The 115,405-nt window shown below is 39.6% G+C and overlaps 2 protein-coding genes and 1 long non-coding RNA gene across 7 annotated transcripts in view; 1 reads left to right on the forward strand and 2 right to left on the reverse strand.

Moving 5' to 3' along the window:
• valopa (vertebrate ancient long opsin a) overlaps positions 1–456 on the forward strand; it is a 20,970-nt gene extending 20,514 nt beyond the window's left edge. The window contains exon 5 of the mRNA XM_037781375.1: positions 1–456. This exon is cut by the window's left edge and continues 1,525 nt beyond it. The gene's annotated coding sequence lies outside the window, so the exon portion shown is untranslated.
• An 18,392-nt stretch (positions 457–18,848) lies between these two features.
• LOC119496014 lies at positions 18,849–35,405 on the reverse strand. Its single transcript, XR_005208612.1, has 3 exons — positions 35,394–35,405; positions 20,566–20,574; positions 18,849–18,994 (listed from the first exon to the last, which is right to left on the reverse strand). It is a non-coding gene; the product is annotated as an uncharacterized LOC119496014 (long non-coding RNA).
• A 5,044-nt stretch (positions 35,406–40,449) lies between these two features.
• Positions 40,450–108,462, reverse strand: LOC119496074 (cilia- and flagella-associated protein 46). Of its 5 annotated transcripts, none has more exons than XM_037783133.1 (59): positions 108,327–108,462; positions 108,112–108,233; positions 103,606–103,737; positions 103,199–103,263; positions 102,167–102,331; positions 101,434–101,557; positions 100,400–100,494; positions 99,547–99,690; positions 99,258–99,357; positions 98,536–98,634; positions 96,744–96,934; positions 96,048–96,273; positions 95,612–95,723; positions 93,195–93,324; positions 91,944–92,068; positions 91,679–91,797; positions 90,157–90,269; positions 88,837–89,049; positions 87,572–87,770; positions 84,682–84,831; positions 81,731–81,841; positions 79,931–80,112; positions 79,405–79,536; positions 79,106–79,271; positions 77,331–77,403; positions 76,921–77,056; positions 76,638–76,821; positions 75,556–75,709; positions 74,565–74,782; positions 74,321–74,455; positions 73,571–73,735; positions 72,966–73,114; positions 72,293–72,391; positions 72,150–72,213; positions 70,870–71,022; positions 70,364–70,564; positions 70,162–70,268; positions 69,009–69,191; positions 68,493–68,631; positions 66,326–66,523; positions 62,336–62,524; positions 60,337–60,459; positions 59,132–59,314; positions 58,599–58,772; positions 57,843–57,940; positions 57,436–57,509; positions 55,739–55,917; positions 55,370–55,476; positions 54,943–55,013; positions 53,799–53,981; positions 49,522–49,601; positions 49,114–49,174; positions 48,955–48,987; positions 47,577–47,679; positions 47,327–47,445; positions 41,852–41,933; positions 41,625–41,761; positions 41,435–41,518; positions 40,450–40,903 (listed from the first exon to the last, which is right to left on the reverse strand). In XM_037783133.1, the coding sequence occupies exons 1-59, from the start codon at positions 108,373–108,375 to the stop codon at positions 40,791–40,793; spliced, it is 7,815 nt and encodes a 2,604-aa protein (XP_037639061.1). In that variant the 5' UTR covers positions 108,376–108,462; the 3' UTR covers positions 40,450–40,790. The 5 variants fall into 5 exon arrangements, with proteins under 5 accessions (XP_037639061.1, XP_037639060.1, XP_037639059.1 ...); XM_037783132.1 differs by having other exon boundaries at positions 73,571–73,732; positions 99,547–99,693; XM_037783131.1 differs by having other exon boundaries at positions 60,337–60,456; positions 99,547–99,693.
• Positions 108,463–115,405: the final 6,943 nt, after the last annotated feature.

Consider the following 115,405-nt stretch of genomic DNA (forward strand, 5'->3'; position numbering starts at 1 on the left):
GTGTGTTCCAATCATGTTTGGCCTTGGTCTGTTTAGCATCTTTAAGAATCAATGCATCTGTACTGCCAAATGAATTGTGATACCTTGATATGAGTAGCATAACAACATGAGACCATGGTGAAGACGACTGGCAGGTCAGCTTCAATCTCACACCGGTATTTCTCAGAATTAACATTAATTTTTCATGAAACTCGTTATTTGTGAACTCTACAATTTTTTAGATAACCTCTATGGAACTTAAACCTGCATTAATCAATAGGTTTATGTGTTAGCGATTGACAAAATGCCTTGTGTGTTGTGAAAGAGTTGCTCATACTGCTAAAATCACAGAGAATCATCAGCCAACTCAGCAGCTAGCAAATAATGCTTGCTTACCCAGAAGACCCAGGTATTTTTTCTCACTTAGTAGAGTAGGGCTGTCAATGGATTAAAATATTTAGTCGCGATTAATCGCATGATTGTCCGTAGTTAATTGCGTTTGATTAAACATTTTTTTTATCTGTTCAAATGCACCTTAAAAGGAGATTTGTCAAGTATTTAATATTCTTATCAAAATGGGAGTGGACAAGTATACTGCTTTATGCAAATGCACGTATATATTTATTATTAGAAATCAATTAACGACACAAAACAATGACAAATATTGTCTAAAAACCCTCACAGGTACTGCATTTAGCATAAAAATATGCTCAAATCATAACATGGCAAACTCAAGCCCAACAGGCAACATGACAGTTTTTCCTCGCCAAAATGTAGCGTAAGTTTGGAGCATTATTTAGCCTCCTTCGTGACGAGCTTGTATGACATGACAATGGATTCCTTGGGTTTTCTAGTTTCATATGATACCAGTATCTTCACTCTAGCTTTAAAACTGAGCCAGCTACAACCAAAAAATCGACAGCCTTAATTGACAGTCCTAATAGAAAGCAAAACCGACATAAAAGGAGAGTGAATTTTAGACTTATATTAATGAGGTGGCCAGAAACACAATTTCAAACCAATGCTAATATTCCAACGTGTCTTTGTACGTGAGTGCAAGTAGGCAACTGTTTACACATTAGCCGTAACAGTGTAATATGGTGGTTGCTGTGTATCTGTTAGTTTGGCATTTATTTGCCCCCAAATGGACACAAATATATTAATGCAGCTTTAAGTGATTTTTCTTACTAAAATTTCATCTGTCATATCCAGAAATGTCCTATTTTATGGCAGAAGGCAATCCGAATTCCTTGCAAACTAAGAGGAACATAATGTAAAATGCAGTTTAGCTACCAGTAGATATTTCCAATTTCTCAACAATGTCTCAACAATAACTACTTCATTTATTGATGTTAAAATGTTTAAGCCTTATTCCCAGGTCTGTCACAATTTGCTGTTTGCAAAAGTGAAAAAAAACATGTCTCATTGTGCTTAATTGCTAAATTCCAGTAGGTCTAGCTGTGTTGTTTGACAATGTTTTCCCTCTTTAATTATATTCTCTGTATTTATTTTTGGCATTACCAGTATTACACTCGACCACTTCCAAATTGTCTTGCAAATGGGTCTATACAATCAGGGTTGATTGTTGTATAAACACAAATTGTAAAAGGCATAATTGCAAACACGTAGCCTCTTGGTGACCAGAGTAAAATATTTAAATGTGTTTTTTCCCCCCCAAACCTGTGCTGCTGTAAAATGCAAAATCTGTATGAGCATTTTCAGATTATATAGTGTACAACCACCACAGCGTGGGAAACTGTTTTCAACAGACAAGAAAAGGCCAAACTTATAAGTGACAATGAATTACGCCTTGAACTGTTTGCACGTCTGCGGTATAAGGTCAAATAACAAGTGTCATGTCATAAATGTCCTACATTACTTTTCACAGCGACAGTTCTGATCTTTTAAGGTATATTAATGCGTGAACATGAGCTCAGGCAAGCAGTCTTGTGGTTGCAGATCTCCCAGTGAGCCAGGGGCTAACAGAAAGATGTGAATGCTCCAAGCAGCCTGTCCATCACATCTTGGTTCAGCTTTCAGTGTGTAGTAATACACTGGTTTAACAAATAAAACAGGTACTGTGAAGAATCCAGAAGCAGAAATCATGGATGGAAAATCTGCAACCACAGCACTTCCTACCTGAGCTAACATCCATGCATTAATATCACAACTGGTCAGCGTCTCATACTATCTACACACACTGTCTTCGCCAGTCAGAACCAATTCATTTAACCTTTCCCAAGCGTCCCCACTACTGACACACATACACACACACACAGACCCATCTATAGGTGTAGATACAGTAGGTAAGTACTTTAGGGGCTTTTGGAAGTAGTGACTTCACCTTGAACATCAGACAGGATATAAATCAAACAAACCTGCCAGTGTTACATTTTGGTGCAAGGATTACAGACTGCACACTGCATGCTGATAAGAGGAAGGAACACTTCCAACATTGTATAGATGGGTTAAAGCTCCTGTTTCTCACGTCCCAACCTTGAATATCAAGCCGCTCCACTTGTGTTGTACTTACAAAAGGCATGTCGAGACTTGTTCTGTTGTATGTTTTTTGTGTCATGTCTTGATTTACATGGGTTTACAGGTCATAGATGCACGCTGGTTATAAAAAATGTCTGTATTAAAGTATATTTTTTGAAAAGCAATTACGCACTGTGTTGTTCTGTTGGTACAAAAATAACAATGAAAATGGGAACTACTTTGATTGATGGTGTGATTAGAGGTTCTGGATAGGACTCACTCCACCTCTTCCTGTGCTCCATTAAGCAACGGTACAGTTTGAGGTGATAGTTCAAATATTCGTCCTCACAGATGATGCATTCCCACTAAATCTCTGGAGGATCAGGGTTTTCCCACTGTAAGTGCTTGTGGACTCATCAGATTTCTGAGGCCTTTATGCAGACTTATGTCATGGGTTTTTAGTGCATACCAGTGCTAATTTCATTAACGAAAAACTATAACGAAATATGTTCGTCAACGACCTTTTTCTTTTTCCATGACTAAGACGAGACGATGAGGAGAGGGCACCAACGTCATTAAACACTGACGGTGACGATATCAAACATGCAATAGCGTTGAGGAAAAAGGACGAGACTAAAATATAGTTTAAAAACATACAAACTTTACCAAAATCACCTTCCACCTTGTCTTCCACTCGCTCAGTCCGTCTCTGTCCTTCTTGTCTCACACCTAAGTCCTGACAATTGTGCTACTATAATGCAGAAAGTTGGCGGTTTGTGGGTTAGGTCGGGTTTGGGTGGTTGAGTAACGCATATTTTTACATGTTGGGTGAGCGGATTGTCTCTCATAACAGGTGGGTGGGTGTGACTGGACTTAACTGTATAGCTGCATTCTTAATCATTCAACCTGTGTTTTTCATCAGATAACATAATATTTTATGAGAAATAAATTTGAATAAAATGAAATTGAGAAATGTTCAATATAATCTGATGACTAAACAGGACAAATATTACATAAAATAAAAAAATAGCTGGCAAAATTAAGAGAGAAAACATTTAGACTAAAGTTCAATGACTTTTCGGTGACTTAAACTGGACTAAAATGTTTTGAGTTGCTGTCGAACAAAATAGACTAAACCTATGAAGGATAAAAATGACTAAAATGGGACTAAAACTAATGAGCATTTTTGTCGTAAAACTAAGACTAAATCTAAAATAGCTTCCAAAATTAACACTGATCCATACAGACTTGGTAGAGGAAGCCCAGAACCATCAGCTACAAAGAAAAAGTTGCTACCTCTATCTGTACATAGCTCACCACAGACTGTTGTCATACACTGTTCGTAGCTATACTTACAAATAGTAATGCACTTTAACCCTCCTATTATCTTTGGGGTCAATTTGACCCCATTCAATGTTTAACGTCTAATAAATGATTGACATCATAATTTTTTTTGCTTCATATTTAATGACTTTTCCTAATTTAATGGGGACAACTGGGTAAACATACAATTAAAATGATGATATGTTTTCAATGTCCTGTACACATGCTGTACGCATCGGTGTTCTTTGGGGTCAATTTGACCCCAGACTGTTTTAGCTGTATTAAAACATATAAAAAATATCAACATTTTACACACATTTGTTTTGGATGATATTGAGGTCACTATAACATGTAACTTTATAATCTTCAAAAAGCTTTAGGGCCCTAACCCAACATAACCATAACTGTAGTAGTGCGAGAACCACTGATAGTTCACACGACATGGGGGAGGGGAAACATCATTCTCGCGAGAACTTTGATATTTCCCCATGTTTTGGGGGCGGCAAAATATGGTTCCCGTGAAGATATTGATTTTATTTAAAGGGCTGTTTAGGTAGTCAACGAACAAACATAAAGTACCTGACACATAAACTCGGGTAACAATTTTAATTATAATCATTTTCTGGAGGTTTAAATTGCTGGGGTCAAATTGACCCCAAGGATAAAAGATGTTAGTAAATTTGAAGGTAACAGGAGGGTTAAATTGTTTATAACCTACGTAATCAATTCATATGTAATCCACCTAATCTTGAGCCAGGACAGGTGACGCAGTATAAAGAGCGATAAAGTCCCTAAAGAGAGGAGGTCGGGGTCGAGTACTGTCTCTCAACAGTATCTAGATAGTGATAATAAGATGTTGTAGTTCATTGCTGGTGGACGATGGGGTTGGGTTAGGATAAAATGGAGGAGTGAGAGAAACAGTGAATTTGTGTGAATATATTTTTGATAGTTTGGGGTTCACGTTTGCAGAATTATTTGTTTAAGTTACGCTATGGATTTTTTCAGTTTAAACTCCACTGAGCTTCATTGGACACCATACACTTTATACTGTACATCACAGGGTTGGAAAGCAAGCATAATGGGTGAGAAAGAAAGAAAATGGAAACTATGTGAGCACAGTCCTTCAATCAATCATGTAACTAGTCCAGCTTCTGCCAAAAATACAACAGCAAAAAAAAAGCAGCTTTGAAACTTAACCAGGATTTTCTGTCTTCATTTTCTCTCCCAACTAGGTTTCTTCAAGGTCCTACCCTGCTCCCACATTGAAGCGATCAATATTTGCAACCTACTTGTGATGATGGATGTTTGACCACAAGCATGTTACAAAGCCAGTGCCACACATCATGAACTGTATTAACAGACCCTGTAATACAGCAGGTATTGGGGAGCTGCAGGAATGTTTCCAGATTATAGAGGCATTATTAGGAAATGTCTTTAATGCGGTGTCCAAATAGTTATAGATTAAAGAGTGTTATATCCAATACTGATGTGCAGCACCTCTCCTTCATATCCTCCCTCTTCTCTCCACCCTCCAGGTCCTCAGCCAATGCAAATACAGACTGCAACAATCGACATTCGGCCTGAATGAAATGATTGGATAGACAAATAAAAAATCTCTAAACTAGAAAGAGCAAAGTGCCTTGTGTATATCAAGAATATAGAAGCTCATTTCCACTAAGAAAAAAAACAAAATTAGACATGATAGTAATCAAATTACTCATGATGAGTCAAAATGATGACCTACCTCATTTTTGACTAACTATATCATATATTTGACCCTTGGAGTCAAGGTTTATTTTTATCGGCTTTCTGTGCATACATAAAGCTTTAACAAAAACAAAAATGAATACATGATTCTACGATCAGTCAACCACAGGCAGGACTTGACCAATCAGAATTGACTGTGTAAATTCTTAGTCGGGGACAGCCCTACCCAAAATACAAGAAGAAAACATCTTGCACCTATAAAAATGTACAAATCTTTAGTGATAAACACTCAAAATATTTTTATAGTTCAACATTGTAAAATGTTTCACTATTTATATACACAAATACAGCAGAACAAATTGAGATTTAAAACTATATTCCAAGATATTTACATGTAAAATCATTTTATTTTAACTCAGTTTTGTGCCATTTTCATTGAAAGTCAATAAATTGAAATATTAATAATTCATAATTACATTTTTCAAATAAAGTTTTATGGTCTCCATACATAAATGTGCTACTGTGTGAAAGCCCCATGCCAGCACTTTCACCTGGATCTCTGTTTTTCTCTACATGATATATAAAGTTGACTTACTATCTCATAATTTTGATTTCAATCTGATTTAAAACTCTGATTTACCATTTCATTACTTTCAATTACTGTCTCAATTACTAAGTCAAATATCTGACTTGAGTGTTTATTTGTATTTTTATGATACATAACTTTCCATCTATTTTTTTTTCTTGGCAGTAATGGGCTTCCATACAAGGGACTTTTTGCCAAAGCAATATTTAGATCTGCTGAACACAGACTCAAACAGCAATCAGAAGGAACTCACGGATATATTTGACTAATATTTTTTTTTCTGTGCATTTAAATTACATTAATTTAATTTAGTCCTCAATCAAGAGGATTGATTGAGGACATATTTGATCAAGTAATTGTTTTTAATGGTAAACATACCAAGAATTCTCTGCTTTCTATTTCTTGGATCCCCAGGTTTTTGTACTTTTCTCCTTTTGTGGATTGTGGATTGAGTCTCTTTTTGGTTTCTGGATTTGTGCACAGATCAAAGGGCTGCTCTGTGCCTTGCTCAAGGGTCTTTGTTGATCAGCAACTCTGCTACTCTCAAGTGGTCTTTCCTCTCTCCCCTGCCCAATGGAAGATGTCAATCCATCCTTTGAAGCTATAGTCACACCAGTGACTCCATATCTATCATGCAGAAGAAATAGAATTACAAATAAACAGAATATTTACAAAGATTGTCAGACCAAGCCACGGATGACAGCTGATATGAAAGTGTTGGTGCAGGCAAAGACAGAGCAGAGGAAAGAAGAGGATGACACACAACATAGTAGAGGTGAGGTCCCAGAGGTGAAGGACGATGTAGCCTAATAACCCCCACTACAACTAAAAGTACAGATATGCTGGTGCTATACAGTATTCATTTTGTTAAATGTAGCTCATTTTGCTTTCTAGTGATTAAAATGAGCAGTCGGTATTCATTTTGAGATGCAGCTATCGTCCCATTGATGTCATTTGTTGAAAATGTTACTGTCCCCAGCATAGACGTCCTAGAGACACTTGTTCCTACTCTCACTGATCCAACCAAACCACAAACCCTCCCGCTCTCCATCTCTCTTCAAGGTCTCTTCCCAACTACTGAAATCAGGGACGATCATTTTCAGACTTCAACACTAGTGTAGCCAGAAAAACCCTTTGTGCTCACAACGACTCATGCTCATGTCTTTTTTACTGCTAAACGCATGTGTAGGGTTGCCAACTTCCACTAGTAGAAATATAGGACGGCCGCAGATGGACAGTTGTGCGTTGTTTTGTTTAGTGATAGTAACTCATTAGTAAGGCTATAACTAAAAATTCATTCTGCATCTGAAGTTTGGGTGTACCAGCTGCCTCTTTGGGTGTGCCAGGCGCACCCTGGCACACCCGCGGCTATGCCATTGGACTTCACAGAATGGGAAAGGGTAAAAAGAAAAACGTTCAACCAAATTTTTTTTTCTGCCAATTTCTTCTGCCATACAGCGTGATTTTGAAATCCCCAAATTTCCTCCCAGCTCAGTGACAGCCACAGTGGTAGGTGGACAAAAAAGGGTTAGGGTTAGTCATATATGTGTCACATATACAGTCATTTGACCCACTTTTGAGATAAAACATATTGATTAGTGAAGCTTTAATGCAGTTTTCATAGTGTGTGCTATGGCTTGGAAAGTTTTAAAGAAGGGACTGTGGAGACAAGGTACATAAAACTATCTGCCATCCACACGTAAATATGAACATGGACAGGCAAAAAAAATTCCATCAATACCTTCTGAGTTTATCTATTTAGTTACATGATGAAACTCAAACGTAAGATTCACCCTCTTCTCCACTCGCGCTTTTTAACCCTCTCATAAATCATTATAAGTGCTCATACTCTCATAGTCTAAACACCGACAGGTGTCGTCCATCATCTACTGTATGTGAATACAGTGACAAGAAGTGGGTAGAATGAAGGTGAGAGCTATGGACAGCACTCTGAACTAATTTGTCTTCTCTACTACTCTAATCCTGGCTAACACAACATGCATATTAGAGTTTCTTGGTTTCATAACCAGTGGCTACAATGCTAAAATCAAACAGCCCAGAGCTGTTGTAAGCATTTTCCCTTGGATGCATTAACACTTTCTGAAACTTGATTCATTTGAAATACTGAATGAAGTCTGTTTCTACTTCTAGTGTTGCAGGTAATAAAAGAAAAGTATTGGACACATGTTTTTGACCTGATGATGGCGCTATATGAGAAGTTAAGGGTTCACCAAAGTTCCCCTAGGTTCATCCTGGGGATCCACTACTAGGATTCATCCCCTGGGGACATGAATTTCTGTACTTGTGGTCATGGCAATACATCCAATAGTTGTTGAGATATTTCAGTTTGGACCATAGTGGTGGACCAACTGTATTAATAGTAATAGCATGACATTACGTGTCATTTGTACGCCTTTTTTCACGTGTCATTTTTACGTCACACATCAAAATTACGGTAACGGCTGCAGTTAGGTTTAGGCAACAAAACCACTTAGTTAGGTTTAAGAAAAACAACATTTGGGCTTAACACGTCACTTCAAAATAACTCAACAACACTCTGGGACATGAAAACTGGTCTCCTGGTTGAAAGACCTGTGTTTGCTGCACCCTTCCACCTCCCCTCCGAACCACCATAAGCTGTCTTTCTCAATTTTATTCTACGTCACTAGCTCTGAGCGTTGCATATTTACGCAGGATGCGTTTACATTGCAGTCAGTATAGACTGCATGCCACACAAATGACATGCCAAAAGCATGGATGGCGTTCTTACTGCACACAAAATAACTTAAAAATTACAGTGTCATTCATGTGTCATTCATGTGCCATTTAGTGCGACTGGGCTGGGTGGACCGACTGCCCAACAGACAACGCCATCCGTAGAGCCACACCCCTAATGTGGTTAAAAATCTATACTAAATCACCCTTGAGATCACACTTTTGCCTATTCTAACATAAGCCTGTCAGTACAAATGTCTCTAACAGAGCTTAAACAACTGTGACATCTATGTTTTACTGTTGGGAATACGTCAACATGGGTCAAAGAGTTTGACACACAACTTTTCTCTCATTTCTTGCACACAGCTGACCATCTCATCTTTCATCACTGCCTGCCTTGGATGCACCCTTGGGGCTGTCAGGACACAATATCAAATACCTCATCGTTTATCAAGAGGACTCCTACTGCGCACAAGCCACTACCTACTTAGTGATTGATCATCTGAGCTCGACCTCAAGACCCAAAATGGACAGGATGGAGAAATCAAGGAGAAAAAGAGTATGATTAGACAAAATCCAGCCATAGTTAGAACATCATGCCTTAAAACCTGGACACTAATCAATAAAATCAATGTGTAATGGCGATTTTAGGCAAAGGAGACAGCTTCACATTGACAGTGACAGCCTGAGGAGCTCACTAGTTACTGTCCTTTAACAATGGACTGATAGCTGCATTTAAGGACCTTGTTGGTGTCATTATGCTCTCAGCGGGAGCCCAAAGATCTAACTGAGCACTTCTTTTAAAGCCCTGAGCCACTTGCCTTCCTTGTAACCTGCAGTTCACAGGTCAAGTGATTTAGGAGGCCTTTGCTCCTCGTTGCTCCGGACTCACCCTCTAAATAAAACAGCTGAGAACAAATTATATTGCCTCTTCTATTGCTGTGAAAGCACTTTGCTCTTTCTCTTTTCCTACCACTGAGGGAACTTGTGGAAGTGATGACAGAGTGCTGCTCATGTGTCAAGGGGGGAATCATTCACGAAGCAGCGCAACTGTGGTAACTAGTGTGGAAAATGAAAAAAGACTGAAATAGCTATCCAATACCGCCGATTCAAAACAAGCTTCCCGTTGTAAGCACAGTCACGCCAGGGTAAGCTTTTACTGTAAATGCTGTGTGCAAATATATTTCATAAAGAGGTCTAAGTGTGTTTTAATAACTTTATTATGTGTGTGAAAGAGTGGGAGCAAGAGACATCAAGAGAGTGATGGCAAAATTATATGTTCTAATGTGGGTTTGGATTGCATACGTTAAAGAGTTGCAGAAGTCTGAAAAGCAAACTGCAACCAAAAGGATTCTTAAGTACATACGTACCTGCAATTTACAGCAAAGACTGTAATTGTCACTATACTCACTGTAATGTGGCGATAAGTGTAGCGGTAATCACTCGTATTTGTCAGATTTCATGTATGTTTTCAACTTTCTCCCGGTTCGCCGTCGTCACTGTGTCGTCTTCAAGAGAAAAATTCAGCCACAGCAAATCAATCTCACTTCACCCCTGGGTGAAATCAATTTCATCCCCAGGTGCTAACAAAGTTTGTCTTGGTGAAAGCAATTTTGTACTTGACAAGCGCAAGAGTGATATACAGTAGCAATAATTAAATCTTTCACAATCCTCTTTGTGCCTCATTGGCATTCTTGTATGCAAGTCTCCATGTAGGGAAATTGCTGTGATTGTATAACAGCAACAAGCCAACACTTGAACTGGGCCTATATTACTGGCAAATTACAATTCTGTCCAAATGAGGATAAATCACTGAGTACCACCACTTTCACAGTCTTGTGCGTAAACAGTTTTGCAACAAACTGCGACTTTCTTGACTTGCAAACTCATCTTTTAAATTGGCAAACATATGCGTGATTCATGGCGCAATTCAAATAGGATTAAAAAAAACATTTGTCTCTCTCCGTTGACTACCGTTCATATTATTTTCCGAAATAAGGCCCCATGGTGGTCCACCGGAAGGTGCGGGACTTTGCCTCTCTATTATCTTTACTCGTAAGATCGATGTATCTCCAAGCATTGAAATGCATGACAATAGACTCTTCTCTGTTGTACATATAATTCCACATTTATTTTGTCAACCACCTGTAGATTACAGGTTAGCCACGCTAACCACCTGCACGCGCTCCGAGCTCGTCACCATTTAACCTCGATGAGTGCAGAGTTTCCGCACCTTAACTAAGGACCAACGAGTTTCTTCACTTCACCCACGTCCTTTTCATGCTGCTGAGCCATCTAGTGACCACATTTTGCTCTTGTCACCTGAGAGTTTATTTGTCTCTTGCTCAGGTGTTCGCAATCATCAATTGTCTGTGTACTCACAAAAGGGAAAGCTGTGTGCTAAGGGTTATACCCTGAAGAAGGCTGTTTGTGCCGCTACGCGTGGGTTGTTACCCAATCTGAACATGTACCAGCATTGTTTTTAGCATTTCATCATGAAATAGTCATTTGAATAAAAGCTTTTTATTTTTTGCAAAAAGAGTGCGTTGGACTCCCCCTTTTTTGCACCTGTAGATTATCTCTAGGATCACTGTCCCCTAAAATCATATGCAAACATAGGGTAGCATCAGTTAAAATGGGAAGATATGGGGTAAACTCTACATGTGTATATGATATGTATATGATACTGTTAGTTTAGCTCAAAAATGGGACTAATATGACTATGACATGGCCCCCAGTCACTAGACTGATGAGTGCAATCAGCTAGTGACGCACTCATTTTAATCCTCAGACTCTGAACATTTACAGTTTCAGGTATAATGGGAAAGGATTAGAGGTTTTAAAGGAATAGTGCACCCAATTAAAATTTTGGCTCACTGCATCAGCTGAAACCATGTCGACGCTGACGTCAACACAGCACAATAAACATTAACAGCCATCAAATTAGCTGGCACAGCTCCACGTCAGCCTTCTTAACACAGCTGCCGTGAGTTAAAAATAGATCTTCAGAGCTCTAAGAAGAGTTAAAAAAGACCCCCCAAAAACCCCACTGTAAACTGTAAATCTAAGTCAATGACTTACATAACTCAGAGACCAAATTATTTATTACCTTAGTTGACTATAATCTTGAATCTTTCTTTCCTTGTTGATTAGCTGCCTTCATCTCGTCTATGGAGATGCAGTAATATTTACCTGCTTTGCCTGCTAATCCTGCATTAACTGATTGTTTGGCCACCTGGTGGTATTGAAACAAGGTGGAAACACAACATTTAGTTCTCTTATTGGATGATTTAATATTCTAAGTTTATTAGAGGTAATTCAGGATGAGTGGGGTGAAAAAGAAGAGAAGTAAAAACATCAAGAAAGGCGTGGAAATTCCTGTCTGCAAATGAGGTTATTCTCATAAATCAGAAACGGAGCAGCTGTTCAAAACACCAGCAACACGTTCTCATGTGATTTGTCAGAGCTGGTACTCTTTACAAGGCTAGGTCTAATTGCTGGTGTATAAATATTCCACAACATTTTTTTTTTTTCAACAAGATGAAAAAGGACATTAGGACTTTCTATTTCCCCCGCACTTTCAAACCCATCATTAATTGATAAGATGTCATCATTTTGTCAAGGCTTTGGCGTTAATATTTTATCCAGGCAAAGGCAGAAAATTGTAAATCCTGATGAAACGGGCCTGAATGAAAAGGCCCCGTGTTGTTGGTACCTTTGGGTGACTCAGACGGAAACTAAAAATAAATCCAAATGTCAGTGATAGATTTTGGCTGGGAATAGGTAATGAATTTAAATACTTGCTAAATTGGGCGCTAAAATAATTAGTCTTGAGAGAATATATGAATATTCTCCTTCACTTGCTTGGAGGCGGGCATCACTTTGGCACAGTATTCTCCTGGATTCATTACATTGTTCTGGATGTATTTGTGAATGTTCCAATCAATTTATTACAGATTACAAAATACATTTCTTCCTGTAATAACTTTGTTATCAATTTGATTATAATAAAGTTCACAGCAAAAGTTTGAGCTGGAAGAAAACTCTTTTTGACTTCATCACTCTCTCCGTGCACATCATGTTTATGGCTCACAATTGTTATCAACCCAATGCTCGCATATCTGCTCAGGCTTTCTGTCAACCAGCAATCTTGCTTTTATCAGGGAGGCAAGTTGAAATACCATTTAACAGAGATAAGTAGAAGAGTGAAGATTAAGGAGAGTGAAAGGATTAAAATAGAGAAAAATAGAGAAGGGAGAAAGAGCAGACAGTGGTTGTCGATCTTGGTTGTCATGCGAAGCAGCGTGCCAAGCATACAGGTAGCGACTTTACTGTTTCTTTGGTTGCTTGATTTGAAGATAGTTTCTAATTTGTGCTTCAACACTTGCCACAAGCATCAGCCAAATTAATCAAAGTGTAGCCTAAGTTTATACTTCATTATATTTACTTTCACCAGCTTGTATGACATTAAATGAAGCGAGCAGGAATTGCTGAGTGTCATCTGTACATTAGGCTACATTTTCATAATTCAAAATGCTTTTATTGTGTTATCTCTTTGATTTGCGCTTCCTTTTGTATTTTTATTAAACCATAACATGGCTTCAGACAGTTAAATTAATATAGTTACTTACCAAGCTATTAAATCTACTTTTCAGCATCATGGACCGCAGATGTTAAGATGCTCTTACCAGCCACGTGCATTCACTCACTCCTAAGTGCTGTTTTGAGTGCAAACTGATCGATTGCTAAAAAAGGGACAAAGGGCCCCGTGTTCCTGATCAGACAAACAAAATTAGTTGAGGTAGCAGCATGTGTACATTTGTGAACCATTCTCAATTTAGAAAAATGTATCACGTAGAAAGGATTACACATCGCACCGAAATCAAAGCACCCAAAACCAAATTCCGAGCAGCATTTTATGCCAAACCTGTTATAACTACATGAATTGATTTTTTTTTTACCACTTCAGGTCAATGGAGCTAGCTGTAAACTATACAAATATATATTATCAACTTTGAGTTGATATGATGAACAGGTTAGCAAACAGAAAGACACATTAGCATTCATTTGGACTTGTGTTTCTGGCCACCTGACTAATTTAAGTCCATATTTATTTCCTTTTTTACTCTGTTTTTGATGCTTTTTGGTTCCATCAACGTCTGACGGAAATATTTATCACTTTAGCTGCTTAATGCTCCACTATGTTCAACAGTTATGCCGGCTTTACACTAAACGACTTTTCAAGTGATTTCATTGATGTAGACAAATTTCCAATGTTGGAATAAAATCACGAGAGATTTGCTAGAGTTGTGGCGCGCTCCCGTGATCTTGATCGTTTGATTAAGGTGGTCATAAAACTCAGTCCGAGCTGTCTTTATCGTTCAGATAAAATAAAACATGTTTAATATTATCGTAAGTTTTTAGTCTTGGCTCATACAAATAGTGAAGTTCAATGATGTGACTATTGTCAACAACCAATAGAGTGCTACAGGAATGAGTCCTAAAACCTGGAAATGAGTTAACATTTTAGCACTTCCGGTTCCCTTGTCTCGAAGTCAATGGGTTTTTATGAATTGTTTTTTCACGCTAACCTGTACGCCTTTACAGTTTTATTGTGTATACTCACGCTCTTGAGACCGTGGTGTAGTGTGTTTATAGCCTAATGTTAGCTTTTTACTTCTGGCGATTGCATTCACACTTCAAAAATCAGGAGTTTATTTGTGAACATTATCTTGCTGAACAAAATTTGTAAGTATCATAAACGTTTGTTTCCCACGGAGCTTATTTTTTGCAATCAACCAAAATCCAATGGAAAAATCCCATTGTCTTTTTGTCGAGGGAACCCAGGGCGATGCTAACTTCCTGGCTGGCCTACAAAAATACATCATCCCTGGAGCACTCAATAGTTGCGCTCTCTCCACACCTTTACAAGAATGTAAAGGTGTGTGTATTATATTATATTAACTCCCGCTCCTACAGTGACCGGCGTCCTCCTGCCTGCCCCACACCTACTGACTGCGCATGCCGCAATAGGACAGGGAGAGACCCTGCGCTATTGGCAGAAGAGCTGGTCACTGTGATTACTCTGAGCAGCATTGGGAATGAGTCACTGCGAGGGTCTGAAAAACCAAGTAGACAGTAAAAATAGAGGGGACTCCGGGGAGGTGTGAGTACGTGAACAAGTCTCGGTTCTCTTGGATTGTTCAACCGTTTTTCTTCTTGTAAATTTCCACTAGGAGATTCCCAGTCTTTTCAAAGTATTCTAGTATACAAGCTTTAGTCGCTATCTTTGTCTGTCTGCTGTTTGGTACTGGACAGGTAGTATATAGTGGGGTTATCAGAGCTTTTTCTTTGAAAGCAGCTGCCTGCTGCTGTAGGAAACACCGTTGATGAAACCAGTGAGGCCGAATCAAATTAAGAAAGTTAACTGCGGGCCATAAAACCAAAACAAAGTTAACGATTTAAATGATAAAACGCTTCGTTAACCTGAGTCAGATGATAATTCTCTGTTACGAGTGAGCCCTCTCACATTACACGTAGTCATTTGAGCTATTGTTCATGTACAAATATTGCTTAGTGTAGCAGATTTAATGTTTAAATGTTAATCTATATCTAATTGATGTTCAGAAGGAACAAAACATCTTCTGAAAATATGGAAAATAGAAAGTCATGGGTCAACGCTTTTTTTTACAAACTATGTTCCCTATATTTCTACAAAGACTCACTGACACACCTCGTAGGATATCCGAAGTCAAAAGCAAACACATGTTCGATCCATGGTCCAGCTGAACAAAATATATTTCAAAAGGCAGATTTTTCATTGTTAAAAATGCTCCATGGTAGTTTAGATTTGCCATTGCTGGATATTCGTCTGAGGCTCATTTCTGGTTAGTGATCTCAGCACTTCCTTCTCTTCCTGTTTCTCAATTCCATCATATTTTAATTTAATTTTACGTTTGTAAAATAAAAGTGGCAAAAGTACTACACAAACAAATCTTTACAGAATAAAGAGATCAATCAGATTCCTGCTGGGGGAGGGATGTGGAAAGTGATCTCTGACAGACAGCCATTAGTGAGTCGCAGCATTTAGAGAGCTAGAACGAAACCAAGACAGATGGCGAGTGTGGGGAAGATGGCACGAGATGAGCCGAAATGATCAGCCAGTGAGCCACAATGCTGCCACCGCACACTGTGTTCATTTCTCATCACCAAAGAGAGGCGTGTAATGAGTGGAACCCTGACAGTGTGCCATGCAATCTCCACATGGCAGGCTCAAGGCCACACTCATCTATCCCATACATAATCAGTAATTTAGTTTGACTTGCTGGCACGATGGAAGTCTTAAGCTAATGTCATTGATTGATGGGATTCTGTGAAAGTGAATCTTATTATAGAGAGAACATTTGGTGGAGTATGAAGGAAATGTTAGATAGATGTAAAAGTATTTCTGAGAGATTCTGATCCCAGTGTGGTTTGTTTATTTGAGGCTCTCATGTTGCACAGTTTTATTCTTGAACACCAATTAAGAGAACTAAACTCCCACTATCTATCTCTTTTCTCGCCAGCAGACACAGAAAAGCCAAAGGCTTCAAACTGCTAGTGGAAAACCACAGGACAGGAATAAAAACATTTGATGGTTACATCTCTCTTTTTCCAAATCGTTTTATGTAAAAGAGGAAAAAGTTGAAGTCATTTTGAATGTATAAACGATTAGATCAAAATCAATGTCACCTTTTTAAAAGCGAGTCAGCAAAAAACAAAGTGATGTGACAAAGAAGATGTCATTTTTATCGGCTTTGATATATGTTATGTCTGAGCAAGAGAAAATGTCATCCATATCATCTAGTCAAATCCTTCTGTGGTTTTATGCCATATCCTGTCTTTTAGCTTCCTTTTACATTACACATAGTCTCTTGAGCCATTGTTTAGATTTCATTTAGATTAGTGCAGCTTTGAAATGATTAAAACAATTAAACAAATTGATCTGATAAGTCCCAGGATGACTCTGTATACGCTCTCCCTCTGTGTGTGTTGCAATCCAAGCTTTTCTGTGCTTTGTTTACATAGCCGGGCTGACCGTGCATGCTTTTAGTGCATCTTCGTGCATGTGAGCGTGCCTCCGCTCTAGTACCCACCATCCGGTTCCCACCCAGCTAAACCCTGTTAGCTCTGTCAGTACAATTGCTGTAGTTTCCACTGATAGAATCGTTAGCTGCGAGCCGCCGGCTCAACAGTTGTCATGTTGAGAGCCGTGCGGAGGCAATAGAAAGACTCTAGTAGAGTGTCTTTCTGACTGAACTTCCGCTAAGCTTCATTTGTACTTCTGTAAACCCAAGCCCCAAACCTTAAATAACAAGAATACGAGTGAAGACTGGTCAAAAATATGTTAGTTTGTAAAAGTGTTCTCAATCCAAAGTTTTTAAAACTCTAACTGCTTTCAGAAATCATGGTTTCACATAGAAAAACAGTAAGTAGCATTGTGTTTGGTGCCATATTTAATCACATTTCAGAGGTTGTGTAATCTTTACCATCTTGTATTTTTGTAAAGTAATGTTATAGATGTAGGAGATAAAGAAATAAAAAGTTGACAGAACAATGTAGGCCTACATATAAACCATATTATAGTGGTTTAGTTGAAATCTTCCTGTGCCAATGTGACAGTGATTTTCCTTTGGCACTGCAGCCAAAAGAGCCTCCATGTGATTCATTTGATAACGAATTTGATTAATCTAATAACGAATAAATGGGGCAAAGGAGGACAGCGCACTCTATTTTCTTATTTCTACCTTATTCTCCAACTCCTCTGCTACTAAAATGGATTTGAAGAAACAACCAAATGAAATATACTAATTTGATTTGGCACAGTACGGCTCTCTGGCCATTGAGCATGAGACACCATTTTTGAGAAAGAAATCATGACCTCATTATCGTGTGCGGCGTTTTGGAAATGATTGCATCCCGAATGACCCACTTTGCTTTGCCGGGACCCCATAAATATTGAAGTAAAATTGTAAAAGTAAACAGGTAACGTCGCAGCGTGCTCTCAGATGTGAGATGCTGCTTAGGGTTTATATTAAATTGAGGGCGCAGGGTGCTCCAGAGTTGCCTTAGTTTGGTTTCAGTCTCTCCATCTGTTGGGTTCACTCTCCATTTCAGGGAGTATATTTCCCAAGTGTCTGACTACATGTAGCGCTACGGCTAAATGAGCAACCTCTGTCCTTGAATTGATAACGCCTGGGGCTGTCTGAATATATATTCGCAAATACTGAGTGTTATTGTACACAAACTGAAACACACTGGGCTGTGCTTTTGCACTGGTGCTGCTGGAAGAAGCGTGAATGGTGGCATGTTTGACACTTGTCTCTGGTGCACAATTTGCTCCAAAAGTGCTATCATGTAACACAGATATACACTATGAGGACCATCTTAATGGTCCCAACAACCCATGCATTCCCTTTTAAGTAATGAAGGTGCTTGTTTTTACATAATTCATATAATTATGGGGGTAATTGTAGCCTGGAGGAAAGGTAGACAATTGGGCTAATGAGTTAACTTGAGTGACTGGGAAAACCTGGGTGGGTGACGTGAATGAATAATACTCCTGCTTTTCTTTCATTAACAGTTACTCTCAAAGTGCCCTTGAACAAGGTTTACTTCAGTTCAATTGGGAGAAACTAGGTTACAGATATTATACAATGGCTGTATGTCGTCACTGTGCCGTTCTTTTATTCCTCTGGTTTTAATGTATACATATAAATACGTTGGCTATCTGATTACGGGTGTGTTTTGTAAGAGGGTGTAAAAGGAAGTGATTGGACCAGGGGGCCCCACTTAGGGTTCCCAGAGACTCAGGTTTGCAGAGGCCATCACAAGAAGAATATAGCAAGCTTTAGGCAACAGAAGCACTTTGGTTAAGGTGAGTGGGAGACTGTGACTTTTGTTAAATGTTAATGAATTTGACATTTCATGTCTCGTGCTTTAACTCACTTTTGAGTCAATAATTTGGCAACTTTTTTCAGTATTCAACCAATAGAGAGCTCCAGGGATATCAATATTTTTGTAGGCCAACCCGGAAGTTAGAATCACACAGGTTCCCTGGACAAAAAGCCTACGGGATTTTCCATTGGGTTTTGGATTATTGCAGAAAATAAACTCTGTGGCAAACAAACATTTATGATACTTACACGTTTTCTTCAGCAAGATAATCTTCACCAATGAACACCACTTCTATAATTTTTGTAGTGTAAATGCAACTGGCAGAAGAAAAAAGCTAATGTTAGGCTATAAACAAACTACACCACGGTCACATGAGCGCGAGTATACACAGCAAAGCCGTAAAGGTGGACGAGTCGGCGTGATGACGTTTATTAGTCTCATTTAGCCACTTGTTAGCAACCGCCTTTTATAAGACACATAAAAGCTTCAAAATTCACGAGTGGGATACTTACTGACATATTTTATATCAAAGAACAAAACGTTAAAATCTCTTCAGCTTGTGTTAACCACAGACCTTATTTCTGGCATCTAACTAAAAACCCATTAAAAAAAACCCATTGACTTCCAGACAAGAGAAAAGGAAGTGCTAAAATGCTAACTCATTTCTGGGTTTTAGGACTCATTCCTGTAGCACTCTATACCGCAATCTTGCCCAGCAATGGGTCAATTCTATTTCATTATTGAACAGGTATCTGAGTCCTTCAAGGTGAAATAGTGACAACCTAATAATCCTACGGGAATATACAGTTTCATCTAATCAGAATGCATTGCAATGTGTGTGTGATTGACAACTCTCTGACTCTCCATATTGACTTTACAGCTTCCTTTCCTTCTCTCGGTCTTTCCTGCTCAGGGTCATGCAGTCCTGGAGGTAGAGAGGATCGCAGAGAAGTGGAGAGAGGAATTATAGAGGAATAAAGAGCTGGAGGGGCAGGCCACAGTGGGATCTAACGGTTGAAATTTTGTCCATTTTGCAACTACCTTACTCTCTGATTATCAAAAATGTATCGCATGATGTGTGTTAGATGAGTGATGGACAGCCTGCTCGACATATCCTGAGATTTAAGAGATTTGCTCATAAGTAGGATGACAACTCGATCAGGAAATTCACTAAAAAACCACCTCTTGGTCCTTTCAGATCCAAGTGTATTTAATCTGAAATCACTTATTGCACATTGGTTGCACAATCTACTCAAATTATTATTTACATAAAACAGCCAGTAATGATTTAGATGTGTCATAGTAAAATGGGTAAACACTCATACAACTTTATTTTTAAACATTGCATTCACTGTGATTCAGTGCAGTGACAAAACAGTCCATGGGGTGTTTACTCTATGTTAATAGACACAGCTCTGAATCATTAACAAAGGTAAGTTTAGTACCACCATTATAAACATGTGTCCTGAATGATCCATCTCAGTTCAGTGTATCCTCATACAACATTTCGTATGATATCTTTCGAAAAGTTATTTGAATTTTTTGTGTGTTTTCCTACAAATGTCCAGCAACATGTGACGCGAGTGTCAATTTTTGCACCAGTCTTTTCAAAATAAACTTGTGTCTTCACAGGAAACAACTTGGTTAGGTTTAGGCAACAAAACTACTTTGATAGGTTTAATAAAAGATAGACTTGATTAGGTTTAGGCAACAAAACGACTTAGTTAGGTTTAGGCAATACAACTACTCAGACTTAGGAAAAGATCGACTTGGTTAGGTTTAAGCAACAAAACGCCTCAGTTAGGTTTAGGAAAAGATCGTGGTTTGGGTTAAAATAACACCGGAAGTGCCTTAACTTAAGTCCTGAAGTTACGTGACAAAAAAATCAATGTTGACTTCTGGTTTCAAACAGGGTATGAACGCCGGTCTCCTTGGTGAAAGTCTGGTGTTTTTCGACCTACCCGTCCACCCTGAATTCCTCTCTATGCGGAGTTCGTTGCTTTTCCTGGTTCATCATTACGTGGATTACATACAATTTGATTTTGTGGAATATATACAAATTACAGCGTATTACTTTTCGAAGGTATAGCTAGGAACGGTAATAGCTTGCTCAGTTGTTATGCAGAGCACACAGTAGCAGCTCTGACTGTCAAACTAATAAAAGTACACATGATGTGCTTGGTGTACCTGCCAACTTTGGCACCGTACAGACAGACAACCATTAGTTGGTGGCAGATGGTGACTATTACGCAAAGCAATTTGTGTAATATCTGTGGTGCAAAGTGAAGCTGAATTTCAGAACACGAGAACAAGATGATTTTCAGGAATGAAGACATGATGTTGCCGACTACTTCCCTACTCACGCTGTGTTCTGGTGACACAAAGCCATGTCCCTTCACAGCTAATGAGGCGCTGCAGCTGTCCAACAGCAATGCTACTTCAGAGCAGTGCAGAGTAAGAGGCAAACATTTGAAAGGACATATCTGGCCTGTTAATTAAGGATCATATCTACAAGGAGTAGTATAGCAGCAAAATGCCCTTTTTAAAAACTGTGGTATACATTTGTTTCTGACACTCCGTAGCTACAATATACAAACTAATGACTGCATTAAACTTGCTTGCTTATAAATATTTTAGCCTTTTTCAATTTATTCATTGAAAGAAGGAATGGGCTTTTTAGCAATATTGATCAGTACCAGTTCACCATCACTTTGCTACAGATTTCAATTGGAATGATTGCCATTTAAATTTGACAAAAGACACTGTGTTCCCCAAAGGATCATTTCTACTGAAACATTAACTTTTCCTGTAGCGTTTAACATTTCTGGTTCAGTGAAATGTGTACATAACTATGGATGGGTTTCCATAAAATCTGGTACCGTATAATTCATCTTCCCCACAATATGAATTGTCATAACTTTGATGGTCCTCTGACTTTTCATCCATCGCCATAATCAGGTAAAATGTTTAATTTTTCCGAGATTTATGAACATATACCTATGTCTTTGGTGCTAATTAGCATATGTTTGAATACTAACACGCTTAACCAACATGGTGAACATGGTGGAACATCAGTATGTCAATAGTGGCACCCGATATCATATCAAAGCGTGTAATAGACCCGCCTGTCCACAAGAGGATAGTGTGTCAGTGTCATGTTTTGCTTCGTCGAGGCTTGAAAATTACACACGTTTATTATGGTGCAGTACCAGCAGGGGGCAACAAAACCACTCACTTAGGCTTAGGCAACAAAACCACAAAGTAAGGTTTAGGAAAAAACGTCATGGTTGGCCTCAAAATAAGTAAACTAAGTACAATACATACGGAAACAAAGCAACATCAGTATGGAAAACATACAACACACGTCACTACAAAACATGAGACAAACGTCTCTAACGCAACTTACAAAACAAAACACCGGTTTCCTGGTTGAATGTCCTGTGTTTGTTGGACCCATCCACCTCCCCTCCCGTCCGCCATAATCTGTCTTTCTCACTTTTTATTCTGTGGCAGAGGCTGCCATCAGGATCTAATCATTCACACACACCGATGGCACAGCCTTTGGGAACAATTTGGGGTTCAGTATCTTGCCAGTATCTAGGACACTTCGACGTGCAGACCGGAGGAGCTGGGGATCGCACTGCCAATCTTCTGATTAGTGGATGACGTCCTGAGCCACAGCAGTAGTAATTGTATTACATTATATAATAGTAGTAATCCATTACTTGTTTTCCTTTCCCCCATGCAACCCTTAATGGATCCACTGCCCCATGCCTTTAATATGTGTCCTTTGACTTTAATTATTGGTTGTCTGTTGTATGTATGGATGTACGGACTGGGAATGCTACAAATGAATTGCCCCCTTGGGGATAAATAAAGTTGTCTGAACTGAACTGAACTGAATTGGATCCCTACAACTTTATGATAAGCGTTGGGGGTGTTCCATGATATCCACTGAGTGTTTGAACTCAGAGGAAACCTCCATCCTCCAGTGTATTTTCCCTCTTTTTTTCTCCTAGCATTACAGCCACAACATTAAAATGTATACGGAAAGCCGAGATTTTCCTCATGACTCACCGTGGCCTACGAGCAGAGAGATAGGTGGTGAGACAGCGGGTTGAGACTGGCTTGCTTGCCAGCACCTGGAGTCTAAAGCCCCAGAGGGCTGCCACAACTGCAGCTCCTTGCCTCAGGGCCACTCCTCCATCCGCATAATGTCGACCACAATCCATGTGTGTGTTTCTCCACAGCCTTGACTGACGTGCTGCTGGCTGATTAATCAGTAAGGCTGACCCAGCCCGTCAGTCAGCGTTGCCTGGGGGGCCTCATCACCACGCTGATGCAATGAGATCCTCGCTGTCTCTGGATACGTTTCTCAGTTCCACACAATAGTAGAAATGTGTATTCTTTTCCCCGATAGCTTGCGTAATGGATGATAGACATTTATAACAAAAAGTCTGCACGCAGCTGCAGGAGAATCTGGGGCCAGAGACGGGATCATAGAGAGGAAGCCAAAAGGTATTTCTGACAGACAAAATTAGGTGCTTCTTCTCTCCATCGATGTGACGCTTCTATTATGCCACCATTCCACTTTCCTGACTCACTTCGACGGCAGTGTTGGAAATAAAAATCAGTTTTACACTGATTCTTTCAAAGAAAACATACATTTTGATCTGCTGCTCATTAAAGGCCGATTGCGTGTTTACTGTGTGATCACAATTATTCCACTTAACTGTTTGGTCAACTGCTTCACACAAAAAGCATCTTATACTGTGTACAGTATCCTTATTAATATAAAGGTAGGTAATAATAGGTTGGTATTTCTGGCTCTGCAGCAGATCAGTTCTCTTCATATCTGTTTCAGATGGGTTGGGATAGATAGGTTTACTTCTAGTTTATGGTCTCAATTGCAATCTGTAATAGACCATAAAGCAGGGTATGCTTTAGGACGTGGCTACTTTGTGATTCAGTCAGCTATTTACTGACTTAATGAACTTTCTTAACAAAATGCACTAAAACACAGCAGACAGACCTTTCACTGGTCACTGCACTGCAATGATGCTGTTCACACAACATATTTATAATCCAAAAACCTAAATGTCAGACAGTCACAAGGTGATGGTTGGACACATCCCCCAGATGGCCACAGTGGGGGGTGTGGCCTTTCCTCAAAGGCCGCATGGCTCAGTCAGCAGAGATCTCACCTCTCTGTGGGCTACAGGCCCGGCCTTTCTTATTGTGTTCGACAATCTCTTCGGTCTTTTCTACTTCGGCTTCATGAGGGTTTGTGTTCCTCTGTACGGTGCAACTGAATGTCTTGTATGGTAAGGGTGCTCAGATCAGGAATTTTGGGGCCAATCGCTGATCACCAATCACAGGGTCTATTTGAAGCCTTCTATTAATTATGTAGCAATTAGGGCTGGCAATCGATTCAAATATTTAATCGCAATGAATCTCAGATTTTCCATGTTTGTCCATGATTGTCCATGATTAATCACAAATTAATCGCACATTTTGTATCTGTTCAAAATGTACCTTAAAGGGAGATTTGTCAAGTATTTAATACTCTTATCAACATGGGAGTGGACAAATAAAAAAACAAATATTTATATATGAATTATTGGAAATCAATTAACAACACAAAACAATGAAAAATATTGTCCAGAAACCCTCACAGGTACTGCATTTAGCATAAAAAAATATGTGTATAGAAATTGGCCTGTATAGACACCACTGATCAAACTATTTAGAACAAATATTGGCCGATAACGATATGTGGGCGATCGATTGGAGCACCTTTATTGTATGGCTTTCTTCATGAATCAGTGTTAATCACTCATTAATATTGTACAATCCCGTGTGCACCCTGTGAGTCTGCATATGCAGAGCATTAGTCTACAGAGCAACAAAAAAATAGCCTGCTACCACTCTGTTTGAATGGATGGAAACACACATGAAGCACGTAAGGGACATCTGATGTCTAACATCAGCAGTAATATACCTGCAACCATTAGGATTCACTGGCTTACACCAGCAATCAAGAGCTCAAATGGATAAAAGGGGGTGGAAAAACACAGTGGAGCCCCGCAGCCAATGGGGAACAGTTAAGAAAATGAGAAAGCAATCACCGGACTAAGCACAGAAACACAGTCAGCTGCCTGTAAATGAAAAGTCTTATCCTTGACTAGCTATTTTACTCTACTAATGAGAGGCCAGGAGATTCTATTTAATTCAGCCCTCTCAATCAGAATCAAAATTTCCTAAACGCACCTATAGTGATGAGACAGCGGAGCGGTGGAAACACAAGGTGAGCAATCTGAACGTCGCTGATGGCGGCAATCAGGAGAGGGACAATTTCGTCGAAGGTGACTGCATGGTACGATAGCCTTGAGGCTAACGCGTTAGAGCATCTGTGCTAATGAAACGGTTCACTTAATGTACACGTCTACAGGAAGGATGAAGGTAAGCTTCCCTAACGTGAATTAACAAGATATATTGCAGGCCATACCATCATGTGTCCTGTGACTATACACCTATTGCTGGAGATTAAGAAATCCATCAAGTCACACTGCCGTAATGTGCTGCTGGCTCATTGTGACTGTAGATGAAACTGTCAGAGGCAATATTTGAGGAAACCTATGTTGCGTTCATCTCCAGCAGGAATGGTTTGTTTACATGCCACAGGTCCCATATCTCACTGCTATGATTATTTACTGTCTTCCATCCACTTATCATGTGCAGGCAGCGCTCCTGTATGAGCCATCTCTCTATGTGCAGAGGGCAGGAAGGATGTCAGAGTCGCTTCTTATATATGAGCACTCCTGACACTAATGTCTTGCTTCGAGGACCAATGTGTGTTAGCCGTCTCTGATAAACCTTCATGGCACCTCAGTAGCACACAAAGCATGACTGAAAGGTGAAATTGAAGTCTCATCTGGACTGAGCCGCAACAGATTACACCCTGAAACGTCTAAATAAGTGTTTGATGGCTGGGGAAAGCAAATCAAGCAAGTGGCGGGTGGGGAAAGACAGAAAGGGGGGACATGTAGAATGGGTTTTTACCACATATTAGTGTGTCCTGTGGCTTCAACCAATACACTCCTCTACACAAAAAAGACACTTTCCTTTATAATGACTGCACTCCAGCAGTGCAATATACACCGCACACAATTAGCTTGCTGATAACTGGGAAAAAATAGCCTCCACTCTCACGGTCTCAATCTCCTCTCACAGCTTGATTATTTTGGGGTCAGCAGACCAGACAGGAATATTGAGCATCAAACATTTCATTTTCCTGCTTTCTGGACCAGTTTGTGCCTTTTCTGCATCAACTTATGGTGGAAATGTCTTTATTTATGTAAAGGAAAACACAAAATTCAGGCGGTAGATGACAATTCAAAATCTAATTGAATATAATGTGGAAAGGCTCTCAGGCATTCTGTATTGCTTTCAAATATTTATGATATCTCTGTTGAGTCAACACAGATGTAGGCATGATTTACTCTTCCTTCCTCTTTTGTGTCTTTTGCTTAGGGAAGAAACCTCTTTAGATGTGCAGGTGCCATCTATTTTAATTAGCGCTGTCAGTTAACACGATAATAACGCATTAAGGCAACTTGCAATTTTTAGGTTGTAGCGGGCTCAGTTTTAAAGCTAGAGCAAAGATACTGGTATCATATGAAACTAGAAAACCTAAGGAAACCATTGGTACCAACCACATTTTGGTGAGAAAAAAACGGTCATGGCCATTTTCAAAGGGGTCCCTTGACCTCTGACCTCAAGATATGTGAATGAAAATGGGTTCTATGGGTACCCACGAGTCTCCCCTTTACAGACATGCCCACTTTATGATCATCACATGCAGTTTGGGGCAAGTCATAGTCAAGTCAGCACACTGACACACTGACAGCTGTTGTTGCCTGTTGGGCTGCAGTTTGCCATGTTATGATTTTAGCATATTTGTTATGCTAAATGCAGTACCTGTGAGGGTTTCTGGACAATATTTGTCATGTTTTGTGTTGTTAATAGATTTACAATAATAAATATATACATACATTTGCATAAAGCAGCATATTTGTCCACTCCCATTTCAAAAAGTATTAAATATTTGACAAATCTCCCTTTAAGGTACATTTTGAACAGATACAAAATGTGTGATTAATTTGCGATTAATCATGATTAACTATTTTAATCAACTGACAGCCCTAATTTGAATGAATTTATTAACCCCTGGATTTTAATAGCTAATATGTGTTTAAGCAAGATTTCTGCTCATCTTCAAAAATTTCTGCACATTCAAAACATTTCCCACATATTTGTGCTCTCTGAGATTTCGAGAATAAAGTCATAATATTTAAAAAAAATTAAATTAAAAAAAATCTAAAAATCTATCTGCCCTATAATCTGCTGTGCATTACTGCTCTGCTGCTATGGTAGTATCCCCTTCAGACCGTCTGACAAACACATAACCCAGTTTGGGAATCCCTTTGGATGAGATCAAGTTTAGTGAAACAGCTGTATGCTGCTCTTCTTCAGAACTATAACACCGAAACTAACTGAAAACACTTCTGATCAGGCATAACATCGGCTTAAAAAGCTTAACTTCACCACCTCCGATAAATTGCAGCTCACTTCCCTCAACTTTTCAGTAGGAAGCATCCTAAAGTAGAGAGACAGTCCCAAACAGAGCAAGGGTGCCTGTAATTCAAAATCAAAATAACTGTAGGCTACAGTAGCCTATCAGGAAATGCTAAAACATGCACATGACCCGGAGCAACCTATTCTATTATAAGGCTCTAATACTCTGTCGTAGTTGACAGACTACAATTCCACCTTTTAGTTTATCTTATCTCAATAATTTGCAGCTGTGTTAGAGCAGCTTTTGCTCTGTTTACTCCAGTCCTCACGTGGGACTCCTCCTGGACAACACATTCTCACTCCCAACTCGTCAAGTACCGCCGCTTGGTCCCTTGGCATCTGAGACCGGCACACATCTTGCGTTACTTTTTTTACGGACCAGGGACGGCTTGTCAATATACACTTGTTACATGCATAGTGTCCTTTCAAAATAAACTTCCGTTTCACAGGAAGTTAGGTTTAGGCAACACAACCACTTAGTTATAGTTTGGGAAACAGTCGTGGTTGACGTTAACTTCAAATAGTTAGACGCAATGTGTGCAGTGAAGCAACTGCTGTATTATTTATGAGTACATTCATTGCACTGCTCTGTCTGAAAATATACACTTTCAGAGCTGAACTTTCAAGGCAAGCATGGCCATTGAGAAGCCAAATGGCACCCACGCAGCAAAAGCCCTGTAATTGTTTCACTCAGTTACAGTTCCCTCTGCTTCCCAGCTCCAGAATGAACTTCCCCATCTAATAACAGTCTTTATGGAAATTATGACTTTCTATAGGAGGATTACAGTAATTAACTTGTCATGTTATCGCCTGGACAGTCTAGTAGTTTCCCTGTCCTTTTGTTTCCTGTGTGTTTTACCCTGTTAGTCTGGTCTGTCTGTCGAGAAGGAGGCATTGCTCAGAAGCAATGAGGTTGGAGAGTGAGCAGGTAGGTACAGCAGGAAGCGGAGGCAGCTGGCAGGTAAGTATACCACACTAGGGCAAAAATACAAAAACAGGATGAGCACAACAGGATCAAAAGTGAGCAAGTACAAAGTCAAAAAAGGAAGCTAACAAGCAAGGTAAGTGAGCCTGAATGCGTACTACCACTGTGGCGACGAAAACGATCTGGCGATGAGTGGCAGGAAGACCAGGGTTGATATACTGTAGAGTGTGTCTTGATTAGTTGATTGTTGTCAGCTGCTCCAGCAACCACCGCCCAGGAGAGGGAGGAGGAGATGGCCACACCTCCTTCTCGACAGACGGCGGCTGGGATACTGCAGTGAAATTTGCTTTAGATTTAAGGCCCCAAGAGGATAAATTCTAATGACTAGCGCCACCAGCGCGTCAGAGTTTTCACTTATTCAGTGAAATAGCTTGCCATGCACACAATTTTGTTCCCAGACGATGTATTCTAACGTCTTTGGTGATTCCCTGAAATTTCATCTAGCGCCATCATCGGGTCAAAATTCAAATGTGTCCAATACTTTGCTGTTTGACCAAATACCTTCAAATCTAACGACATTCCCTTCAGCCTCAGCTGTACTTTGTGTTCAGTGTAGACCGCGACCAACCATGGTGTTCAACAAGAGACAGAAAGAGAGAGAGAGACCGGCGTAAACAGCTGTCTCCACACGCCTCCCCCAGCTGATTTTGAGTGATTATTGAATGCTATTGAGTTAATAAATGTAGCCGAAACAAATAATGCTTTGAATGTGAGGAAGTTTTTGTTTAGTTTTTCTAGCACCTAAGCTTTTCTTGATGCGTTCCTTGACTTTTTCTATCTGCATAACCTGCTAGAAATCGCCTGTCAGACACTCATTTGCATGAACACTTTGACTCACAAACACACTCAATAAAATCTATCCTATGCCATTGAACACTATAAATACACCACAGAAATTTTGAAGCATACCTGCAAACCCAGCACTGCACCAACACCTGCAGCACAGCAGAGCCTTCACAGAAAAGTGAGTGTGATAGGTTGTTATGGGGAATGTAAATTAGATGCAAAATGGATTCATTTTTTGTTACAGAGCAGTGTGGAAATACCAGACCCCGCTGAACACCATATTGTTGTTAAGGACAGCTGAAGAGGAGGAAACGGGAAGATAGGTAAAAATAATGAGGGCAGAGGTGATAAAAGAGAACAGTGAAACAATGAAAGAAGCCATACGAGACAAGGAAAAGGTGTTGAAAGATACACAGAAGGAGAGAAGGGCGGAGAGTTGAGAGAATATAAGCCGTGTGAGTTGCGCAGTAAGCATCTGCATTTTTATGCTCGTACTTTTAGAATCTGATCTTTTCTACCCACTTTTTTAAATGATTATTTTTCCCCCAACACTTTTACCATGTTTTTACAATGTTGAAAATCAGTGCATCGACTATCCGCTCGTCAGTGCTTCATTATCAAATCCATTCTGCTCTCTTATTGATAAAATGCTCAAATCAGTGAAGTTCCACTCCATGTTTTCACTGCTACGTTGTACCCAGACAGATTCTCAAATAGCACGCACACGAAAACACACGATGGCACCGCCAGAGCCAGGCGGTTCTATACGCTCAGTGTGTTCAGTGATATTTGTGCATGACAAAAGTGAGAGTGAAATGCAAATATTCATTGCGTTTCATAAATGCCAATGGTGTTCCATCTGCAAACTTCAATGTTATTGTTCCACAGTAGTTTAATCGTAGCTGATATTACTTACTGGATATCTGTGTGTGTGTAAACCTGAAGACATATATGACAGATAAATTAAGCACAAACATAAAACACGTTCTATTTGCAGACTATGCAAATAATCTACAAATGCATTACATTCTCGTGCACTGTATGCCTGTAATGACATTGTCTTTGTCTCGGTTTCTGAAGTGTGAAATAAATGCAACATGTAATGCAACAATTTGCTTTCTACTCCGCTCCTCCTCCTCGCATGTAAAGCTCTTATGGCCATAGTCCTGTTATGGCTCATCAACTGATCTTAGGCGTAAAGTCAGAACACAGAATCACTGTGCGCAGCATCTTGCAACATATTCAATTATAAAATCATCAATAAAAACATGTGTGTTCAGACAGAGAGCTGCTATCCTTGCTGCTCTGTTGTGATTGTACCACATAATTTAATTTTTCAGCACGGATAATATGATTATGACAACAGACACCAAATGGGAAAAGCTCAAATCTTCCCAGTTCAAAGTGAAGATGCAAATATCCATATGAATAACCAATAAATAAGGGTTTGGTCAAAATGCTAGAAGGCGATGATTATTTGAAAGACAACATATCAGAAAAAGCCAGCAGTAAGCTCCTAGGGTTTTAAAATATTATACATCTTTATGTATCTGAGTGTCCTTATTGCAAAGTACCTGAAAGCAAAGCTCCCTGAATATCATCCAACTCCAGAGTTCCAGTTCCAGTTTCACATCTGCAGGTCCAACCTGCAACACGTTTAGGAGAGGAAAGAGATATCAACAGCAGTACTCTCTTGAAGTGCATGTGTGTAAATGAAAGATTTTAAGTGAGTCACAATCCACTTTCACCAGGTGCTTTCTATCTAAAAAAAAGCAGTAAAAGCAGCAAAAATACAAGAATATTTTTTTTCCTAAATGGTATGGATTGCTTTAAATCACAATAGAAATATATAGTGTTTTTAGGTTAAATTAAAAACAGACGCTTTTAAGTCTGTAATTCTTGTATTCACTGAACCAAAATGGCAAAATTCATTCAACTTGCTGATGAAAGTACAAACGCCAGCTTGATATTCGCGAAGTTAAAACACGACATGACCGGAACGAAATTTAGAGCCCACACACATAGGGTGCATCATCCCAAATCTCTTAATGCATCCATGTTTCCCTCACTTGCATCCACTATTTTATATAAAATGCGCCTGATATCAACCACAAAACACATGATAGTTATTCCCCTTGCAGGGCAACAAGCCAGGTATTGAGCTTAATGAATGGAAGATGTAGGTTGGCCCACGGTTTGGCTGTAATATAAACTCACTAAAAAAAAACTTTAAAAAAAAGCGTCTGTCTGCAAAGCTAAACATTAACAGCGTTTAGGATGTTGCTAGTATGCAAAACAACAAATATCTAAACTTTGCCAAGGAAAGGTGGCTGTCAAATAAAGCATTGCCATAAATCAAGCAGACCGCTCCGTCCTTGAATAAAGAAGCAGAGGTTTCATGAATACTACACAGGGTTATCAATCAACCTTGCTTGTCAGAATGGCTGTATGTCACAGTCATGCAGCTCAACGCTGCTTGCCACATTTAGCCTAAAGGCAGCCTCCAACGCCCACATACCTTATATTGGTGGCATGGTTGAGAAAGTGGGGAATGATGGGGGGGAAGTCTACCTATGGAAAGAAAACACATCTCTTCAAAAGGTACAATCATACCAGAATTAGTCGGGTATTATTTGCCCTGCAAGAAACCACCCATTTTGTATGTTATCAGCCAATTGAATGGGCATTATCAGTGGTTACCACTCACTACCATTCTAATGTTTCAGACAGGCCCAACTTCAGCTACAACAACGTTAAAGTGAGACTTAACGTTGTGTATTCAAACAAAACAACCTTATGTTTAGGCAACAAAACTACTTGGTTTAGTTTACGTAACTTGGCGTAAATTACGTAAAACAGAAGTAGAGTAAAATAGGTCAACATTGACTTTTGGTCGCTCTTTATACTTCGTCACCTGACGTTATCATTACTATGGCCACTAGAGGTCGACGTCTTGTACTCGTATCGGTGATCAATCATGTGAATAAATGATAACAGCCTTCTTAATCTACTAGCAGGTGTAGCAGACCCCTTCTAACCCATATCTATGAGGCTGATAACCACTGATAACGCCCATTCAATCGGCTGATAACATTCGAAGCGGGTGAAGAAACAGGGAAATAGTGTAGGCAGGGTTGCAGGCGTTGGCTGTTAGAGGTAACAAGAGGACACGCGTATATAGTATTCCACATGTTGAAAATGATGCATCTTATCAGATAACGGTCTTTACTCTCTATCCCTGCCCTTGACACTCACCGCCAGACATGCAGCACCGCTCACATTATGCGGCCCGTGGTTACACAAACAAGAGGCACATCTCATTACTCTCTTTGTCACCTTGCTTCCCTCTCGTAGATACTGGGGCAAGAAGCTGGTCATCATACTGGGTGGATTGGGGTGAAAGCCATTGTCTTTCTCTCACTTATTTTAGAAACACTTTGACAGAGTTAATAGAAGATAACGGATAATATTTTTTGGCCACATGAGCGGTTTGGCTTGAGGGACGGCAATGCCGGTCTGTCGGTTAGTCCAGACTGAAACATCTCATTAACTATTGAATGGATTGCCATGAAATTTGGTACAGACTTTAATGGTCCCCAGAGGATGTATCCTACAGACTTTGGTGGTACTGACTTTTTAGTAACACCACCAGCAGGTACAAATGTTAATTTGTCCTTTATGAAACGAAGAAAAAATGAAATAAAAAAAACATTACACTTCCACCAGCCTCAGCTGTGCCTTCTGTTAACAAATGTTGCTAACATGCTAAACTCAGAACAAACATTACACCTGCTTAGCATCAGCATTTAGCTAAAAGCAAAGACTGGAAACTGGGAAAACATGGCTCAAAATACACCTACCAGCACCTCTAAAGCTCATGTTATACCCAGTTTGGTTAATCCCTACAAGTTATGGTTTTACGGAGGTTTACGCGGAAGACTATTTCTTTTGTACGGATTAAACAAGCAAGATATAATATGTAAATTAGTCAGCTTTAGCTTAAGAGGTGCTGGTAGGAGATTTTGTTTCCTTTGGCCAGAGCCGCTAAGCTTATCTAAAGGCCCTGACACACCAAGCCGACGATCGGCTGGCGGACAGTTTGGGGCCGTCGGTGAGCATCTGTCGGTCTAGTTTTTGCGGTGTGTCCCGCACTGTTGGCTCTAGTCTGCCTTTAACGGAGTTTTTTTTGCCAATTCAGCATGTTGAATTGGCGGCAGAGCCCGTTGGTGAGAGAAATCACTCTGATTGGCTGTTCAGCTTAAACGAATCAAGTGCACAAGAAGAGAAACGGAAGTGAGGAAAGCAAGCCAACGAGTAAAGTCAAGAGGAAAAACACAGAAGGCTCTTCTCATTTTTCATCTTCATCTCATCTGATCATTCCAACACACTGATGTTTTCACAACGACATGGTCATCTGGAATGAAGCTAAGTGGTGAGTGAGAGTGGCGTGAAAATGGTCGTCAAACACCGCTTTGTTTCATGTACGTATCATAACAACGGCTTGTATATCCGCCGTCCTCGGTCTTTCGGCTTCCCTTTTTGAATGACAAATACAGACTACCGCGATCTGCTGGAAGAGTTATTTCATCTAACAGAACATGCAGAACGTACGTGGTAGTCGGCTGTTGGCTGTAGTCTTTGCGTTGTGTTCGAGTGCTAATTTTTGGCCAAGACACAGGTGACGTGAGGCGACTCAATGGACGGCATTCGTCGCTGCTAGTTCTTTGATGTTGGGTTGGTGTGTCTGGGCCTTAAGTGGTGATATATATATGAGTTATATTTGTCTGATAATAGACTTCCACATGCATGGTGTGCATCTGGTGTATCCTTGCTGAAGCCTTATCTGGGAAGCTTCCTTTCTTCTGTCTCTTCTGTGCAGTGTTAAGAGAACTCAGACGTACTTAGGGACGGCTAACATGACTGATTTCACGCCCACGCCAGGACAGAGGATGTTGGAGATGATAAGAGAGAAATGAAGTGCATCTAAAGATAGAAGAATGCATCAGCAATTCCTTACATCACTTTCCATTTGGCATCGCTAGGTGTCAGTATTCCTGTCGCCTGTGCTGGTGCTTTTCAATGGTTGTTGACGCTGCTTTCGCTTCACATTCATCTTCAGAATCCCAAGCACCATCTCAAGCCCCATTCAAGTCCTACTCAAGTGTACTATTATGAGATCAATCATTCAAGGACTGAGAGAGTGATTCAACAATGCTGTACACTGAAGGACACAGCTTACCCACAATGTGATCTTTCTTTTACACGAAGTGAGATGAAAGATCAAGAAGTGATGACATGTTTAGATGTTTTAGACTTATTTATGAAAGTAACCCACCTGCATGCACCTTTACGTCACTTTTTCTGAGTAGTTCTAACCATCATCATTCATTATTGTCAATTACAGGTCTGCTTAAAGGTCAAGTGTGTTCCTCTTGGTCATTTACCCCCTCGCTTTACAATGGACAATCACGTAATGTACGCTGCTACATCTTACTATGTGCTGAGCCAGTATGGAAGACGATGGAGGAGTAGGAGGATGATGTTGTACCACTCTATCCAGCAAACATGAGGCATGTGTTAACATAAAAACTCAGCCCTTAATTAACTAAATGATCACATATAGTAAGTTCCTTTGCTGTTAAACTTTTTTGATCAGAGGCAATATATATCTTTTTATGTTACAGAGTTTTCATATTACTTCACATGGCCTGGAATCTATCAGTTAGCTGCTTATCAATTAAAAGACTCATTCCTCTGAACTGGAAAGAGCGTAATTCAGCCAGTCGGAGCTGAACATTGAGCGGGCAGCTTACTTCCCAAGATATTTACAGGAACCATGATGAGCATTGGCATATAATAAATAGATTCCTTTTTCTGCATTTATCATCAGACTTTCCTTTGGAGTTGGGATGATAGGGACAATTCATTGAATGGTCAACCAGTGGAGAATTGATTGAGGACATATTGAATAATGGATTAATCACTTAGATGTTTTTACTGTGAAGATGCCACACATTTTCTGGTTTCAGCTTCTTAAATGCGTTGGTTTACTGATTTTCTGCATTTTATGTTAACGTGAATTGAGTAGCTTCAGGTTTCTGAACCGGTAGACGGACAAAGAGGCAGTTCAGGGACATATTTTTCTAACTTCTCCCCCATGAATGTGAAGTGTGAAAAATGAATCGATTCACAAATGCCAAAAATCTATTTTTGTTATAAAACCCAACCACGAGGGCGCAGTGCAGAACCCCGACCGTGCACACACGCTGAACTTATATTGACTTGTATTCCATCTTCAAAGAAAAAACAAGCATTTGATTTTATAACTTAATAATTCGCTTTTCAAGACTAAGGTGAAGTATTTTGTGAATACTTTCACCCAGAGATTAATGTTACCGGAGCAGGGAACTGAACTTGAGCACTAGCAAACAAGCCATCTCTGCATGCTTCCAAATGAGTGCAGTTAACTTTTCAAAATCAAAAGGCTGCGTGCTCACACATATTCAATCGAAAATTGAATCAGAATCGATTCTGAATCGTATCATGACACCAAGAATCAGAATCAAATCCAATTCCAAAGATTCCCACCCCTTGAAGTTGTATTTAATAAACAGTATGTGCTTAATTATGGAAAATGAGAACCGGCAAGTGTGAGATAGTACTGGAGAAACGACTCTTTGTTATGTTTAGGGTGAATTAATTATCACTAAGCCTCGCAGCTATACCAGCTACTAACAGGCCATAACATATACTGATTTCCAGTGGTGGAAGATGCCATCCAGATTCATAGTAATGATGATGCTTTCTCAGAAATGTACAGTGCAACATATATGTTGCTCGTGCTACAAAATAATCAGCCTGTGCGATGAATGAAATGATCGCAGTAGCACCCGTGCGATGCGTGTGTGTGAGGCAGAGACGCTTGTTTGTTTGATGTGAGGGTGTTTGTGCTTGTTTGTGTGTGAAGCGCATCGCTATTCTACTGGCTGGTTGTAGTCTATTGAGCGATTAAAATGCATGTGCCCGGCTGCATAGAGTCCATACATCTGTGCCGCCGCAGCAAAAATAAAAAAAACTACTACACACTTGTGGTTAAACCATATACAGTCAATGGGTTCAACACTCTTGTGCATGCAGCTGAGAGCAACAACTGTGTGCGTGTGTGTAGTGTAGTGTAGTCCTGCTTCCCATCTCGATCACTGGCCAGGAGCTGCACATGTGGTTGCTCAGATGTGCGACATGCTACTAAAAACAAAACAAAAACATGTCGGCGGCGGTGTGTGGAACTCAAAGTGTGGGAGACAGATAATCGGAATCAGTACAATCGGTAAACTTGTGCTTCAATTTTGTGGCATGTGCAACAAAACTTTCAACCTCTGTAGCAGCAGTGCTGTGTGCAAAAAAAAAGTTAACGTACAGCCCTGTTACTGTTTATCCTGAGCACATAGTAGTACCTCTTTCTGTGGATAATCTCCTGCACCTCTGCCGTCTTTCCTCCCGTCTCTGCTGCCTCCAGTGTGTGATCAGTCTGCTGCACAGCGAAGAGCTCTCTCTCTGACCTAAATACATATACACAGTGCATACAAAGGTCAAACAACAGGCTGTGGAAGAACATCCTCTCACTGGAGTTCTCCTTCTCTTTGGTCAAAACAAACACGTGCCACTGTTTTAATCATTCATCAGTACATTATTCATCCACATCAATAAGACAACTTCATGAAGTCATTAGTTTGATTAATTAATTAAGTGATTGGTGGCAGTAGGGCTTTAATTGATTTAGCTAAAAGTCAATTTTGATAATGAAAAAGGAAGCAAAATTGTATACATACCATTGATAATAGCTTTTAAAAATTGAATACAGCATCTATAGTATACGGTAAATATCTATACAGTATTTAAACATGGACTCTCTCTTTCAGTTGAGATCTAGGCGTAAGTAAACCGTTGAACTTTAGGAGCACAACAGCAACTGAGAGACATCTGTTGGCTGCCCAGAGGGGCCAATAGCCAAGTTGTCCCCGAGTGAGAAGACAAACAAGCTGCTGAGACATGACAGTTAGCGGCACTTTATTTATCAGAAGAAACGCGGTATCCAGCAAATTGCTCTGAATGTCATCAGCTGAACAACAAGCTGTCCAGACATCAGCAATGCAGGGCACGAGCTGAAACTGATGAATGTCTTAAATGTTATTCGATAATCAGCAATTTGTTTCTAAAGGGTACAGTTCTCTGTATTTAGGAGCACCGGTGCAGCACTGCAATCACTGTGTGTCTGAGGAGTTTTGGGCTCTGTAATCTCATCATCAGTGTCTGATTGGAGACGTGGGGCAACATTTGGGCTTGACACAGTTGTACAAGGTCATGTCCCCATGACTTTTTCAGTAGGCAGTATTGGACCCCTCCACTTTTTACAGTCAACGTTATAGTAAAAAAAAAACAGGACAAACTGCACGCACTCGTACTAGGGTTGTCCCGAATACCATTTTTTGGGCTTCAAAGCTTCGGTGAGAAATATACAAAGGTATTCAAAGCTTCGGGACAGTGCCGCTGCCGCACTACTGCACACACATGTACCAAACAACGATATCCATCTGAGAGTAACTAATAATAATTAATGTTAGGGATGCACTGATACCAGTATCGGGTATCGGGTCCGATACTGTGCTCATGTACTCGTACTCGCAAAACGGCTCCGATACAACGGCACCAACACCACTTTACAGCAGCGCGACCTCTCGTCACCATCTTTCGGGTCCTCACGCTCCACCTCCCCGACTCACCCTCTGACTCGCGCGTGCGTTAAACTCCTTGGTCCATGTTTCAAGATGGGTCGGGTGGGTTTGCCGACATCGCCACAGACCTCTGGCGCCTTTTACGTGGGCTGCGCTACGATGCGGTTGGGGCGCACTGAGGACAGTCCGCCTCCTTCGACAGTCGCACCGGGAGCAGGGAGCCCCGTCACGGTGCGGCGAGATCCGGGCAGGGAGCGCTATAAAGCTGCTGCCGCGAGCCACCTCCGCCCCGAGCCTTTCCAAGCCGACCTAGAGCCGTTTGCGGCACACCGCCTCCCCAGCCTGCCGTGTGTCGCTCACACCCTCCAGCTGGCTGTTAACGAGGGTCTTTTGGCACAGAGAAGTACTCGTATCGGTACTCGGTATCGGCGAGTGGTATCGGTGCATCCCTAATTAATGTTGAATATAAATAATGAAGAATGTTGTTCCTTATTTCATGGGCTATTTTGGAATTTATACTTTATTATTACATACTTATTTAAAAACAAAACAAAAAAGGAAGCATTCAAATACAGATTTGGAGGTCGATTACCGTGGTAATAGTCGAAGCTTCGAAGCATTCGGCTCAGCCCTAACTAGGACCATGCTTGCTTGCAACTCTCTCTCCTCTCCTCTCCTGCTGTCATTCAAACCGATTCAAACAGCCAATAAATTCTTTATGTTAAAGTTTCAAACAGAATTTGCTATTATTACCAGCACTCTAATTACTGTTTTAGAGTATCTAGAGTAGCATTACCGCCACCAACTGGACTACAGTGTGGAAGAAGAGATGAATGCAGCAAAATATATAAACAAATACACAAAAAAAATGATTTTCTCTAAATCAGTTTCTTTTAAAAACGTAATAATATCACAGTATATCTTGCGTTCTGTTTTCACCAAGAATCCTGACAATGATATTGTCCCTCTCTCCCTGTTATTGCCAGAAGGTGATTTCTCTTGATGTTGTATTTCCCACAAGTTGAAGGCTGAAGCCTACTGAGGGCAAGATTTATCCCATGATGCATTGGGTTGAGTTTGTCGACGAATCTGTATTAAAAACTGGGCATGTGTAAAGTAACAGTGCTGATCTCAGCGACCGAAATAATGGTATGTTACAAATCGCATACTTTTTCTTTATACTTTTAGTACATATGGTAGCTGCCCCTACAAAGTACATACTGTACACACTACTTTGTCATAACATTGGGCTTTGAACTTTGGCCCTCTTGATCATTTTATCCACTCACTGCACAGAGGATTGTGGTTCAGAATAGCCAGAAAAGCAGGCTGGCTTGCATACTGCAAAATGCGACCGGATGTAGAAGGACACCCTGGTATTTTTAGCCTACTGCATTTCACATTCTATGTATTATTGGGACATACTAAATAGTGTGGTAGTACGGGTATTGGTACGCACAGAATGAGTAGAATATCTAGAGTATAATAAATAATGTGTAGATTATCTTTTGCACACTTGGATAGTTATTGTAAGGTGTCAATTCAGGGCGCACTGAGCGATTCATGGATACATATGGTTGTTATTCCATTTTTAAACATTTTATTTGGCTTCTGTAATGTAATGTAGTCTTGTTTTTATTTCTTATACTTCTTATCTTATAAGTTGTTTTTATAATAAATATATTCATTCATTGTCATTCTGTTCCTTTAATTCTACTGTGGCATCTACACAAGTGGCTTTGTGTGTGACAATCATGAAATCTCTCCTTCTTACACACATTCAGGTTAAAAACCGACCTATGTTTTAGGACCAAATCTATTGAGGAATAAAGCATCAAAATGGTGATGATGACTTCCAATCTCTAATTTTAGGTTTGACTTACTTACAACGAAACAGGGCAGCATTTACAACCTCAGGTCACACAGTTCTGCTCTATTTAGAAATTTACTAAATTAACATTTAGTGAAATACAATAAGACATATAAGGATTAAGCGTGCACTGCAATGTCTGATAAGGGCATTCTCTAAATTAAAAACAAGCAAACACAATTACATTTAATTTGAGGCTCATTTTCATGAAAGGCTGAATCCAGCTTCTCTCAACTATAGAGAGTTGTCATGGTTTTCATGTTGACTCAGTGTGACGCAGTGAGTGCGCCCTCTATTGTGGGGTCAACGTTTGACATTGTTCAATGTGTTCATGTGACTAGTCAACAGAACTGTAGTAAATACTGTCAATGAAATCAGTACTACTAATGAGCTACAATTAACAAGGCTGGAGTAAACAGACATTACAAGAAATGACAGAAGTTCAGTTACAGCTGTGAGATGAAGCTGCATCACTGCACTCAAAGCAGACCTGACTATGAGCCTTTGTTTTCTAGCTCATCCATTTCTGTTGTGTTACAGCCGGGCTGCTGGTCCTGTCACACTGTTTACTAGCTCATTTCTCACATTCAATTTGGTAAAGTCTGATAGCAAACCACATCAATGAAACATTGGTTATCATGGTGACTGAGGAGGACAGAACACTCTGAACACTCAATATACTGAGTGTTAAAGGTACAACTTGTCAAGACAATGCCAGCCGTAACATTAGTATTTTAATAAGACATGTACAGTACAGTATAGGGTGAATCTCTCCCCGAGCACTGAGAGCTCTCGCCTTATTTCATGCAGTCTGGCATGTTGCATATTGTATCTCACGTCTGCTGTGTAAAGTAACAATATTAAAAACATCAAGAACATATTGTCATGAAATGGCAAAGGAAAATGTAGAAGCGAAGACTCAAGGATCATGTTTAATGAAATATCTAAACCCCTCATGTTTAGTTTTTCTGCATACAGTCGTATTTGCAAAGCCGGCTGACATGCATGCCTGTAATCATCTTGAACTGTGAAATAGAGGGGAGGATATGCAGTATATTACGTGACAATCAAGTTAGGGAGTCCATAAAGAATGCAGTTGAAGGCTGATGGTGCGAGAGTCGTTTTGTGGTGAACGTCATCTTCCTTTGAGTCGGCGAGGAGCACTTGATCTGCAGAGAGAAAGCCAGAGAGGGTTATACTGAAATACAGCCCAGTTGGATTCATGATTTGAATGATTCTGCTTGACATTTATTATTTCTCTTTGCAAAGAAACCCAAGCCTCACATACAGAGAACGAGAAATGTGTGTGTGTCTGTGATCGTTGCTATAACTATGAAAAGTAATGCACTGTAATTTATATCCCGAGAAAACTATTTGTATGTAATCCACATATGTGTGGATTATGTTTTCTTAAACCTAACTATGTAGTTTTATTGTCTAAACCTAACCAAGTTTTTTCTCGTGAAGACGGAAGTTTATTTTGAAAAGACTGGAGTGGCAATTGACACGTGCGTCACATGTTGCTGGACATTCGTAGGAAGACGCACAAAAATTGAGGAATAACTTTTCGCAAGATATCATATGAGCCGTTGTATGAGGATATGTTGCAGTGACGCACTCATTAAAAAAAAAGAAAAGACACATGGACTTGATTGTATTGACAGTAAATATGAGGCTAAATGAGGATGTGAGTACAGTACCATGTGATGGTGGTATCTCTGAGCTGTGCCCTCTCCTCAGGGTGTGGATGGTCTGGCCAGAAGTCTGTCTGACCCTCAGTAGATCTGCAACACACGGTTACACACAGATTCTATTAGCTAATAATTCCCACAGGCATGAAAGTAAATGTTTAAAGAGGTTAAATTACAATGTGTTAGGTTGATAACCTACTGTCTACTACTTTGACCAGAGTGCGTGCGTTCTGTTGAAGGCTGCTGTGCCACTGGTTGAGGACAATACAGCCGACACCACCCAAACTCAACAGCAGAGCCGTCTCCAGGGGTTTCTCCAGGTCTAACTGTCCTGCACTGGAGACAAATAGTGGGATTATGAGAGACAGCTTCTAGAAACTACAACCAAACAAAAAGCTGATTCATTCGATAAAGCTATTTTGTTACCTCTTGTGCATGTCAAGGTTTGACTGGCGGAGAACACTGGCGCCGTTCTGAACCAGGTCAAAGAGAAGAGCCATGCGACACTCTGAGGAGAGCAAACAGCATTATCATTATCTGGCAACGGTTAACGGCACTAATTTCTTTAACACATTAACGCAACTTGCAATTTTTAGGTTGTAGTGGGCTCAGTTTTAAAGCTAGAAGATACTGCTACCATATACAACTAGAAAACCTAAAGAATCCATTGGTACCAACCATGTCATACTTGCTTGTCGCGAAGGAGGTTAAATAACGCTCCAAACTTACACTAAATTTTGGCGAGGAAAAACTGGCATGGCCATTTTCAAAGGGGTCCCTTGACTTCTGACCTCAAGATATGTGAATGAAAATGGGCTCTATGGGTACCCACGAGTCTCCCCTTTACTGACATGCCTACTTTACGATAATCACATGCAGTTTGGGGCAAGTCATAGTCAAGTCAGCACACTGACACACTGACAGCTGTTGTTGCCTGTTGGCCTTCAGTTTGCCAAGTTATGATTTGAGCATATTTTCTATGTTAAATGCAGTACCTGTGAGGGTTTCTGGACATTATTAGTCATTGTTTTGTGTTGTTAATTGATTTTCAATAATAGATATATACATACATTTGCATAAAGCAAGCACATTTGTCCACTCCCATGTTGATAAGAGTATTAAAAACTTCACAAATCTCCCTTTAAGGTACATTTTGAACAGATAAAAATGTATGATTAATCATGATTAGCTATGGACAATCATGGATTGACAGCCCTAATATAGATCTTTTCAAACTTGACAATATAAACATTGTAAATGGGCCCCTTTGTATTTCCTGTTGCAATGTTATGGCAATATAGGTCTATAGATACACATAGAGTACTAGGTGCCTCAGTGGCCTGTCATGTCTGGCTGCTGGCTCTCTCTTTCTTAATGCAGAAATGCACACTGCTGGCACCTGTTCCTCTTTGAATTTTTCATGTACGTTTCCAAATGAGGCATAAAGAACAGCCTTGAGGATGTTTATCACTCTCTGCCTTAAGCAACAAGAGCTTTCCTCAGCTCCACCTGAACGCAACGTTAAGTGATACAGTAGGAGGTAAAGGCCAGTGTCTATACGAGTAGAATGAAGTCTGAAAAGAGTTAAGTATAGTTAAGTACATGGTACAAGTACAGAGCTTTTAATAACAATAGTGACGATGATTCTATTATTATTTCAAAATCATTTCCCAGGAGGTCTATTTCTAAGATTCATAAGAGTTGTATGCTGAAAAAAAATGTTTTTTAAATGTTTGTTCAAATGACAAGGGGCTAACTTTACACATATTTACAGTATTAGATATCATTTAGGTAAAAATATGGACAAAACACACAATTATTATGTTTCAGCCAATCAAGAAGAAAACTGTCATCAAGCAAACACACGGGGGCACAAATACAGATGCTGCACAAGTTTATGTTTAAGTAAATAGTTTCGGCGTATAATTTTCTCAAGTCTTCTGTTGTCTTTCCTCTCTGTGTTGTAAAGAGCTATGGATCAATTGCGTAAATAAAGTTGTGTATATGTATATGAGGGTATGAAGTTAAATGATTGAACTTATCATGAATAACAGTGGGAGCATTTAGTATTGTCTGCTACTTCTGCTTCTGTACATTTTCCATCATTTCCTGTAATCACTTTGAGGCGTAAGAAAGAGGCGCTACACTTTCTCTGCAGAAACACATGTATACGGTATGTAACTGTATTTATGAAGGAAAACATGCTTCATTCATCAGAAGCTCAGTGTACTTTAAACAAGGAGAAGAGACAAACAGATGAAAAAACACATATAGAATATTATGGCAATCAGTCAGGCCACAGAGCCAAAGAGGCTTTTAGCACCACTCTCCAGCACAGACACACTGTTTCTTCAACACAGTCCATCTATTTATTAGTACACAAATCAGGCTATTACTGTACGAGCACTTGGTCTAGACCTATAGATGTGATAGGACTGATGCGGGTGTCAGACACCAGGTGTGTGTCAGCGAGGTCGTCTTAAAGGATATCCAGTGCCTTGCAGCTATTCTGGCTGACTTCCTATACAATGACAATCATGTCTGTGTCTGTAGCAAGACACACTCAGCTGCCCGGGGCCAGAAAAGAAGAACAGAAGTCCACATGTGAGTCTCAGTCGTCATGTTAAGAAGTAATATCATTACTCAAAACAAGATAAAGATGATAAACAGATAAGATACGAGTGCAGATGGTGCCGCGTGTTCTGCATGACACCTTTTCTTTTTCTGAGAAACCCAAATCTGCCATCAGCTCATCATATCCTGATGGCCAATTAAGTAAGAGTGCTCCGGTTTGTTGTGAAGTAACAGCTGGAATTCAGACCATGGTGTCAGTCACACTATAGTTAGCAGCAGTAGCGCCAGGCTAGCGGGAGGCACATATGTCTGGCCTGGGGCCATGTGGAAGGCCAACCTGACTCTCTGTCAATCACAACAAGTCCACCCAAAGTCCAGCCGTTCTTTGAGAGGAAAGAAGCCGTGAAGATGAAGCCATGTTGGGTTAGGGTTAGGTACTGAGGGAGGGAAAAGGCGTCCTTTAAAAATGAAGAAGAGGGAGACGGGTTTGGAGTCTTCTTGTTCCTCCGTCTGTAAATAAATTACAACGGCCAGGGGTTCTTCAGAGACTACTCTGAGAAAAAAAGAAAATCAAAAGGTTTGAGATTTATTTTTCTCGAGTCATTAATCAACTTTAGGTTGAAATGATTCAGCAAATATCTATCTTAAAATACTTAATACAGATGTGTTATCTTCGTCAAATGTTCAGAATAAAAGGAATGTAAAGATTTTAAGATGGCTTCTCTTTACATCTGGAATAAATGAGAATCCTAGAGTTTTTTTGGTAGGATTGAATGACTGAAATGAATACAGTATTCCTGAGCAATCCTCATGATCTAAATGATTTTTTACAGGCACCGGGAGTAGTATGTTCTAGCAGGGATCTGATAGTAAAACCTCATTGATTTCTCACTGCAGAACAGGCATATTTCTAAATATATACCCACACAGGGAATGAAAGATTGATGGGCTCGAAGAAGATTAAGCCTCCTGCTCCTCCATTACTGCTTACATAATCCACAAACAGCTCTGCTCCAAATGTCATTCAGTCATTACACTATTTTGCCACCTCTTTTTCTTCCTAATTTACCATTTGAAATGCTTTAGGAAACTGTGTGATTTCGTAAAATCAGGTGCTTTACTAGGACACCAGATGCTTAAGACATTTGATGTCATAGAACTGGAACTCTCATCATTTTGTGTTTTATATGATATACTGACATTTATCTTGATCGTTTTTCTTTGTTTGAGAGGGCCTATATGCAGTGATAGTGGCAATAAGGTCAAAGAAGTAAGCCTGATCAACACCAAGTGAAATCTTAGTTTTATCACTTTTTAAAAAACACTGTCACATCTTAAAGTCTAACCCTGAACTTTCTTCTATCAACCTCCTTTTGTAAATAAAAGAGGGGAAAACAGAAGGGATAACTTGGGTACGTGCCAATGTTGACTACAAGAAGAAATCCAAGTCAAGGACTACAGACATGCTTGAACCCTCTTCTCCAGGGCAACTACCGCTACGGCAGTTGCACACAGTGCAACAACACAATGAAGACTAATTATTTCATCCATCCCAACACAGGCAAAACATTCTCCATCAACAGCGTCATCACTTGTGCATCCATACACGTCATCTATATTATAGATGACGTGTATGGTGTACGTGCATGTACAAGGCCACAGGGACAGCGTATCATATACGCTGTCCCTGTGGCCTTGTATATGTTGGAAAAACCGAAACAAAGGATCAGTGAGCACAAAAGCACAATACGCAGGAATGATCAGGATTATCCCGTAGCTGTGCATTTCGATGATGCTCACCATGACCTCTCTTCATTATATTTCTGTGGTATTGAACAGGTCAATTGACCCTACCACCCTGTGACCATGACAAACTACTCAAAAGCGTGAGGCTTACTGGATTCATACTCTTCACACATTGGCTCCTGAGGGACTGAATGATTTAATGATTACTCCTCAGCCTTTTCCTGTAGTCCTTTATATTTTTCTTTATATTTTCTCTAGATTGTTTTCTGTATCTGAGGGGTGCTTTGTCCAGCTCATATCGTCCTGGATACATACGAATATGAACACATATTATCAGGTTAATTAACCGATGTCACCTGTTGATTGTGTCCATTTATATATGTATGCACTGATGCTGCATCTTTGAGGCCCTGCTGTCTATTGTATTTATATGTATTTAGTATTGTGAAGATTTCTAAGCACATTTATTACTTACTTTATAACTTTTTTTCTATATGTTAAGCTATTTATAGGGACCTATACTTAATTTTCTGTATGCAGTCTTGATAGGATGGAAGCAAATTTGATTATTGTTATTTAACATATCTATACATTGATGAAGTGTTTGCCTACTGGCATTTTGTGAGGCCTGGCTGTATTTATTATAGAGGTTTCTATCTATTTATTGATGCCGTTTCTTTTCATTTGCGATGTACATGTATGCCTACAGATAATCTACAAATGTATGAATGCATTTTAGCCTTTGGGGCTTTAAGCATTCATTTAATGTAAGTGTTTATATTATTGATTGTTAGAGTGTGTTCTAGCTCCATATAGTGTATGATATTGATGATTGACATAGAGTAGATTGACATTTGGATTGCCGTCCGATTGCATGTGTGGTATGAAATGTGTGATTGGTTGTATGCTTGCAGCCATTCCCTATTTAAGATGGCTTCTCATTGTTAAAAATCATTTGCCTGATGTAGCAATGCAACGTCGCAAATAAATGTGTCACTGCAAGTCAGACAGTGGACGGGATTTAGCTTTTCTTTTTTTTTACTGACAACACAAATTGACATTTTACTTTATTTTACAGATGCTTATGATAATATGCTGATTCTGGGCCAAAATCACAAGTATTTCCTTACTGCTAAATCCGATAGAAAATTATAATTTGAGTAGGTCATCCACTGCCGGCATAATACACGACAAGCGGCAGCTTCTGTGGTGTGATGAAGTTGATAAAACCTTGCAAAGTAAAGCGATGTGGTTCCTTGACAAAAAAAAAATGCACAATTTTTCCGAGTTTTTTTTTACTCATACATTTGTGACTTTAATCTCAGAGAATTTCTGAGTTTTTTCTTGTAAATTTGTGAGTTTTCTCTCATAAATTTACCACTTTAATCTCAGAGAATATTTGTTTTTTTCTCTGAATATTACTGAATAATATTAGTTTGCTTTTTTTATACATACAATGGCCCTAATACGCCGTCGTACATATGATATGTTCAGCGTACTGCTAATGTTTTATGCTGACAACTAACATTTCAAAAACAACATACATTCATTATTATAAAATGCTGTATGGTTGTACAGTACCAGACAGATTGAGGGCTGCCAGTTTGGCAGGTGGAATGTTTGCCATGAAGCGCTCCATCCCCAGGTAGATGAAGGCACTGCATCTGCATCTGCACAGCAGCTGCTCCACCTCGGAAAGACTGGATACATATTGGAGTTAAGGGTTAGCGGTGTAGAAATGATCAGGTGTGTTGCAATGTAAAAAACACAGATGGTTCTCATTATGCTCAGTGCAAAGACCACACAATGACATGCTGCATTGCATTCTAACCTGGGCGTTTCTTTGCTGCCCATGAAGCCCTCCCACATATGGGTGAAATGCTGGCTGTGGGTTTCCAAAACCTCCTTCATCCTCGTGCTCAGACTGGTCCCATCTGTGCCAGATAAACAACAACATACAAATATTATGAAACGTTCTACTTGCTAAAGTGGTGACACTAACTGGGAGCTGAAATGTGACTCAAACAAGGCCACCAAAGTACAATAAAAATAAGTAGAATACTACATTGTAAAATAGAGACGGATGCTTTGAGAGGCCCCGAGCTGAGAAGAGGACACACAGTGCGAGCTGTGGCAATGCCCGGCTGCGATACAGTATGAAGAGAACATTAATCACCCCAGAACTTGGCTTCTCCCAGCATTCCTATACTTACATACTCCAAAACACACCATCCATAAAAGAAAGGCAGCTAGAGCTATACAGTACTGCAATCGATCATTAACAACAAGCATTTTTTGTGCCATAGTACAGTACACTTCCACTCCTAGTGATATAACAATATACATCAATATACTAGTCTATTAATCCTGTAAATATGTAATGTAAGGTATGTAATGTAATTAGGGTTGTTAATCGATTAAAATATTTAATTACGATCAATCGAAATTAATCAAAAATTAATCGCACATTTTCTATCTGTTCCAATGTACCTTAAAGTGAGATTTGTCAAGTATTTAATACTCTTATCAACATGGGAGTGGGCAAATATGCTGCTTTATGCAAAAGTATGTATATATTTATTACTTGAAATCAATTAACAACACAAAACAATGACAAATATTGTCCAGAAACCCTCACAGGTACTGCATTTAGCATAAAAAATATGCTCAAATCATAACATGGCAAACTGCAGCCCAACAGGCAACAACAGCTGTCAGTGTGTCAGTGTGCTGACTTGACTATATCTTGCCCCAAACTGCATGTGACTATCATAAAGTGGGCATGTCTGTAAAGGGGAGACTCGTGGGTACCCATAGAACCCATTTTCATTCACAAATCTTGAGATCAGAGGTCAAGGGACACCTTTGAAAATAGCCATGGCCGTTTTTCCTCACCAAAATTTAGCATAAGTTTGGAGCATTAATTAACCTCCTTCACGACAAGCTATGTGTACATGTTGGTACCAATGAATTCTTTAGGTTTTCTAGTTTCAAATGATACCAGCATCTTCACTCTAGCCTTAAAAGTGAGCCCGCTACAACCCTCCGAAATATCGAACAGTGGCTGGGTCCGACGGCAGCCCGTCCGATTTTTAAGAGGTTAATTAAAAAACTACTAGTTGTGTTAATGCGTTAATATTGCGTTAACTTTGACAGCCCTTAATGTAATATCTCCAAAGAAATTGATTGAATCCTCTACATTTACTTACCAAAGTTGCCTTCATTGTGAGGGTCAACAATATCTGTGAGGGTATGTTAAGAATAATAATCTATAAAAAAGATTTCTATAACTATATGTCACGAACACAAGTAAAACAGACAGTTTAACAAACAGAAATAGGTGTCATTTTCAACAACAAAAAAGATACACTTCATGTTACGTATGTCCACTGGGAGGGTGTTAGAAGGCAACACTTGATTCACAGGCATCTGGGAAAACAAATTTAAGTTATTAAAGCTTAAAACATAGATAGTGAAAAACATAAAATGTATACAGTATATACATGCGTATATTGTCTCTATGACATGTACATCTGCAAATACCAGTTGAAGTAAAAAGGACGGGGTTGGTGGAAAAAATAGAAGTGGTGCATGATAGAGGAGAAATGCTCAGAAGCTAGAAATAGGATCTTTATGAAAACACATTATGTAATTGATTGAAAACCCACACTTAAAAGGGAGGCGAGAGGAACTTAAATAATTGCCAGTGCTGACAGCAGGTAAAAGTAATATTGCTGTCTGTATCTGGCAGGCCCAGATTAATTTACTGAACTTACCACTTTGATGGCTTGGCTTTGATCTGCCTTCCCCTTAGTTCCCTTGCCACCTTTGGTCTCCTTTTTGTTGTCACTTTCAACTGCCACAGACAGGAAGCAGAATTAATACATACACTTGTCTGCGGGGTAGATTACACAGCATTTGGACTGGGAATAGAAAAAAATAAAAGTTTCTCAGTATCTGCAAAGTCAATGACATTTATCGGTGTCTGAAGGACAGTTCTAAAAGTTTCCTCATGGCTCTTATCAAACAAACAAATAAAAAAAATGGGTTTAGTCAACACTAATCGCTGACACACTGAAGAAGTCATCTTCAAGTTCACCATTGGGATTTTTTTATTGTTATTTTAAACCATGCCAGCAGTGGGGCTGTAGGAGAGAAGTCCATCTGTTGGTTCATCAGTCCAACACTTTGGTCAAACATGAAATCTCACCGCAACTTGTCAATGCCCATCTTCCCTGGCAGGATATTAAAAATCATAATGAATGGTGATCACTTGAGTTTTTATTGATCCAGCAGCAGATCCAAACTTCTACTCGTCCCACATTTTATTTCATGAAAAGTTACTTCAAAAACGAATGACTGAATTCCTACAAAATATGCTGTTGAAATTCATTGCGATGGCCCTTAGGGAGTCTAAACAAGTTGGGTTTACCTTGAAAATATAATCATATCTGACTGAAGTAAGCCCCTTTAGCCTAGTATTAAGTGATAGAAAAGAGTCAATCATAGAATCCGGAGGGCTGTTAGGAAATTGGAGGAATTGATTGAGCACAAAGTGAGTATTTTAGAAGGTTAAATTCTTGCTTAAAGGAAAAATACCGTTAACATAAAGGCCATTAATAGTCAGTAGACCTTTGTTTTGGCCAGGTCTGGAAAACTGGATCCAAGCAGGATGGTAGGAATATGTGGTTGCGAAAGACTGGAGCTAGACCTGAACCTAAACGGAAGTGTTGGTTAAAATTGGGTTCCGAGCAGCTTGTTTAATTGAGAGAGGTAACTGGGAACAAACCACCGACCAAAGAGAGAGACACTTTCCATCTGGGTCCACTGGGGTTGTTCAACCAGTGTCTTATTAGTGTTCCAAAAAAGATGTTTGTTGATGTTACAGGCCCAAAAGTATTGGCGGAAATTTGGGAATGCCAGGCCTCCTTTAGACTTGGGAAGTTGAAGGACTGTTCTCTTGATACATGCTCATTTACACCATAGGAATGAGTTTATATGAGATTCCTAGGTATCTGAATCTTTCCGTGACCTTTCTAAAAGGAAAGAGAGCCTTGGGAAACCTTTCAGCGAGGGAGTTAAAAGGGAAATATTCACTGGTGTCAACCTTTAACACCAAGCTAAGGGCAAACTTTTCAGACCTTTCACTCTGCTTTCTGTCTGAACCTTTAACCAGTTTATGGTAGATTTACGGTGCGTGAAGCCCAAAGTTGTTAAGTCTGCCACATTGAACCAATGTGCTGCAGTATCGTTGGAATACATGTGACAAAGATGTACTTAGGTTTGGTTACTAAATCACTGCAAATATGTAAAACATTTTAAAAGGACCAAAAGGTCCAGAAAAATATCACTTTTTTTCTGGTATCATCGTCACCCATGTATTTGATCCAGTCATTGAAAGATGTATTAAGAAATACATGCTCTTGTAGTTTCCTGCCTGTGGCATATGCAATTGTCAAGTGACAGACACACACACACACACACACACACACACACACACACACACACACACACACACACACACACACACACACACACACACACTAGTTTAACAGTAACCTTTGAACATTCACTCAAGTTATGCAAATGATTTGACCTTTAAAAAGGTAAAGATGTCTGCAGCATCAGATTCAGTGCTCTTTCTACTCCCTTTCCTTTTCTTTTCAAAATATTAATGTGCATAATTCCCCCAGAGGATTGAAGCTTCATTGCCTAAAAAACAACTGGATTTTGTTCTTGGGATTTTGGACATCCAAAATAAAAAACCTGAGAGACCAGAAGGACACAATGTGGTGGATAATACTAATTAAAAATTAGGCTAATCCTTTTTGGTTATTATTGTTTTATTGTTTTGTTTTTTAACCTGAGAAATACTTTGTAAGCAATTTGTTTTAAACTGATTTTCAATCAGATTCTGTCCTCTCACATCAAAACGTTCTTTGTTGTGTTTCCTGCTCCAACAAAGCACTGTTCACCATTGTTCTGAACAATGTGGCTATTCTGATTAGTTTGAGACTATAATAATTTCAACTAAACAACAGTGGATAGCTGTTGGACTAAACAGATCCTTTACTTCCCTATAAGCAAGTAGTGTCAATTTTGGTTAAGGTTCTTTCTTTGAGTTACATGTCATCTGAGTATGTTTTATGGAAAGTTAGCAATTTTTTTTAAAGGGTTAAAGATGCTCAATATGGAATTCAGAGCTTATTTATCTATTGCCTCAACAAAGCTCTCAACATGGAGACGGCTGAGCCGGCGGCAAGTACCTAACAGTGCAAACAAAAGCTAAAGTGCTAACAGTGTGAATCTAGGGGGGAACTTGAGGGTGGGTGCTACGCTTCCGCGAAGATGCTGTTGGTCGGGATGGTGTTATCAGCGGTAACTGCTGTATGAGCGCAGTGCAGAGTGGCTGCCATTAATAATACCCACAGCAGCTGGACTCTCGCGATATCACAAGATCTTGTGATCATGTGATGCAATAGCATCAGTTATATCAGAACTGGAGAGTATTTCTTCATTGAAAGAAGAGCAAAGAACGGCACTGAAGGCTTTTTCTCAGTAGAAAAGATGTTTTCGCTCTTCTCCCGACTGGCTTCGGCAAGAGTTTGATTGACAGATGATTCATCCAATCACCTGCCAAGTATTTTTTGAGAGTGCTTGCCCTTTTCCAAACAGTTTCCAATGACGGCGTTTCAGATGGTTCTGTGTAACAAATAATCTGACTCGCATGCACTAAAAAGCATGCACGTCAGGCCCGGCTATGTAAACAAAGCACAGAAAAGCTTGGATCACAACACACACAGAGGGAGAGCGACTTCATTCTCTGCTCAGGTAGACATCAATCCTCTATATCTTTACATTGCAAATAGTTGTTTGCTGCTATATTAATGCTCTGAATTTCAAATTCAACACTTTTAAGGAGGCAAAACATTAAACGTGGCCTGCAAACCATAAAGTAATTTCTATCATATTGTTTGCTTTTTAATCAAACTTAAACTCTTTTCCATCACGGTCTGCTTATATTGCCGACATGCAGTATATATTACCCCTGAACAATCAAACCTACAGTCCTTACTCTAAATTGCTCTGGCAGGCACAGCGAAATGGCCACATTTAATGGACATCCACTTCAGCAAAGCAGGCCGTGGTGTTCACGGATGTCCGCATGAACTTCTGCATGCCAGCAGGATGTGTAATGACCTTTCTCTCCTGGACAAATTCCAATTCTATGGCTGGCTGCTTGCAGTCTCAATCCAGGCATCAAGATGCTTTCGCAAGTGTAAGCAATATTAGATGGGGAATTATGTGAGGCAAACATCCACTTATACTGTACAAAAATCGCATTAATTATTAACAGTTTAATAGATAAGACAGTTGTAGAAACCTATTGTTTCTTACCACATTTAATCTATTTTTTCTATTTAGTTCTGACCTATTCATAGGTCTTCTTTCATAATAAATTATATCTTCTTGTTTCTTTCCCGCTCTTTGTTGTGGTCCACGTTTCCTACTACTTTAGCAGAAACCTGAACTTGAAGAACTTGTGAGATTAATATTTATTGCTACTTAATATTAGATACCAACAAAATAAAAATGAGCAAGTTAGTGACAGAACACTAATAAACTACATGTCTTACATTATCTATACCACTGTTGGCACAACAGACACATTCACTGAATTATGTAGAAGTATAAATTTTAGTCTGCAACAAAGACAACAAGCAGTTTCTTAGAAATTGACAAAGGAAATTAGGGGAAATGAGTGGTCGTAGGTCTGGATTAATCATGTTTTGGACAATTAAAAAGTATTAAGGTGCCTGTTTAATTATGGCAGTAATAACAGGCTGAATGAATGTTGAGCAGGAATTCTCCTAATGGTTTTAGACCTGTCTGAAATGACGTGGCTGCCAGCCAGTCAAGACAGACTTAGACTCTACAAGACTAACTGCTTTATGTTGTTATTAAAGTTGCAGGTTCATTTGAATGGTCAGGAATCCCTAGGCAGTGCTCGCAAACATGTCTTAAAAGGTGTGTGCATGCTTGTCTCTGGTACCTTTTTGTGGTACCTCTGGTTCCTCTCTGTTCAGGCGACTGTGGAGAAGCTGGAGGGAGAAGTCTCGAGACACAGAACCCACGCCTTCGTCCTGCAGGATGGATAAGGCTTCCAACGGCAACTCCAGCAACTTCCTGTCTGCCAGCAATACCACATACTCCCCTGGTTCTGCTGGCAATTCATCTGTATATACACAAGTACAAACATTTATTTCAGATTTTTTTTTTTTTTACCTTTTTCTTAATTTTAAAGATGTTGCTGTACAACACCCTTTAACCTTTACTGCTCCACTTCTGAAGTCCATCATTTCTAACTGGTAGAGTGTGATTGTTCCAACAATTTGGCGAGTTCATTCTTTTAAAGGTACAGTGTGTAGGATTTGGCAACATCTAGTGGTGTGGTTGCAGATTGCAACCAACAGAGTACCCCCTCCGCTCACTCCTCCCTTTCCAAGACTGAGGTAACGTGAGCCGCCAAGCGCAAAACTGTGGTAACGCCATTCGCCTCGCTCAGAGACCATCCTTACCATAATAACACTACTTCAGGAGCAACGGAAGTCAGACGGCGGCTGGCGGTACCACGGTTTTGCACTCTGTGGCTCATGATACCACAGTTTCACCAGCATGTCGGAGAACTACGGTTACCTTCAGGTAACGTTAAAATATGAAAGTCTCTCTCTAGAGCCAGTGTTTGGTTTGTCCGTTCTGGGCTATTGTAGAAACATGGCGGACTCCGTGAAGAAGACCCGCTCCCTTTGTAGATGGATTTTAAGCAAACGAAAACACAACAATTCTTAGTTTCAGGTGATTATACACTAATGAAAACATAGTTATGAATATTACATTACATTTCTGCTAATAGATCCCCCAAAATGTTACACACTGTTCCTTGTAAAAGTACTGAGTTATCAAGTTGTGTGTGTAAATCAACACATATCACATTAAATCACATGTACAGCGACAACATTGGCCTGAGCGGGAGGTACAGCCTGCTTGAATAGAAACCTGCTGATGGGGTGCCAATAAACAGATAGGGATCAAAACAGATGTTGGATGTTCAGATTATACACTGTTAATATAAACCACAAAGCCCTTAGGGTGTCACAGACACAAGCAAGCTCCCATCCAACAAATTCTTCCTTTACCTGAGCTCCCTTTCTCTTCTTTATCTTTGGTTTTGGTCATCTCAGGGACTGGTAGTGATGCAGCCTGGGGCCTGAGGGAGGTAAGGACCGGTGAGGATCAGTGGGGCTACACTACCTCATGTCTGACAAGGACATAAGATAGAACCAGACAGTGGAAGATGTGACAAAGTGTATGAAATAGAGATGTATAGCACTCGCTTTGTGAACGCAGACAGAGGAAAAAATACCGACCGACCAAGCTTAACAGACAATCCAGTCTCACTTGAAAATACTTTTTCCACAGTGGACATTTGCACCTGCAACAGCGGTAAAATCTTCACTTCAAAGAAGCAAAGTTTCCTTCCTCAGGCTAAGAAAACTAAAGGAAATGTGTCCAGCTTTTGTAGTGGACAAATTGGGGAATCTGAACACATATATAATACTTTACCTTAAGCACGAGAAGTCAAACTGTTTGAAAAGTGGATTCAAATAGTCTTCCATATCTTGTACAATTTCTCTGAAGTGAGGTCTTAACATTTCTTCTGCAGCAGTTTTCTGTATAGGAGAACAAGAAAAAAGATAATTTTCAGTAGCTGTAATGCAGTATTTATTGTTTCAGGCCACTGATTACTGTCATACACACATCTATTGCAGCAAAACAAAGCTCGAATGTAGAAGTCAGCTGTCCCAAGTCTCCCCAGTAAGTGAGAAGAGACATGAGATGATGATAATTTCAGTGGAGTGAGTTTATTTATGAGGCTTGCAGTGGATAATGTTAATAGAGTGAAAGAAGGGCAGAGGTCTCAACAAGACATACACAGGGAAAAACACAATGCTCCTCGGAGGCCTCCAGGCGGCCCTCAGCACTGTGCCAACAGGCTTGCTTGATGAGGGCATGTCTCGTCTGCTGGCCAAAGACCCGAGTCTTCTCCCTCAGTGCCAGCAGAGCCTGTGGGCAGACTGAAACCTTGGCCACCCCGGAGCATGTCAGGGCACCTGCAACAACAGTATTGACACACAATCAGACGCGCATACTCACAGACACGTTCAGGCCTTGTAATTGGTCCCCATGAGCACCTCCACCCCCTCCTCCTCCTGGACCTTTTGATTGATCCCCCTCTCTCTTCTTCTGTCTCATCTTATTTTTTTCCTCACTGGCTTCTCTTTTTCTTCTCCTCATTCTCAGACAATGAGTGTAGATACCAGCCTATTATTTTTTTCCCACAATTCCTACAACTTCTTATGTCAGACTAGTCCTACGAAAGGTCATGCGAGCAGGTACTACAGTATGCTAATACCCTGTGATGACTTATGCAAGCTGGTGCTCCATGCCAGGCCAGTAAGCAAAGAGGTGAAAGGGAAATTCAGCTGATTTGTTTTATTTCCTCTCTCTCCTCATCTTCATTAAATCTGAACTTTTCATCTGCCTTGCAGATAAATGTTACATGGGAATACTAAATAATTTTGTCTCCATTTAAATGCTGACAACAATGCTACAAATAGCAGCGTATGTGCGATGAAGACCATATTACCCGGGGCTTTGGAACAAATTAGATGCAGTATAAAAACACATAAATGCAGTAGGGCTGTACCGAATAGTTCGAAGCTTCATTCATAACGTTGTCGTCTAAATCAACATTCGAACACTTTTAAAGGGGACCTGTTATGCTTTTGTGCTTTTTCCCTTTCCAATGATATATAGAGTTTTGTGCATGTCAAAGGTCTGCAAAGTTACAAAGCCCAAAGTCCAGGGCAAAGGGAGTTACTCTCCCCCACAGAAACACTGCTCCTGAACTGCCTGAAACGCCTTGATTGAAGTCCCGCCTTTTCTTCCGTAACATGGTGATGTCACCATGTAACACATTTGCATAATAACTAGTTTGGCATGCCCTCAAACAAAGCTAGTTAGAGCGGAGCTGGAGCGGAGTCCAAAACGTTTGGTTTGGTTGACCAATCATAACACAGTGGGCCAAGTATGCACCTGAAAATAAGCTTAATAAATCCTCTTTAATTGCATGTTTGTTCAATCTGTTTAAAGACGGTATTTCTGCACAGTTGTAGATAAAGGCTACACTAATATTATTAGTATTATACTATTTTTAGAATTAGCTTCCACTGGTTGCTGTGATTATTTCCGACTGGACTTATTTGCAATAAATCCAGAGCGTTGCAAAGTCCAAAAGTCAAAATTCATTGAAAAAAAGTTTTTACCTGACAAAATATTCTACTTCAATCCATATTTGTTGGCGTTTAGCCTTTTTCACACACCTGTATTAATGGGGAGGTCCAGCAGCAACCTAACAGCACCTTAAATTACATTCATATAACCACAATAACAAATTCAATCAAAAACCTCAATAAAAGCTTTGAATGTAAAAAAGAATGACATCTGGTACAGACCTAAAATACAGTAAATGTTATGTTTGAAATGGCCCGCATCTGTCATACAAGTAGGAAGACTGACGTCTCTTTATATTGTGAACATTGGTTTAAAAAAATTTATAAGCCTCTAACCTGTAACTTGTGTAGTCTTTCCCCTTTGATTTGGAGCTTTGGTTGTCTCATAGAAGGCCCCAAAAAGTTCTGACCTACAACAAAAACAAAAAAACACTTTTTACCCCTTACCTGTATACTGTATGGACTGCTTCACATGTTCATTTAAAACACCTTCAAATAGATATAGATGCATCCCATCTCTCTCCACAACTACATACTAGTTTAACAATCAGCCCTCTAGTGGCAGGTGTACCACACAGCAGGCCCCTTCTCCAGATACAGTATTACTTTAGCCTAAATCTATTGTGACTTCTGTGACCTGTCATTTACTCATGTACCATGAAACTGCCAGAGGCAGAGAAGGTCAGAATTTATAGCATGGCAAAGAAAGGGAATTAGTGAGAGAAGGACAAAATATAAATTACCCATCTTCAGAGTGCTGAAGCAGCAGGATTTTCAGGTTGGGCGGAAGCTCTGCAAGGATATTAAGGTGGCTGGGAGAGATGGTCAGGTGGCTGAGGGCCTGCAAACCAGAAAGTGATTCAAGATTACAAATTAAACAGTATATTATACAGTCTTAAAATGCCTTTGAGATATATTTTTTCATTATCTGACTAAAAGAATTTTCAGATAGAATAAAAGGTAGGATGTTGGCTCAGCTTGTCAGGAAGAACGTTAAATAACGCACGAAATTCACGCTAAATGTTGGCGAGAAAAAACTGGCATGGCAATTTTCAAAGGGGTCCCTTGATGTCTGACCTCAAGATATGTAAATGAAAACTCTGAGATGAACAGAGTGAAAACTGTATCTTATTAGATAAAACAGATGTTGACAAACTGCATAACGCAAACTATTCATTTTTATTTTTACTGTTGATATTAACAGATTAACATGTTTCTGTGATAATATTCAAAAAGATTCATCTGCCTTTTCAGGGGCAACTTCTTGCTGTGTTACATTCGTAAAGCTGCAGTTGTCCCACATACCAGCTACTGTACATGTTGGTGTGACTTTAAAGAAGAAGTGTGTTTGAAGCTCCACTACTCTGTGTGCTTTTGGAAGTGCATTCAGAGCAAAGGCCGTAACAGTACCGATAGTGTGTCCCCAATCAAGGGAATTTACCGAGCCGAGTATGACAGCATCCATAAATCATGAGTGGTGGGGTTTGGTGACCCAGTACCTTGGAGATGCTATCGAGGGAGTCCTCCGCCCCCTTCAGCATGCTGCTGGGCCTCTCCTCCTGAGAGAGGAGCAGTTTTCTGTGAAGGCTGAGCAGAGCGGAGAGCTGGGATACGCCGGTGCCGGCACAGGCAGAACTCAGGACCTCTGCCATCGTAGCAACTGTGCAGCAGCTCTGGGAATAAAACAGAAGATGGATGAAGGAGCTGTTGGTAATAGCAGGCATTAATGTAGGCGATGATATCCTGAGGAATACCATTAAGTAAGTGAAGACGATGTGAGGGGACAGATGCAAGGGACTGTGTTGTGCGCAAAGCCACCTGCATGCAGTCGGCAGCATATCGACCCCTGCTTCAATACAATGTACTCTATGTGGAACTCTCTACAGCGTGCATAGGCATTACAGTGATGAGACTGAAAGTGAAAGCTGATGATTAGCATGTCATTTCTAAAAATAGTGCATACTCAAGACAATGTCTGCACAATCAGGCAATGTAGTAAAAAAAAATGCACATATGATCTGATGCACAATACCTGAAACAGGGCCAGATATTGACCCACCACTGCGGGGTCAGACTGGCCATGACACTCCAACATGTTGAGAGCAGCGTCAGCCAGGATGGAGGCGGGCAGCTTGTGTTGGAGACACAGGCTGACGGCCTCAGCCAGAGCCTTACTGGCCTGTGCCAACAGCTGCTGGGCTCTACGCCTCCTCCGCTGCCAAGTAGAAATCACAGATACACACACACACAAGGCAGGCAGATTAACATCCCTGTACAGTAAAGTCTGCATAATCAATCATACATACAAACTTACAGTACACATACATGCGTTACACCGTGTGTATAAATTACAACACTATCAATACACTGTACAGTATATATCTCTATCATTCTAATCATAACCCACCTGTAAAATACTTGCAAATATATTTTATCTAACTTCTCTCTACTCAATTTCATTTTTTTCAATATTATCTTTAAACTTTACCCACATGCCCATAGAGTATGTATTAATATGTATTATTGTATTGTTTCTTTCCTAACTTGTCTCCAATGTAAGTGATGGGGCAGACAAATCCACACATACAGAGCTGAAGCTAATATGAGGCTTACCACTGGCTTGTTTCCCGTGACAGCTTTTCTTTCAATGAAACTGAAAGGATTAGAGCTTGTATTGGTATGTTCTTTTCAGCCAGGTGTTCATTCAACAATGCCTTATTAGTTAAATGCTTTGTTTTGACATTTCTATGAAAGAAATTTTAAAATGGTTTAAACGCCATACAAGGCTAGGAAGTTCTACACTGACACACTTATTTAAAAGCAGGTCATTTTGTCTGGCAACAATATTTATAAATCCTCCAAGAACAAAATCAGAATAAATGAACGGATTAAAGCTAAAGTCTGTGAAGGAATTTATCTCATTTTGACATGATTAAAATGACATAATACATTTCGTTTGATTATAGTTAATCTCAAAACTCTTTCAACATTACCAACTGAATCTTACTTAATATTCCAAAATGTTGCCACATAAATAAAACATTGCTCTCATCTTATTCTGCACCAAGACTGACGTAGACGGTAGATCTCTCTGCGCTGACTTTCAATATGAGAACTATGCAGAGCGCCCAGAGATTTACCTCCGGGGGATTTAAGATGTGAGGTGAACCTCAGTTTAAAGACCTCAGATTAGAGATGAGCCAGGAGTGATGGGGTCACTTGTCAGGAGGTATGTACCTGCAGCTCAGCACTTTTGGCAGAGGTCACACTCGGTTCTCTTCTGCTTGATCCTCTGTCTTTCCTTTTCACTGAATTCTCCTCCTCCACGGAAACAGCTTTAGGGTCAGACCAGGCCTCCTTCTCACAAAGTTATTTCAAGATCACAGAACAATGTGCGTGATTAGTATAAAACCCCCTCATGATCTCAAACCAAGAAGACCTGAACTTTTCTGTCTTAAATTATGTAAGCAGACATCCTTCTCTAATCTATAAGCACTGTAAGCTTTTCACTCTGTGTAGCAACTTTTTCCAGGTTATTTGTCCATTGGTGTGTGTGTGTGTGTGTCTGCATCAGGATTCCCAAAAAGGCCCGCAAGTAAACTCTCCAAAGATGTATATGACTTCAAAACAATTAAGTAATAGCGTGTTCGAAACTTCAGTGATTTCTTTCTGGTATGTTGCTTTTGTGGTCATAAAATTTCTGAAGGCATAAACAGTCTGACTTTTTTTCCCAAGGAGTAAATGAAGAAAATTTAGGAGCACAGTGAAAAATGTTCAAGTACCACAGAGAAATATTCACACTGTAGAGCGCTGCGGAGTAAAGTTACTACAAAAAAGGACAGATGCATAGTTGCAGTTTCAAGATTTGGGTTTTGCTTTTAAAACCATCATCAGGGGCAGGTAGAGATGTCAGGAAACAACAGTAAATAAAAGGCTGATGATGTCACATGCCTACACTGCTTAGATCGCCTCCTGGTGGCTGGCTGCAGTATAGCTCATAAATCCCACCCGCTCCATGTTAGCGGATGGGACATGGGCCAAACTAAAAAGTCAAAGCACACGTCAAATACATTTTTCCCAAAGACGGTTTCTATCATTTTAAAGTATTTCTTAATTGCGCCTATGTTCAAGTGTTAATTTTTCTGATCAGTTTGGTTTTATTTAGTTATTTGATGCTATAAAAAGGGGGTGAGACGTCATGATTGACAGCTGTGATTGACAGCTGCTCTGAGTGAAGCAGTCGCAGCCGGAGGCTCAGGAATTATTCAAGAGAGGAGATGTAACTTTAACTTTCCATAACGGTCACCAGTCTGTGTAATCAAACGTGTCAATTTGATCATAGATGTAGTTATAGAGATATTATGGTTAGTTGTTGTGTCTTTCTAGCCAAACAGCTACTGTGGTGCTAACGTAGCAGCTAGGTGGCTCACGCTAACAAGCTGCGGTCGTGTGAGGCCCATAATTGGCACAGGCGGGTATGTGGGCGGGACTTCCAGCCCCTCTATCACTACTGCGCACTCTGGCTTCAAATGACAGCAAAATCTCAAGATGGAAGCTCCCGTATTCGGGATATTTTGGATTCACTTTTGTTCAATGGGAGGAAGTGGAGAGGCGTCGTCCATCTTTATATACAGTCCATGATATCAACACTCAGTTCTCTAAACATTATGTTAACAATTTCAGTTCCTTAGAAGCTTTTAGACCACAGTTCAGGAAAGTTTTATATCTGGGTACGTCAGAGATTTAGTATATCCATAAAGATGGGGGACTCAAAAGAAACAGATTTAAAAGAATGGTAGAAATCAAAGCAGCAGAGGCCGAGATATAATGGCTTTTAGTTCTGAGTCAAGCTACAAAAACACTGGATCCTACTTTTCCAATAATACAACTCAATAGCATTTTTCATAAACCCCCATGAAATTCCCTCCAGAGCCACATAATATAAATATAATTGGTGAAGATTAAGACAATTTCATCATCATCTTTTCATGATTTTTCACTCTAATCTTTTTTAGGAATCTTTTCCATGCCACACAGTTCTTAAGAAGACAAACATATTATTTGTTATTATTTGGCCCCGGGATGTCTGAGCCAAGATATTTTGTATTGTGATTCTCTGAGTAATCAAAATCCATCTGGAATACAGTGCCAGTGGGAACCCGCTATGTACCACACATACTGTATGTATACATGAGCATTATGTGTGAATTTATACAGGAACATTTGTGTTGTCTACCTGTTTATGTTTGTCCCAGAGAGCACACAGATGAATGGGGTCCTCCTGCACAGCCAGCAGTCGGAGGTACTTTCCCATCAGACTCAGGCAGCGAGCTTTAGTCTCCATGTCGTCCAGGGACTGAGAGTTTACTGCAGCCAGCTGGCCCAGAGCCACCTGCCCCAAGGTGCTGCCCACACTCAGCCACTCCTGGACAAGACACAAGGAAGTTAAGGTCATATGAGGAGATGGATGGAGGAACGTACTTACTTGTGCTATCATCTGACAAACACGCTTTTGGATACACAAACCTCTCTACATTTGACTGGACGCATTGATTGATGCTCAGGACTTGGCTGAACAGAAACCCAATTTGGAAGCAAATACTAACAGATGTTTAAAGCTGCAGTCGGTAACTTTGGGCAAATATGAGGAAAAGTTATTTTTATAAAACGGTTACTATATTGTGACAGTAGTGCATGAGCGAGGTAATCTGAAAAAAATCATGTGCCTCTGTGTCCTCCTGTGCTCCTATGGCATTTGCAATATCATCCCCCGAACAAAAACAACCAATCAGAGCCAAGCTGTCTCTATAGCAGCTGTCAATCAGATGCTCAGAGACGGCAGACTCCAGCTCGGCTCTGATTGATTGTTTTCCTCCGGTCTGTGAAATCTTGCAGATGCCATTAGGAGCACCGAAGGACACTGGAGGACACACCGGAGGACACCAGAGGACACAGAGGCACATGATTTCTTTCAGATTACCGGTTTCATGCACTACTGTCAGGATATAGTGACCATTTTATAAAAATAACTTATTTTTTATCTTTATTATTTTTTAATTATAACTTTAATCACATTTGCTCCATTTCCACCCACTGCTGCTTTGATGCCTTGACTTTGTGCAAGTCCTGTTTAGGCCTGTGTGTGTAAAACAGAGTGAAAATATTGATTTCCCCTTGAAGGATAAATAAAGTATGCTTCCTTCTTCAAATACTAAGTACTTATGTTATCTTATTTATATTTCATTTTACGTTATTTTATTTTATTTTTATCTCATTTTAAGGTGTATTAGTGTTGGATGTGTTTAAGCTACTGGATGCCTTAATTTCCTTCGGGATCAATAAAGTATCTATCTATCTATCTATCTATCTATCTATCTATCTACTATATAATGTTAATATTCATGCTCACTTGGACTCATGGACTCAGCCTCCTAATCTGAACTATTAATATTAAATGAGCAATTTCAAATTTAGAGTTCTGGCTGATGCAATAGCCAACATCTTATTTGGCTTTCCAAACATTTGTTGACTGGCACTAAGGTCATTCAGAATGGAGGAAATCATGTATCCGCCTTGTGACTGGAGTTTTAGGGATGTCTAATTGGTAGATATTGCGATTCTGGAAATCAAATTACATTCTGGATAAATTGATATACAGCAATTTCATTACTCCCTGTAATGTGGCTCTCTGTTTTCTTGAGGACTATTAGATTATTGGATCATATCAAGCCCGTTGCAACGAATCTGGGCATCTGGTTTGACAGTAATTTGAGTTTCGAGGAGCACCCCACAAAGCTTGGGCAATCATGTTGATATCATACACGTCTTCATCTAATCACGCCTGGATTACTTAAACAGCCTTTTTACTTGCCTGAACCAAAAATCGAATAGATTGACTCCAAACTTTACAGAACTTTTAAGCAGAACCAAGCAACATGATCACATTTATCCAGTTTAAGCCTCTTTACACTGGCTTCCAGTATGTTTTAGAATAGATTTAAAGATTTTACTGATTACTTTTAAGGCTCTTCATGGCCTCTCTCCCTGTTATATCTCTGACCTCTTAGTACCGTACACGCCAGTACGTACTTTGAGGTCCTCAAGCAGAGGTCTTTTGTCTGTTGCAGAGGTCCGGCTGAAAACTAAGAGGACAGAGCATTTGCAGTCAGGGATCTGCCCGAGGAAATCACGCTGGCTGAGTCAGTGATCTCCTTTAAGTCCCTTCTTAAAACACACTTTTATCTGAAAGCCTTTCCTGATTTTATTTGAGTTTTATTTTCCTTTGAACTGTTGTTTTTATTTCTTTCGCTATTCTTACCTTTTCTTTTTTTTTTACACTATATTAGTTTTTATACACCAACTTGTTTTCTTTAAAACCTGATGATTTAGGACTTCTGTTTTATTCTGCTGCCTTTGTGAAGCACTTTGTAACATGGGTTTTGAAAAGTGCTCTATAAATAAAGATTATTATCATTAGATTAGAGGAGTCTAGAGACTGTATGCTTACCCATGACCCTTGGCAACGTTTCAGGGGTATTTCTGTCTCCTAAACCCTGCACTCTAGGAAGAAATCTTACATAAATAATCTAAATGAAGGCAACACACTCCAAACAGCTTAAATCCTGGGTAGCGGGGTCCCATATGAACACAGTGGTGGGACGCCACCTTAGAGTGATGGCTTGTTGCTGCACTTGTTTGGTTATGACAGTGATAAATAATACACAGCTGCCAATAAAGCACTTTATGTGGTTGTTTGAAGACATAAAAAGTGGGGTGTGTGAGAGAAGCTAAGAACAGAGAAGCTAAGCAATCGCTGTAATTTGTTGGTTAGCCACAAGGGATTTGTTCCCAGGAGTGGTCACAGAGAAGAGCTGTAAAGTACAAAACCGCCTGGTGTTACTTTGCATGTTAGCGTCCCCATGTGGCAATGACACGCAACTAACCTTCTGACCTCCTCAGTAAACCAGACTTTGCCAACATAGAGCTTTCACTTGTTGATGTTCAGAGTAATAGTTTGTATTCTTTGAATTGTAAATTTGTCATTTCCTAAAAACTCTACCTGAAACATTAAATAATTTAGGCACAGGGCAAATCTGAGTTACATATATAGGATGGAATCTTTTCCACCCTTTTGTTGTTTATACAGGTGTATATTTTTTATATTTATCGAGTACTACAGGTCTAAAAAATGAAGTTCATTCATATGTGTTGACCTAAACTGGTCATGTTATATAGAAATACAACAATGGAGTTCTACAGGACATAGGTATAAGCTGTATTTCTGAGTAGGATAAAGTCATTGGGCCTCATGCAAGAATATTTTCGTATTCTTGTCTTAACTTTCTTGTACTTTTTTTTGTGCTGTGGCTTGTATGAATGTGCCACGTCAGATTCAGCAAACGCTCCTAACTTCAGATAACAGTGTAAATGACCTACGTAAACATGATGAATGCCACCTGTTTGTAAATGAGTGCGCATTCATGAGAACTGTAAATTAGCATAATTAACTCCCCAATGATATCATATAAGGTCCTGCCCCATTCATCTGTCTCTGCCCATATATCAGCACGCTGTCTAAAGACACTCTCTCTTCCAGTAAGTCAGCCATGATGCGCCTGGTTACACTTCCTATTATACTACTTATTATATACAAAGAGACAAATTAACCTTCAATTAGTGCATAATTGAAGTTGTTTTGCAGTATATTATAGTGTTATACAATAGCATCAATGGCCAATTTAAATGAATGATGATATTGTTAGGCTACATTAAAATTATATTAATTAATTGCAAAGTCAAACAGGATAATGTCAACATACTTATGAAGTATAATTTATATTGGATTATCAAATTCAGAATTGCTTCAAAGTAATGAAAAATACAATCCATTAGTGTAATCTTAGCTTTGGATAACAGCAAGTTCTCCTAAATGTTTGCACAAACATTTGTTGTACGAGTATTGTTCGATACTGTTCGTAAGAGTGGTTCTTGCATGAGGCCCATTGTTGGTATTGGTCATTTTATTTATTGATGATAAGAAGATAAAATAATAAATTATCCTTCAAAACAATATGCTACACCCTCAAGAAATTACCACGTAATGCAATAGTTTGTCAGAGTAAAAGTTATAGGAGATGTTATTGGGCAAGACTACAGTACATCATTACTGTGCCGGGTAAGTTTGATTATATCTAAATTGATATAAGATGTAAGTGCGCTGTCTAACCTGTTCTATAGAGTTGGGCTCAGGAGAGCAACGTGCAAACTCCTCCAGTGCTCTCTCAGCAGAAGTTTTCCCCTTGCTGGCCAGAGCTCTGCGTTTCTCCTCAGCACAGTGCTCCTCCAGCACGGCCAGACTAAATTCTGCCAGGGCCAGTCGCAGGCGCAGCAGCCTCCGCATGGCTGCCAGTGACACTCCATGACTCTGGTGAGGATGAAAAGCACCAACAAAGAACATGAGAACATGCACTCAAAATTGTAAGCACACACATGCAGCAGTAGCTGATGAGGAAACTGTAACACACACCTGAAACTTGCACACATCAGTATGTTTGCGGCATGGGACAAACTAAAGGAAAAGTTTACACGATAAAGAGAACTCCACAGCAGTCCATTTGCTTCCCTATTTGAAGGGGCTGCATATCTGAAATCAGAAGCACCTTCTTTATAATATTAAAAAGTCTGACTACTATTAAAATGGTAATTGGAAACAATAATTCTGCGGGCGAATAATTCTTCGAGTGGGCTGTGATGATGAGTTCACAGACAAATAGCAACTCAGGCAAGACGTGAGATCAAATATGGTGAGATATGATGGCAAATGAGAAACTTGACTGACTGAAAAAACACTAATTTAAACAAGATAGAACTGAATATAGATGGATAGCCCAGCTCATAAAGATGAATAAATGAGCATGATTCTAGTGATGACAGCTGTTGTCTCTTGTTTCCAAAGCAGGTTGGATGTCAAATCTTACTGGGGCAGCAGCACCATCTGCTGATAGCACACTGCTACAACCCGACCTCCACAGACATTGTCTCTTACACTGATGGAACATTTGCATCTCTTGATCAATTGATGTATGCCCTATCCTTTGGGAAATTAGAAAGAAATAAACACTTCATTCGTGGCTGTAACGTAAAATTTTCAAAAATTTGGTTACCAAGTCAAGTCCCTCCAGCTGGATGCTGTTCCCATTGGCTGAGCGACCCCCTGTACTGCACCAACATCCTGATATCCCCATGCTAGTAGTACACAGTGTGTCTAGTATGTTACTGTCTCCAAAATGTCTTCCATATTATATGTATCTTTATGTTTTTTTTGTTGTTGTTTTTTGCTATATTTATTTATTTATTACATTCATTTATTTTTGTTGTGGTTGTATCGTTGATACCACCCTCTTGTCTTTGTATCATCACAACTTCTGCCAATGTCTCATTCTACAGAAGGCTTTCTTCTATTTCATCTGTTCACTCATTCATGCAGGGCTTTATGTATTGTATTGTTGTTGTCGGTGTCACAAATAATCATCAAATCATATTTCTAAACATCCACACATGATTGAATCAAAAACTCAATAGAGCAAGATATCGTAGCAGGTGTGAGAGTTGTTCAATCAATCTATCTTTCACGATTCCATCAACATGTAAATGCTGTGTGTTGTGTCAGGCCATCTCTGGCACTGAAGCCCTCAGATAACCTCATCTGATGATAGCTTGTATAAGTGCCTGGATAAAATAGGATTCCGACACCCGTCTGCTGTTGACAAGTACCAGTAATGGAGGCTTTATCTGTTTGTGTCAGAAGAACATCTCTGAGATATAAACAGCAATACACACAGAAATATGTATTTATGACAGTGGCACAACAGGGCCTGAATAACCTCATGCAGCAGCTTAATTGTGATTCGGTCAATTAGACTCTTTAGGAAATGAGAATGAGAATGAGAAAAAAAAAAGGCTCTCTAGGTCATTTAGCCATAAAAAGGGCTTTTTACAGGAAAATCCTTTTTTCTCTCAACACTGATACTCAGATCTCTAAATAGGATTGAATATTGTGCCATCTGCACATGTCCTTAATGGGGCAATTTTAGCCAGAATTCAGCGTCTGAGTGTAACAGCAGAGCAAATGCACTTCAGTTGGTCAAAGCAATTTCTTTTACAATGAGTAATGCCTTTTCCTCTGTCCTCTGTTTCTGGTGTTCACTTTAAGCCACGATCTCTGCTGATCAGTGGCCTCAAAAGAAAGTTAAGTAGAGTGGCTGTGACTGGTTAAAAGTGTGGATAACAGAAGACTCAATGCTTCTCAGAACAAGTGAGAGATGAAATGCCTCCCGAGGTTTTTGAAAGGGCAACATCACAATGAAAGATGGATTTTCATGCACTTTATTTACCTCTTCCTGTGAGGGGAGCAGCCGCTGAGCGTTCAGCGCCACACGTTCCTGCTCTGAAACAGCTAGCTGTATTTGGGAGAGGCCATCGAGCAGGAAGCGCTGTCTGTCTTCTCTGCAAGTAGCATGGTTGGCTAGGATTCTGTAGAGCAATATTGTTAAGGGTGAACAAAGACAAAGAAAACAAAGGTTGCGTGAATGAGACAGCAATTGTGCCAAATAGAGGATGTGAGAGCACAGTGGGCATCATGCAAGAACCACTGACGCACCACAATTCTGAAAAAAGCCTCAGAAAAAAGTAAGAGGGAATAAGAATAAGAATATGTTCTTGCATGAGTCCCATTGTGTGTAAGTCTGGTGGTGTAATCGTAGTATGACATATTTCTTAACTTTAACTTTTATGGGCTGACTTTTCAAGCTATCTACATGCACCTAAGTAGACCACAAGTTGTATTTGCATACAGCATATAGTACAGTTTAAGGAACATTCAGGTCTGGAGTAACTCCAGACTGACTAACCTCAGACCATGTGCGTACTCTGCATGTGCCTCTACTGCGTGTCCTCTGTAGCTGAGTTTAGTGAAACCACTGGCACACTCTCTGAGTGTATCGCAGGCGGCCATCAGCCTCTGGACAACCTCGTTGCTGAGTGTCTCTCCAGGTTCACCACCACCAAGGGCACGTATACATTCAATGGCACCTCTGGAACACAACAAAACACATTCAATCAGATCAGGATTACATGAATGCCTGTTAGAGTCACAACTTATCTGAGTGTGTCTGGCTAAACACTTAAAATATGACGTTGAATGGATGTTTCAACAGCTACATGATAAAACTAGGTTTGACTAAGTTGACTTTTGCTCGAGTAAAATATCCAAATTAGTCTTTTCATGAGAAACAAGATACTAAGCTTGCAAATAATCATTAAAGCCACAAAATTTAGCATCACCACAATTTTTCAATTCAGCAGGGTATAACTATCTGTAGTCTCTCATCCTCCATTATGTGTCCTATAAAAAGTTACGATTTTACACCTGTTTTTTCCCAGACGTTAAAATTGCCACAGTGATCAGTCTGCAAGGATGAATATTTGGCTATTTGTGTGATTTTTACATTCATTCCTCCCATATCTTGGGCCTCTGAACAAGAAGGCCCTAAAATACAGCATACTTTTACTCAAACTAGGTATGGGAATCACCACAGACCCCACAATACGACCTTATTGCGATTTTAAACATTTTGCGATATGCTGAGTATTGCGATAAATTGCGTTTTATTACCTTTTTTCTACTGCAAATGATGCAGTTTGTCAACATCTGTTTTATCTAATAAGAAACAGTTTTCACTCTATTCATCTCAGAGTTTTCTTCCACATATCTTGAGGTCAGAGGTCAAGGAAACTCTTTGAAAATGGCGATGCCAGTTTCTCCTCGCCAAAATTTAGCCTAACTTTGGAGCGTTATTTAGCCTTCTTCCTGAAAAGCATGACACAACCAGGTTGGCAAAATACTACAATACTATGCTGTATCTATTTTTCCCTCCACCCCAAACTCAAATGGATAGAGCAGCTTAAAAATGATAGAAATCTTAATCAAAGACAACCTGGTGCAAAAGGTCACCAGAAAAAAATGGCACATTTAGCAGGTTAGACCACAGACGTTTGAGTTACCTCATCTTTAATGAGTTGATCAATAAGGTGAGTTCTGGGATCCGGTTTACCCGCTGCTCCAGAACCAGCTTCAGAGCCCCACAGCCTTGTTTTATAATCTGATCAGCCTGTGAAAGAAAAAAGCATGATGGGAAAAATATTCACTACTACAAACTAAGCTAATCATACTATAGAGGGCTGTTAGAAGGTAGTGATTCTATACCTTGATGTGTGCGTCATGGCCTCTCTGGCCTACCACAGCTCTGACCTTGGTGAGGGTGAGCTGGTACCAGAACTCCTCATCCCCACCCAGGACATGGGCTTTGTCCAGCAGGATCAACGCCTGTTCATAGTTCTGCTCTTCACAAGCCAGAACAGCCAGACTGAGCAAACTTCTAGCCAAAGCTTTCTGGTCTCTGAGCTCCTGGATAGAGGGAAATTGAGTAAGTTATATTAAGTTAGTAAGTAAGTTAGTAAGTTATAATGGATCAGAACATTAGCAGAACCATTGCAGTAAATGCTTGTAATATTTTAGTGGGCATAAAATATCAGTAAGGGTATCACTGTCAACATTTCCTTTCACGTAACTATAGAAACAATTTGTCAGCATTGCTGATGTAGAAAATGGTTGAGTCTGGTATGCCAGACAGTAAAACAATGTTGTTTTTGAAAATCCGATGTGAGCAAGACTGATTGAGTCTGACACTGTGTTCCTCTGTTTCAACTCACCATAGCTACCAAGTGGGCCTCTGCCAGGAGATGCCTGGCTGGTTGATAGAGCCCCATAATGAGGCAAACCTCAGCTTTGTCCAGCCAGATGTCCTGAGCACACACATCCATACTCTGCTGCCCAGACCCAGCTTGTTCATCCACCTTAACTTTCTGAAAAATCACCAAGATAGACAATTCGCTTTGTTTGTCTTGTCTTTGATTGACTCAAACTGTAAACAGAAAATGATGCCAACTTGTTAACAGGTTGGATACATAGAATACATACTGTATGCACACCAAGGTTATAATAGTTTTGAATTTTCAATTGGTTTATATTTTAGTTTATTGACTTTTTGTTTTAATTTCAGTTTAGTTTTCAGAGTGCATTTGCTAGTTTCAGTTTAGTTTCAGTTTTTAGTTTCACAGTAGTTTTATTTTCTTTTTATTAGTGCCAGATATAATGTCTCAGAAGTATGTAGCTATATGTACATACTGTGAGAACTGTGTAGGAGTGACCATAATGTTAAATGTTAAATGCTTTGTCTCTGCGCTACTTTAGTGAAGCAATTGCGACGTAGGGCCATCTCCTGGAATGTCAAGTCAATTTCTGTGGTTCAATGGTACAAGAGTTGTCCGAAATTCATGCCGTCTCTTTTTTTTTGGTAGTTTTATATTATAGCTAAAAAGCTAAAACTGAAATTAATTTCATTTTTATTTTATTTGTATTAGTTTTTTACCCAGGCAATATTGTTTCAGTTTAGTTATAGTTTTCTTAAAGGGTATCGTTTTAATTTAATTTCAGTTTTTATCACTGCTTTGGTTTTAGTTTACTACAATAACCTGATGCACACAGAAGAAAAAAACTTCCTTATGTTCCTTGCTACGGTCTTATAGTGTTATAATGTTAAAGTTTATGGGATGAGCCCTGCAGATTTCAATGTGAAATTCACACCATTAACAGGCTCGAGTACTGTAAATGGAGAAGTACAAGATAATAAAATCATCTCACATAACTGAATTCAGCGTTAACACTCATTCCAGGTTTATGAGACAAGTAATTTGACTGCCGTAAACCTCATGTATTAATCTGCCATCACTCAGTGTTACATTATAAAAGTACTAAATTAAAAATTTCCTTCACCAAAATAAGTTACCTGTGAGCGTTTGCCAATCATCCCCTAAGAAGCAATAAAACTACAGTAAATCAATAGTTATTCATTTTAATGGTAATTTCTTAAACTTCATTTGATGCAACATTTAAAAAACAGATATGTCTATTTTGTGAGAGGCAGGCTAACCTTATTGGAAGCTTTGTGAAGGTCTCTCCTCCTCTCCTGTGAGAAAGCAATCGCTTTGCGGCACCTGGAATCATGAACATAATATCACAGGTCACTACAGCAAAATGTACAAACATTAAATCTTCATAGCTGAGTTGACATACCCCATCTGTTCTTGTTCTTGGATTTGACAAAGATCCAGGAGCTTCTCATGATATGGTGAATGTGTCTCCAAACCCAGCTGACAGCAGGTCCTCACAATTCTAATTAGGGGACAAAAAAGTAGTAACAAACAAAGTGACAACATAAAATGTTATTATTTCAGAGTATTAAGAATAATTCTGAAAGTAACCAATGGCGCCACAAGTTGATGCTCATCAGTTCCCCAGTTTTCAGTGTTTCCCTTCCCTTTTGACTATTTAAATAAATCAGCCTTTTGACAGCTGACTTTAGTCAAATCATTATCTTGCAGTTGCACACAATTGAAATAAGGAAATTGGAGTGTTGGAAACAGCCTGAATTATAAAAAACAGACCTTTCTCAGCACTGTTGATATCCCTAAAAAATATCGAAAGAGTACTCCTTGTGCCTCTCTGCTCATTTTGTACTTTTTGTACTTTGCGTCTACAGTTCAGTTGGAGATTGGTGTGTTATGTTAGTAGCAGCTAAAGTAGCCAGGAGCCGCTAGCCTCAAGCAGAGATGAGGAGCAGACTAGAGAGTGATGGCACTCGAGGCAATTTATTAGATTTTGTACACGAGAGGCTTCATACAACATTTCTCTCATCTGCAGTACTTCTCCTCAACACTTTAACGTGTAAAATTTAATGTGTTCTTACCTGAGTCGGTAGAGGTCAGAGAGGCTCCTCCTATCCAAAAGGTCATGAGCTATGGTCTCAGCTAGATGCATTATGGGTAGGGTCAGGTGGTCGAGCGAGAGTGAGTGAAGCTCTTTTTCCAGCAGGTTGAGATAAAACAGGCTTTGAGTCTACAGACAAACAGAGAAAAAAAAATAAAGAAATAAGAATCAGATTCTTATGGGGATATCCAAAATCTACATATTAATATTATGCAGTGTTTTGTCAGAATAGGAAATGCCTCACAGTGCTACCTGCTTGCGCCATTTCCTAATTATTCAAATCCAATCTCATCACATACTTCTTTCCCATTCTGGTGGTAGATCCATACATTAATTACAACACATATTGAATTCAGATTACTGAGGTTTTCCTCTTACAACATCTTAATTTTACCCACACAGATCAATAAATCCAATTCCTTTTGACCAACTAATGACAGCTTCTTAGAGCGACATTGATACCAAGTCGATGGCAGCTGATTCTATATAACCAGCAGATACAATCCCTGAAATCAGAGTCAATACTGTAGACGCTAGATGGTTATGACACTGAGAGAAATGTGAAGGAGAGGTATGTAGTCTTGCCTGCTGAGTAATGCTGTGTGTATTGATACAGTGGGGGTTGCTGTTGGTTCTGAAGATGTGCCTGGCCAGGTCTGGACAGACGTAGCGAGCCCAGTCCTGAGGGGTGGAGGGAAGTGCCTGATCCAAGATAACGAGTTTAGGTCTCTCTTCTGCAGGGGGAGGCTGCTAAAAAAGATTAGACACATAATTCATATGTGGCTGTTATTACTAGTCAGCATTTAAAATTACAAAGGTCAAGAGCAAATCAGCTGACGGTAAATGCATTCAAACGGCCCAGTTCAAGCTGACAGGGATGGACTTGGCAAATATAGCAGAAGGATACTACGTCCAATTTTCAAATAAGGTGTTCACAAGGATACTTACAAAACACATATATGGAAAGATTAAATGGATTATATTCACTAGAAGTACAAAAATAAAATAACATATATACATGTCAAGAATATTTTCACTGCCCCAAATAATTTTCAGTATTGTGTCATGTAGCATCATTGTGGTAACTCAACAAGCTCAATTTTCATATTAAATAAAATGTTGAACTCATTATGAACATAATACAAAGACAGCATTTCAAAGCATTGTTTCTTTTCATCCTACAGATAGAGGGTGAACAATATCTGACAATTAATGACAAATCAAGTAATTGCATTATCCTTCAAAAGTAAACACCCAGTACTGTATGTTACACACTCTACGAGAAACTGTGTAACTCAACGAAATTCTAAATCCAATTTGAGCGATAGGACTTACATCTTTCACTTTCTTGCCTTTGGCCTTGTCTTTGCCTTTTTTAGATCCAGCAGAGGGAGGAGGAGGAGGCTGCGGCGGCGGCTGCTGGCTCTTTGCAATCTCACTGGAAATCTCAAAACCCACTGCCATGGACACCTGGAGGGACACACAGTGCACATACTCAAGATGCCACAATATGCATTTGAAGAACAGCCTCACTGTCAGAGTTGAGTGATAGGACAATATTGTGGTGAAGATGCAGTACCTGCCATATTTGAAGCACAAACAGGTAGGCTCTGAGCAGGTTAAGCTGGTGCTCAGGTGAAGCCTTGCCTGCCATGACAGCGAGCAGAGTGTGTGCTCGTACCAAGCTGTCAAGGCGCCGCACCTCCTTCAGATCCGACAAACTTTGTGTCAATAACAAGTCCTGGACTCCCGCCAGGGATTTCACTGAGCTCAAATCACGTTTTTTGGACTCGTCCTCTAGAGGAAAGACAACATTTACTGTGACAAAGAGTTTAACAGGAAACAACACAGATATGTACAATAATCTGTTAGTATAATTGAACAGCATCATTACATTACTTTTGACAATTACAAATGAAGACAATGATACAGAGGCACACATCTCTGTAATTAGTTTCCCTTATTTCCTTTATTTGTGTGTTGTGTTTGTCTCTCAGGGTATAGTTAACAGGGCTCATAGCAGGAGACTAAAAACACTTCTCAAAGCATATAGTGCTGCTATTCTCAGTAGGTACCCACATGGGATGTTGAGAAAGCGGTGTCTTTGTCTGGTCAGTTTCCTTTTCCTCTGAACAATATTTGCTTGGCTTAACGTTTACCATTGAACCATTGAAATGAAAGTACAAACACTGAACACCATTGCTGATGCAACCATCAAAAAGCTGTGGCACGGCTCTGTTCTGGATCAGACAGATCAGATGTCTGTATTCCCTTTAGACTAACAGTGTAAAACCCCGGAGATATGAGCATTTCATGCCCACATGCGTCCCTCTAGGGACAAAACCTGAAAGCTTTTCCTCTAGAACAGGGATTGTCAAAGTTTGGACTACCAGGGGTCCGCAAAATAATTAGCTATAAATTGTAAAATTTTGCTGTATCATTAAAAAGTGCATATCTACAGATGGGGACTGTTTGTGTCAATAAAAGGGGTTGAAAAGTTTTAGAATAATTGACCAAACTAACTCGTCACACAGTTGTGTCATGATTCAAATGAACACTATGAGTTCTACCTGCTCCGTCTGCCTGTTCAGGTTCCACGCGTAGAAGGATGTCTATGGCCCACTGAACCTGCTGTTGGGCGTCGGCATTGGGGAAGTTGTGACAGTACAGCCACTCTCCAAACTCTAGCAGCAGGCTGACCTTCTGCCACTGAGTCTCTACACTCTGTTCACATCACAAACACAAAAGTCAGTCAAAACACATTTTATATTTGTTTGTATTTTTATTTTTTTTTCATTTGAAGTGAAGTATCACCTTTGGATGGTATAACAGATTTACTTCATCCTAAGCCTAACTCTTACCCTAAACTTAAACTATCCCCAATTGAGAGGCTCTCCTCTTGTATTTCAGGTCATAGCAACAATATTATGTTCCTGCAATAGAAGAGACTGCAGTTTTAGGACCATATTTCTAGGACTCTAGTTTTATTCCACCCAAAAACTAATTTCTGTCTGCTGCAATGTGATCTCACAGATTACAATTTAGGTTTAGAAAAGAAAAAAGATCATGGTTTGGATTACGTTTGTTACGTAACTTAACCTTTGAAAACCTGTTTGTACAGCGGAGGATTACAGAACCAAAAGGTCTCATCGACTCCTGAGAGAGAGAGAGAGTGAGAGAGATAGAGAGAAAGATAAACCTGAAGAAAGCTGAATAGAAATAGCATGTTATTGCCAGTTGACTGGCTGATAACACGTATTGTGGAGGTCAATTTGCAGTCAGCACAGTTAAATTATTAAGATTATTTTAACTTAACTAAATTGGTAAAACAAGTAGTATTAAATGAGCATTTGTAAGAGCAAAACTAGGGTCCTAGAAATGCGATCCTGGAACTGCAGCCTCCTCTATTGCAGGGACATGCTACTCCATAGCAGGGGGCACTTAGAAACACAGTTGCAATGACACTGTGGCTGCACATGATGGTGCTAGATACTTTGCTAGAAATATTGCATTTGTTCAGTGCAAAAACGACTCCACAGGAAATAAAATGATGAACTTCATGAAAGATTACAACATGATCTATCTGCATGAATCTGCTGATGTATGAGGTTTGGGTCATTATATAAAAATGGTGCCAGAACAGAGGTATTACCAACAGAGAGGTGATGGACTTCTGGTAGCAGGTGAGCTGTTGGGTTATGCTGCCAGCACGCAGCGCCACCTGGTGCCACATGTATGAGTAGCACTGCTTTCCTTTGTCATGTAACATCTCCATGTCCTTCAGTACACTCTCCCCCAGTCGCGCTTTTACCAGTATTCGGTGTTTCAGCAGAGGCCTGGTAAAACACAGAGGACAATAAGATTTCTTTCTGTTTATCTACATTCCCAGTCCCTCTCATATCTGGCCCCCAGTGTTATTTCTTTTATTTACTCACAGCTGGTGTGTGGTGTGAGGGATGTCTGTAATAGCTTGGTCCAGCAGCTGCAGAGCACTTTTCCAGTCTGTTCTATCAATGTAGATTTGGACCAACAAAGTGTAAATGGCAGCTCTCAGGATCTGGTCCTCCTCATCTACTCACAGATGCACATACATAGAGACACAGAAATGCATATTTAGATGGTTGATCTGTAATGTAATGTAAGCATGTGTTCATAATGTAATTATCAATGTAGAAATTCAGCCCATCCAAATGCAAATGTCACATGTTTAATGTTTATCGTGGAATGAATAACATTTTTTGTGGCTTCCATTATTTATAGTATAGAGGTACATAGGTAACCAATCAGAAAAAAATCAAAAAAGAAAAAGAAAGTTCAACCATGTCAGGGTCCTTTTAGCACTCACCAGTTGCTTCATGTTTAGAGCTCCCAGGAGGCAGCGATGTCAAGGTCAGCGAGCCTTTCACTTTGCCCCGTTTCTGAAATACAAAAAAGGAAAGGATTAAAACTTGAGTCGCTACAAGGGTGATAGGAGAGTGTTGCTGGTAGTGGTGGATGGCTGGTTGTACTTAAAGCCCACTGATGTATAACATAAATTGCTATGTGACCTTGCCCTTTATATCACCCTGACCCCAAATCTGTAAATCCCTTCCACATCCAAAGCCTTCAACATTACTGCGTTCACTTATCTGGGTGAAGTAGTCATTTTTGATGTTCACACTTGGGCATTCCATACAGAAAAATGTCACAATAAGTCTGTTCAGACAAGCCACAGCTGTATGAGATAGCTTTTTTTTTTCTTGTTTTACTGTGGGTCGCACCACTGCTGAACACCACAGATGATCATCATTCTGAATTCTTACATAAGCTGCCTTTAATTATGGATTTGACGTTATTTTGCATTTGATCGAGTGTTTATCCCGCTAGCTGGATAGCTGTCCATTGGGGAGATGTTTTCTCACACTTCTCCCCTGTAGCACCCTCAAAAAAATGTTTCATCTATTAAAGATGACGGAGCAAGTTTAAGATCTTTACCGCTTATTTTACTCAGTTTTATTGCAACCAAACTAAGTTGTTAAAAACAAATAGCGGAACATGAAAGGTCAGTTTGGCTGTCATTCAATTCTTGTTTTGCTCACTTGTTATTCATTTTGTTGCTAGTACTTTTGTCCTGTCAGCAGTTGGCATGAATAAAAATGTAAAGTGTTGGGAAAGACTTGTCTGATGCTGGGGCTGGGAAATTTCCCATAACAGGGGGGCAGACTGTGTTTCTGTGGTTTCCCTCGTTGCTGTGCTGTTGTATTGCTCCTGCACCACTAATAATGCTTTGTTGTTAAACATAACAGAAATTCAAAAAGGTAGCTGTGGGCCAATTAAAGCCAGGTGCTGAACAACAGATTCTGTGAAGGAAAAATGGAGCGTATCTGCACAGTGGATTAAAGCTCCAAGTAACTGCACTGGAAAATGCTGTATGCTTCTTTTTAAATATATCAAATATTTATATTGAAATATTGAAAATACATTTTGGAAGGTCTATAACCTTTGTGAAACAATTTCAAGTTGTCAATTTATTTTTCTGGAGGGTCACTTTGTGGGGCTGTATATTTTTTGTCTGATCACTTGGCTATGACTAACAACATGTCATCAGTTTTGTGACCATAAACAGTATACAGAACATTATCCATTGTCATGTTGGCCATTTGCCTTATGAAGACCTGAGGGGGTCCAAACATCACAGAGTTGATTAAGGCTGCATTCACACGAGATCAGCCGGTGTGGCGAATACACAAGTTTTTACATTCATTTTGAATGGAGGTAGTGTGAAAAAAATGCAGCAGCCTGCGGCGAAAAAGTAGAAACAGAATCAACTTTTGGAGAAACGCAACCCGACGTCACGCTGCGGTGACCAATCACATAACCGGCGATCTATAATTGTACAACCCAGCTATGAGGGATCAGAAGATGTTAATCGTCACAGTTAATGGGCCATTAAAGTGACTCCCCCAGACCTCCGCACAACCCTGCAGCGAATCGCTGCAACGCCTGATCTCATGTGAATGCAGCCTATAAAAAAAAAAAAATCAACTCCTGCTTACGCATGACACCAACATAAAAAAATGACAGAATTCATATGGATTAAAGAGAATGTTTGAATATGGCTAAAAAAGGGCCCATACATACATTTGCCCATTTCTTGTTGGTATGAACCAGAGCATTCAGGATGTTCTCCAGGGGCTCTTTGAGCTGCCATCTTTCCTCAGGAGTCTGTGTCAGGGGTAGACATGTGTTCCAGTAATGCCTTGCAGCAGCGACACACAATGCTGGATACTCAGCCTTTTCTGCATAGCTATGGACAAGAGAAGCATATATAAGGTAAGAAATTAAAAATGTAGATAGAGCAGATTAAGAGAACATTGTTAAAAACTAGTTTATAGCTGCCTGAGGCATTAGTCAATACATAAACTGACGATGAACAGCACCTGACACTGGACAGAAGCACCTCCAAAGCCTTTCTGTAAGAGTGCAGATCTCCATTGGACTCATGGACTAAACTTAAACCCCTCAAACAACCTGCACTGCTCAGCATCTCGTTCACCGCAGTCCGGCCGTACCTAGGGATATGAGGAAATGGATTGGCTGTCAATCAATCACTCAATCAATCAACCAAAATGTAAAACTGCTACGCTCTAGAAAAATCTCAAACTTTCATTCAAACTTTGCGACTTCATGCAAAAATGCAAAGCAATACTTGCTCATTTATATCAACTGCAATACTCTTGAATATGCACAAGATGTCACCTGCTCCTCAGAGAGCTTTAGAAGCAGAACTCTCAACCACTCCTGACACATACCTATAGTGCTTCCCATAATAAAGCACACACATTCATATCAAGGCATGATATCATATCAAGAAAAAAAAGACCTATACCTTAGAAAAGATCTACCTTGGCATTTCTAAATTTCTCTTATTGTTTAAATAGATTGTAATCAGCCAACTACACTTACAAAACACAGGGCATGGTGTTGAGGCTCTTTGCTGCAGCTTCTTCCAGCTGCAGAGCGTTCTTGGTGCAGCACAACACCAAGCTGGGGTCCTTGGCATCGTGGCAGAAGGCAGCCAGCTGGCACCACACCTGCAGCTCCACCACGGTGTCAGTCCAGCTGCATTTAGACGCCATGCTCACCAGCTTTTAGGTGAGGAGAGAGAAGAGAGGAGGGGAGGAAAATGGAGGTGGTGAGGGAAAAGGAGAGGGTGTGGGAAAAGAGGGGAGGATTGAGTGGGAGAAAAGATAAGAAGAGAGAGGGTAAGAAAAGAAGGGAGGGAATGAAAACAAGGTAGGGAAAACGTAGAGGAGGGGGGTTAAGTAATGCAAGTAATGCAGGGAATAGAAAAAATTGTGAGGAGTGAGTGAGAGGGGGACAGGCAAAGAATGTGATGGAAGACAAAAAGAATGGGACACAAATGATTGGCGAGGGAAAAGACGGGAGGCGGTAAGCAGAGGGGTAGAGTAAAAAAAGTAAAGACAAGCATAGGGAAAAAAGGAAAAGCACGGAGTGAAGGTGTAAAGCAAATTGAGGAGGTAATCAGGGATGGAGAGGAAGGCAGCAAATGAATGAGGAGAGTATGTTAAAAAAATGTGACATCCCACATTTCAAAGTCAAGGAGGACAACATACTAATATTTCACTGGCTCACATCACAGAATGAGGAGAGTTTTTGGAGGTACACAGAAAATTTAAGATTAGAAGGAAGAAGGATTAAGGAGAAGTGGAAAAGAAAAGGGAAAAACGAGGGAAAACAGGACAAAGAACAAGGGGGGGTGGAAAAATGGGAGGAGTGGATAGAATTCAAAAGAGGAGAGGATGAGTAGGATGTAGGAGTGAATGAAAATGGAAAGAAAGGAAGGATGATAGTCGATAAGAGATAGATGGATGAGAGCATGAGAGATGGAGTGAAAAACGATATAGGTGTAGAAAAATGCCAAAGGGCCTTAAAGTGGCAGTAGGCAGAACGTTTTTGGCATCATTGGGCAAATATTCCATAATAACCTTTCAGCATATTGTAATTCAAGTGCTCTGAGAGAAAACTACACTTCTGCACCTCATCATGGCTCTGTTTTCAGGCTTTAAAAAATCTAGCCCATGACGGAAGACTTTGACCAATCACAGGTCATTTCAGAGAGAGCGTTCTTATTGGCTGTGCTCCGGCTGGTGGGCGGTGCTTGGTTTTTCCTCAACTGATTTCAACATGGCTGCTGGGTCACAAACTTTCTCATTTTACAGCTAAACAGTATATTGATTCATATTTGATCAGCGCTGCCTAGTCTGACTGTTTGATCGGAGTTCGCAAGTGATTGACAGCTGCTCAGAGACGGCAGACTCCAGCTCGGCTCTGATTGGTTGTTTTCCTCCGGTCTGTGAAATCTTGCAGATGCCATTAGGAGCACCAGAGGACACAGAGGCACATGTTTTTCTTTATCAGGTTACCTGTCTCATGCACTACTGTTAGGATATAGTGACCGTTTTATAAAAATAACTTTTTTTAATCATACTTGCTCCATTTCTACCCACTGCAGCTTTAAGTGTCAGAGGGAGGGATTCTCCACAGATTTGCACGGCACATCTCATGTCAAGCACATTTCTGATCCGACCACAGCACGATGATCAAAGCAGCGACAGTATTTTGAAGATATTGACACATGATGAGATGCACTCAGGGTCTGTGGGCTCGTGGGCCACCTTGGCATCTGTTGTTACCATCTGGGCAACAGCAACTGTAGGAAAACATGAACAGAGGAGTACGTACCGTCGAGAGACTGGGAACAGAGAACTCCATATGCCTCGGGTTCGTATTGCACTGGAGCATCTCCACTCCAACCAGCACACGCGTCATCGCCGACACTTCCTCATCCTCACACTGCAAACGGGGAAGAAAACAGTGCATACTGAGCATTGCAGTCCCCAGACAAGTATACACCAATCCCTTAAGTTTAATTATAGAAAATACTCATACATGTATTACTATTTGCTTAAACTCAATAAATTATACATGAACCCACAGTATGATTATCATATTGTATGTGTCCCAAATACCGCCGAGATAACCTCGTTGATAATGTATGACTTGCTATTGTGAGGAAAATGAGTTGATGAATGATTTATTGAGATTAGAGATAAAACCCCATTTATATTAACACTGCGTTTCTTAATTTGCTCCGCAACAAACAAACCTCATTTAGCTGTGACTCAAAGCACATCAGGCTGAAGGGACTAATGTAGGGCAGGAAATTCTTGGCTGACAAATGATTGTAGGATTATGGTGACAAATCAACTGACAAATTGTATAAGCGCTTTCCCCACATTTATGTCCCACTGTAAAGAAGTACAATCAGGCAATATGACATCCGCAGATGATCGCAGTCCAGCGGATACAATGCTGTAATATGGATATGGTGGATGTAACACCTAGCACATCAAAAAGATTAATATAAATGTCAGGCATCATCGGCCTACAATATCATAAGCACATTATAGAAGAACAATGAGGAGACCGTACTGTAATACGGGATACATTATGAATGTGACATGATTATGTTATGACTATGAGCTATACAGTTGTCTCAGCGGGTATTCACCCTCATTTACATTTTAATCTTAGACATAGCATACATAGAGGATACCATTCCCCCAAAGAAATTAAAAATAACTACATAGAAAGTATAAAAATATCATCCTTACATCACAAACCCCGTGATACTGAAGGCTTTTTGTTTTTTGCCGTTATTTAAACCCAATTTTGTTACAGTTTTTCTCCATTGTTTTGATGCACTTCTGCAAACTATGTTCTGAAACTGCAAATGGAGTGATGCCATGATCACGACTCCTAATGCATTCACCTGACTTTTAACTATTTCTGGATCTTTTCACACAGTTCACTTTACCTTTCAGAGTTATATACCCCACTGCAATACTTTTACGTACATTTTTGGTGGCCTAAATGTAAATTTATGTAAAAACAAAACAGAAAAGGCAATTTAATGCAACTGAACAGAATGAAAAATGTGTAATTACTTATTTAGATTGAAAACTCAAGTTCTCTTAGTGCCCACACTACAAAAGACACAGTCTATCTTTTTCATATAAAAACTCACAATTCAAATGATACGGAAATAAATTATTTTATTGTTGTTTAAATAACTGCTTTGATTAAAAAAACAATATTGGCATCAGTAGTTTTAATTATGTATTAGAAGCTGCTTTGAGCTAGTGTTAGGAAGTTAAACAGGTCATAATTCCCTCTCTGTTATCTATTTTATATTGCTGTGAAAACATCTCCTTCAAAAAATGGATCTATTCAAGTTTCTCAACAAAAACTTTGTGAGTTATAATTTACCTTTGCTGATTACTAATTTTTACTGAATAGAGCCTGAGCATCATGCTGTAACTAAATGGAACCACCGTTAAAGTTAGCTGTTAACAGCTAACAGCTACTGTTAAGGGATCGGCGAATAGAAAGTATTAATGCCGATCTCCAGATCGCATCCGTAAAGATAACTCCTCATTTCAATTTCACCAATCAGCCGTTCCTTCCATTGCAGCGCTTTCAAAGCGCGCAACAGGAATAAATAGAAACAGGTCGTCCGACAAAAAATCTGTCCCGCTGTGCAGCGCTGCGTCCAGTTAGCACACTCCAATAGAAAACAATGCAATCAAAATGATTTTGTCGGTATACAGTCTATGGTTAGGACACGGACACCGCAATCTCATTGAAACACACAGTCTCATTCTCAAGAGAGACCTAATAAAACTTGGTGGCAACAGGGGGCCACCTACAGCGGATATTTGATGACCACAGAGTAACTTTTTGTGGCTATCGGGCCATGGTTAATGTCGAACATTGCTTTTCACACAGCTCTTGCATAGAAATCCTGGTTTGTAGAACATTAAACTTCTAAAATGTGGTGTACGGAATGTCAAGTATAAAGCGTCATGCAGGATATTGCCGTCAAGGCTTCTTTGAAGGTGGAGTTTCCACTGATGTCTGCATTCAAATCTACCTCATAGACTGTATATAACATTTGGACGTAGTCACCGTGACATCACCCATTGGTTTGTGGACTGACATTTTGTAGCCTCGAGTTCGGCATTTTGGCCGTCGTCATCTCGTTTTTTTGCAACCAGAAGTGACACGAGTGTGGAGCTAACTACAATCCAATGCTGAATAAGACAATTTTAGGTGACCAAAATGGTTGTAATTAATTTTCATGAAGTGAAAACACACTGTCAAAGGGTTAAAGTTGTAGAATGAAAACACGGACAACTTCAAGACTGGACAATGCCTTGGTAGCAACCGGTCAATCAAGGTAACCACGTCCTAAAGCATCTCCTGCTTTATGGTCTATTTGACTCTAAACGGGACAGTAATTTACTAAATGAACATCATACTGTATTGAAGAAGACTTGAAACTAGCGATTGAGACCATAAACTCATGATTACAATGTTTACTGAGGTAATAAATCAAGTGAGAAGTAGGGTCATTTTCTCATAGACTTCTATACAATCAGACTTCTTTTTGCAACCAGAGGAGTCGCCCCCTGCTGGCTATTAGAAAGAATGCAAGTCTAAGGCACTTCTGCATTGGCTTCACTTTTAATAACTGGAGGTTGCCGCCTGATCTACCTACATGTGTGAACAGAACTTTTCACACCTTAAGACTGTGCTCATAGACAGTTTTGGGCTGACACAGAGAACGGTACCTCATCTTTAGTGTCCATCTTTGAGCCAATCTGGTGTTGCAAGAGCCTCTTGATCTGCACCCAAGTGGCCACCACCTGTTTCCTGACTGCGATGGGGACGGCCTCCCCTGGGAGGTTGCAGGTGGATATGCAAAGGGCATAGTCACACAGCTAGGAGGAAGAGGAGAAAACAACAATGAGCTTGCATTCTATCAGCTAGAACTACTTGGTACGGGATTAGCAGTCTGAGAACCTCGATAAGTAGAACGTGACATTAACATAGTCAGGATTATGCATAATCCTAAAAGATATTAAACATTTAATGTGGATCACAGTGTCTATCAAATACCATACATTATGATACGTATCTGTCAGACTCTGCAGACCTTGGACTTTCTCTGCCAGCTTGTCAGCTGCAGACATGACAGACATACACAAAAGACTCCGTAAGACTGTGTTCAAGTCAGACATTGTGTCTGACCCTGCTGTACTGTCCACTATTTATAAAAAATGTATTGGAAAGGATAACTTTTTTATCTTTCCTTCAAAAAGGAAACAGACACGATGAAATTTAGTTAATAATTCACTGATAAAGAGCCTTTCATCTCGAGTTAGAGCTGATATCCATGGTGAATGCTTTGAATAGAAAATAAGAAAGGAAACAGGGTATAATTGGCAACTGCAGCACATTCAGAGAACAGAGACATCAGACTTCAACAGCACAAAGAAACCCAGTCATGGAAGCTACATGTGGGTGTGTATGTGTGTGTGCATGGTTGGATGAGTAATGTGGGTCAAATGATGAACGAGATAACAAATTGTATTAACAGGAAGGCAATCCAGGCATTCCAAAATAATAGAACACAGCAACGAGGAAATATAATAAAAAGCCTTTATTATAGTGGCTAAATCATTAAAAAAGACAACATATTTCACTCACTGTACTGTAGGTCTTTGTCAGGGCATTTTTTCAAAAGACAATACAATTTGTATATCTTCCTGATGCTATGTTCATACTATAAACGACAAAGCTACAAAAGAGCCAAGCGTGGCCAGCTACATTGTCGCAGAGTTGCCGTTGAAGTGTTGCTTAAGTGCTCGTTGACCTAGTTTTGTCGTTGAATAGCACTGGGAACTAGTTCGTGGCAAGAATACGTTTTCTTCCATTTTTTAGACGGAACAGGAATTTTGGGGAGAGAGAAGGGGACCGGAAATTGGAGCGCTCCCGGCCAGCTCAACTTTGATTTGTAGTGCGTCATGCCCGTCACGCAGCGGCAACTGTCAGTCAACTTCAGTTTGTAGCTTCATGTCATCGGCTTTCATTGAAAACGACTTGTAGCATGTTGCTTTGTTGCTCGTAGTGTGAACGCAGCATAAGAGTGCCTCAACTTTTCACCTGTGATGCTCTTACATCTGTCATAATATCATATTGAGGAGAAATCAATGCTTCCTGAGAGGCCTCGTAGTTCTTATTAGCGTACTCTTGGATTGTGGACTCTTGCAATTCTATACTGACAACTTCTTCAGCGATTATTGTTATGGTTTAATCACAGTTATATTGGTGCATCCCAAAGTGCATCTTTTTCCGGCGGGATGCCTTTAAGTTGGGGCCCTGCATTCTTGTCTGTTTTGGTGAACCCCATTACCCTTTTGGCATAATAATACTGTACCTAAGGGCTGAAATACAGTCCAGGGGATTGATGTGCTAGAAGCTTACTTGCCAGCCACATTTTATGGAGGATGACATGAAGTCTGTTAGCTCCAAAATGTGTTCTATAAAACAGGTCAGTGTCCGTAGAAGCAGTATCAGTTTCATAATCCATAAATCTGAGAGAATATTTGGAAGGTTGAAAGCAAGCTGCAGTGTTTCCCCTACAATGGCCTTGGGGGGGGTGGCCCATGTAAAACTAGAAAAACCAAGTAAGAGTAGAAGTGCTTTTAGTAAAGCGCCAAACTAACTTGTACAATTTGAAATGCCATAGGCGGCTTGGAGCTTCTGAACACGTCTTGCAAATATTCAGCAAATTCCATTCAGAGATTATACACACACTCCTTTCAGAGTCTCAACACTCCTTTCAGCTCTTTTCAGAGATACGGATCTTTGAATGCTGGAATTTCAGACATTGTTTTCACCGTGGAAAAATAAGAATCTGAAAAAAAGCAGCTCAAGCTACCCCAATCAGTCCGGGAGGGATTTGGCAGAGGGTCAATCATGTGTGCTTCAACAAAATACAACCAATAGACTTCCAACTAAACATGTTTTATTTTACTTTGCGATGTATGTAGGTCCTAGAAAAACTAGTTTCCATGTTGTCATGATTTCATGTCACATGATACCTCTTGACCTCATCAATCCTTCTTCAGAATTCATTATTTCTTATCTTCTAAAGAAGTTTTGGACAGAAATAGTGACTGTGCAATTACCACTGGAGTCTAGCCAGATAGCTGCTCTGTAAGTAGTTCTCTGTGTTTAAAGACTTTTATGCAAATATGGTGACTTAATTAATTGCTTTGCAAATTAATGGTGATGTAGGGAGTTTTAGTGTAAATGTATGGTAAGAGAGCGCATTTTGATGCAAATGCATAGTGATGTGTGCAACTTTTATGCAAATGTTTTGTCACATAAGAAGTTTATATCAAACTTTAGTTATGATTTATTAAAAATATATGGAATTGGAGAAGATTTTATGCAAAAATATGGTGACAAAGGTAGGTTTTATGCACATTTTATGAGATTAAAGGTTAATGCTCCAATAATGTAAAACCGAAAAGCCACTATTTGTCATAAATACTTCTATGGTACTGATACTTTCTTAAATATATTCATATAAACATTTAGTTGTGCACAGCCACACACAGGGGCCCATTGCCTACATCCCACTCCCCACCAAACACACACACACAGACATACCTCAGATGCCTTGCGGACATCCTGGAGGGCAATGGGGTCTAAGACAACTCCATGTACACTGGCAGCCTTCACCCCCTTCTCAGGTCTGTTTTTGCACTTGTCTCCTGGCTGGGCTGGCTCGACGCTGTCTGGACCACATAAGGGCTGAATCAATCCCCGGGCCACAGCATCACACAGCAGCACAGACAGGGCACGATTCCTGCAAAATACAACGCAAACAATGCTCCAAACTGACATCATCTGGAAAAACAAGGACTGAAAGCTGGGCTTGAAGGCCAAATATCTTAGTTTTTTTTGTTATATTGTAATTCTTCCTGAAAGTAAAAACCCTCGCCACAGATTTGGACGACAAAATGTATGTTTCCATGGCCCCATCACTACTTGAGAATATAACTGAATCCCAACATTTACGTAATTATTTCTATGCCCAAGGACAGTTTGGTCTGTTTTCATTAAGTGCTTCTTTCCATTGCCCAGAAATAAGAGCAGAGCTTAAACCGCCTCTTATTTTTGTGAGTGAGCTATAGTGAGTACAAAGAATAATCCAACAAACATTTTTTAAAAGTCAACTTTGACCATGCCTAAAATGATTTCTTGAGGACAAATCTAAATGTTACTGTATCAGCTGAAAATGGAATTATCTTAAAGTTTCACTTGAACTGAAAGACTATGTTCAGTGGTTCCCAACGTTTTTCCTTAAGGGACCCCTTTTCTATCATTTAGTAAACTGACAACCCCTGACAAAGTGACATATTTTATGGATATTTCATATTATAGTCAATGCATACACTGTAACAACAAAACTGATAAACTGTACAATTAACCCAAATAGTCAATGCAATAACTGCAGGAAGTTTGTGTAAAACGAAAGATTTGGATGAATTTTGAGCAGATTATTCAGTGGAGTAAATGACTGCTGGGCTGATGAAAACCTTTGAGAAACTCACTGAGTAATTAAGAAAAGTACAGTCATCAGTCTAAAAACAGCTATGTTTCATGTTTCTTGAAATGTTGATATTTTATGAATGGGTTTTTAATCAAATAACTGTTATTCTGCTTCAGACCTGTTCACAAAAACACACTAATGAATAATGAAGTTCACATCAACTGCGCAACACTAGTCTTTCATTCATTGTCGGTGGAGCAGCTTGGCAATGGATCAAAATAAACTTTGCAAGAACTCCAGGCCAAACACCCAAACTATTCTCTCTGACAGGTTTATACACTGTAATGAAAACTGATGCGAATTTAGAGACCCGGCCTACCCAGTGAACTCTGTCTTCTGGAGCATCGCCACTAGACTTTGGAAGGTGGGAAGCAGGCGTTGGTACTCCCCAGCTGCCAGCAAGTGGCTGCTGTAGTTCCACAGGTAAATGGCTGCATTTGTTATCACCCACGGCTCCTCGATCTCTGCTCCGAGCTCCGCTGCCCGCAAGAAATTGGAGGTGGCGTAGGCAGACAGAGCCTGGATCCAGTCTCTGGAGAGACGGAAAGGGGGAGAGAAAGTTGTGTTTGTGTGTGAGAGAGCAAGAAAGTATAGTGACCACTGGCCACATTGTGTTGTCTCTAGAGAACAATTAAACTAAAGGTGAAAAAGTCATTGAATTTTTAAAAAGTTGCTTGTTTAAACCTATAATGCAGAGGATTTTTACACATCTATATCCATTTGCTGACAGGTTTTTCTGCATGATGCACAAGAGGGAGTGAAACGCCACCTTGACAATGTCAAATATAATATCTAATGAGGCATTCAACACCACTTTGTTTGAGCACCTGGATATAGCTCTCGGCTTGCATTATGTTGCAATGTGCTGGAGGTGAACTTCAGGGGAATTTCAGGCAAAGTGTCGAAGTGCAGTAGCTCCTCTGCTGAATGTGATATGTCTGGTCTTGTCAGTTCAATAAAGAAAATAAGCTGTTACGACTAAGTGTGATCCTGGAGTTTGTGGTGTATATCTACAACATCTTGGTCTTTAATAGAGATAATCACACCATTGATGATTTTTGAAGCCTTGTTTAAACCATGTAATTGGTGTGGGAATGGTTTCAGATCTGTTTTGATCAGTTATTGTTAGTTATTGTCCCTTTATACACTTACTTTCAACCACACTAAAATAGACTATGAACAGTTACAGGTGACAATGCACATTTTTTGAGGCATTAGTGGATGATTATATAATCATATATTTTTTGGGACCTAGTAAGATTCTGTTTTTTAAATCAAATTAAATCATAATTTTGTCAAAACTACTTGTTATCTAATAATAACAAAAAAAAGTAAACAAAAACTGAAGGACATGTGGTCACTGAAAGCTATTTAGAGTATGTTCTATCATATTGTTTTCCAGAGATCTCATATCTCCACTTATATTGTTTTTATAGCTATTACTAATCATAAATACAACATGAAATTTAGTTTGATATGGTCATGTTCAATGTAAAAGCATTCAATATTACAATTACATTTGGACTTAAAATGAATAGAAAATGTATTAAATGTGATATGCAAATAATAAAACAGAAACATACAGTGCAGAGGCAAGAGACATACAACACAGACATGCGTGTGCATATTGTGTTTTCACCTGTAAACAACCCAGTGTGGATCATCTTCAGACAAACACACCTCCCTCTCCACTGCAGGGACAGCAGGGCTGTTGAGCTGCACCCCCTCTGTTAGCAGCTTCTGGACGGTGGCCTGAGCAAGACAGAATACGTTCATTTCTCAACCTCGAAAGACAATATTAAAGTTGACTTCCTGTTTTGATAACTTCATAACAAAAGGAGAAGAGAAGACCTCACGCTATGGGAATGACAGTTTCTCTAGAGTCGTTAAATCTCAGCTGTAGCAGATCAAAGCAAAGAGAAGCGACTGGCGAGCATTTTTACTTCAGTGGCGGACAACTCAGGTAAGACAAGAGGAACCTCTTCATCATCAGACTGAGACGTACGTATATTTTAAATTAATGAATTATGACCCAATTCTCACGGAACAAAGAGAGAGATACATGATAGGAGCAAGCATTGAGGCTACAGCGCGAGTCAGTTCTGACAAGGTCATGTAGTTTCTGTGGATAGTTGTCTCCATTTTCTTCAAAGTGCTGTCAAATTAACATCTCTATGGACTTAATAAAGACTTGGAGCTGCAGGCTTGAAGGGAAATGGGATTACAAAATAAGACATCATAAAACAAGCACAACAATCTCTGACTCCAACCAATCCACATCTAGCTCACGGGCTTGTTAAAAATCCCATAATGCATGTTTACTACTGCGAGCAGTCTTTGTTGCCGGTCTCATATTTCAAAAGAAGCTACACAAAATATCTAATACGATATTCCTATGATCTAAGATAGATGGAATAGTCTTTGTGAACACCTCAGTACAAAAACATCTGCATCCAAAGAAGCCTGAAATAAAAAGCTAGTAGACTAGAACATGTGAATGTAGTCTTCCCACTGCTCTTGGTGAATTACTGTATGTACATTAGCATTAATAACTAAAAAGCAACACAAGTCAGTCAGCTGGAGGTTTTTTGTATATGATCTGTAGAATAAAATCAATAAATTGCCCCTGTGAGTGTATATCATTATCACAACCAGAAAAATGTGTTTGTGTCCCTGGAAGATCCACCAGTCATTGTATGGGTCGTCATTCCTACTTGGTCATAATCCTTAGAGGGACAGTGTGTAGGATTTGGCAGCATCTAGTGGTTTGGTTGCAGATTGAAACCAACTGAGTACCCCTTCACTCAGTCCTCCCTTTCCAAGACTGCGGTAATGTGAGCCACCCAGTGCAAAACCGTGGTAAAGCCGTTCACAGTTTCCTATTTTTCAAGCATGCCGGAGAACTACAGTGGCCTCAAACATTCATGAATATTATTTTCCATTTCTGCTAATAGACCCCCCGAAATGCTACACACTGTTCCTTTAAGATTTTCATGAAACCAAACTACATTTTTCATACTATTTTACTACTTTGTTTTAGAACAATGAGTAAACTGACCACATTTCTTTAATGTGAAGCCTGTTTCTGTGGATAACTGCTGTAAGAACATATGAAAAGTGTGTATGTGTGTATTATGAGGCATGAGTTAGTAAGCACACACCTCAGCGCTGATGAAGCGGATTTCAGCTAAAAGGCGCAGCAAGTCCCTCTCGCTGGTTTGGCTTCCATCGCAACCGTGAAGACATTCTCCACTGCACTCTTCCTCCGAGCATGTACACTCTGGATCAAATTGACAAAATCTGTGACGTGAATTCTCTCAATGAAAGTCATCCTCTTCACCTTGTGTGTATGTCTAATCCAACTTCTACTTCCTGTCCATCATTCTGTTATTTTACCGTCAGTCTAAGGATCATTCATCATCTTACTGTCAGTCTTGTGGATCTTCCATCTCCCATCATCGTACAGCAAACAGAATCGACAAGCAGCCCGGCACACGTCCCAGACTTCCTGTTTCCTGGCTGTCTTCACCAGCGTTGCCCACAGCTTCACCCTGGAGCCGCAGAGAAATAACAAAGAACACTTAGAGAGATGATTCCTTTATAAAGAGTAGAGGTCACAGCAGCACACTGTCTATGATGTAAGGTTGTTTGTTTGCAGGGCCATGAATAATAAAACCTCCTTTAGGGGAATCTTCAAGTCTCTGCCCTTTGCTGACCATTAGGCCTGCAATGTGCTCACTTTTTTACTGTAATGATGTTGGTAGACAGGCGGAACTCAACTATGTGCTATGAATAAGGAGATGTAATAGAAGGCTGTAGACTCCCACAGTCACACAACAACTTAAACTCTAGAGAGGACTAAAAGATCAAACATTCATTAGTATATAATGTCCAGTAACAAGAAGGTGTAATAAATCCAACTAGGCATGAAAGCATAGTATAGTATAGAGTATATTGGCAATTTTCCAACTGGGTTTCTGGGAAGCCTAAAAATAACTACTAAGAAAAACTTTACAGTGGCAGGAAGACAGGCTTTCACTTGTATTCATACATGCATAATTGGTAACACTTAATTTTACAGGTCCACACATTTCATGGTAATTAGGTGATAATTAGCAAGTTGAAATTTCTTTGGAATTACTGCCAAATTACCCCAAAATTTACCTCAGAATTTATCGAAAATTACTTTATTATAAACATTATTTAATAAATACATTCCGCTATTTCCCAATACGGTAATTTATTTAATACATTTCCAGGTAAAGAATACAAAGTTAATTGATATGCTTTATTTCCATGTTTGCCGATAAATAGATAATAATTAGCAAATAACTTAACTTTAAATTTCTTAAAGTTATCTGAATCATTATATTAGCTACCAAGTTACATTTCTGTAGACAATAAGTCAGAAGTGTCTTCTATCAGTTTTGGTTTTCCACCTCCGATGACGAGCAGCGCACAGCCGCTTCTCAAGCCTAAGGGCCCTATTTTAACCATTATATGCTATTTTAGCATATAATTATTAAATAGTGTTTATAATAAAGTAATTTTTGATATATTTTGAGGTAAATATTGGGGTAATTTGGCAGTATTTCCAAAGAAATTTCAAATATGTTACTTGCTAACTATCAACTAATTATAATCATAATTAATAAATGTAAATGTACAAACACACACCTCTCTGTGTTATCTGTGTCATCTCCCTGCTTGGCCAGGTGTCCATCCACCTTCCCTACAGATGCAGAGTGATGCTGAGCCTTAGCAGAGAGCTGAGCCACTGGTCCAGATCCAGGACTGCCTAAGGGAACTAGACAATCATTGGAGAACTGAATACATAATCTGAATCTTTATTAATGCTATTGGAAAAGCCTCTGCATTTTCGCTAAATAATGAATCAATACAATTTTCCGGCTCGTACGCAGAACAAAAACTCTATTCATTCTGTTACGCAACTCCTTTGGCCTAAATTATTGTCTATAACTCATAGGATATGGAAAAAATGTGCACTAATATACATATTAAGAATGTTATCCTTTTAAGGAAGTTGCAAAATTATCCTTATTATGTAATTTCCATTCACACAAAAGTAAACACAACTCAGGGACTACAAGAGTAAATGGCCCATTTCTATCAATGCCAACTCTTTCAAACAGGGATGCCACTGAATCAGATCAGACATGGAAGACCAAAAACAGAAAAACAAAACAAAAGAAGCATGCTTATATTCAGACCCGCCTGCAGCCACAGGGGTATTCAAGCATTTGTTTTATGGACTGAATTATAAATAGAGGTCTGTGACTTTGACTGGAGTGTTTTAAGGAAGCAAAATGCTCCAGTGCCTGCGCACTCACCCTGAGGAATCAACACACACACACACACACACACACACACACACTCTCATGCACACACCTCTCGTTGATGAACACCTGAGGAACGACACAAAATTGTGGCAACAACACATGCTACAATTAATTAAACCTGCTAGTCTCAAGGGATACTTGGTGTGCTGGCTTTGAAACTCTGAACACAATGGTTAAGTGTTGTCAGCTAGGGGATGCCCAAGGTTTATAGTCAAAAACAAGGGGTGCCTCTACGCACCAAAGCTTTTAACCTATGCCTCCAGTAGAAGCCATTTGACCAGCTGTCAAGAGACTGAGGCCAGCTCTTTCCTTGGTCATTAGACTGCTGAATGTTCATTTGATGCTGTGGACCAAGGAGCCTTCGCAGTGAGCTACACTGGAACACAAACTTGTTCTCTGAGAAATTTGACAAAACCTAGCAACGATTTTTAACCTTGCCACTGAAAGACCTTCTGTCCAGACTTGAAGACTCAAGGGACAAATTTGCAGACAAGACAGCGCACATCAATTCTGCTCTGTGACGTTCATTCAATTTGCATTCGCAATCTGCGCGTAATCAGCAGCAGCCCATTACACAATCAGCGCAGAGGACTGCCTTCTGGATGCTTTCTGCAACACAGAACAGTGGGATTTGTCTGAGATCACCACGCTCAGAAGATAAATTATAATGTAGTCATGCCGTATTGAAATACTCATTAAAGAACTAAAAAGATTCCAAAACATTCACATATGCCACAGTTCAACACCTAAGATCAATATTTTATTATTCAATAATTTAGAGTGAGTATATCCTGATCTGTATGTCTGTTAAAATCATTACTGCAACAGGGCTCACTCAATTAAATTTCAAAGAAAATGACCAAACTAGAATTACCACCTTGCAGTTGAATGCCTCCACCAACCACTCAAGTTGCAGCTTACATCCATGTCTGTCCAAAATGGCATCAATTTATCATTTTATCCTCTTAGATATTTGTTTGAAATTGTCATAATTAGCATATGAATTATTGAGTTATGGGAAAAAATATATTTTGTGAGGCCACAGTGACCTTTGACCACCAAAATCTAATCAGTTCATCCTTGAGTCCAAGTGGATGTTTGGGTAAAATTTGAAGAAATACCCTCCAGGCATTCCTGAGACATTGTGTTCACAAGAATGGACCGGACGGATGGACAACCCAAATATATATATATATATATATACATACATAGTACTAGTACAGTGTACCAAAGCCACCACAATGAGTGCAGAGATAGCTAAGACAGAGAGACAGAGAGAGAGCTAAGTGGGACCAAGCAGCTGGTTCAGCAGAAGCTCAAAACAAAGAGAAAATGTACATCGTAAATGTCTTATCAAAAGAATAAAATCACAAGCCTAAAGTCATTTTACAGTTGACCGAATGTTAAGTTCAAGTATAATGAGCACAAAGCCACCAGTGCTTGCCCCAACATCGTTTGATGCCATAAAATAGTCACTTACATTTTCTCATTCCTCCCATAAATGTGTATGCATAAGAGAGAAAAGTGCACTTTACCCCAGATAAGAGCAATCTATTCTTACAAAGTACTAAAGTTTAATGAAATGTGTGATTCCTAATGCAGATACGAGGGGCAAAAAGTTTAGTAAATATGGATGTGTGATTCAAGCTATTCCGACAAGTGAAGATCTTCTTGCAAAAAGGAGAAAGAAACTTTTCTAGCGAAAAATTAAAAGCGAGGAAGAGAAATCTGTACTTTTGAAGGTGTTATCAGCTTCCAGCACCATCTGGAAATCATCAGGGGCCAAAAGGAGACCCACAGCGGCCAGGATGGGACCTGTCCTATCTTGGGGATGCAAGTCTCTGGCCTGAGAGAGAGAAGCAAGGGTTGGATATCAGAATTAACTTGGAGCCATTACTTGCAGTCCTCTAAGCAGGCACTCTCCTCTTAACACATATGTAAAAACACACTGAATTTGTGTCTTATGGTGTACAAAATACACTTGCTTGTCTCAATAAACCTGCACACTATATGTGAATTAATTGTTAGACTGATTTGACTTCACCACCCAAAAATCATGCAAGCTCTCCTTCACTGTTCCTATGTATGATTGTTGTTGATTTGAGTTTTAAAGAACTGTTTCATTTTGTAATGACAGCTATTGACTGTCTGACACAGATGAGCTAAAAACCTGCTGCATAAGCATGGCGGCTTTATCCTCGGTCCGGGAGGGCGTTTGGTATAGGGTCCCTCTGAGCTGCAGGAGGCGGAGAGCTGACGACAGGCGTTCTCGTTGTGTTCCGTTATCCAGCAGCATTGCTTTCTGAAGGTGAGTCAAAGAAGCCTCAAGGCGCCCGTCCTCCTCTTCAATCATTGCCAGCTCTGAGTGGACTTGACAGCGCATCTCCAGCAACATACTGTGAAAATAACAAATACTTCCAGCATAAACTGATATATTATATATAAATACAAATCTGTAAGTCTGACACCAAAATCCTAAATTGGGAGATACTGACATATGTCATCTTGAAAAATACTTTAAAAATACACTAATTGTAACAAAATACTAAGAAGAAACCTAACAACAAATGCTGTTTCTTACCATAAATCATCATAATAACATTTTTCCTGATCCAAATATAAAACATATACTACATTTTTGAAAAAGTGTTTTTTCTCAAAAAGCTAAAAATCAGACAGACAGTCTGCATTACCTCGAAAACTATACATTAAAACACAAGTTGAGCTATACTATAACAGACCCATGATACCATGCTGTATACTGTATGTAAAATAGTGCTCAATTGGACAGCATGTTGAATTAGGCCACAACCTGAGTCATACACACGTAACCATGTATCATGATGTATTAGAGGAAACTGGAAACCTTTGCATGTCTTCCAGTACTTGTGCCACCCTGAGCAGAGGTGTCTTGATGCGTTTCTTGAGGTTGTGCTGCAAGAGGGGCAGACAGCAGCTCCACTGGGTCGCGCACACTGCCTGCATGGCCTGAGGGCCCCCCTCCCTCACTGCAGTCTGCAGCCACTGATTCAGTCTGCCTATCTCCTTCAGCCGGGCCTGTGGGATAACAACTGCAGATTGAGAGTGTGTCCTGCAGCAATGACAGCACAACACTTCTATCATTTGGCAAGTATACTTGGATTGAATTGGATGGAATATGTGGTGCCAACTCTTACATGTCACAGTTTTCACACCAAAATATTAAATGGTACAAAATGAGATTACATGATCCTACTTCCCCCAAGAATTTGTTTTTCTTGTCAGAGAGGAAAAAACTCTTGAAAATATATAGGGGTGATTATATGATAATTAAACTTCTCAGCTAAAACCCTAACTGATGAAGCGCTTCTAGATGGGTTGGCAGTTTTTAACGTCTTCCACTCTTGAAGGGCACGGCGCCCTCAGCCGACTTTACTGTCTTTCAGAGGCTATAGCAGGCTCAGTTTTAGAGCCATGTCATGCTAGCATGTCGGGAAGGAGGCTAAATAATACTTTGAAGTTGGGTTAAATTTTGGCGAAGAAAAATGGCATGGCCATCTTCAAACGGGTCCCTTGACCTCTGACCTCAAGATATGTGATGAATATGGGTTCTATGGGTACCCACGAGTCTCCCCTTTACAGACAGGCCCACTATGATAATCACATGCAGTTTGGGGCAAAAAATATGAAAGTTTTTGCATGCAATATAAATGCATTATTTTCACCTATTCTAAAAAAAGGTTTGTTTGAATATTTCTGCATACTGGGGTCCCTAAACAGTCTTGGAATTGCATAAATTATCACTGTAAAGCTGAGACTCTTGTGGATTCAATGAGCTCAATTGTATTCATGTATGATGTGATAGTGCCCATAGTAGCCATTTCACATAGTGATAAAATAGGGTATTCATAGGATGGATGGTTTTCCTAGGTAGATTGACAATAAAAGGAGTTTCTGAGCAGTTTCCAGAACAGAAGTACTCGCCATATATTTGCCGAAAAATGCAGTTCTTTCAGGAATCTCCAAATGTCAAAAGTGTTTGGTACCAAATCTCAGCATGGCTTTTTCTACGGTGTTCCTCAAGGTCTTGGTATCTTAAAGTAGTATTTTGGAGGCATTTTTGATCATTTTTATCAATTCTCGAGTGGTAAAAAATGGTTAAATTTACCACCAAATCTGTGTAACAAATAGTATCAACCCCCAAAAATGCATAATACAGCATGGGAAACGCCATCATAGACTTCTATCATAATGTTCTAAGCCCTTATACACTTTCACAATTTATTTTAATTAACTAATTATTTTTTAATTTATGATTTATGACTAGAACAACTTGACACACAGTGCTCAGCTGCATCTCAAATTAATCTTCAGGTTCCCAGCTTTCAGATGATGTACACCACTTATATGTGAAATCTACTGTTGACCTGCTATCTCCTCCTAAAGACCCCCTGTACCCCCCTAAAAAAAGACAAGAACAGGTCTATGGTAAAGAGGGGTGGAGTGGAAAAGGTTAAAACAGGGATACCTATTCAAGTGAGGGGGTTTGCCTTTAAACAAAGAATGAGATTACAGAAAATGTTATTGAACAGTTAATCAAGACTCTGCCAATGGGTCCACTGCCTGCATGACATGAGGCAGAAACACATGGCTGATAATTCAGACACATGATCGAGCACCTCCACACTGGCTTTGGAATAGTCATTCATCTTCGCCTCTCTCTTCAGGAGGTTGTTTTCACAGTTGATACATTCCATTATAATGCGTTGGCCGACACTCTAAAAAGACAAATACACATACACGTGATGTTAAAAGTCAGCATTCAGCAGTGCATGGAAGACAGGATGGCACATTTACAAATAAGTAGTCATATTTTATGTTGTTAATTAGGTTATCTTTACACTTGATTAACAAAGGATATAGGGTTGGGCAATATTGTCTTAGATTTTGAATATAGATAGGCTGTTCTAGCAGTTCTATTATTGCCTTTACTCAGTCATTATATTATCCACATTACTGATGATCATTTCTCAAAAATGTCATTGTGGAAATATTTTGCGAAAGCACCAATATTCAATCCTACAATATCGTTGCAACTTCGATATCGAGGTATTTGTTAAAAAATATTGTGTTATTGGATTTTCTCCATATCACTCAGCCTTAAAAGTAAGTAAAGAGCAAAAAAGGCAAATTTCTATGAAATAAATTCTACATTGCTGTAATAAAAAATAGAGCAACCTCTTTAGCTCTTGGGCATGAGCTCAGCTAATTAATCTCATCTATTGTCAAGTGCTTACTTAACAGGGGATATCAATTTGCATATTTGTATACAGTAATATGTACAGTTAAAGCATGTAGCCACGCTATTGCCAGAGATTTTAAGAGAATATCGGACACTCACAGCCTCTCCTGCCGACTTAAGCTCTTTCAGACAGTCGACAGCTACTTCCTGATGCTTCACTTGCAAGGCCAGCAGAGCCAGCTCCAAGAGGAAGGCGACTCTGCAAATCCCAGATAAAACATAATTTATATAATTCACAACACTTCAGTACAGTAATCTGAGCCATGCACTGCCCTTGGGATATCCATATGTGGTTTTATGGTAGTGGGAGGTTTAGGAAGAGGACAGGGAGCAACAAAGGTAAGCTTGTTGGGTAGGAGATTTGTTCGGGACACTTTGGGTCACAGACCTGTCAGCTGGTTGGATGGGTGTCGGGCTCTGAAGAGGACTGGTGCTCACAGGAGTAGCAGATGCTTCGGTACGACCCATCAGGAGATGAAATATCTCCTCAAGCTCCTCTTTTGTTGGCTTATCTTCATTTATTTCTTTCAATCTGCTACAAACAACATGAAATGTCTGTTACATTAATATACATACACTTATGCCTTCCAAAAGTGTTCATACATCTATTTTTTCATTTGCCCCCTAATGTACTCATACCAAACCGTGCATAAACCTTAGGCAAAATAACCTATATGATGCTGACGATGGCTGGGTCAGACTGTCATGCTGCTGACATTTATAGCTGAGCTGAAGAGCCATAAGGACCTCTGACATGTTGAGTACATGCCTACAGAAAAGGGGGTGGGGGCTGGGACCGGGGTTGCACTATGCCACACCAGAGGCCATGGTACTATACAATTACTGTACGCAAGCAGCCAGATAAACCTGCCCACTATGGGACTCCACAGACTAAGCTGAGGGCCAGCGGATCAATGTTGAAGAGCTTCCAAGTTAGCTGAAAGCATACAGCCTTCAGGATCGGAAAACACATCAATATCCCACTGTGAGTCCTACAATCAATCAATCAATAAAATCAATAAAGCACAATCTTCCAAACAAAATTTCGCCTTCACAATTAAAGCAGATCAAAGGCTGTTTCTTGGAAAACTGCAGTTACAGTGCAACATCTTTATCTCAACGGCAGATAGGTCGAATTTACTTTAACAATGACAGCACAAAAGCAATGCTTTCTGAAAAACAAATCATCCCGCAAGTTCAGAGCAGAAAAAATAAACATATAACAAAGAAACTTTCCTTACTTTTTAAAGTCCTGTATTTTGTAAATGACTGTCAAGGTAGTACTCTGCCAGCTCAGTTCAATGAGGAAATCACCCTCTGCCAGCTTGTGTTGTACCTAAGGAGAGAAGAGTAAAGGCAAACGTTACTCTTTATTTATCATCCCAAATTTTCACTAAAAGGTCTCCTGTATTTTAAATTAAACTCAATTAACTGCATTGATAGTAGTCCACAGATAGCCAGTGTCCAGGCAAGTATATGTAGGGGTAGGTTTTATAAATAGGGTCAGGTTAGGAATCGGTTAAACCTAGGGTCATGGTCTACTAATTCTGCTTAAACCCGGTATTTCTGCATAGTTGCAGATAAAGATAAGGCTACACTATCAGTAGTAGTATTATACTATTTGTAGAATTAGATTCCAGTGGTGGCTGCTGAGGATTGTTTCCCACTACATACATTTCTAATATCTCCAGAGCATTGTAAAGTCCAAAAGTCATAATTTATTTATTTATTTAAAAAAGATAGATGTAATCATTTCCAAAATCAACAACATGTTCTATCTAACAAAATATTCTGCTTCAATCCATATGTGTTGTCGTTTATATATTCATAGTCTTTTATTCTTTCAAAAAAGAATTTCCCAGCGGTCAAAAAACTGTTTGCTCTCCTGCTCACCGCACACAAAGGGAGGCACGCACCTGTATTAACGGGGCGGACTAGCAGCAGTCTAACAGCACCAAAATTACATTTATATAATCAGATATGTATTTATGTTGATGAAACTGATGAGGATTTTATATTTTTGGGGGGGTGATGACGTCATAAATTATGACGACAGCCATTCAAAGCTTCATTCGAAAACCTCAAAAGAAGCTTTAAATGTGGAAAAAAGACATTCGGTACAGCCCTAATTAGAGCAAATCTGCTTTTCTTATTCAGTGAAAAACACATTTTGGAGATACATGGTTTTCATTGTATGTTGACTCCCAAAATAAATGTTACTACATTTTTTTAAAATCTTTATAACCTTAGTAAGTAACAAAGAAATGTTGTTTACCAGTAATGTAAAGAGTCTTGGGTAAAGATGTGGGGTATGTGACTTGATGAATTCTTCTGTAACTTCAGCAAAACTTGTAGCATCTTCCATTTCCTTAGAGTCCACAAGACATTTGATAAGATGCCTGAATAAAAACAGAGAGCAAATGAGACTATTTCAGTGTGACAGAACAGTGTTTTGCAATGGTTACTGGGATATTTCCACAATATATGGACATCATGAAGTGATGTTCAGTTTTTGTTGACACAGTGGTGTTGTTGAATTGCATTGCATCCTGCTAAAAGGTTTATTTTATTCACCACTGTGTTGGTCAGTGTGACCAAAAGACACTGCATTATTGTAGCAGCTCAGTGAGTTTTGAATTGAAGCCATGTATGTTGGCCACCCTATCTTATATGGATGACACTGTACCCAATCCTATTAAAACCCTGGATAGCTGTATAATTGACTGTACAGTACATGAATGGTACATTATGTCCTCTGAACAAAGATAACCAACATTTGAGCCTGAGGCGTCATGGGAGAACATGATAAAACAGCTTACATTAGAACGGATTCTCCGCTCCATTGAGGAGAATAAGGCAAAAATTAACTAGGGCATCAGAAAGCTCTGGTCAGCTGCTGCTTAATTAGCTCTGTGTGTCATCACCATGAACCCAGCGTGAGACTGGACAGAATCAGGACTGGACTTATTCATGAAAGAGAACTAAGAGAGCACGGCGGGGTCACTTGCATCATGAGTTCAGCCCTCCAGCTGTGATCCTGGTCTCCCACCTCCTCCAGACTTTGGACCACCTGCCTGAGCGAGGGGATAAGGTGGAAGCACCGCCCTGGCTGCAGGAGAGGACGGACCGTCTGGATGTACAGCACCGAGGCATTGAACACTATGAAGTAGAATCTGGAAGAAACAAACCACAAACAAAACAGAGAAAACTGAATTATTTATATGATGCACATGCAAGCCATTTCATCTCTTAGCACAACTCATTTCAAACCAAATGTCGACTCTGTATGGAGAGTTTCTGTGAATTGCAAATGTGTGTGGATTAACCATCGTCCAATGAGCCTCAGGAGAGCATCCTGTATAAGCCTTTCTATGTAAAATGAAGCAAATTTATGAATTCATGGCGCTGTTTTAGAGCAAATTGCGTGAACAGACAAAGAGTTTGAGTGCTGCTAATTTATACACCAGAGATTGTGTTGCGCATTAGTCTGGGCTGGATGTATTAGATACTGTATGTATTCCCTTTGGTGTTAATTGGGATTTTCATCATTTAGCTCTTTTATTGACAGGTTATGAGTTCATTAGCAAGGAGATTCAGCGCTGATTGCTTGCAAAGGCTAAGCCGCCATCCCACACATCTTTCAGGGCAAGGAACAAGGGAACTTAAATTTCATAGTTTCTTTTATTACATCTATATTTATCATCATTCTCGCCCTGTTCAGTCAGCTGTTAAAATTTAGAGGAAAACATGCTGAATATCATCCACTTATGAATAAGGAGCTGGAGGTGAAGCAGGAAGAATCAAACCTTCATGTCCCAGAATATACTTCATGCAGGAGACTGAACCCTCATATCATAGCTAAAAAAAACTTTTCCCTGTTGTGAATATTTCACTTTCATTGTGTGTCTTTACAGGTACATCTTAGCACTATAATGGCAATTGCCAAGCAATATTAGAGATGATAAACTGCACATGGCATTAATTGGTCAACTTTCCTGACACTGTTAGAAACAAAGCCAAGCACACCACTGAGAGGTTACCTTGGTTCATGCTTTGAAATTTCAATTGCTTTAAGAAACCACAGCACGGCCTCTTCAAAGTCTTCCTGAAATAGAAAGTAATGCAAAAGGGGAAGTGAGACATTGTCACGTCATACTCAAACATACAAAGATCAGACAAGCCAACTATTCAATAAAGGCTATAATTTGATAAAATACCAAGAAAATCATGAAACTGTAGTAAAATGTGAAAAGACAAAGGGCGATATGCCTTGAAGAATCACATTGTGAAAAAAAAACAGTTTTTTACAAGGCTAGGACATCTGCTCTTTTGTTAGTGCAAATAAGTAGAGTATCTCTACAGTAACAGGGTGTGTGTATCCCATTGGAAAAGACACACTAATAAACACAACCCCCTTCAGGAGATGTGTCCAATTTACTGTCCTCACCACACTCCCAGTGGCCGGCGGAGACTTCAGCTGGCCCTGGCAGAGGTAGGCTCGACACAAAAATTGATTCGCCAGCGGATTCCCTTCAAAGTACATCTTTAGACACGCTGTGCTTATCTCCAAACAACCCAGCTGAAAACACAGAGAAAGAGGCAAACAAAGGTCAAACAAAATAAATATTTAAACCTCATCCACAGCTATATTTGTGCCACCAGCATTTTCTATATTTCATGCATTATTAAAACAATTCAGAAATGGCTGGATGTATGTGTGATGCACATTTATTTACAAAAAAATGGTCCTAATTGCAGGCTGTTTCCCTTGAGAATGTCAGTACTGCATTGTATACGGCCTTCTGCTACTTGTTAGATAAATTCACACAGTACTTTTCATTCAAATAACTGTAGTGCTGTCAGGGGAGATAATCCTGTAACACAAAAGTTGTATACTGTAAGCTTCTAATTGTGTATCATTAAGTATTTAATTTTGTTCTCATGCTGAAAGATCATGTTAAACTTAAAATTAATGAACATTGCATAATTTAGAAAATGTCTTTATGCAAAAGGAATATTCATGCTTCTCTAAAACACTGAAGAATATTGTGATAGTTCTGCTGAGGATGAGGAATAATTCAATATTCAAATAACCCCCAGTCTTCAAGGCAAGCTGCATTGTACTGAGAAAACTTGCTGTATGATATAAAGAACCGAGAAGAACAAATCACATTATGGAATATCACTGTGTTTCATTATTCAAATATGTTCCTCTTGCCCTAGGACAGTTCAGTCTACATTAGAGAATATTCATTATTATCCTATCCTACCGGGAGAGTAGTTTGATTTAGCTAACTAAAGTTACAATACAAAAACAGTGACATAATGAAATTTGTGATAAGAATCTTCTAGCAGAGGGGGGGTCCTGTAGAGCTTTTTATTTCCATGGTTTTCTCTATCAGTACCTATAGATACTGCCATCAACAGAGCATTGGTGTTAATCAACCAACAACCCCAAAAGGAGTTCCTGTTTTATCCTATATGCCAGTAATGTCAGTAATAATTCAGGAACTCATATGAAGCAGCTTACTTATCATCGCAGTAACAGGCATTTACTAATATAAATGAGCTCCGCATTTTTCACAGTCTGATGCGAATCTTTCATTCTTGGAGGCTGCTTGAAGCATCGTGTCTTATGTGACATCTCAGCAGTCTCTGAACTCCTCACAACATGAAAACATTCCTCACAGCGCTTGCAGGGCAAGGTTGCAGGCACATTCAGAGCATGTCAGTCTTCCCTCATGTCAATCTTTCAAACAGAAGGGTTTCAGCATCAGACTCTGATAGCTTGGCAGCATTAGGCCCATGTGTACTCCTACATTAGCTGTCATCAATGTAGGTGTACACAATGATTCTATATTAACTAGGGATGCACAGATCCGACTTTTTCAGTCCCGATAGCGATAGCGATACCTGGGCTTTGAGTATCAGCCAATACTGAGTAAGGATCCGATACCAGTCTTTAATTAATAAGCTGTATGCCTCACTGTGTGGAAGTGAATGGGATTATTCTTTAATGTGTAAGGCAACATCATGACTTAAACATTGCTTTCTTAACTTTGTAAAACAAATCTTAGTAAAAAAAATTAACAGGAGTTACAATTCAGGTGTAAACCTTTTTAATGCAGCAACAAATCGGTCAAAACTTAAACAGGAATTACAATTCTAGTATATAATGTAGTATATAAACGTAGAACTGAAGTGAATAGATTGGCTCCATAGTCACTGATATCTGATCCAGCTATTTGAGTCAGCATCGGCCCGATATCTGATCCGGTATCGGTGCATCCCTAATATTAACCTTGTGACAGAATTAAGAAAGTAGCAGTTATATTGTATGATATGTAGTTTAATTCATCTCCATTGAACTAATATTCAGTAGAATTTGGCAAAAACAACATCAGGTGCAGTTTAGAGTTAATTAAAATTGCCATTGGCACTTTTGGTATTAACAGATAGATCTTAAACTTTCATAATTTAAATTAATAATTACAATCTAGTAGGCTGATTAGTTGGTGCTCATTTTTTTTTTAACAGAGGAGACCAGCCCCTATCTATTTAAAATATTATTGGAAAAACATCTCCTAGCTGAAAAAACTCTCTGTGCTATGGTCCAACCACTAATGAATCATATTTACATCTATACTAGATCCTGTTTTGTGTGTTGGCTTGTGTCTTGAATATTGTTGTGTTTTCTTGCTGTCGCTTTTGATGTTGTGGTCATTGTTGGTAGAGATTGTAATGTGATTGTGTATAACAGTTCAAAGTGATTTAAGTGGACTCCAGGAAGAATAGCTGGTGCTTCAGCCACAGCTAATGGAGATCCGAATAAAAGATAAAGAAAGATCCATAAAAGCTGCATGTTGTACATTCTGTGCTGTCATCCTAATTCAAGGATAATATTAAGGCTGGCATTATATCTGAATGACATTATTTCCTATAGGAACCCACTGTCTCAGAAAATACAGTATGTCATCTAGCACCCCTGTACTTAGTCACACACTCCAGCAGATTCAGAGCCTTTTATCCAGGGGCTGCGACTCATGACCTATTAGTACATGTATGTCTAAAATCCTTGCTTTAGCTTTTGCTAAAGTTTTAAGCTTTTAAATCAAAGCTTAAAACTTTCCTGTTTGCTGCTGCCTTTTATTAAACCAGATAATGATCTTATACTGCACTAGAACTTTTACTCTTGTGTGTTATATTCTATTTTAGCTTCTATCCTAGCTTTTATTTTTAGCTTTTTTTTATTTTCTAATCTTTAATGTTTTTATAACTGTTTTAATGATGTCTTAATGTTCTTTTGCACTTTGTCGCAATGTTCTTGAATGTTTATGTAAAGCACTTTGAATTGCCCTGTTTCTGAAATGTGCTATACAAATAAAGCTGCCTTGCCTTGCCTTGCCTTGCTTTGACCCTGCTGACTGTACACTGACACAGTCTACACATCAACAGGCCATTTACAATGAATCCTTCCTGCCTCGGTCTCACCTGTAGTACTGCTTCCGCACATTTTGATTGTACTACACTGTACAATACTGAAGTTATTGAATATTTTTCCCATTCAAAATTCAAAAGAATTATGCAAAATAATATTTTTTCCCAACTTAATGTTGTAGTACAACCATGAGGAGATCACTGATGTGTGAAGTCATTTTTGATGGTACTACACTGCATAATACTGAAGTTATTGAATATTTTTCACATTAATACAGTATGTCATCTAGCATCCCTGTCCTTAGTCACACACTCCAGCCTTTTATCCAGGGGCTGCGACTCATGACCTAAGTACATGTATGTGTAAAGTCCTTGCTTTGACCCTGCTGACTGTACACTGACACAGTCTACACCAGGGCTGTCCAAAGTGGGGCCCGCGGGCCAAAGTTGGCCCGCCATCAGGTTTGATTTGGCCCGTCAGATGTTAGAAAATTCTTCTTTTTTTTTTTTTATTATAAGACCCAACCGACTTTACTGTCTTTTGGAGGCCGTACCAGTCTTGGGTTTATGGTTAGAAGACAGTGGCATCATATGAAACTAGAAAACCTAAGGACTCCATTAGTACCATATCATTTCATATTAGCTTGTCAGGAAGTAGGCCAGCACTCTAAAGTTGGGCTAAATTTTGGTGGGGAAAAACTGGCATGGCCATTTGTCAAGGTGTCCCTTGACCTCTGACCTCAAGATATGTGAATGTAAATGGGTTCTATAGGTACCCACGAGTTTCCCCTTTACAGACATGCCCACTTTATAATAATCCTATGCAGTTTTGGGGAAAACATGCAGTTCTTTGAATGCAGTATACATGTGTTATTTTTTGCCTATTCTAAAAATAGTGTATTTTAATATTTCTGCATACTGGGGTCCCTAAACAGTCTTGGAATTGCATAAATTGGGTATCACTTTAAAGCTGAGACTCTTGTGGATTCAATGAGCTCAATTGTATTCATGTATGATGTGACAGTGCCCATAGTAGCCATTTCACATAGTGAGACAATAGGGCATTCATAGGATGGGTGGCTTTCCTAGGTAGATTGACAATAAAAGGAGTTTCTGAGCAGTTTTCAGAACAGAAGTACTCGCCATATATTTGCCGAAAAATGCAATTCTTTCAGGAATCCTCAAATGTGAAAAGTGTTTGATACCAAATCACAGCATGGCTTTTTCTACGGTGTTCCTCAAGGTCTTGGTGTCTTAAAGAAGTATTTTGGAGGCATTTTTGATCATTTTTATCTCTTGGAAATGCATAAATTGTATAAATGAACCCAATTGTATTCAGCAGGTGGGTTTTAAGGGGCTAACTATGTAAAGCATATTCAATTAAGGGAACTTGGGATCCTAGTACCATTTTGCATCTTAATAATACAATAGGTGTGTAATTTTGGCGCGTGGCCCTCCATTGAGTTCCAGTTTCACCCTTGGTCTAACCCATTACAGTGAATCCTTCCTGTCTCACCTGTAGTGCTGCTTCCGCACAAACAACGTGCATCTCTGGGTCAACGCGTGGAGCTCGTCCTCTGGCTCCAGCTGCTGCCACGTCCTTCATTAACTGGTAGGCTGACTCCAGAGCTCCAGAGTCTACATGAAGACACGTCACATCACGTTAAACACAGCGAAGACATAACTTTACTGGCACAACTCGTTGAAACTGTAGTTAAATGCATTACAAACCATGATGCTCCTTTGCCTTGGTGAGATACTGACGAAGATCCAGGTCCATGTCTGGAGAAAGATAACTTAGTTATCCCATTAAAACTGTACAGGTGTGTTTAGATAAATGTGTGTTTGCAGTTAGGGAGCGTTACTACGCAACCGGAGACCAAGGCCTATAAAAGAAGGAATAGAAAATAAGTCATCAAGACGTCATAGCTTCGGGGTACTACACATGCGCAGTAACGCATGACCGCAGCTTCAGTTACACTGCGCATGCGTTATACCCCTCACCCAGAAACCAATGTCCTAGCCTCTGTTCTATAGGCCTTGCCGGAGACCGGGCATGAACTACGGTAATCGAATGGTGACAAAAAGGTTATTGGCACAACAGAAAACATGTTGGCTGTATCCGAAAAAAAGCACATACTGTGCAAAGGAAAAATATTCAATAACTTCAGTAATGTACAGTGTAGTACCATCAAAATTACTACACACATCAGTAATCTCCTCATGGTTGTGCTACAACATTTAGTTTGGAAAAAATATTATTTAGCATAATTCTTTTGAATTTTTAATGGGAAAAATATTCAATAACTTCACTTTTATAAAGTGTAGTGCCATCAAAATGTCTTAATTAGTTCAATAGGTATAATCAAGGAGAGACCATTGATGTGTGAAGTGATTTTGGTGGTATTACACTGTACATTACTGAAGTTATTGAATATTTTTCCCATTAAAAATTCACTAAAATTATGCAAAAGCATATTTTTCCAAACTAAGTGTTGTAGTACAACTATGAGGAGATCACTGATGTGTGAAGTAATTTTGGTGGTACTACAGAGACCAACGTTATGTGTTATGTGTTGATTAAAATGAGGTTGTAGTTCGTTTTCTACCTCACTACGGTTAGAAAGAGCCGTTGTTTGTGTTTTAACAACGTTTTTTGTTATGAGTTATTGATCCAAGAAGTTTGAATCTGTCAATATCTTTCCAACTTTACCGAAGTGTCACTTCATGAGAGCCTCCTTGGAGCATGGATATGTGTAACCATGGAAACATGTCCACTACCGTAGTTTTTCCATAGATTACTAGGTCTGGGTAGATGTGTTCACTCTTCCTCTGCTGTTAATAATGTGACTGTGTAGCACACTGAAGCACCTCTTCATGCTTGTGCTCCCAACACTTCTTACTGTAACTTCAAAGTGCATCATCAGAAATCAGGCCACTCAGTGCGCAAACATAATTTACTTGGTCAAACCAAATAGCACACGCTACTGCTACTGATGTGACATGGGAGAAAGTAGTGGTGAGGCCAGCAAGGCCAACTACAGTGACAGCGGCCCTCATATACAAATTTGTTAAGCAGTTCATTGTGGGATCTGTCTAAATATACACACACGGAGAGAATATGCACCCTTTGGGATTGCTTTAAATGTGAAATATATAATTATTTACTGGAAGAGATTTTTCCTCTGTCACTTGACCTACTTAATGGTTTGAGTTGGAGCTTTTTATTTGTTGTTTAAAAATTTCACAACTGTCAGAGCAGTGTTTTTTGCTGATAAATATTAGTTTTTACTGTATGCTCACTGTTGAGTTGCAGAAAGAAACAAACACATATACGCTATTTCAGAGAGGAGGTGAACAAATCACTGTGATCGGGCCTCTAAAAGTGATTTTGTCATGTGTACTCATACAGATATAATAAATATATAATATGTTTACATTTGTGTATAATCACCTGAAACTAAGAATCGTTGTGTTTTCATTAGATTAGAATGAGCTCTTCATATCTACATAGGGAGCAGGTCCTCTTCACGGAGTCCCCCATATCTCTACAGTAGCCCAGAACAGACAAAACAAACACCTGCGTTTTTAACATTACCTGAATGCCACCGTAGTTCTCCGACACGCTTGTGAAACTGCAGTAACGTGAGTGGAAAACTGTGGCACTGCCAGCCGCCGTCTGACTTCCATTGCTCCTAAAGTAGTGTTATTATGGTAATGATGGCCTCTGAGTGAGACGAACGGCGTTACCACAGTTTTGCACTCAGTGGCTCATGTTATACCGCAGCCTTGGAAAGGGAGGAGTGAGCGGAGGGGTAGGTGGTTGCACAGGGTATGAGTATGTTTGTGTGGGACAATGTGGGACACGTTACCAAGGCTGAGAGGTAGTCTACAATTTTGATATCATGTCCATCTAACTTAAATAATAAACATTTCTACTCTGCGCCTTATCTTGTAAAATCTCTATGCTTTACCCAAATGCATCCATAGATCAGCACATCTCCTTTTTTAGCCACACGTTTCTTGTGAGACTCACATGAACTGTGTCGCTTCATGTCGTTTTCCCCCCCGTGTGCGAAATTGAAAAATAACTGGCAAATTTCACAAAAAACTCTGAGAATGCCCTTCCACCAGCTTATAAATACTTCTAAGTAGTTTTACAGTCTTTGTTGTAGCTGCTCTTCCATTTCTTTACGGTAGTTTCCATCATATTCCGCCTAAATCGGCATAGCTTTTGATTTTCTCCATTGGGCAAAGCAAAGCAAAGATGGTGAAAGGTCAACCTGCACTTGACTTGTGTGCAGTTTGACAGCAAACACAGCGCAGTGATGACAGCCTTCCCTACTTTCTTCACAACCATTGGATAAAAGCCAGATTTTAAAGAAGCATCTGTCCTGCAGTGGTTTGACTTTTGAAAACTATAGAGCCAATGAATCGTCTCAATATGTGGGACTAAGGGATAGAAATGCTGTGCAGTCCCTCATAAAGTGAGACACCTGGTCACCCTATGGTTGCAAACTGCAATCACACACCACTAGATGCCGCCAAATCCTACCCACTGTAACTCAAAACAAAACATGCACAATTATTTTCTTAAAATGAAGGTACAGAACTAGTCGTTTTGTTTTATGTTAATGATGTAATCAATTCATAGCAGAAGAGGGTGTGGGTGGCGTCACTAAGCCAGTGGCCAGGCAATCTGGCCAACACAGATGGTGCTATATGATGATGAATAGGCTCTTAAACTGCTAAATGTGTTTGTTCAGGATGTCATCCAGTATATTACGGCAACACACCTGCCCTGCTGTATAGCTTTATTACTGAATAATCTTATAAAATATAATTTATGCAATATATTACATTGCAACAATCTCATTAAATTCTATCAATATCTGTCAATATGAATAGAGATTTAAATTTAAAAACAAATTAGAATCCAGAGTCAACGCTTCAAAGCCTCATTGGAAGAGGAAATGTTAGCTTTTTCAAATAGAAGTCAGTCACAGTATAAGAAAGAGTGTTTTCCCTGTGTCCACAATATTTGACTTTAATTCACTGTCACTGGAGCTGCCCTAGGAATGGCTCATATTCACAAAGAAAGACTTAACTGTCTCGGATTACATGAATAACAGGCCTGGACCCTGTTAGAATTTAATTTAACGAACTGAAGAGTTGAAGTTCAATCCAATGAATAAATGCTAAGCTCCAGTTAGGGCTCAACGGCAGATTTTAGCTCCATTCAGCTTTCTGTTTACACGCCACCATAAATACTATTTTGCTGAAATGCGGCATGTTTGGGTCGTGGTCTCTTGTAAAATGAGAAAGGAAATTGAAACGCCATTAAGTGGTAATCCATGAGATGTGTCTGTGAGTTATCTTTGGACCAATGCACAGACGAGAACCACGTTTAATGAGGATATAACCGCATGTCACAATCTTGTCGGAAGCACTGATGCGCACCAAGGTGGAGAACAAAGATAAACAATGCACCACCAGCAGCGAAATTGAATTAATCACCCCAACATTTTTTTCCAGTGATGAATAGAAGCAAAAACCCAAAAGGCTGTCGCTCCTGTTTCACACCAGGAAGCTTGTGTAAACATGCATTCAGATGAACAAGAAGAGTCAGAACACATTTGTCACATAGCCGTTGTCAATTTATTCTTAATACCTAGAAGTTATAATGAAATTGTTAACTGTTACAGGCATTTACATATTAAATCTTTATATAGAAGTATTTGTTTGCATCAAGCTACGCACATGCACAGTTCACCTCTCATTCATAATGAATCAAAGCCATTGTGTGGAATAAACTTCTGCATTATCCGGCCCCCTGATGGGAGAGCTTTCAACATTAAATCCCCACAATGCCAGCACATCCTTAAGATGTTAAATCAGCAGGATCAAATCAATTATTGATCAGCTCTCAAACTGTTATCAATAATTGAGCATTTTGCACATGGGAAGCCCACATACACAAGAATGGCAGCAGCCAAACGGTGATTACATCAGTCCAAATTATACGGACTGGTTGCTTCTCAACATACACGCAAGTCCCATTATACTTTATCATGCGAATATATGAAGAAGTACCAAAATGTCTTGTTTTAGGACTCGAAGCCAAAACAACTTTTATCTTTCATCCCTGATTGAAAAGAGAGATTTCTTTATCTGTATGTTTATGAAGCACTTTGATAGCAGAGTGTACTGCAATAGAGAGCAATACTAATGAAATAGCTTTTTATTTAGAGTATTACACATTGGCTTGAGAAAAAAAAGTTTGTGAATTTCGTATAAAATTGGTCAAATGTTATCAATATTGTGTTAATAAGATGTGGTGTGTCTTTGATAAGCTCATTAAAATGATCCGCAACTAGTAGACTAAGGTTTACACTGGTCTGAATTAGGGCTGCCCCCTCTTTAGTAAACTAATCGGTCATTTTGGTTGAAGTCTACTCAGAATTCTTTAGTCAAATTTACACCGAATTCACACCAGAGCAATGTGGCCTACGGCGAGCAGCCATACAATATTTATGAAAAGCTGTGGAGGCCATTCCCAAGCTCAGCAAGCTGCAGCTGTTTGATTCTGTGGTGAAGTGGGGCCACACAAAAGTTGGGAAAACTTTAACTTTTAGCAGCAAAGTGCGGCCAAGGAGGACCTGCAGCCAATCAATGAACAGATCATGTGACTCTTGTGACTCTTGTGACATGTTGACGAGGTGTATGTTACAAAGAATTTCTTCCTGTCCGAAACAAATGTAAATATTGTGGCGAACCACACTTCGCCGCTGCTTCTTTCAAAGAAACCTATGAGCACATATCTGGTGAATACAAAATTTAAAGTGGTGATTTGTATGATTCTTTGTTGAGAAACTCAGTCAGTCGACAAAATCGTATGAGTGTTAGTCGGCTAAGAATTTCTTTAGTTGAGGACAGCCTTAGTCTGAATCAAAAGGATGTTCCCAATGAGTTTCTATACAGTTACAGAGAAATTTTAAGAAGATTAAGAGTCTATAGTACAGCCATGCTAGTGGCTCTGTGAGGCTGTATCCACACAGCGGTGCTTTGAGTGAAATGCTAAGCATGCCAGCGTGCTCTCAATGACAATTCTAACATGCTGTCTGATGCCAAGCAGGTAAAATGTGTATCATGTTCATCATCTTTGCACACTGGAGGTGTGAGGAATAAATAAGAACATTTAAAATGTTTTGATTTTGATGCAAAATACTCGCCTACAGATATTTTGCATCAAAACTGTTTATACCGGCAGCGATGCAAACAGTTGCAACGCTTGTTCAATTAAAGGACCTGTGTGTCGCATCTTGGGGTATCTATTAAACGTCTTTGAGTCCCTGAAAAGCACTATATAAGTCAAATTTATTATTATTATTATTATTGGCAGAAACAGAATATGATATTTATAACTATATTTTCATTTGTGTTAAATATATAAAACATAAAACTAAGAATCCTTGAGTTTTCGTTATCTTAGAATGAGCCCTTCATATCTACATACTGTAGGCACCGCCATGTTTCTACAGTAGCCCAGAATGGACAAACCAAACACTGGCTCTAGAGAAAGCCTTTCACGTTTTTACGTTACATGGAGGCCACCGTAGTTCTCTGAGCGGAGGGGTATTCAGTTGGTTGCAATCTGAAACCTCACCGCTCGATGCCTCTAAATCCTACACACTGGACCTTTAAGGGTTTGAATGGATGGATGCAAGACCCCTCCACTTTATTTCACAACAATGATCGGCTTGTTGTGCATTATCCGTTACATAGGTGTTAGCAATTTAACTGAACACATCCAAAATTCACTGTGAATTTGCAGAGAAAGCCCATGTTGAGGTGGGTGTAATTAGTTTTTGAAGAACCAAAGCCCTCTTCTTTTAAAAAGACACACAGTCATTGATTGGATAATGAGCCTCAGGCTAAATTCTGAGCTCTTCCCAAGTGCCCATTTCAAATCCTTTCAGGCAATCAGTTGACTGACTGGCCAAACAAAAATGTGGCAAACTACACTAATGGTCTTATGAATGGTCTCTTTTTACTCATACATCAGCACATATTGATATTCAGTTCCCCTTAGGAATGAGGTTTTTTGTTAGATAGGGGTAATTAGTGATGTGAATCCTGCTTTGGAGCATTTGCACGCATTTGCTACACCTCAGTTTTGGCGCAGAATACCACCCACCCTAAGTAATGCGTCATCATGAGCAATAAATCATTTACAGGTTCTTTGCATTTACTTCCCTCAAGATTTGATGTTGCATTTGTACCCAACAGTTTATGTGTCTTCCTCAAGTGTCCTACTTTATGCACAATAGGCAAACACACTTTTAAGATGACGTGGTTTCGAAATCTGCTAGTTTAAACAATTTGACATTTGAAAATAATCTGGCCCGTCAGAGCTGGACCGTCAGACGCACTGTTTCTTATCTACGCAAGCATGTGTTCAAACTGCTAATGAGGGTATTGACTCACTGCTCGCGCTCTCATTGGAGATGACGGATGTCGCTGATTTGTTTAAACATCATCAACGTGGGGATTGGATTTGATGGCGCCCTGGATGCATACTTAGCAATAACTGACACGATGCCCAATCCTTCACAGCATGTATCTGCTGATTTGGTGACACTCCATAGAGATTAGTCTCTAATATCAAGTTGAACAGAAGCAAAGCATTACACTAATTGCTGCATATATTTTACATGTATGCTGTCATATTTAAAGGTGGCTTAGTGTATGTGAGCTGAATGCATACACCATGTCGGTGCTTTGCTAATGCTGTAAAACAACGGTGAAAT

Source organism: Sebastes umbrosus, chromosome 10 (genome assembly GCF_015220745.1).
Source record: "Sebastes umbrosus isolate fSebUmb1 chromosome 10, fSebUmb1.pri, whole genome shotgun sequence".
NCBI lineage: Eukaryota > Metazoa > Chordata > Actinopteri > Perciformes > Sebastidae > Sebastes > Sebastes umbrosus.

Bases quoted from the DNA above. Each gene is read 5' to 3' on its own strand.
- LOC119496074 (XM_037783129.1), bottom strand. From the start codon at position 108,375: ATGGACCTGGATCTTCGTCAGTATCTCACCAAGGCAAAGGAGCATCAT. The intron at 99,694-100,399 runs GTAAGGAAAGTT...TGTTGTTTGTAG, and splicing joins AAAATACAGGACTTTAAAAA to CAGATTGAAAGAAATAAATG. The intron at 49,175-49,521 runs GTAAGTTCAGTA...TTGTTTTCCCAG, and splicing joins AAAGCCAAGCCATCAAAGTG to ATGCCTGTGAATCAAGTGTT.